We start from the raw sequence: 116,954 nt of genomic DNA on the forward strand, positions 1-116,954 counted from the left end.
ATGGCGAAACCTAAAAGACGGTGTCATGTCTGCTCCCTGAAGCAATCTCATAACAGTTTCAATCTATTTCAACCCAGTTAGCACATTTCTGTTATGAAGTTTAATAATTTTTTGGCAGTAAACTTTTAAATCCTTTTATTATGAATATCACGTTTTCAGATTTTCAAGAGAGACCAGACCAATAGGGCAGCAGAAATCACAAAAATAAATAAATAAATAAATAAGAGTTTTATAAAGATTAAAACAGTAAAAAAAAAAAAAGAGAGAGAGACTGGAATGATTATGATGTATAACACAGAATATGTACAATAACAGAGTTATAAACACGAAAACACGTGATACTTTTTATTTCATCTATAACCTCTGTGTAAATTTTGTTGATTGCAAAGTGTTTATGAATATGTTTTTAAAAGCTGGTTATCTGACTGTCAGTTAATAGCAATTAAAAAGAAAGCTGATTTTTATTATTCCTAAATGGAAAAAGTCCATTATGAATTTTTGTTATGAATTTCATTTATCAATCCACCTCCTCACTGCTCTTTCCCGGTGCAGCAGCCAGAGCTGGATCAAGCAGCCAGATGGCTTCTGGAGGAAGACTAACTGCAACAAAGGGTCTCTGGGAGGCTGCTCAGGCACAGCAGCTGAAAAATCAAAGATGAAATAAAAACTGGACCTGATCATGGTGCTGCATGAGACAAAAAGTCTAGATGATAAACCAGTGTATGAATTGGTAACACTGCTTATGATGATCATGTTTAGGTGGAAACTAGCGAGCTAACTTACTGCAAAACTCTAACTCAGTTAAATTGAATAAAAGTTAGACCGTTTTTAGCTCTCAGTGATCCCTCAGTGTTCGTTTGACTTTGGGACCTGAAATATGGCAGCTTTTCACTTACACATTTTTGAACCACTCATTCATAGAAATAGTTTCCAGTCAAAGATCTGGACAGATCCACCAAGTTCACAGTAGTTTTTCAATTTTCTGCAGCGCAGAAAAAAACCCCCTGAAAACATCACTCCTCTGAAGTAACACATTGTGATTCATGTACAAACAACACACAATTATTGTAGATTCTTCAAAGCCTCCTTATATTCAACACTTGGGTAGGTGGTGTTATACATGCCCTCACAGCACCGGCACATCAATCACCCTATTTTCACCTTGTCACCTTCATTAAGCTGCTCTCTTTCTACAGAAGGCCCACCGCATGCATGGGGGGGGATACCGTGGGCCAGGGCTGTGGCATCTAACGTCTGGTTGTCAGTGTCCTTTGGAAAAGCAAGTGATTGTCCTAAAATCAGATGTTCCAGCAGATTGATCTAGTTTGCCAACAACATGAGAGGCTGCTCCTACCTGTCCTGGTGAGCTGGGCATAAATCAGTGACCTCTGACCCTGGAAAAGTGTTGTGATTAGTGGAGAGAGGACAGTGACAGACACTTCCTTTGGTAAATCCAATATGACTGAGATGTCGACCACAGTCAGCTGCAGAGCAAACTGCAGCGACTGCATCACCTGAAAAATAATGAAAAACCCTGAAAAAATATACATTTATGTTTTTGGAATTTATGTCTTCTGTTCAAATACTAATATCATCTTGCCTTTTCATGATAATTGTTATGACTCATTGTCTTACTTTTGGTTGCATCCTGTCAGTCCCTGTGATGAACTGAGCGTGACCTCCTCCTTGGCCATCCCATTGATGAGAGCAGAGCTGGCCCCTTCCCCAATCCCCAAAAGTTTCCAGTCAAAGATCTGGAGGAGGACATATTTGTTTAGAACTCTTAAATATGTCGAAGAAGCTCCTTTAAGCAATTACTTTGGTTTTCCTCCACCTCCAAACAAATGTCAGAAGGAGTCTGAACCACAAAAGAAGCACGTATTCTCGTAAAAGTGGTTGCAGGAGGTGAGCTGGCTTCAAACAAATGATGAACGCACAGATGTGGTGCAGAATGTGCCATGAAAATCCCAATCTAGCGGACAAAAACAGTGCCTTTTATATGGATGCAAACGTGCATTGCAACTTCTTATCTGTTGCGCGTCTTTTATTTTGACAGCGAATGCGCACATGCGGACCACTTATGTGCACCCATGTAAATAACATGATGTTCTGCCGGGTGTGTTGTTGGTTTTCCCTCGATTTCTGAGTCGACAAGCGCCTTTGTTACTGGGACCAGTAATTTTAAGAAAGGCCCCCATTAGAAATGGATTATTGCTCAGTCTGCAATATCTTTCCCAGAACAAACACCAATTGCAAATAATATACTAAAAATAAACCTGAAAAATCTGTTTAGAACAGCATACTGTGTTGCAAAGAGTGAACTACCACTGGTGCAATTTAGCAGTCTTTGCAAACTTCAAAAAGCAAATGGCCTAGATCTTGGTTCCACTTGCCTCTTACTTGTGACTTTAGTGGAAATTTCAAATTCAGTATCTGACACAGACTGATTCATGTTCTACACAGACAGCACTGATGTCTGCATGGTCTTCTAAAAGCAGCTTTAGTCAGCTTAGATGTGAAGTGAGTGAAATATACAGTTGCGTTTTTAATCAATGTATTTGTTCTCTATTGCAGATTGAGAAGGAGTTTCTGCGAATCACCACAAAGCCTCTGCTATCTACTTTCTTTGCCGAGCTTGACCAATACGCGCCACGCTTAATGGAAATCTTTCTGACCAAAGGAGGGACACGTGGAAAGAAAATAAGAGGTCTCATGCTTGCCATCTCCAAGGTTTGTATTAGGATTGAGTAGACTTTGTCATAGGCAGCAAAAATAACTTTTATTTGGAGATGAAGTTGTCAATTTTGTTTCGGCTTAACAAGTGGTACATGCCAGGTTCTAACCTAAAGAATAATTATGCAAGTGAACTGATTACCCTAGCTTTAAGAAAAACAGACTGGTTTTGGCTCATATTATCTCCTCCTCCTCTGAAGCATGACAACATCCATACCAGACGAGCATGCATCTTGAAGTCTTTGTGCATCCACCTAAACGAAGACGTTAATAGAAGTTAATAAAGGAATACTTGGTGAGCCATTGTGACAGCATGTTGTCTGTAACATTCTCATACAAATTGTGACGTTGCCTCATATGCAAATCATTAAAATTACAATTTTGAGATTAGCAACAAGACACCTGGTATTGGGGAAAGGATGTCTTGAATACCAAACAGTATTAAGCGTTGCAATAAAGAATTTCTGGAATTTGGTATTGGAAGGAAAGAAATTTATGCCTAGTTAAACTTGATACACAAACATACAATGCATTTAACATGCATCAAGACAATATTGCTTTTGAATCTGTACTTGGATTAAAACAAGTCCTGTTGTTTTTTTCATTGCTATGGTCATCAGTATTTGTAAATAGAAATGTCTATGAACTTTGAGCTGTTTAGTACTAACACTTCTATACCTGTTTTATTTTAGCAGCTGAGTTAGCCTTTTCTCGAGTCCTGTCCCCCTAAGTTACTCTTGCTACGTCCGACAAACAAATGGTTTCCTCTGCGCACCAATGGGTACCCAAATGTGCAAGCAGACATGCTTCATAATGTTCGGTACATTTACCTGGGAATGGGGCCATACACACTGTTTAATCCATTCACGTTGTTTTTGACTTTGTGAATGGAAAGAACACAACTCCTCCAGACACAATCTCTCGGCGTATCGGTGGGCACACCGCTTCTCCATCTTGCTTGAGGTTAATGTTTGTCAGACACAGTAACGGTTGCTATAATGTGTAATTGGACAATGGCCCTTTCGGGGGAGGGGCCGGTGAGAGGTCAATTATGCCACCTCTTTTGACATGAGAGGTGTATTTTATAATTTATGTATTGGAGTAATTACTAACAACTACTTTAGTGGTGTGTAATTTTCTGTTTATTTCTTTGACTACTTGGATTTTATGAACAGCATAGAAACAGTTGTTTAAACAATCTCTTAAATTTTACTTTGTTGTCTTATACTTTTTCATGTAGGATACGGACAGCGAGGCAAAAAGCTGCATGGAGCAAACTGTGATGGGGGCGTACGTCATCCAGAAGGAGGGTGCTGAACCTGAAGATGACCCAGAGGACGTTGGTGTCCTGATTGAGGGTGTGGAGGCTAACACTGATTTGGGTAACATTGCACAAGCATGTGCTCTGTTGTTTGGACTCATATACTGTTTGAACCTGAGCTACCCACCAGAACTTAAATGCACCTTTGAAGTCCTCCAGAAGATACTTTTAAATCTTGATGGACAAAAGCTGTCTTCAAAGGTACAGTTTCTGAAAAACAAGCTTATGGGGTGAGAGCACTTGAAAATGACTGATAGGTCTTGAATGGCTCATTGGTGCAATGGTGATTTCCAATATATAATGGTAATATTTGAGTTGTTTATATTTTTTTCTTTCATTTAAAATTTTTTTTTTTAAGTTTTTGGATTCTCTCTGTTGGGCAATTCACCTTTTATACAGCACTGCAGATGATTTTTGTTTGTCCTTATATAGATGGCTCAAAATGGATCAGAAGTACTGACAGAAGTACTATGTTGTGTTTATGTATCAAAGTCCTGTAAAGTTTAAGACCACTGCCACCTGTTAAGTTCACTGTATTATTGTGTCCATTTTTGCTTGCTAGCATGTTTTAAAACATAGCAAAACTATATTGCTAGCTGTGGAGGACTGCAACCAAAATTAAAAAAATAAATACAGAAATATAAAAATTGGTCAAACTAATAATTATTTCAATGAGATACACCAAACAAATATAGATTTTCATCACCTATGGAATTTTTTGTTGTTGTTGTATTGCCCCCAAAATATTTCTAATTATTTTATTTTATTTTTCCAAATTCACACAATTCTATTTTGTCACATGTTTTAACTTGCCAAGTGGGAGATGTATTTTTATCTTTTAGTTTAATTTTTTAAAATGCAGTCGATATATTGAGCAAATTTTGCATCTGTTTTTAGTTGTGGAAGCTTTGGTTCCAACATATTACCTATGTAAATAAGTATTCTAACGTTTTACCTTTTGAAGTGGCATAATGCTTGCAGGTGTACAAAAATGGTAAGCTTTTATATTGTCCACTAAATCCAGTTAATAAAGATAATGTTATCATAATCTGATTGTGACTTTTTTTGTAAAGTAGTGGGTTTCTAAATGTGTAACAAATGTAAACAAATCTAATTGAAATAATTTGGTTGAAATGAGTGAAATCATTGCCTTGATTAACAAAGTAGTTGTTGAAACAACAAGATTTAATTCTGTTTTCCTAAACTTTTTAAATTGTGTAGAATGAATTAAAACAAATTTCACTCTACATACTTAAATAAATCACTTCAAATCAATGTAAGTATAGTATGTTGATCCAACGTAATCTGATTACATTAAACCACCAAATGCTAAATGTGTTGGTTTGACATGATCGAAAAGGGTTTATTGTACTTGGTTAAATTGTGTGCAAAAAGGGTGCCATGATTAAATTGTGTTCATCCAACAACAGATTTTTTTGAGTGAAGATGTGTCCCAGAATTCATAGCGCAGCCCAGCTGAGTTTCCAACGATGGCGGCAGCAAGTTAGTTTTAATATTACTCTTATTATTCTTTATGGGTCACAAAATAAACGTTTAACATATTTTCAGGCGAGGCTGTAACTGTGTAAACCTCAAATATCTGCTCAGTTTATCAAGACACCACATATTTTCAAAAGCGCTCCGACGTTGTCGGAGACGTCTGTTACCCACTAGCTCGATAGCTAGCGGGGGGGCAAGGCTCACTAGAGCCCGTGAGAACACCGGACTCCCGCAAATCGTTTTCAAACCCACAGCAGTGTTTCGCTACTCAGGTTAAACATATATAGGTCACTTAGATAACTTAAAAATGTTATCGTTTGGCTTTTTTTTAGTATTTTATTTGTTCCTGAGTAAATCGGTTTGGCTGAGATTAAAGTTATAGTTTCTGTAAGCAAAGCAAAACTGTTTATGTGAAAAACTGTAAAATATAATTTCAGTGTTCTTTTTACATCTCATAAGAGTAAAATCCTTGTAGGAGTAAATTTATCCAAGCTTCTGACAGATGTGACAGATGTTTAACTTATTGTTGTTTACTTGTAGTGTACAATAAATAATCAAAAACACAGGATTATTCTGCAATGCTTCATTACTCATTAATGTTACAAATGTTGAAAGGTAAAAGTGTTCAATAAAATCCTAAATATTGCAAAATGCTGCAAGAACTCAGTTCTTCTTTCGCTGCTTTAGGACACATCCCATTATATTGACTACTGTACACACACTACTTAATATTTAAGATACAAAAAATACTGGTTTCTGTGCATGCATCTGCAGTGAAGGTGTGTGTTGTTTTGCCATGCAGCTTTTACTTACTTAGGCGCAATCAAGCACTCTTCTTCATTTTGCCTACCATGAAGTCAAGCCAAAAAAACAAGAAAAGAAAAAAGATTTTTCTGGTATGAAGTATAACAGTTCCCTGAACTACCTCTGATAGTGTCCTCATCGTGATAATATTCCCTTTATTTATGATTAGTAATCTTTATCTTCAGAGGTGTGGGTGACAGTTTTAGTGTTTGCTTTAAAAAACAAAAAACAACAAAAACTCAAAACAAAAACTTGATGGAATATTTCTCTGGACAAGAGGTCCTTGGATCGCCTCTCCGTTGTCTTTGTTGAACGCAATGAAGGCAGTGAAAAAACTGCTCACTCCTGATTGGACACTGAGCTGCACCACCTTCTCCTTCACTCCTCCACTGTGGCTTCTCAGGAAGTCCTGCATTTGGGTCCTGTTATTCACTCAAACCTGACAATAACACATCACCCTGTTTTATCCACAACTGTAAATTTTCGGAGACATCCTGTTACATTTACTGAGATCAGCAACAGACTTTCTGAATTCAAACCTCAATAAAAATGTGAAAATGACTCAGCTTTTCCTTCTTTTGTTTTTACAGCATTATGGACTATAAGTTAAAGCAATTAATGATGCAGTGAATGGTGGTCAAAGGGTTGATCTTTACACAGAGCACGTCTGTCCCTTTTTATTAGCCCATTACAATTATTCCCCCATCACTTTAAAAAGGCAACAAAACATGCATGTAACATTTCTTTAGAGATGTAATTCAGTTTTAATTATATAGCGCCAAATCAACACAACAGTCACCTCAAGGTGCTTTATATTGTAAGGTAAATACACTAAGTAATACAGAAAAAAAACAACAACAATTGAATGATCCTCTTTGAGCAAGTACCTGGCAACAGTGGGAAATAAAAACTCCCTTTTAACAGGAAGAAACCTCTGGGAGATCAAGGCTCAGAAAGGGGCAGCCATTTGCCACAACTGGTTAAGGGAGAGGGGAGCAGGACAAAAGAAACACACTGTGGAAGAGAGACAAGTTAGTGTCACAATCTAAATGTTGAAGTTGGTCGACATTTTCAGATCAGACTTATGGTCTTTAAGCCAAGTTTAAAATTTGTTTTGAATGTCCTTGGTGTAGTTATTGATGTCATTTCTTTTTATGACAATCTGTTCTTAAATTGTGTTTTATTTCTCACAAAAGTGAAAAGATTATGGAAGAAAGTCGAGCCAAAGAACAGAGTTGGCTCTTAGACTTCGAGTATAGGAGGCCCTCAGCAGAACTTTTAAAGAGAATAAGAAACACAGAAAACCTTAGATAAGGAGGTGTGCTCTGACAGTGCAGCGCAGCACCCAGAAAGCTATTTGGCATTGGCAGAGAAGACTTAGGAAGTTATTCAGGAGCAAAACCCTGGTACTCAACTTTGCTGCTCAAACCTCAAATATATTGATACTTTTACGCCAATATACAATTTATTTCCAAAATTGTTACAACAAAGAAATAAAAAACCAAACATAGATTTCATAACTTTTTATGCTAATTATTATTTCAATCACTACAAAACAGGCAGTTTTTGAAAATTCAGATGTAACTCTAACTACAGTCATGAATAAGCGAACATGAATGAAGACTATGTGCTGTCTTAAGACGTTCAAGCAGGGCTCTAGAGTGCGACCAATTTGGTCGCAAATACGACCAAATTTTTCAGTGGTGCGACTAAAAAGAAATATTTGGTTGCACCTGTGCGACCAACTGTTCGGGTAGCAAAAAAAAAACAAAAAACTGCAACCTTCCCTGTGGTCAACAACAGACACACATTTTGCCCCTATCGTGGACTAAACCAATCAGAGATAGTAAGGGGCGGGACCTCTCTGATTCGCCGTGGTCCAGATGAAGGTGCAGGTGGAAGTGGGAGGTGAGTAGCTTGAATGAGGTAGAGGGAGGTCATGCACTTAAATTAACACACAGACATAGCCTGTCTGGGTAAACTGTTTGCAAGTGTTGTTTAAGTCTAACAAGTAGAATAAATAGATGTATCTGGAGGAACTGAGAGAGGAACTGTTCTGTTTTAGAATATGGCCGATGTTGTTTTTATCTGGGGTGACGTATATTGTTGGTCATCATATGTATAAAATGATCCATCTTAACTGTTGTAAGGAAGTTCGATGCTGTTTGGGTGATCGTGCTCGACTTCCCCCCATATGTTTTCTAATTAAATCCTGTTTTGACGCATCTGAATGAGACTCTGCAGTCGTTTGTCTCTCTCCTCAAAAACGAACAGGTGACATCAACAACAGACACACATTTTGCCCCTATCGTGGACTAAACCAATCAGAGATAGTAAGGGGCGGGACCTCTCTGATTCGCCATGGTCCAGATGAAAGTGCAGGTGGAAATGGGAGGTGAGTAGCTTGAATAAAGCGATATCAATTCATTAAATCCTGAATGACTTTTAAATATAACTGTGTTTTGCCAGAAACGCCAGATTCTCAGATTAAAGCTCACAAAACCATTTCAACAACAACCAAACAGCAAATGAGAGCAGGTACACGGATTCCACACAAAGACGTAAACACAGAGCGGACCCGACGCATCAGAATCAGCTTTGTCTTTCTCGGCTTTCTCACCCGACGGCCTTAGACGGACACGCTGTCGGAGCTCAGCGATTCTGATGCGTCCGGTCTGTGATTACATCTTTTTGCGCTGATTCTGAGCTGCAGGTTTTGTCTCTTTCAACCAAAATTCATCGAGCCAGCAGCAAAAGAAGCAGCAAACTGCGCTTCACATTTGATCAATGTCATCATGAATTTTGCTGTTTTGCTTCCACGACTATTAAAATCACACTTCATGCACAGCTAGCTCTCTCTCTATCTCTCTCTGTACTTCAAGAACAGTTTCCCGTCTCCAATCTCTGTTTTCTGTATTATTCATTCGCTTATTACCCACCAGTCTACCGTTGTTTACAGCACTGCTGTCTTTTTCTTTTCTTTTTCTTTTTTTCACTTAAATGACCTCGGACAAGAAAGCCTATTTTTTTTGTTGTTCAATACTGAAGAAATTTAAACTTTATATGCAGAAAATTGTAGAATATTTTTAAGGTTATCCGCTATAAAAAGCCAGACCAGGAAAATCTCCTTCATGTTTTTCTGTGTTTTATTCTCAGTTACTTTCACACAAAGGCATCTGCTGTGATGTTCACAATTCTGATGAAGTCAGTACTGATAAATGATCAGAATTATAATATTTCTGACTGTCTGAGGCTAAGTTGAATCGAATTGGGACTTTGAGAACTGGAATCGAAGGGATTATAGAAATCAGTGATGATACCCAGCCCTAGTGAGCAGCCTAGGCACGACAGAAGTGGATGTAGCTGTAATAAGAAAATTACTATTGCTAACTTTTCTGTTAAGTTAAGGCCTGATCCTTCTGAAATTCATAGCCAGTGCTCTGACACGGTGTCATCAATCTTTGAATGCTGAAAAAGCACAGTGTATCCAGAAAAACACATAATATTATATAAATTATTATAAAATTTGTGTGCGCCTAACTTTTGTGCCGTAGAAAACACAACAATGATATAAAACAGCTCTGTATCAAAGGCAGTGTGGAGTAAGCAGACCTGCTTCTGTTCACTCTGAAGATGAAGCTACTTTAAGAAAAACCCAGAGCTTCTTTCTTCACGCTGCAACCCAGCAGGACATTTCCAGCATCCACACACTCTGACACACACGGTGATAAAAACACAAAACAGATATTAAAATAATGATTGTGGGAGGAAAGCTGTAGAATGAAACAGTTTTTTAAAGCTGTTATTTTATCTGTTACAATCATTGCTAGTACCATTGTGAGCACAGAGCCACGAGGCAGCCTTCATAGCCAGAAGCTCCCACTCGTCCTTTGCATCCATCTTGAAACCATGAAGCCAGATCAGAGCCACAATGATGGCCCACACTTCACTGCTGGTCTAATTCCCCAAATCAAAATCAATCAAATAAAACAGACAGAACACACATTTTACTTTCTACAACCAGTAATATTACATATGTTTGTGTACTTCTTTGTCACACGGGGTCACCAAGGTGGGCAGCTCTGCATATTTGATTTGGCAGATTATTACACTGGATGCTCTTCCTGATGAAATCCCAAACTGTGATATCATAAATGCTCTAAAATAATGTGCTGACATGTTTTTACAACAACTGATGAGGAAAATAATTTCTGCTGCCGTGTGGTTTCTGGATAATATCAGACGCTGGTGCAGCTCAGTGGGAGGTTAGGAGTGTGATTACCACCAGTGTTTTTGCTTCTGATATGCAGATGTTTATTCTCAGGCTGTGAGGCAGGCCTACGTTTAGTTTGACTTCATTTTATATGTTTTATGGTGTGTTTTTAATTATATCATGTGTTTTTGTTCAAATTATAGAATCAAATCTGTTTTATCTCACATCATCATTTTGTGTTAATATTTAAATTGACAGCAGTGCATCTTTTCAGGCTTTGACTTTTCCACCTCCTCGTTGGTCTGTCCCAGTGCAGCAGCCAGAGCTGGATCAAGCAGCCAGCAGCCAGACGCCTCCTGCAGGGAGACTAACTGCAGCAAAGGGTCTCTGGGTGGCTGCTCAGGAACAGCAGCTGGAAAATCTAAGATGCAATAAAAACAAAACCCGATTATGGTGCTAGATGACAAACAGAACTCTACATGATAACTCAGTGCATAAAACACCGCACTGTAAACTATGCAACAGATAAATATTATGTTTTTCACTTGAAAATTACATCTTAAAAATGTAATCATTACATAAGAGCTCCACATCAAACACATTAATCACATCATCTTTGTAGTGAAACAGCTGATGACTCATTAAACGTTTCCATGCAATTTATCCACAGTGAAAAATATTCACTTTGCTGGATCTGAAAATCACGTGTTCCGAGATCAGACGAGATCGGGCGTGTTCAGGGTGGTGTGGCCGTAAGCGTAGACATTGAGGGCTAGCAGGAGGGACTATGCGCTTACCTGCTGCTCTCTGGCAGGTAGCTCCAAGCCCTCCTGGGTTTTAAATGCACCTTAGAACACACATGCATCAACACTACAATGAGCGGGTGGAGGGAGGTTTGGAGTCTTCTCTCACCCCCGTTCTCTGCGGCCCGCTGGAGCGGGGGGGGGGGCTAGGAGGAGGAGTTGGCCGTCCGACTGCGGTCTGGAGTGTGGGGCCTCCCTGCTGCTGCGGAGTCGGGGCGGTCTGCCTCTCCCCACCGCAGGGAAAAGGGTAACACCACCTGGGTCTGGGTGCAGTTCCCCCCTTCAGGGGCAAGGGTACCTAGACCCGGTTCGTAGGGTACGCTTGGGGAGTGTGATCGTGTGTACAGCGTCTCTTTATGTCTGTCTCCACGTTGGTTGAGTGTGGAGTAAGTGCATATGAGAGCATGAGGGTGGGAATGGATGTTTGTGTCTGTGTGTGCCTGTATGTCTGTGTCTATATGTCAGGTTGGGTATCAGACGCCACCTCTCTGGGGACATCTCAGGCCCTCCAAGGTTTGGAGGCCTATCTCCCCCCACCACCACTTCCCCTGCCAATGGCGCACTCCCTCAGACATCGGTGCGTTGGTGGTTCTTTGTGTCTGGGGATGGGCGTCCAGGTACACACCGGCTCACTCCTTGGCGGCCGCTTATCGGGGCCTGGATCCTGGGGCTCGCTCAGGCCACTTCGGAGGTGGGGTGCCCCCGGCCTCTCGGCCTGGAGCTCGGTCACTCAGGCACAGCTGGCTGCCAGTGGAGCTCACGGGCGCGTCACTGCAACTCCCCCTGGCTCCTGCTCCGCGGCTGCTGAGTGAGCCCTCATCTGGGACTCTCCTCAGCTCTTTCTGGTACAGTGGCGCAGCTGCCCCTCTGTTGGTCTTCCTTGGTCTCTTGTGTTCTGGGGGCCTCTGGATGTCTGGAGTTTTGATCTCCTCCATACCTGCTTCATGCCCTGGAGGACGGGGCTGTGGCCCCCCCCCCCACACCCTCTAGCACAGGGCTGCCCAATCCCAGTCCTCGAGAGCTACTATCCTGCAGCTTTTAGATGCATCCCTACTCCAACACAGCTGAATCAAATGGTTTGATTACCTCTTCAGCATGCCATCGTGTTTGGCAAAGGCCTGATAACAAGCCATTCATTTGATTCAGCTGTGTTGGAGTAGGGATGCATCTAAAAGCTGCAGGATAGTAGCTCTCGAGGACTGGGATTGGGCAGCCCTGCTCTAGCAGATCATTACATGAAGGAACTTTTTAAAAAAACAAGCGCGTCCATGCTCACAGGTGTACACACGGGTGATCACACCCACAAACTACACCCTTTTTGGCTCCTACCTCAAAGCACACTGTGTTCTGTTGATCTTACGTGCTGCACAATAATGTTTAATATTTAGTATTTACTGTCATATTCCCATATATCATTGTGATGTTGTTTATTCTATTACTCTTGTTCTCTTCTGCTTGTTTTCTTTTTTCTTTCTCAACAGGTGATCCAGGTGATCGATAGATGCATTTTTTTTTTCTGCCCATTCTGTTGGGTTTTGTTTTTTGCCCTTCTCCCCTGTCCCTCTTCTCAGCTGTTTCTCTTTCTTTCTCCCCTTCTTTCCCCCAGTCAAGTCTGTCCCGTATTCAGCAAGTGAAAATAAAATAAACAATAAAAGGTGAATCAAATGGACCATTACGGCAAGGCTGGGATGGTCAATTTGGTAAAGTAAATCCGTTGGGCATCTTTCTTTGCCTTTAGACAATAATTCTGATGGCAAAAGAGCCAAACGGGACAGGCAAGAAAAGAAAAAAAAGAAAATCACGTGTTCATTTCATTAGACACTAGCAATACTATTAAACTGGACCTTATCATTCTCATATAGCACTAAATGTGAAACTGAGTCATATCATAACAATCTATATATGTAATATGTGTTTGCCTGAATCTTCCAGCACAAACAGAAAGAGGAGCTGTTGTCTGAGTATCAATGCAAATACACACCAGAAATCGTTCAGTAAAGACAAATTTAATAAATGAAATCTGGTGAGAGGGCCTTTGATGTTTCTCTTTGGATCATCCTTCCATCCATTTCTTCAGCTTATCCAATTCAAGATTGGAGCCATCCCAGCTGTTATGGGGCCAGAGGCAGGAGTACAACCTGGACAGGTCAGTCTAACACAGAGAAACAGACAACTATTCACACTCACATTCAACCTAACTGCATCTCTCTGGACTGTGGGATGAAGCTGGAGTACCTGGAGGGAACCACAAAGGCGCCAGGACTGTTTTCTCTCAGGTGACGGCCGTTCACGCTGCTCTGAAGACCCTCAGTTGTCTTTGGATCATCCTGTTGTTTGTCTCCCAGTGTCGTTGCTGCTCTTCTCCTTTCAAAGACAAACACCAAATAACACCAAATGAGAGTGAATCACTTCAGAACAACGGGAACACTCCTGGTTATTGTGAGCAAACGTCATAACAAGATGAATATATTTACCATTTTACTGAGGGAACATCTTCTGTGTGGAGTTTCTTCTCATCTTGGCTCTTTTTCCTGACATTTAGAAACAAGAGGCAGAAAAGAAAGAATAAAAGTTAAAACCTCAACGATTTTTTAATGTTTGGGATATTTTAGAAACAAACGTAAACACTATTTACTACTTACCACTTTGTTCATTCTTGCTGACGTTCACTCTCCTCATCTTCTCTCTAAAGGACAAATGACAGTAAAGAGGGAATCGTTTTAGTAACTTTATCAACCAGGTGAGCAGAATTTTAGATATTTATCAATATTCTGATTAAAAGCAGAGTGAATACTTATCTTTTTACGAGAAAGGGTTCAATCCGTCCTGTCTTAGGTCTTAATGTCACCTTGTCTCCTCTCTGTTTTCTCTGAAAAACAAAAGACAAATGGGAAGAAAAAAATTAGTAAATGATTTCAGCAACTAGAGGAAGTGTTCACTGAGGAGGAGCTGTCATAATAACATAAAATCAATATGTACTTATCTTTTTTTTAATGAGAGTTTACAGAGCACGCTGGCTTCGCTCCTCCCTCCGCTCCTCTCTGAAAGTTACCTGGATAAAGGATAATAACAATTAATAGCATCATCAAAACAGACAAACCTGAAAGAATTGCTGATCAGAGTTGTGACAGAGTCGCAGGTTAGATGGATGTATACTTATCTTTCACAATGAGAGCGTTTGCATCTTCCTTTAGAGAGAAGATGAGGAGAGTGAACGTCAGCAAGAATGAACAAAGTGGTAAGTAGTAAATAGTGTTTACGGTTGTTTCTAAAATATCCCAAACATTAAAAAATCGTTGAGGTTTTAACTTTTATTCTTTCTTTTCTGCCTCTTGTTTCTAAATGTCAGGAAAAAGAGCCAAGATGAGAAGAAACTCCACACAGAAGATGTTCCCTCAGTAAAATGGTAAATATATGTGTACTTTGTACTTTAAATGTGTAAAATGAGTTCTTATCTTTTTTTTGTGAGAGGGCCTTTGATGTTTCTCTTTGGATCATCCTTCCATCCATTTCTTCAGCTTATCCAATTCAAGATTGGAGCCATCCCAGCTGTTATGGGGCCAGAGGCAGGAGTACAACCTGGACAGGTCAGTCTAACACAGAGAAACAGACAACTATTCACACTCACATTCAACCTAACTGCATCTCTCTGGACTGTGGGATGAAGCTGGAGTACCTGGAGGGAACCACAAAGGCGCCAGGACTGTCTTGCTCTCAGGTGACGGCCGTTCACGCTGCTCTGAAGACCCTCAGTTGTCTTTGGATGAAATAACACCAAATGAGAGTAAATCACTTCAGAAACACAGGAACACTCCTGGTTATTGTGAGCAAACGTCATAACAAGATGAATATATTTACCATTTTACTGAGGGAAAATCTTCTGTGTGGAGTTTCTTCGCAGCGTGACTCTTTTTCCTGACTTTTAGAAACAAGAGGCAGAAAAGAAAGAATAAAAGTTAAAACCTCGACGATTTTCAAATATTTTAGGACATTATTTTAGAAACAACCTTAAGCACTATTTACTACTTACCACTTTGTTCAGGCTTGCTGACGTTCGACATGCTTCACTGTATATTATAATCTCAAGCGCTTCCTTGCTGGACTCGGGCTCCGGATGCTGCTCTCTTCCTCCGGAGCCTTCCTCTTAGCACGCTTTGCCGACATATTTAGAAAACGGCAGAGCACCGAAGTGAGAACTCTGCCGTCCGCGCTGTAGTCTGTTATTCTCCAGCGGTTCGTCATCTCAGTGTCCTCTGTTCGGTAAACAGTGGAGATGACTCTGGTGACGAGGAGGCCGTCGACAGTCAAGGTGCCGACACGGTTCCTCCGATCTGCCTTCAGCACAGCAAGATCCGCTTTCTCTGGAAGAACTGGAGTCAGGAAGCGTGGATGAGAGCTGGAGCCCGCAGGCGGCAGCATCATGCCAGCTGGTGAGTCCGTAGGAGGAGAAGGAGTGGTGTTCTCTCTCTGGCTCTGCCTCACATGGACAAATGGTGTCGTCACCTGGTCCCGATGGAACAATCCTTTAAAAGGTATGTAAGGAAAGTCCTTGGACCCCGTCACCAGGTTATGGTAAAGAGTGAGGACCAGGTGGGACATGGAGTCCAGTTGGCTGCTGCTCAGTTCACGGTTCCTCAAGTTAATGACGACCATCTGAGGAGCAGTGATTGGACTCACCAGCTCAGCTACGAGAAAGCAAAGCATGCGTGTACGTTAATCATGTGATCACACAAACTAAAGCCTGAATTTAAATTGTCCAGACATGGCTTTACATCATCATAAGCTCTTCCACACACAAACAGTAAGAAGCTCCCAGCAGAACTCATTGTTTATGAAAGCCTTCACCTTTTTTGGTAAAAGTTTTCATGCAGTGTAAGGCTGCATGGACTTTCACTGAGGTTTTAATACGCATTCACATTAAGGAGTAATATCTTCATATTAGTTGAGCATCGATATTTTGAGAATAAAGCAGCTACATTTAGGTGAGAAACCTCCCACCTCCTTATTGCAGGCACACACTGTTTCAATCTCAAACTCATCCAGCGACTCTGTGAACTTTTAAAACTCCATTCTCCAGCTTTATAAAATTCACAATCTATGAAACTTTCACGTATAACTCAGCGCCAGCAGCCCAAACATGTCAACTCAAACCCTCTACATGCAAAAACGGCCGCGCGCTGACGTCAGCGTCCTCCAATGCCTTACGTCGTTTCCAGGGCGCGTGCATTCAATTGTTTTTTTTTCCAGCGATTTAAAAAAAAACATGGCGCCATCTTTATAGTGTACTGGCACATGTTAAAATTGATGTTACTCAAGTATGAAACATCTCATCCTAAACGTTAACACTCATGAAGTCCTACTTCCAAACAATAAAAGACAAAAATCTAAGTTGTATTTGTTTGCTAGCACTCTGACATATTAGCCTGCTGTACTCACCATAGCGTTGATCTAACACCTCGTCAATAAAAAGGGAGAACAGGTGCATCTCGCGACTGAAGTTTGTAGAAGTCATTTTGCAAATCCTTCTTGAAGATTTTCAAACGTTGGCTGTAGTTTGAAAAATCCGAGTTTTCACAGCACTAGTGGGAAAAAGCTCCTGTTTGCGCTCAAACGTGAAACCCGAATTCCAATTTTGCCTCCTGCTTTTATACCTGCACTCAAACACGTCATCATCACCATGACTCCCAGTGCCACCGAAAATCAATTTTATTTATTTAAAATAAAGTTCGTCTAATTATCATAGCTTTTTCAAAAATATATATATTTCTCATTTTATTTTACTGTTTTATTCATCCTTTATAAAAAATATGTTGCCAAACTTTGTCGTTTTAATTCTTTAAAAAAATCATTAATTCACCAGTTTACAAAAATGAAGATCGATATCTGAAATTTAAATTAATAAATAAATAATTACAATTGATAATGGATTTTTAGCATTAAAGAATAGTTTTTCAATGCGCTTTAAATGTTATCAGAGCCGATATTGTGCCAAAAAGTGATCGCAGTCCAAAAAGTGATTTACGGTATTGAAACGTTTGTTTGTGTCATGACATTTGTAAACAGTTGATGTTTAAGGTGCAGTTCACGTGGAAGCCAGAGGAGGGTGGTGTTGTGCGCATAATACAAAGTGATGGCGAAACCTAAAAGACGGTGTCATGTCTGCTCCCTGAAGCAATCTCATAACAGTTTCAATCTATTTCAACCCAGTTAGCACATTTCTGTTATGAAGTTTAATAATTTTTGGCAGTAAACTTTTAAATCCTTTTATTATGAATATCACGTTTTCAGATTTTCAAGAGAGACCAGACCAATAGGGCAGCAGAAATCATAAAAATAAATAAATAAATAAGAGTTTTATAAAGATTAAAACAGTAAAAAAAAAAAGAGAGAGACTGGAATGATTATGATGTATAACACAGAATATGTACAATAACAGAGTTATAAACACGAAAACACGTGATACTTTTTATTTCATCTATAACCTCTGTGTAAATTTTGTTGATTGCAAAGTGTTTATGAATGTTTTTAAAAGCTGGTTATCTGACTGTCAGTTAATAGCAATTAAAAAGAAAGCTGATTTTTATTATTCCTAAATGGAAAAAGTCCATTATGAATTTTTGTTATGAATTTCATTTATCAATCCACCTCCTCACTGCTCTTTCCCGGTGCAGCAGCCAGAGCTGGATCAAGCAGCCAGATGGTTTCTGGAGGAAGACTAACTGCAACAAAGGGTCTCTGGGAGGCTGCTCAGGCACAGCAGCTGAAAAATCAAAGATGAAATAAAACCTGGACCTGATCATGGTGCTGCATGAGACAAAAAGTCTAGATGATAAACCAGTGTATGAATTGGTAACACTGCTTATGATGATCATGTTTAGATGGAAACTAGCGAGCTAACTTACTGCAAACCTCTAACTCAGTTAAATTGAATAAACTCTGTTTTCATGGATGCCTGGATGTTAAACTTAATTGTTAAACCCGGTAAAACAGCAACGCTGATCATTTTATTAAAGATGAAAGAAGTTAGACCGTTTTTAGCTCTCAGTGATCCCTCAGTGTTCGTTTGACTTTGGGACCTGAAATATGGCAGCTTTTCACTTACACATTTTTGAACCACTCATTCATAGAAATAGTTTCCAGTCAAAGATCTGGACAGATCCACCAAGTTCACAGTAGTTTTTCAATTTTCTGCAGCGCAGAAAAAAAAACCCTGAAAACATCACTCCTCTGAAGTAACACATTGTGATTCATGTACAAACAACACACAATTATTGTAGATTCTTCAAAGCCTCCTTATATTCAACACTTGGGGAGTTGGTGTTATACATGCCCTCACAGCACCGGCACATCAATCACCCTATTTTCACCTTGTCACCTTCATTAAGCTGCTCTCTTTCTACAGAAGGCCCACCGCATGCATGGGGGGGGGGGGGGGTGGGGGGATACCGTGGGCCAGGGCTGTGGCATCTAACGTCTGGTTGTCAGTGTCCTTTGGAAAAGCAAGTGATTGTCCTAAAATCAGATGTTCCAGCAGATTGATCTAGTTTGCCAACAACATGAGAGGCTGCTCCTACCTGTCCTGGTGAGCTGGGCATAAATCAGTGACCTCTGACCCTGGAAAAGTGTTGTGATTAGTGGAGAGAGGACAGTGACAGACACTTCCTTTGGTAAATCCAATATGACTGAGATGTCGACCACAGTCAGCTGCAGAGCAAACTGCAGCGACTGCATCACCTGAAAAATAATGAAAAACCCTGAAAAAATATACATTTATGTTTTTGGAATTTATGTCTTCTGTTCAAATACTAATATCATCTTGCCTTTTCATGATAATTGTTATGACTCATTGTCTTACTTTTGGTTGCATCCTGTCAGTCCCTGTGATGAACTGAGCGTGACCTCCTCCTTGGCCATCCCATTGATGAGAGCAGAGCTGGCCCCTTCCCCAATCCCAAAAGAGAAACACCTGCAATACAACAGCTGTTTTTAAGACACACAGGTTTGGTACGCAGAGAACCTGAATTCTCAATCACTTCTTTGGTGCTCCCCACCTCTCCATCAGTAAAGACAAACAGCAAGAGAGGAGAGTTTTTTCACCTACACAAGCAAAAGCTCAACTCTTTGGCAGGTATACAAGTATGCTTTCAGTAATCTGTTTTAGCAAGTAAATCAAACATAACCTGGAGTTTTGCAGAATCATCCAAAGGCAACATGGTGTTTTACAGTGATATCACTTTAAGTCACTGAGATCACATGAATACAACTCACGGGAAGATGTGTTCACAACGAGACCCCAAACTGTAAAATGTTTGAATAGCAGCCCATTGGTAAACTCTTCAACAGGAGCAGAGGACTGTCCTGAAGGGAAGAGGGAAAGATGGTGAGGCCACTGTGTGAGAGGAAAGATTTGAGGAAATATTTTGTAACTCTAACACCACTTTATGAATACTCTGGCACTGCTGGTGCGAGTATTACTCATATTTTCAGATTGATTCACTACCAACACAAACTCTCCACATGAAGCCATTGAACACATCAGAGACATGAAAAGGACAGAAAAATGTCAAGTTTACAGTTTCTAATATATTCCAATACAATTAAATTCCAGGTTGAAGAACTGGGATCTTGAATTTTTATTTGCAAACTAATGACTTCACTTATTTTTCACTCACCCGGCTCAGCAGAGGCCTGTCCTGCCTCCACCACAGCAGTGGGCTGGTGGGCGTCTTTGTAATAAATCAGCAGTTCAACATCTCTGTCAAACTTGTGTCCTGCAGCCAGCTTGACCTGCACACCACAAACACATTCATATTTATTCATCAGTAACAAGTAACAACCACACGCAGCAGACACATCAGCACTCTACCTACCGTGGCCTGGGTTTGATCAGTGTTGAGGTACTGCAGAGGGTCCAGGGAGCAGTTGGACTCTACTTTATGGATTGGACGAGGAGAGGAGACAGAAGAAACATCACTGGACAACCAAAACTATTTTACAGCTATTTTAGTTTAAAACCATAAAAAGTGACAGAAAAGGAATATGTTTGTTTTTGTAAATATGCTCTTGACTTTTATGATCTATGGATGGTATAATGACAAATATCAGTATAATGAGGAAAACATCATCTTTGCCTCTCTTTTTTTTAAACAAACCTTTAAAGTGATATAAGATTTTATGTCAGCGAGAGTTAGTGAGTGTTAAGTAATTATAAACCTCTTTATGATCTAACTTTTGGAAAAAATAAGGGACACTCCACATAACATTTTCTTAATTAGTTAAAACTATTTACTGATATAAAGTCATGACATTTGGCCAGCTTGAAGATGGAGAGAAAGACGGACACTCTTTTTTTATTAATCCTTTATTTATCCAGGTAAAAAAAAATCTCATTGCGATTAAAAATCTCATTTCCAAGAGAGACCTGGCATCATGGCAACAAAAGTCACATACCACATAACATTTAAAACAAATACAATATCCCATACCAACATGTGTAAAATATACAATAACACATTAAAAACAATCACACTGAGTAAAAGAGCTGTTCTCTCGTTCCTTTAAGACAGACTTAAACTCTCCCAAGGTAACCAATTCTAATAATTTGAGTTCCTTCTGCAGATTATTCCAGGAAGCAGGGGCAGCGTATTTAAAACCTTTTTCCCCAATTCTGTTCTGATTTTTGGGACAATCAATTGTATGATTTTGTTCGAACGAAGGCTGTATTGGTTGTGGTCTTTCTCGAATTGATGAGATTCTAGATTGGTTTTGGTGTTTCTGTGTGAAATCAGTAAAAACATGAACATAATCGCCATCTAGTGGCAGAGAAAAGGAATTAAAACACTTTGTGAATGAGCTGCCACAGCAGTGGTCCAATCTTCTACTGTGTTAGGAGTATTCAGACAATTTTGACATACTTTTTTTCCACAATGGTAAAACCAATATTAGGTACATAATTCATGACAAATAAACATGTAAAAGGGGTTGATGATATAAAACAGCTCTGTATCAAAGGCAGTGTGGAGTAAGCAGACCTGCTTCTGTTCACTCTGAAGATGAAGCTACTTTAAGAAAACCCTCAGAGTCCCAGAGCTTCTTTCTTCACGCTGCAGCCCAGCAGAACATTTCCAGCATCCACACACTCGACTTGATTTGGCAGATTATTACACTGGATGCTCTTCCTGATGAAATCCCAAACTGTGATGTCATAAATGCTCTAAAATAATGTGCTGACATGTTTTTACAACAACTGATGAGGAAAATAATTTCTGCTGCCGTGTGGTTTCTGGATAATATCAGACGCTGGTGCAGCTCAGTGGGAGGTTAGGAGTGTGATTACCACCAGTGTTTTAGCTTCTGATATGCAGATGTTTATTCTCAGGCTGTGAGGCAGGCCTACGTTTAGTTTGACTTCATTTTATTTGTTTTATGGTGTGTTTTTAATTATATCATGTGTTTTTGTTCAAATTATAGATTCAAATCTGTTTTATCTCACATCATCATTTTGTGTTAATATTTAAATTGACAGCAGTGCATCTTTTCAGGCTTTGACTTTTCCACCTCCTTGTTGCTTCCTCCATGGAAGACATGCCAGTGGGATTAAGGAGGTCCTTGAAGCATTCCTTCCACCACCCGACAGTGTTCTCATTCGAAGTCAGCAGCACTCCACCCTCACTATGCACAGTGCAGGTAGATCACCTCTTTCCCCTCCTGAGTCGCCAAACGGGTGGCCATAATCTTTAGGCAGTATGGTTCAGTGGTTACCACCACAACAGGCACCAACCACCCTGCAACCGCAGCTCTGATGATTTGAAATGGAGTCCCTCAAGTCTCGCAAATGGACAGAAAAATCTACTGATATTTTTGTTTTAGTAGTACAACTTTGCTTAGTCCAGGTTGAAAATAAAATGAAAGAGCATAATTTTTCCAAAATTATAGAGCCTCATTCATTTTGATGTCTGAAAACTTCAGGGAGTTTTCTTGGTTTTTGAGATGGCATCAGATTTCAGTGCGTGAAAAAATAACATGCCTGAAAGTGGGTTGACAGAGCATTTTTCAAAGGAACTTATTTTGAGTAGTATTTATTATTTGAACCTAAAATTTCACAGCACTCATCATATGTGCCCACACTTTGTATCTTAACATTTTTTATGAAAATGATGGATGGTTGAGCAGAAGACCCGTGTTGATTACAAATGGAATGATCCATGAGTTAACTAAGCTGGACTTGGTTTTACTGACAGTTTGAAGTTACTGTTTAACAAGCAGCTAGTAACTTGGGTAGTAAAAACAAAAACTACCCATCAGCTTAAGAAATTACTGAGCTGTGCTTAAGTTAACACTGAAGCTGGCTCCCTAGACTTCAATGTTGTGGTATTTGTTTTGGTAAAAGAACATGATCCTAAAATAGTTTTAACAGGAGTTATAGTGAAGAGAGGCTGCAGCTTAGCAGAAATCCCCCATAATCACTTTGATAGACTGTATAAATGATCATTTATCATTTGCAATTAGCCAATTTGAATTTTATTTATATTCCACTACTTCACAACTGTAGTTGCTTTAAGTCACTTTGCATATTAAGCTAAAGACCCTATAATATTAGAGAAGAAAAACACAACAACCAGATGTTCCCTATGAGCACGCACTTGGCAACATTGGGAGGGAACGACTCTGTTTAAAAGAGAAGAAACCTCCAGCAGAACCAGGTTCAGGGAGGGCAACTATCTGCTGGTTGGGGGTGAGGGGAAAGACAAGGATGCAGAGGGAGTCAAGTATCTGGACTCTGTGTTTCTAACATTTTTAGGGTCGAGCACAAAAACTCGCTTTCGCCTGAAATTAGAAGCAGGAAATTCGAGGTCATCCAGGCCTTGATGTCTTTAAGACATGACTGTACTTTAACTAATTGATTTGTGTTACAAGGCTTCATGGAGACATTGTTAAGAAACCAAATAGAAATCTAAAGATTTTTAACGAGAATCTGGTAAACATAGACAACAGTGCATTTAACTCACTGTAAAACCTCTGTGTTTCTTCCTACTAAACTCTAAAAATGCTTTTTTTAAAAAAATAAAATTATGCAGTATTGCCAGTGACTATATTTTCAAGATTTATCGTGCTATACTTTGTTTCTATCGCACATACTGACAGAGGATGGTGACCTTTAGTCCAGACAGACATGCTGTCTTTACTTAACCCCAGTTATCAGGCTGAAGGAGTCCTGACAGGATCTCGATTTCTTTCTGCTGCTGATGGATTTGCCTCTAAAAGTCAGACAGACTTTGTTTTCTTCTCTAAACAAACACTATGACAGTGTGCAATGTGCAGACAAGTCTGTCATTCTTTACAAAAGCAGGCTCTGAGGACACAAATTAGTTATTGTTGGTGATGTTCCTGTGTGTGTCAATCTGTTTGTTCTTAGTGTATTTTAGAGTAAAAGTGTCAGATTATTGCACAATAGTGTTTGGACTTGAATTCAAACAATGTCTCCTTGATTTCACACAAACGGCAGACTGAGATTACTCTGTCATGTCTAATATGTTTGTGATCAGTAATGATATACTATTATATGTTATGATACCCCTAATCCAAGAAATAATGATTAGGAAAAAGTGAAACATATTTAAAACTAGACACACAGCATTAGGTTTGGGTATTATTAACTGTTTTCCAGTAAGTAGAGTTACGTTTCTGAAAATACTGTTTTAAATTCAACACGTGGAAACTCACAATTCAAAACAGAAGTGTTGTTTGTGTTAAACTGCTTTACCCAGCGTCCTCTGCAGGTCTGAGACTGAAGTGCAGCTGGTTCTCAGAGGGATGACCTGCCAGGCTGTACGTCAGCGTCACACAGCCCTCTGCTGCCTCTGAGCTCTGACACAGAATTACAGTGTTAGAAGTCACGATAATTACTGTCATCAAATACCTAAACAACAACATGAGAGGCTGCTGCTCCTACCTGTCCAGTGAGCTGGGCATAAATCAGTGACCTCTGACCCTGGAAAAGTGTTGTGATTGGTGGAGAGAGGACAGTGACAGACACTTCCTTTGGTAAATCCCATGTGACTGAGATGTCGACCACAGCTGGCTGCAGAGCAAATCGCAGCGACTGCATCACCTGAAAAATAATGAAAAACTCTCCAAATATACACAAACAGCTGGAACAGACATTTTACTCACTGCAGGTCTGATCTCAAATATGTATCTGCTGCTGCTGTAATGTTTAACTTGACCTGTAATTGTGTTTATGTCTTACTTTTGGTTGCATCCTGTCAGTCCCTGTGATGAACTGAGCATGACCTCCTTCCTTGGCCATCCCATTGATGAGAGCAGAGCTGGCCCCTTCCCCAATCCCAAAAGAGAAACACCTGCAATACAACAGCTTTTGCTGAGTACACAGAGGACATGAGTTCTTCTTCACCAGATCGATCACTTCTTTGGTGTTCCCCACCTCTGCATCAGTAAAGACAAACAGCTGGAGAGGAGAGTTTACACACACTTTTTCATGTATGTATGCTGTCAGTAAAGTGTTTTAACAAGTTAAAAAAAGCAAGAGTGAGAGGAACAGTAGGAGCCACTCAACAGATCAACTCATGTATAATTAGCAGATTATATGAGACTGATACAGGGCTTGATTCATGGTCAACTTACAAGTTGGAGTAATGAATGAGAAAAAAAGGAAGGACTAAAGAATGACATCATTAAAGTGTGTGTGTGTGTGTGTGTGTGTGTGTGTGTGTGTGTGTGTGTGTGTGTAATGCAGGGTTGGCTGTAAATATGTTTGAGGGGCTCCAGGATCTCTGTTCCTCCAAGATCAGCCTCCATTTGCTCAACTTTCTTCAGAGCCTCCTCACCATACTCTACACCAGACCTTCCCAAAGTGTGGGGCCCGCCCCCTAAGGAGGGCACAGAGCCATTGCAAGGGAGGCGCAGTATGAAAAGGAAAAAACAAAACAAAAAAAAAAACAATGCTTGGACACTGCTAGCATGGGGCGCCTCCACAAACGCAAATCAGGAGATGAAGCATCGCTGAATATGTTTCCAAACCAACTTCATTCTAAGCCAAAGACTAGAAAATATGATGAAGCAAATCTTCCCTTTGGCTTCACCTGCACAAGTGCCGAGGTAGGTCTCCCCTGCAGAATTGGTTTTCCCTTCGTCGGGAGCAGCGCTGGGCTCTCCAAATCACGGACAAACAGTATCCCGCATTCTTGATTTTTAGTTCACAAACACTTGTTGTAATTACTAACTACTCCTGACATTTTGGAGATTTTAGCTCTTTATACAGTAAAGATACAGCGGGATACAAATAACATCAGGCCACAATTTGTTCCCCCGGTTCAAATCACGGACAAACAGCATCCCACAGTTGTTTATGTTTTTAAACCTATTTTGCAGAGGGATTGAAAAATGTATTGACAGCAATGTTGAATATTATTACACCGGAAAAAAACAACTACATGTAAAGTAATCACACCGTGACGCCTCTGCCTTTGTAAATAGAGGAACAGTAGCTGCATGTGTGTATGTAAGCGTGTAAAACCTGCAGATTGTCAGATTAACAGTATTTTGTCTCTACACAGCAAAATCTCCAGTGTTAAATTAACACTAGAGAGTGTCTATATGGGTCCACACCTCTGAGTGTTAAATACAACACTGTTGAGTGTTAAATTAACACTTTTGACAGTGTTATATGTTTAAAAGTAACCTAGTCAGTTTTGAAGATTAACAATGGCTAACACTGAGCAGTGCTGATTTTCTAACACTGGAAAATAACTCAAAATGTTAGAAATATTCCAGTGTTAGAAAATCAGCACTGCTCAGTGTTAGCCATTGTTAATCTTCAAAACTGACTAGGTTACTTTTAAACATATAACACTGTCAAAAGTGTTAATTTAACACTCAGAGGTGTGGACCCATATAGACACTCTCCAGTGTTAATTTAACACTGGAGATTTTGCTGTGTACCTGCTATTCTGCAATTCATCTCATGTAAACAATAACGTGGCGCACAGCGTGACGTGAAAAAAGACACATACCTTTGACGTTGCGTGACGAACTCTGTATTCCTCGTCCACACATAAACGCAAAACCGGAGTTTTAAAAAATCTCAGTTTTCGGTGATTTGAAACGCCGTTTACATGTGGACGAAACAGCTGCGTTTTCAGAAATACCCGTGTAGGTGTGGACGTAGCGTAAAAGTAGTTTAGTAGTTTATTTTCTTACTAAATGTAATTTATTGCAGATTACTTGTATTTGCTTAATTGTTTACTAAATGTTTGAGGTGTGAAATAAACCGCAATGGAGCAAAAGATGGGTGTGTGTGGTTGGAGAATGTGTTAGTGCGTGCGTGTGCGTGTGCGCATGCGCGCGATTATTTTCCGGGTTTAGATTTGCATGAGGTGGAAGCAGATGTGTTTCCTTTTCTTTGCGAAAAACAAAAAAACATGTCAAGTAATTGTAATGAAAGCTTTCCTGGAAATAAAGACTAAGTATAGAACAATGACTGGAAACACATTAGTTATAAATAGATGAAAAATAGGTTCGAGTCTTTGGATCCTGTGAAACAAATATAATATGTCATCATGAAAAAAACATGCTTCATCAGTGGTTTCAGTTACCACTGATGATATATATTCAGAGTATTTTCAATCTTTTGCTCTCGAGTCCCAGATGTTGTTTGAATAGGGTCAAACCTCATAAAAGAAGGATTCGTTAAAAGGAAAATGCATTCAGGCCTGTAACATGTGACTTCAGCAGCTGTGCTGCAAAGCAGTTGATGTAGTGGATTAATAGTTAAGAGACTTTAAAGTGCAACAATGTGAATTTACACATTAACTCAGAATGTCTGTGAGATGGTCAGTCTAACACCCTAATGTTATTGTACGGTTTATTTTTGCCATGTGTATTTTTATTTTACTTTTTTCAAAAATGGTGATGCTTGTTCATCCTTTCATCTCCTCCCACTTAGATTACTACAGTGCTCTATGGTATTGTCTGTCTAAATCATCTATTAATCATCTCCAATCTGCCAAAAATGCTGCTGTAAGGCTTTTATCCCACTCATAAATTCTCTCATATCACTCCATTATTAAAGTGTCTGCACTGGCTTTACTGTTAGATTTACATATCAGTTCAAAATCTTCATTCTTTCTTTTATGGCCTTCGGAGGAGAGGATGCCACTTATATGTCTCCGGTCTACTCGACACCTATTCTTCAAACCAAATCCTGAGGTCCAGAGATCGAAACCTTTAAAACTGCAGAACAACTTACCCCTCTGTCTTTGGCCCATCAACACTGTGGCATCCTTTAAAAAATCGCTGTGAATTAATGTATTTAGAAAGGCATTTGAGTAATTTTTTGTGATTTGTGTTGCTTTACGTAATTCGGGTGTGTCCATTTTGACCACATTTTTATTACCTCTGTAAAGCAATTTGTGACTCGTTCGTATCTTAAAGTGGTATATAAATAAACATTACTCTACTTACTCTTTGAATGTACAAAAACATTTAAGATGTCTACTTGTTTGAATGCCTCTTATTATAACTAAAGCACTTCAACAGAGGAGCCGTCTCCTGTTACTGTTGCAGCATAGACTTATGGAGGGAAAGTTGCCTCAAAAGGGTTGCAAAACCTACGATATGATCCACAAGCATAAACTAAGATTTACAAATATGTACAATCATTTGTGTGTAACCTTTGAGGGCTCACAAGTGCGTGCCTCAATCCACACACAAATACAAGGCAATTTGTTTAGTTTTACGAATCAGATATTCTTTTTCTTTGAAAAACCTTTCTGTGCACACAAATGTTTTGTCTTGTTTTGGGGACGTGGACGTGTCTTTTTCTAAATCAACTAGAAAATGTGATTTACCAATTAGAGAAACTATACAGTAGCCTATAAACGTTAGTATACAGTTTAAATAATCTGCTGCTAGATGCTAGGAAAAGTCAGCCAGTGCTCAGCGTGGCTGTGAATCAGACTCTGGAGTGAGTATAAGCTAACTAATAGTTAGGCATTGGAGGCCCAGATGTCCCAGTTTTACACTGTGACATGATCGCAGCTTACATTTGCAGATGATATGTGCCAGGGTGGGCAACTCTAGGCCTCGAGGGCCGGTGTCCTGCAGATTTTAGATGTGTCCTTGATCCAACACAACAGATTCAAATGGCTAAATTACCTCCTCAACATGTCCTGAAATTCTCGAGAGGCCTGGTGATGAACTAATCGTTTGATTCAGGTGTGTTGACCCAGGGTGATATCTAAAACCTGCAGGACACTGGCCCTCAAGCCCTGGAGTTGCCCACCCCTGAGTGACAGCGTTAAATTTGCCTCAAAACCCCACGTGGGCATGCAACATGATCGGTGCGTATCAGACGATTTGTCCACACATTTAAGGTTTTGTAAGGGAGCGAGAAGGCAGGTGCGTGTACTTTTAGACATTTGTGTGCACAGTGTGTGCTCAGGTTTGGATGTATGCATTTGTAAAATAGTTTTAAGTGTGTGCTCAAATTGCTTTGTGTCTGTGCGTGGACAGAATGCCTTCTTCAGTCGACACACTGTGAGTCCTCAAAGGTTACACACAAACCACTGTAAATATTTGTATTCTTAGTTTACGCTGGTGGGTAGTGAAAAATGCCAACAAGTTCAACATGTAAAGATGAAATCATGCATAATGCTCAGAGTGATGTCTGTTATTAAACAACAGCACAGTCTCTCTCAGACTGTTTGCACAGGTGCGCGTGACAGTGCGTAACCATGGTTACTGTGTGACGCCAATTGTCTGTTACTCTGAAACTCTCAGGACTTCTAATAAAGAATCTTGGGTTACTATGTCCTTACAAAGTAAATCAAGCTTAAGATTTCAGAATAAAAATAACAGCAGGGAAGTTGAAGAAGAAGAAGAAGACAGATTATCAATTTAGAAGGTGCAACAGAGGCAGAAGCTATGAGACCAGAGCTGGACAAATTAGAAAAAAAAAAAAGGCTGGGCGAGGCCCCCAGTGTTAATAAGATCCTAGCCCTGTATGGTGTGTTGGTGGGCGTGTTTGTATAGTCAAAACAGGGATGAGTTTAGTATCTCCATACAGAGACACAAGTTTACATTTCCCAGTCTAAAGCTCTGTTATATTTCAGAGACCAACAGCAAGTTTTCACTGAGAAGGTAAGTTGAAATTAGATTACTAATTATCAGATTGTGTAAATCCTAAGAACTTCCTTCTAAAATTAACACAAAAAGAACTCGTAGAATGATTAAATGTTTATTATTATTAATTATTAAACACTTTAATATTTCTGTGTAAACATTATATAAACTGGCAAAAGGTCCACAGGGATAGCCTTCATGAGCCTTTTTTTAGTAAGAATAACTTCTCTGATAGTCTCGAGTTAAAGGTCAAGTTCATGTGAGTTCATTGGCAGAAGTTTGTGTATTTCATCAGAAGAGAACTGCACAGACAAGCCTTTGTTTGTCAGTGGTATCTGTCACGATTTGACTACCAAAGTACTATACTGCCCTATTCAAAGTGCATATTGTCATGTTGGATTTTGATGTACCAATATTAACGGTATATTATTTTGCATAAAATCCCATGTGTTCAACTTTTTCTGTTTTTTTTGTTGTTGTTGGGTTTTTATTTTTATTTTTGTATTTACAGGCCATGGACTTGCTGAGCCCTCTTTCACTACTTTTAGGTATGTTTTTTGGTGAATGATCATTGTTATAAATGTTAAATATGATCAGTGTTGGGCAAGTTACTTTGAAAAAGTAATTAATTATAGTTAATAGTTACTGCTTCAAAAAAGTAACTGAGTTAGTAACTGAGTTACAATATTCTAAAAGTAATTAATTACTGGAAAAGTAACTATTGCGTTACTTTAAAAAAAAAAAACGTTTAACCCTCTGGGGTCCAGGGTATAATTGGCCATTTTTAACTACTTTTGATTTTCCCTCCACATTTCACCTTTAAAAACAGTTTATTTGCCTTGTTTGGTATCATTCTTTTCAGCACAACCTCACGTGTCTGAATTTACAGTTATGTTTTCATTTTTGACACACTGTATTAACACAATTGATCTAAAATCAGACAAAAAACATAAAACCAGAGTAGAAAAAGTTATATTTTTTACTGTAATAACCACACACATGTTTAATGAATCATATTTCATAACTTTAAATGCAAATATAAATTGTCAATTTTAAAATACTATGCACAAGTTTTGCAAACAAAGTTATTTGCAGCCATTTATCTTTTACCTTTTTTTTAAAAATAACCATTTCAAACTATCTATATAACAATCAGCTGTTCTGCATTAAATAAGATGCCACACAAATTATTTGTGCCACTCCAAAAAAATAATTTCTGTCCACTATAAAAGAGAACATCACAGCCTGATACCTGCAGGTCTGACAGCAGCAGGTGTATCACTCATGTTTCTACCCGGAGACAGCAGTCGCCTCATTGTTCTGACACACAACACAAAACTATCCACAACACTACACACTAACTACACAAGACAACACATTAACTACACACTCCAAACACGCTAAACATCACAAATCTCTCAAATCTCAAAACTCGCTCTCTCTCTCACTCTCACCGTCACTCCTAAAACTTCCCCTGTTTTTTGTTTGGGTTTTTTTTTTTTTTGGGGGGGGGGGTTCATAAGCAGAGAGTGCTTGCTGCGCTGTCCTTAGACAGTAAACATGACGAAACTATTGAGGAAAAAACGTATATATTGTTTATCGTGACTCTGGTTTTACTCGACACAATTTAAAAACTGGTATATATCACCTTGTTGCTTTGTCTTGAAGTGGTCATGTGATTGGCTTGCCACGACTACTTTATTCTTCCTCAGTCAAACAGCAGCACCCATGCGATTGTTTTGCCTCCTTAGCTCCAGGTGTTGTGCTAGAAAGTGATCGTGATTACCGTCCGCGGGAGCGCGCACAGCTGCTTAAAGCTGTAGCGTCCAGATTACTTATGTAGTCAGCTACTTCCGTGCAACTGATATAAGATGTGGTAAGATGAACACAGCTTCAACAGTCTGTTTGTTGAAAAATAGTAACGGACCGCATGTTCTTGTTAGTAACTGTAACGGCGTTGTAACGATAGGAATAGTAATTAGTTAGATTACTCGTTACTGAAAAAAGTAACGCCGTTAGTAACGCCGTTACTTGTAACGCTGTTATTCCCATCACTGAATATGATGTACCTAGATTCTAAAATTAATAAATAAACAAATATTTCCTGTTGTTATGGAGCTTACAGCATTTAGTTAAAGTGGTGCAAACATTTAAAAAGCATGAAGAGTAACGTGAACTGAACATTACAGTCTATATTCAAAAAGAGTAAAGAAATTCAAATTTTTTGCATGGTCTTGAAGAAAATAACACAAAAACATATTTGCCTTTAAAATTTAAATAATTAGAAATGTAAAAATAATGCACTTTTTTTGTATTTACATTTTTGCATATACATAAATATACTACATATATATCAGTACGTTTTTTAAAGATGAACTATAACAGTAATGTGTCTGTGCAGGTTCTCAGGTCTAAGGAGTTTGGAAAGAAAAGCAACTGGACTTTTTAAAGTTTCTTGTAGACTTTCACCTCTTACCTGAGAAGTTCTTCAGCTGAAACATCTTTAAGAAGTCCAGTCACCTTTCTTTAAATTCTAAATTTCTTTAGATAACAGTAATGCAAAAAAAACAAATGACTAAATGATACTTAAACTGTTGATCTGGTCTTATTCTGTTACAGCAACAGTCCAGCTGCACTTTGTTTTCTCTTCCTATGTGTGCCCAAATGCAGGAGATTTAGAAATTGGCAATTTAACTTGGAAACTTGAATGTTGTATGAGCAACAGAAACCAATTCACACTGAAAATTGTGGCTCAAAAATTGGACTCGTTGGACTCGATGTACTCGATGTACAGCTCAGGAACATGTCCTGGCACCAATTACAGAGAGCGAAAGTGTTTGAATTCCTCTCTAGCGGTAGAAAATGGTAAGCACTGCAAACCAGTACATTGTTTAAGAAATACTTTAAGCACACATGCAGTGTTATTTTCTCTGATGAATCTTTATATGTTGGTTTTGTGTATCAGGAATTATAAAGGTCTCTGTAAACGATACAGTTTGTAAGGAAAACTACACTTAGCCTGAATGCCACCCAAATGTCACTTTCAACAAAACAGCTGTTAATCTTACACAACAGTATGTTTCATGTGTACTCAATTACTGAATACAAAGATTCAGTATATTTGGTGCCACACATGCTTTCAATAAATCACCTGTATATTTTCCTCCACAAAAGGAATGGAAATATCTGCTTTAACATGACATCAAAGAATGGCATGAAAGTAAAGATTAAATTTCAATGTGCTGAGTACCCTGCTGCTAACAGTAAGCTCTACCCAACACAGTAAAATTGCTTAAAGACTGCATTTAATTTAACATAATGACATGGAGTTTATGTACAATATGTGTGCATTACATTTTTAAAACCTACTCTCGATTTTTGTGTCCAGTCAGTCTACACAACAAAAGTAAAAGTTGGATTGATGCCTTGGAGGACTGCCAGAGGGATCATTTCTCCCTGGTTGAGATCTGCGAAAAGAAAGTAAGGGATGATGTGAAAAGACTGCAAAATAAAACAGACTCAAAGACGGGGGTGTGGATTGGACTGCAAAGGTCCATTTTTGGCTACAGACCTGAGTGGAAGTGGATTTCAGGGTATAATGTTGTAAAATCACAGTTGAATAGAACTTCGTCCACCAACTCTGACTTTGACAACCACTGTGGAAAAGTCATCTTTGATAATAAGACAGAAGAAATCAAGTGGTCCAACGCCGACTGCCATGAAAAATTACCATACATTTGTCAAAGTAAGTTGCTGTTTTGTTGTCCAGTCAGACTTCTTCACCTGGTTTTTATTAAATCTTATTGTTTTTCTTTTTTCTTTTTCTCCAGGAATGAATGAAAAGCCCTGTACTGATGAATATACAGAGAAGTCAGGTATATCTACCAAAATGTTTTCTAGCCCGTAGGCATAAATTGACGTTTTACTTTATATTCTGCATCTTTTTTTATCTGTGTGACACATGTCACTGTAAGCTGCAATATTTACATATAAGTAGATGTATAAAGGTCAATGGGAAGTTTAAAATGAAGCCATTCCACTCTGCTTTTTATATATTTTTGAATTAATATTTGTGTTTTGGGCCACAGAGCTTTTCATTGACATTGACTGAACTGATAGCACCAAAGAAAACGATTCGCAGCGTCTCAATCGTCATCACATCAAGGTGAGATTCCTGGAGAAGCAGATGGATGACCCAGCAAACCCAATGTGTATTGTTAGATTATAATATTATTTTATGCCATGTTATACCCCTAATTAAAGATTGTGAATTATTATGTAGTTTTAGTTTGCATTATTCTCCTGAATTAGAAGAAGCTGATAACTATTGCATTAGTTAAACTGATTTGCATTACATTAGACTGCTGATTTATTGTGGATGAATGATATTGTTTTATGATGTTATAAGAAATACTGTTTGCAGAGAGTCATCGCCTTATTTGTCTGATTAGAAGAGAACAGAGCATGCTGGAGTTTTCTGCCCCATCTCAGCAGGAGCAGATAAAACGGGGAGCCAAGGTCGTAGCTTAGGCGCCGTGTGAGAGAAAAGCATGTGAATGTTTAGGCTTTTATGATAAGGTGGGGGCACCAGAGGCTATAAGAGTTTGATTAATGCTCCACCATTTTGAGATCTGAGGCTGTCTGCATACAGTGTCCATCTCCCACGCGTGTGACTATTAAAATCATCGTTTGACTCAACCCGGCCGGACCAGTGTTGTTATTGTGGTTTTTTCTCTTGTCTCCATCCCCAATATTTGAACTCATAACAGTATATATGCTGTTTGTATGTTTGTATGCTGTAGCTGTAGTGTTGTGTTTCACAGGAAAACTACTTTGGTTACTATCATTTGCAAGCCTTGTTAAATTAACCATTTACCCACCACTTCTCAGAAGTACCTGTGTTTGTCAAAGATGCTTCTATGTAAAGAGTCGATGTATTATTTTTGTCATTAAAAACCTAAATATCTGGCTAATTTAACTGAGCGGTTATAAGAAATAACATTTTATTTTTCTCTCAAACAAAAAACTAAAGAATATTAATTCTGTGCTAATAATAAAATGTAAAGTTAACAAAATGCAAACTGTGTTTATTTCAGCGATATCTTGATTCAAGAGATAGTGGGGTATACCAATCTGTCACAGACGCCATTCACACACCTAGGGTGAAATCTGTCCACCTGTCCTTTTTATGCCCAAGAATGTTACCATGTTGTTGTCAGTTAAACTAATGTGTTGCAAACTATTCGTCCAGCTGTTTGTTTTTAGTAACACTTCAAACTCACCATCACAAACTTTTACCAAACTTCAAAGTATTTACCCGACCTTCCGATTAGCGCATAGAGAGCATCATGGAATGGGTTTCCATGGCCAAGCAGCTGCATCCAAGCCTTATGTCACCAAGTGCAATGCAAAATGTCAGATAAAGTGGTGTAAAGCACACTGCCAATGGACTCTAGAGCAGTGGAAATGTGTTCTCTGGAGTGATGAATCATGTTTCTCCAACTGGCAATCTGATCAATGAGTCTGGGTTTTGTTCTGACTGTATCGTGGGTAAGAAAGAATTAATGTTTCAGCATACCAAAACGTTTTGGACAATTTCATGCTGCCAACTTTGTGGAAACAGCGTGGGGATGGCTCCTTCCTGTTCCAACATGACTGCACACTAGTGCACAAACTTGACTGGTCTACACAGAGTCCTGACCCTCGACCTGAACACCTTTGGGGTGGATTGCCTTCTTGTCCATTATCAGTGTCTGACCTCACAATTGCTTGCATGATCAGAAATGAACATGAACACTCTTAAACCCTTCAGAAATCCTTCCCAGAAGAGTTGAAGATGTTATAGCTACAAAGAATGGGCCGACATAATAAAGGATTAGGATTCAACTGTATTGTCATTACACATGTCCAATTACCATCCGGGTTGTTGTACTGAGTGTACTTAAAACTTTACAACAGTGTAGGCACAGGTCAAAATCATGCAAGAGGAAAAACAATACTATATTTGAAATTGTTTGTTTTATGGATCTGTTTCGATCGCTGTATAGAATGGGGACTATATCGATTTCCTTAAGGTGAAAAGTCAGTGTCAGTTATTGAAAGTATTAAGTTGAGGGTTAATGCAGCAGCAGAAATCGTGTGGTGGTGAATGAACTGGTTATTTATTACCAGTTTCTGTACCTGATGACATAAAGGAGACTTTTGTCAGTAAACCTTGGTTACATACCCAATTTGTTTATAAGATCAAAATAAAAACTGATCAGGATATATTTGCTTCCTGTTTGACTAGGCAAGCCTTCAGATTTTAACAACTACAGTTTAAGAGCAAACGCTGAGTTAATGTGCTGTGCATTCATGAAACAGGTTGGAGGCGATTACTGATCACAGGAAAACCTCCATTTAAACAAATATAATAATAATGTGTAACAAAAAAATATTTTTTTTGTGGATTTTTTGCTTTAACAACATTTAAACAACATTTAAAATCCAAATGTTTTCTATATCAGTCAAGTTGATTCACCTTATTAAGTTTGTAATGCTGCACATCCACAGTACCTTAGAGGGGGGAAAAGCAACATTATTCCAATTGAGGAAGCTGAGAACACATTTGTGTTTATTTAATCAAAAATATGATAATATAAAGAGCAATATAAAAAGTCACTCCTGCCGACATTTCTCTGAGTTATCATTCTGGAGAAAGACAGCAAGCCAGAGGACAGTGGGGAGGTTTATTCAAACACTTTGGATATTTAACAGTCATCTCTGCAAAGACTGGAAGCACTGAAGGTGAACGTTTTATTTATAAACTCTTAATGTGAAAGATCAATTCCTTCTCAATTTTCTATCTTTTTTTTTTCTTTTGCATGTTACAGACCATGGCACGTCTGATTCATCTATCATTACTACTAGGTATGTTTCCAACGTACAGGTCAACACCTAAATGCAAACTGTACTCAGGCCTGATGTGATCTTCCTGTGTTACAGCAGTGAGCCTGCTGCCCTGTGTTTCAGCCATACGAGACTTTCCAGATGGAGGAATCAAATTTACTCCCTATCATCTGTGCCCTGTTGGAGGGAATATTACACATGATTGCAATTGCACAGCTGGAAAGTGGATATGGAAATTTAAATGTTGTGGGCCCACTGCTAACCAAGTCACACTGGAAGCAACTGCCACAGCCAATTACACTGAGACAGAGGACTGTACTAATAAATGCCGTAAAATCACATACAAAACAAAAATGTTTGTTTTGTCTGTGGAGGTAGAAAATGGTAAGAAATCTAAAATTCACAACACATTAAAAATGATTTTATCGCTGGTTTAAAGTCGGCTGACTGACTTTAAAATGAAATCTAAGAACTTTAAAACCTGATGCATATTATATTGTTTATAGATGAGCATTCATGTGTTTTGTTTCCATGTACCAGGGTATTTAAATCATACGAGTGACAATAAGATCATTTGTGAATCTTGCTCTGGAACTTCAACTACTGCCGGCACAAAATGTAACAGCTTTAAAAAAAAAAAGTAAATATATTTATATCTGTTTTTAAATATGATGATGAAGAAGATGCAGATTGGTACCTCATAGGCAAAATCATGTTTGTCACATACTTTTAAAACAGCTTTCTGTTTTCTTCAACAGACAAAAGATACATATCTCGGTTCCTAAGCAAAAAACCAAAACAGAGTAAAGCTCAAATTTCAGAGGTTTCATCAACAACACCATGTTAGCGACTGTATAGAGGCTCACACAGGCGAGTACTTTCATCAGCACAATCAGCCTTTCCTCCAAAGAGCAGCTTTAAGAATTTAATTTGCTACATAGTTTTTCTTTCTCAAACAACAAAAGTAAATTGTTGATGTGCAAAACAATAAACTGATGCGTTTTTTCCACAAACAAGAAAACAAATACAACATAAGATGAATCTGTAAAAAATTTATACATACATGTATATTTACACACTGTATAGTTACAACAAGACTTTTTTTCTTATGTAAAACTGAAATATGTTTTTAAAGCCTGCATTTTTACTTTTTCTTCTTATGTGCAGGTTCAAATCAAAGGACCTGCAATGTTAATGTTGCTACAACAAATACAGGTACATCAGGTGGAAATGTTTATATTTCAGCCTGAAAGCAACTTTTAACAATATGTGAATAAAATAATATGTTAATATATTATAATGCTGTAAACTCAATACTTTAATCTATACAAAACATCCCCGACTATCAGGGTGAGTCAGCAGAGCTTTGCATAAATAAGGAGACAGCAGGAAACTGTGACCTATTGTCAGTGTTGGGTAAGTTACTTTAAATTAGTAACTTAGTTACATTACTAGTTACTTCTATCAAAAGTAACTCAGTTACTTCAAGTTACTCGTTACTTTCAAAGTAACTAGTTACTAGGGAAAGTAACTTTGGCTTTACTCAGAATTCTCTTGTTAATGCGCCGCTTCCATAACTGGATACCCCGCGAGATTACCAGTCTTCTAGCTTGCTTACTGGCCACAAGTGCACTGTGCCACCTACCAATAGAAAGGAAAAGATAATGTGCATATTTCCACGAGAGAAATCCCACGCCTGGACCATCATTGACCACCACCATGATTCTAGCCTACGTCACAGCGTCATGTGCGCTTTTTACATCCAACACGAAAACCCCTGGCAAAACTTTGCTAGATCCGCCCCTGGACAGTTACCAGCTGTCAGCTACCTAAAAAAGGATCCTGGTGTTATTTGTCTCTCAGAAACAGTTCATAACTTCCCTTCAACTCATTCATGTGACCTAAAAGGTAAACCTGTTTCTCCATCACCTGTTCAGCTCTGATGATCCAGTAAGGACATCTCCTGGTTTCATCTTCATGTTTCCCTCTCACCAGATAACCAAACCGATATCATGACCAGCAGCTTTTACAGCTTTGGCTCCAGCAAACATCAGCTGATACTAGAAATTAATATTAAATACATTCTAACAACAGCTGATCAAGCTTAAACGCGCTGTTGTTGTTTAACGCGACCTCGGCTGGTTTCTTCTTTCTGGCACGAAGTGGGCGATAAACAAGCAAGAGAGAAAAGCCGATCAGCTGATCATTGATCAGTTTCATGATTGAAGTAGAAACAGGAGAGGGAGGGGGAGTGAATGAGAGAAGAAGAGGCAGCTGTGCAGCAAAGACAGAATAACTCCAGCTTTGTGTCTTTTTCATTCTAGCTGAATTACGGGACAAACTGTTCCTTTTCAGCTCAATACGAAATGCGTAATATTTTCTCTGACCATGAGACGATTCCGTTTTTAGGGGACGGCTGGCAACTCTAATAATTAACCTTATGAACAAAATAAAGTTCAACATCAGTAACATCATAGCACCCACCCAGCTGTATAGAAACTCCATCATGCTAGCTAGTACCCAGTACGAAAAAGTCAGCACAACGAAAATAAACTCCTAAACTTGGTTTATATCTGACCCAGATAGACTGCAGGTCATAACTTCTTACCTGAAGTTCAGTTCACCTGACGCTTGGACCGGCGGCCGGCTCCTCCTGCCTCCCCTTTCCCTCATCCACCTACTGGCCTCCACCACTTGCTAATTTTGCTGAATCTGTGGAAGGTCCGCGATAGCCACCACACAAAGTAACGAATAACGACCCTATCTAAATCCCAGTAACGATTGACGCGTTCCTGATTTTGGCATAATAACTAGTTACCGTGCTTGTTACCACAATAATAACGTAGTTACTGTAACGCGTTACTTAACGCGTTAGTCCCAACACTGCCTGTTGTAGTGTTAGCATATCTTAAATGTCACTTTGCATTTTTTGTCTCCAGTTAAAAATCTGGAGTTCTACCATGAAAACAAAAGTTGGATTGATGCCTTGGAGCAATGCCAGACAGACTACTCCTCCCTGGTTGAAATCACCAACCGAACAGTGAATGATGAAGTGAAAAGTCTCCTGCAAAATGAGACAGACTTGCAACGAGGGGTGTGGATTGGCCTGGAACGCTCAGTTTTTGGCAAAGATAAGAAGTGGATGTGGATTTCAAAGTCCAAAGACATTTATCCTGAGTGTAACAGAAGCATAGCTGACTCAAATAACCACTGTGCAAAGATGATCCTGACTGAGCTACAAGTAATTAAGCTGCTGGATGCCAACTGCCATGACAGACTACCTTTCATCTGTCAAGGTGAGCATTAAAGAACAGTCTGGTATAATACTGTTATCAGTTTTCTGCTTCTTTTTCTTTCTTTCTTTTTTCCATTTAAAAAAGAGACATGGCCATAATGATGTTGATGCAAAAATGTAAAATATTAGTCTTACAGCCTGAAAGCAGAAGCTTCTTCTGAAAGAATATTTTTGGATATTATTAACTTTTAATTAATATTGCGGTTTGGGGTTTTTTTTTGGTTGTTTTTTTTACAGATCTTGGAGAAGGCCCTCGTGACCTCTACTCAAAGTAACAGGAAAACTCTGGATTCAGTCATCAACAACTGCAGGACCTGTGCTTTAGTCAAAAACAAAGCATCTGTGGTCTAGACATTGAACTGTTGTCATGGAGACATGTCAAATAATGTGCCAGAAAGGGTGTAAACATTGTATAGCATACATCTTTAATGACTTAAAAAAATATGAATTGGGATTCTCTTTCTCTAATTCACACTGGGAGGAAAGTGTACAAATAAGATCAACGAAATCATTAAAAACACAAAATTACCTTACCATTCATGCCCAGTGAGTTTATGTAAACTTCTGACTACAGCTCTATATGTAACTGTCTTAGTTAAGCTTTGTTGTCATTTCTCTAAGTAGTCTTCAGGAATAGTTCTCCAAGCGTCTTGAAGGACATCCAAAGCTCTTCATTAAGCTCGAGTCATAAAGCTATTTCTTAATGACACAATACTGTTCATCTGCTGCTGTAGGGGCCTGACACTTCTTTTCTTCATTTGTCTGGTTTCTTCAATATTGTTAAGGAACCACCGCTCGCCATGTCCAGATTTTCTAGCATTCCAGCTAACAGCTCTTGGGGAATCACCTTGTTGGTTCAAAAATACTATTTTATGCCTGTAACTGTGCTGTCTTTGGCCTGTCCACTTTAAGGCCAGAGGGCAGTTTGCACATATTATCAGTGTGGTCTGTCATTATGAGCTTATTGGCTTGGTCAAAAGACTGTTTGATCTTTTGATTGTCTTCCCAACTGTTTCTGTGGGTCACATCTGTTATTATTATTATGGATTATGGAGCAGGGTAGCAGATTGGGAACCACTCTGTACCCCCTGCAGTTAGCTAGTGAGATTTTGTACAACTGCGTTAAAATCTGTCGGATCAAAAAAGGTTGTGCTCTACCAGACACTTCGATTCATACTCCAATATATTGTAATCATGCATTTCTACCCTCATGTTTAGATGCCTCTTTTGAGGTCTAGACACAAAAATGTATACTTACTCTCAAAGACTTATATATTACATGCGTCACATTTTCTTTTATTTACAGATAAGATACTATGTTCGTCAGAGTGTCCTCAACTTTCCATCTCTTCCGGAAGAGGGGTCAATTTTTAGTTCCCAGGATTCTGAAAAGTTGGTTTCTGGTTTTCTGAACGCTTTTTCTGAGTATTTGAATTGTAAATCTGACTTTTTGAAGACAGGAGGAGGAGCAGGGTTTGCAAATTGGAGATGAGGTGTGTGAGAGGAGTCTGTGTAGGATCCATTCTTGTTCTATAAATTCAAGGCTTCAGTTAATTTAATTCCAAGTGCTTCGCAGATTTCATTACTAAAAAACTAAATTGCACAGGATTTTTCCTTCTCTTAGTCCTATATGTGATCGTTGTAAACTTGGAGAAGGCTCTCTTACTCATTGGACTTGCCCCAAATGGTCCAACTATTGGCTGGACATCTTTAAATGTTTTTCTGATATGTACAATTACACATTAGAGCCGGACCCAATAACTGCATTGTTTGAGTCTTCCTCTTCATCTTTAACACCTCCGCCCTGCTGCATAAACTACAGTTTTGTTCAGAATGATAATTGCTAAGAAAATTGTTTTGCCTCTCTGGAGGTCTGGCACTGTGCCTCAATTCAAAATGTGGCTAAGAGAACTGACTGCTCTACTGCACAGGGAGAGGATTAGGTATACATTAGAGGGCAAACTTAGTAAGTTCTTTGATGTGTGACAACCTTTTTTAGATCATGTATTAAAACAAAGTTCTCTTTGATCGATCGCAGCGTTTTACTTCTGTTTATTGTCAGTGTTGAAGTAGTATTTTTGTTGCTGCAGTGTAATCTTTTGCCTTATTTGTGTTTTTGTCCTTGCTGGTGTGTTGTCCGTTTGTGTTTTTTCATTTATATCAAAATCTTAATAAACATTTTTTTTTTAAAAAAGTTTATGTTTTGTGAATAGCTTTTTTTTTGCAGTAGCTCCATCTGTAGCTATTGTATTAGTTTCGGTATGTGCAGATTTGCTTTTCACAAACACAGCCATCATTGTTTCTTTCACCTATATGGCTCGGGGTGTGTCTTTTAATGGCACAATATCAAGGAGTTCTTCTTTGATCACACACTCATTTGACGCAGACCATGCAAATACTGCCAACTGAGGCTTGTTTTGTGTGTCACAACTCCCATCCATTGCAAAATTAAAATAAGCACATGCTTGAAGGTCAGAGAGAGCACTTTGTATATTTTTGGAAAAACTGTATCTGCTTTTCTGCCTGACTTTTCAAAGTGACCAACTCGTGCTTGCAAAGTTCAGTCCCTTTTGGAAATTCCTGGTCGATGTTAGCATGGCTTGAGCTGAAGTGATGCTGAATGAAGATCTGAAGCTTTGGAATGCGCTAATGACACCTGGCATATGAGGCAGGATGACTTGCCATTACATTCAACAACAACAACAAAAACTCTCCCACTCTGTTAAAAACATTCTGTGTTCTTCTTCATATTTTTTTTTTGCTGTGCATTTTTTCCCTGCTGTTTTGAGAGCGAGCATGACATAATTTGAATACTCAAATGATGTTGCCCCTACTGGAAAACTTTGCGGTATTTTTTCACATGCACAGGCGTATTTGATGAAAATACCAGATTAAACACAAACAAAGCAAACACGCACATTAAAAAAAAGACAACCACAAACAGCACGAGAGCCGCGGTTGGGCACTCTTGGTTTTATAGGTTAGCAGTGAAATTACGTAGTTAAACTTTCATTAATCACAAATATATTAACCATCAAAATGAAGTTGTTGTGTGATAAACAAATTCTCATGTAGATCAATCTGATAGCAAAAACCAGATCATTTAAATTATTTTATTAACAACATTTATACAATAAAAAAAAATTAAAGATGCCTGTAAAAAGAAGTCCTAACGGACGATGATTTTTAAAATAAATTGTGTTTCGTCTGTGTTGTTGTGAATGAACCAGTCTTCAGATTTTCATCCTTTGCACCATCTGTTAATTTAGAAGAACCAAAAAAGAAGTTAAATCAAAACTTAAAGAAAAATGCATTTCCATAAGAGAACGTTTATTAAAATGTATAATTATTAAACTGTTCGTACTGTTTAAAAGAAGAGTGGACACCTATTTGTGTGTTTATGTAAGAAACACACCATGTTGTTCTGTCACAATGTGAGACAGTGTTGTGTGAGATCCACCAACAAGCTAGTAGAGAAACAAACCACCACAAAATGAGTTAAAGTTACTGTAAATCAACCTTCTCACACTTCAAGTGAGGTTTTCTTCTTTTATGGACACATGCTTCTGAAAACAGTTTCAAATTCAGCAATTACTAAAAATAATCCATCTCTATCGGATTAGACCATTATCCAAAGTTACCAAGGAAACTTATTAGTTATAGGTACACTTGTAAGTCTGTTTTTCTGAATTTTATTAAAATAGCTCAACAAAATAAATACTCATACTTCAAGTGATATTGATCCAGTTCAGGCTCTAGTTGTTTGTGTCATGTTTAGTTGCACCAGACTGTATATAAGATTTCTGTGACATACAAAGATATAAATATGTCTCTTGGGATGCTCCCTTTAAGGGTTACCACAGTGGATCATCTGTCTCCATCTCACCCTATTCCTTGCATTTGTCTTTAGCTAACCGTGTCATAGTGTCCACCAACACCCTGCTGGCCGACAGCACTGGTGGTGGGCGTGCCTCCACCAATCTATTATGGCAGTCTCATTCTTGACAATGAGCTTTTAATCAGATGCCTTTCCTGAGGCAACCATTTGCAGTTGCAAAGAGAATGGTACTAGTCTTACTGCATTGTACAAAGTATAATGTTTGGTGGATCATAGTGTAGGGTTGTTTTTTAGGGGTTGGGCTCAGCCCCTTTGTTCCAGTGAAAGGATCTCTTAATGCTGGCCTCAACCTGATAGAACATGTTTGGGATGAATCAGACAAAGTGAAAAAATATTAATCCCATCCGCCAACTCAGAGTACAGATACTTTAAATGCTTCCAATAAATATAAATGAATATATTGGCCACTATTAAAGAAGAAATAAAGGTTATAAGTGCAGTTCTGTTTTTATTATCATTGTTACCATTGAGATTGTTGCAAGGAGTGTACATTTTATTAGTAGATTTAGAACATGAAGTGGTTATATGTTACTGTGCATGGAACAGCTTAGACACAGATCTTAAATTTTGCAAGAGGGGAAAAATAGAATATTTTAAACATAGTTTGTTTTATAGATCTGTTCACATCTCTGTAAAGTATAGTAAACTATCAGATCCCTAAAGGTCAAAAGTCAGCATCATTTATTTAACCATATTGTATTAAGTCAGTTCAGCAACAGAAATCATGTAGTGATGGATGAACTGGTCATTCATAACATGAAAGAGGCTTTTTTCCAGTGTACCCTGGTTATGTGATACATTTATTTGTAACATTAAAACTGATAAGGATATATTTGCTTCCTATTTGACTAGGCATACGATCTACCTCTAACACCACTGAATGTGGAAACAGGGACATTTTTCTCAACTCATTACATGGAAAATTTAATGTGGACTTAGCTGTTGATTGGAAATGGGACCACACTGATAAAAGGACCAGATAATAATGACAAATGGAAACAAATAACAACAAATAAAATCTAAATATTTTCAGAGCTGAGAGAAGCGTTAGAACTCGCTTTAAGCTAACGTGGTGAAGAAGTCCTTCTAAAGTCCTCATAGTTTAACAACTACACTTTCAGGGCAACCACTGCAGAATGTAATGTGCTGTGCATTCATTTATGGGGTGATGATTACTGTTCACAGGAATACCTGCAATTAAAACTAACATAATAACAAAAAACAAACAAAAAACTGTTTTTTTCTGCTGTATGGATTTTCTTAAGCAAGATATAAAATTTAAATCTTCTTCTGTATCAGTCATGATTGATTCACCTTAATACAGTTGTAATATTGCACATCCACAGTACCTTAAGGGACAAAAACCCTCATTATTAGATTTGAGGAGGATGAGAACACATTTACATGATGATACGATGCAAAGTCACTCCTGTTGACATTTCCATGAATTTCCATTTTGGATTTGAGCAACAAGCCAGAGGACAGTGGGGAGGTTTCTTCAAACACTCTGGATATTTACAGTTAACAAAGATCTCTGCAAAGACTGTAAGTACTGAAGTGTAACTAAACTTAGAAAATAAACTTTAGAAACTCTTGATATGATGATTCATTATTACTCAATTTTCTACTTTTTTGCATGTTACAGACCATGGCACATGTGATTCATCTATCATTACTGCAGCTAGGTATGTTTATTGTTATAACAGTAACTTGTAATTTAAAAGATTATTTAAAAGGTCATAGGTTAGATCTAGCCATGCAGATCCATTTTAACACATTTCTATTTCACTATCTATTTCTTTATGTTCTTCATTCTATTTACCAATGCATTAAACAAACAAATGTGTCTATATATAATAAAACAAAGATGTTTTTAAAGTACATAAATAAATACATTTGCACTTGGAGAGAGATCTAACAGACAGTGGCACTGATCCCATCGCTTGGCTCTTTCTATGGCATGGGAACGTTTTGGCAAAAAGGAAAATGGAAGAAAGGACAGTGAAAAAAGAATAGTTACAAAAATACTGACTTTTGTACATGTTTTTGTTTATATTTTTCTTACATCTGTGAATTATTTTATATTTATTGTAGAAGAAGAAAATTATCACTTTAGCAAACACCTAAATGGAAACTGTCCTCAGACCTGATGTGATCTTCCTGTGTTACAGCAGTGAGCCTGCTGCCCTGTTTTTCAACACCAAACTCTGGAAAAATCAAAATCACTCCCTGTGATCGGTGCCCTGTTGGAGGGATTATTAACCAAAATTGCAACTGCATAAATGGCAAATGGATTTTGAAATTTGAATGCGGTGGTCCCAAAGTTAACCAAGTCACACTGGAAGCCACTAAACTCAGTGACCCTGGGGTGATTTCTAAAACATGTCCTATAATCACATGCACAACCAGCAGTTTTCTTTTGACTGTGCAGGTAGAAGCTGGTAAGAAATCTCAACTTCACAGCATATTCTTCCATTGACAGAATATTAGTAGCTTAAACATGATTTTATTCCTGAAATAAAGCAAGAAGTGTCTGCAGCAAATGGATTTTAAAGTATACTAGAATATTTAATTCAGCAAGTACAAAATCTGAAGTGACACAGTAGTTTTTAAAGGCACGTGCCACACCTCTTCATGTGGATTCATTTGTTTTGTTTTCTGCAGGGCGTGTAAAGGTTTCCAATGGTGATAACATTTGTGGAAGTTGCAACAGCGGAGTTACCATTAATCCTCTCAGCAAAAAGCCAACCAACTGTATTTCAGGGTAAATATGTTTTTTGCGCACTGAGCTCTTTAAATATAATACTACAGAAGATGCAGATGTGTTATCTCTTATAGAATTTCTCTCATGTTTGTCCAATGCTTTTTAAACAGCTCTGTATTTTCTATCAACAGAAAAAAGATTGATATCTCAGTGTCTAATCGATTTCCAAAAACAGTAAAGATAGATTTTCGAGATGTCCATGAAGTATACAATATCAGTGACTGTATAGATACAGGCAAGTACTTTTGTCAGCACAATCCACCTTTCCTAAAAAAATAAAAAATAAAAAAAAGAATTAAAAACTGTATAGTTACAACAGGATTTTTTTTTCTTTTGTAAAACTGAAATATGTTTTTAAAGCTTACATTTTTACATTTTCTTCTTATGTCCAGGTTCAAATCAAAGGCCCTGCAATGTTAGTGTGTCTACAAGGAGTACAGCTACATCAGGTGGAATTTTTTTATATTTCAGCCTGAAAACAGTCATTTTAATATATTTAGTATATGTTAATATATTATAATGCCGTAGACTCAATATATTAATCTATACAAAACATTCCTGACTATCAGGCTGAGTCAGCAGAGCTTTGTATAAATAAGGAGACAGCAGGAAGCTGTGGCCTATTGTAGTGTTAGCATATCTTAAATGTCACTTTGCTTTTTTTGTCTCCAGTTACAAACCTGGAGTTCTACAATGAAAGCAAAAGTTGGATTGATGCCTTGGAGCAATGCCAGACAGACTACACCTCCCTGGTTGAAATCACCAACCAAACAGTGAATGATGAAGTGAAAAGTCTCCTGCAAAATGAGACAGACCTGCAACGAGGGGTGTGGATTGGCCTGGAACGCTCAGTTTTTGGCAAAGATAAGAAGTGGATGTGGATTTCAAAGTCCAAAGACATTTGTCCTAAATGGAACAGCAGCATAGCTGACTCAAATAACCACTGTGCAAAGATGATCCTGACTGAGCAACAAGAAATTAAGCTGCTGGATGCCAACTGCCATGACAGACTACCTTTCATCTGTCAAGGTGAGCATTAAAGAACAATCATGTATAATATTGTTATCAGTTTCATGCTTAAAAAATAAAATAAAATGAAACTTCCATTAAAATGATGTAATTATGATTTGAATTGTAATCATTTCCATTTCCCTTTCTTAAGAATGACTCCTTGACAGTCACATTGAGATCGTTCCTGATCAGGCTTCACTGAACAGTAGATGGATCAACTGAAGGGGCAGCTCTCTTAGAACCTGTGTCAGGTCTTTGCTGGATTTGTGTCCTATCTCATAACAATGTGACTTTCAGATACTTTTCATCTGTTATAGATCGTCTTTTAAGCCTGCCTCTTGTTATTTTGTTCTCCACTTGTAGAGTTTCCTTATATTTTGTTAAAAGTTCAGCATGCTGTGTAGCAAATAGCTCTTTGGGAATCGCCTTGTTGGTGTTAAAATACAACTTAATGGCTGTTAACCTCTGTTATCTTTGGCCTCTCCAAAAGAAGGCACCTAGAGGAGTTCCCACATATTATCAGTGTGGTTTGTTATTATCAGTTTGTTGTGCATTTCAGTAGTCACTTGGTCACGGGACTGAATCTGATGTTTTTAAAGGCTTTGTTGGGGGAAAAATATCGATCATTTGTTTCATGTTTAGTTATAGTTGATTGCTCACCTGGTATGAATGGTACAGTGGAGTAGATGAAGCTGCATTTTGTTTAGTTTTGTCATATATTCCTTTTATTTGGGGTTTCAGGGTTTAGGGTTTTTACCTTGGTTCTTTTAATATCCTTGTTAATAAATGTTACCTTTATTGCACTGCCTCAAACATGCCACATCATTTTCTGGTGCCTGGCAGTAACAATTACACTGTTTGGGGTCTCAGTGCGACATTTGCTAAACATCATAATCTACTTTAAATATAAGACTGTACTATTTTTAACGTAAAACAGCAATAGTGTATAAACAAATATGAATGTAAATCATCTGAAATATTACTATTATTGTCTTTTTCATTGTGATATATAATTTGTATTGTAACAATTATTTTAATACGATAGATTCTAATTATATATTCAAATATATTGATGAGACTATTTAACCAGTAAGACAATGCAGCAGATGTGAGGTGTGGTCCATAGTTTGTACAACATCTTTCTCTCACTAACTCACTGTAGGGAGTTACAGAGTGGTTTTCCTGCGTAAGCCAGACTTCTGAATCGGCTACCTGGGTGCAGTTTTCTTTACAACTGTGTGCGAAGAAAACTGCAACAGCAAACAGGTTTTTAAAAAATGGAAAAAAATTGTGAAAACATTAAATCATTCAAGTTTCATCAAGAAGTAGTCTCCTATGTCCTTTCTTGCAGGGCAGAACAAGTACAGCTGATACACTTTGTACTTTTTCCATTGCCACAAAAAAGCAAATTCTTCCAGAACAGAACTGGTTTAAATTGGCCTTGGTCTTCCCAAAGTCTTCCACCATCTCTTTCGGTTGTGACTGTAACCTTAGAAAATGTGGTATCGAGGCCAATACCAGATACCGGTATCGGTGCATCCCTAATTTAAAGGGAAAGAAATTCAAATAAAAGCAGCTGGTGTTCTTTCCCCCAAAGTCTGCAAAGTAAGTGAGACCAATAATGACCAAAATAATGTAATTAGGATTTTTGCCATAATTGTTCAGCCTTCGTAATCATAATGCCGTTTGTTCATCCATCTTCTTCCACTTATCTGGGGGCAGTTTGCGGGGGCAGCAGCCTACGCAGACCTCCTTCCAAGCCACCTCCTCCAGCTTTTCTGACCAGCCGCCAGATAGAATCTCTCCAGCGTGTCCTGGGTCTGCCCCGGGGCCTCCTCCCAGTCATTGCCGGGATGACATTTCTTCATCTCCCCCCTAAATCATGGTTCTTAAAGCCAAATCTTATTTTAACAACTGATCACTTTTTAACTTTTCCATAAAGAAAGAGCCCTGAGGAAAAGTATGATAATGTGCTTAATTAAATACTGCATTAAAAATACTGTTTTCATACAGAATTTCAGCTTGCAGCACTTTGATTTGACATTTTAATTGTTAAGCTTTATAGTGAACCCTGCGGTGCAGTGAACATGTGAACAAGAGCTCAGGACTTTTCAGACAAGCTCCAAGTATAACATCTCAATTTTATAAACTATTAACTTTTGATTATGTTTTTGCTAAAATGTAGCAAGCCGGTGCTGTACTCATGTGGGCACCCCAGGCGTTTACTTATACTCGGCAGAGGCGGTGCTCTCTCTGTAACCTGGAAGACCAGTGAGTTGGTTAGTGGCATAGCTTCTTGCAGGTGTGTCAAACATCTCCACACACACACGCTGTGTTCACACTACAAATAAAATGTGACTTAATCCTGCCCAGTTCGCACTGGGCAGGATTAAGAGAGAGCGAGCTGAAGCCAGGCTGTACAAAGTCTCATCCCCTTCATTGAAGCCAGGAGTCTTCTACAGATCAGAAAACAACATTTAGGTCACAACAATAACACTTTAATGGGAGCACAGAGATGTTTAGAGATGCAAATTTCAAACACCAATCATGACCATTTCTGTGTGCTGCTAAAGTACTGTAGGTGTGAACAAAAAAGGGCTGCTGACAACCCGAGAGGAAGAAAAGATCCAAGATTTAAATATTCTTTTAGTATGGTAATTAAAAACTGGGAATCCATATAAATGTATTACAGACATTAAGAACAGTTTTAAAGAAATTTTAAATCAAAGTATTCAAGGGCATTTTTTAGCCTTTACTTCATAGACACAGTGTAGACAGACAGGAAGGAAGGGAGAGAAAAAAGGATGAGACATGCAACAAAGGGCCATGGATCAGACTCAAACCCAGGCCGCTACCCTGCAGCCATGCGGCACATGGTGCCTGCTCACTCACTGAGCTAAACTAGTGCCCAGTGAAGTTCATAACCTGCTTGGTTCTGCAAAGTTTGAAAGATGAAGCTGAATTATTTGGGGCTGAATCCACTTCCATATCATCTTCAGCACAAGTCGTGAAAGATGAAAAGTAAAATTTACAAATTCATTCATACTCAAGGTTTCTGAAAGGTGTGTGAAGTAATTAAATATAAATAAAATAATCCTGTAATCCAGTTTTATAACATTTGCCTACAATTAAGAAGAGTTATTTATTAATTACTGGAAGGGTCTACAGTAAGTGTAGGCAGTGATTTGTAAATGCAGAGAGAAAGAGATAACACAGCTTAAATTTTTTTTTTTTTTTAATTTACGGGGCACTGAAGTTTTCCTGCATGAGTTTTGTTTTTTTTCTAAGGGGGTCCTCTGTGTTGTGCTCATCATGGTCCTGGTGACTGGTAACTAGGGGAGACCGGGGATAGTTGTAACGTGGGTCAGTTTGTAACACTTCCAATTTCTCCAATCAGGGCTAAGTTTCAAATGATGTGACTCATCCTGTGCATGCCCAATTCAGTTCTGCTATCACATGTGAAAAATCAGCACATTTTGTCAAACACAGACAATTTAACACGAAAAAAAGTAATTTATATGCCAAAAAGTAAGTTTTTCTACTTTATTTCAATTTGTAACAGCATTATCTGCTTTGCAGTTAAACTCATCAAACTTAAATTATGTTATTTGTTTGTCTATGGGGATATATTCTGTGTAGGTCTTTAGTGCTAATGTTTTAGCTGTTGGCTGTAATGTTAGCTAGTTCATGGCTATAGGAGTCTGGGTCAGTTGTAACAGCAACAGTCTGGGTCAGTTGTAACAATAATGCAGATGTTACAACTTACCACACTATTACTTTAACTTATATTAAACAAGTTGGGGCAACGACATCAGCAGAGAGAGGTTCACTGGTCGCAGTTATATATGCAGTTAATGCCATTGGCAACACAATTCCTCCACTGTTTGTGTTCCCACACATACATTATGCAGACCACTGTGTCAGAGATGGACCAGTAGGAAGTACTGGTAGTGGAAATAAGTCAGGATGGGTGCAAGAAACAGATTTCCTCATCTTTCTGAAGCACTTTGCAAACCACACCAAGGTAAGCCATGATAAAAAGTAATGGAATTGCGATGCTGGTGAACAACTACATTTTTTCAGCTTCATTGTTATGTTCAAAATTGGTGCAAGAGTTGTAGGTTATAATGCCCACTGAGCCAATGAGGCCAAACTCAAGGAAGACCAACCAAAATTAATGAAATATTCAGTTGCAGAAATTTCCATAATTTGTCTTTTTTGGGGGGTTGGAATATGTTCAAAAGCTAGATTTCTGCATTCTGTCACACACACACACACACAGCTACATAAATGGCTCTAAGTGCATTCATGTGTTGAATAAACAAAGATTACATGTTAATGTTTTGTTAGTACCCTTATTTCATTGTGTTACATTTTACCCCAGGATATGTTACAACTAACCCAGACTATGGGGTTAATTGTAACATTTCACTCTTCGTGTTTGAGACCATACCATGCAATGGGTAATTGTGCTGCAGAGAAAATAGATGCACTATTTAATAGCAGAGACATGTAAATACTTTGCATTACATTTTGAATCCACTACCTTAAAAGAGCTTCAATTTACAGACAGAAATGTCAAAAATGTTACAACTATCCCCAGTCTCCCCTACTGCAATTACCACAAAAGTAGTTTAAGGTAGGTTTTCACTGCAATAACATCACAAGCACACAGGAGTCAGTCATGAAACTTTACACGAGTCACTGTTATTATTTGGGCTACCTTTGTGCTTACATTTGATTCTCCTATTGCGCATTAATCCTGCTGGCATCTTCACACTTCATGGCTCTCTTCTCTTGTGCTCTCTTGCAAACACTCGAGTTTGTGTTCAGGACCTCAAAGAAACACAGTGAACAGAGTCTCATTGTGCACTTTAAAGGTATGGTCAGCAGAACCCAACTAAAAGTAAAGATATAATGATAGAAAACATATCAGAATGAAAAAGAAGTGTACGTGCTTATATCTGTGCTCATATTTCTGCTCAGTGCTTCAAACAGCAATACCAACCTGTGCCTCCAAGCTGGCCACCCTGTTTGCAAGCATCCTCTCATTGGTTTGGGCGTTGCCCAACCTGAGCTGAAGTAGCAGTTTTTCCGTGATGATGATGATGCCTGCATTTCCCACTCTTTGACCTGTAGAGAACATTTTAGTGCATCCACCTCCTCTTTGCTTTTCTGGAGAAGTTGCTTCTGCCTGCTGGAATGACTCACAGCCTTCTCCATCTGTACCACATCAAATATTCACAAAGTGTAGCTAAATCCAGTGGAGTGGTTTGGTTTAAATTAGATTAAAACTAACAATAGTCTGAGAGCAGGTCCGCAGATGTCCGTCAGCACATAGAGCAGAGATCTGAGCGAGAGCAAACGCCAACAACTGAGAGAGCGGGGCTGTTATTGTGTGTGTGTATGGATAAATAGCAGACACTGAAATACATTTCTTGCACGCAGCAATGAATTTTGTTCACTCCAAATAACTCTTTCACACATACTGGTCACTACAGTGGACAGCTATTGTGTCAGTGTTGATGGTATACTTGCACATAAACCACTACATTGGGCATTAATGTGTCACTCCATACCCTGCCACCCACTGGTCGTTTAATGTTACTGTATGTGTTTCATTGTAATTATTGTTATTTAACCCTGTCATGTGTGAATTATGACAACCTCAATCAGGATTTATTTTCTTAAGTATTTTTATTCATCTTTTTATGCCTAAAGATGAATAAAAATACTTAAGAAAAGAAATCCTGATTGACATCATCATAATTCATGCATGAAAGGGTTAAACTTTTCTTTGCTCTATGTAATTTTCTCCTCAAAACGCATAGTGGACTGCGTTTCGATACCCCTCCCAGTTTTGTTTTTTCATGTTTTTTTCCTCGAGTACATGATATCGAATTTGATGGTAACAACAATGAATATTCATAGGGAGGCTATTTAGCTGCATGTATGAAGCTAAATATGTTATGTTCATACATACAGTTAAATAACGTTTGCATTAATGTCATGCAATTAAATTAAATTCATCATATTAACTCATATACATGATCAGAACAGTGTTCATTTCTGTGTAAATAGTCTGTTTTTAGAAAATTGTCTCACCATTGGCTTTTTAAAAAATATTTTACTCATCATATTACTTAATTTTGTTCATTAAAGTTTGAATTTTTCATCCAAGCACAGTCCACATTTCCAGCATTTCTTTAGCATTGCTAACTTCCTGTAAGGAAGCTGAAACGGACAGATCCACATTCAGACGAAACAGATCCAAAATGGTAGAGATGATTCAAACAGATTTAGTTCATTTCATTGCATTTTGCACAAAAAAGTGCTTCAAGATGTCTGCCGTTTGGCAAGACTGGCTTGGACTACAAGTTCCATATGGCACTCGGTCGTTTCTATAGAAACGAATTGTTGTCTCATTACTGGAAGCTGTGCCACCGTGACGTGTATTAGCTGTATAATATACCTTACACTCTGGGTAAGTGAAATATCCACATAAATGATTAAAACTGATCAGTATGGTTAGAAATATCGTTTATGGCTCAAATGTGCTGCTTAGCATACTTAGCATGACTTGACAGATCATGACACGTTTATGGTGCTTTTACAGAAGCTTTAAATTCATTATCTGCAGCAGTGAGTGTGTGTTATTCACTCATATCACAAACTTTTTGTTCGTGCTGTTTGTGTTTATGATCGTGCTGTGTTTAAAGACGTTCTTGTTAAACGCAGTACTTCACCGTAACATCATCTCCCCCTGCTGGCGGGTGACTATGTATGCAGCTCCAGTGGATTTATCTTTTAAAAACATCAGCAGTTTAACAGGTAATACTCTTTGCTATATCGCTCTTTATGTAGGATCTTAAGGGCTGCAAGAGGTCATTTACAATAAATAAGTAAATTATTAGTTATCTCTAACTTAATGAACCTATTAGGATGCACTTATATAGTCCAAATCAAATGATAATCCTTTTGGGGTAATTCAAATCCATTTAAAATGTATAATTTAAAGTCACTCTGAAATATTGATGTTTTGAAAAGAAACTGAAGTAATAAAACAGGGTCATGGCGCTTTAAAATTTATACATAACTTACATTAGTTGGGGGGGAAGCTGTTGTTGGAATTTTAAGTTAAAGAAGTAAATTGTCAGAAGATCCAACTGAATAACACAAAGAAATTACTTATTTTTCCACTTGTGTGACGATCAAAGCTCTAACAGTGGGTTTGGGTGGGCCTCAGAAGATTATCACATTTCAGACTGGACAATGGCAGCCTGAAGTTTGGAACAGTTGCTCTTTAGATTTCTAGTCTGTCCTTATCTCACTACAAGCACCCCCCCCCCCCCCCCCCCTCCCCAAGAGAAATGTTAAATATATTTGTGAGTATCGATTAAGATATTTAAAATAATTTCTGACCATTTTTATGAGAATTTTATGTTACGTCGGAGGGATTCGTTAAGCCTCAAGTCCTTTATATTAATGAAAAAGATGGCAACACTAATACAACAGCACACAAAGTCAAACACAATCACAGGCCCGTACTGTAGTAGCACTTAATATTCACTTAATATTCATAAAATAATGTTTTATTTTATTTGGGGTTTCAGACACATGGATAGAGGAGCCCAACAGCGGTCTGCGGCCTCTAAAGAAAAATTCAGAGATGAAATATCTCAGCTGTTCGCTCCGCCTCAACAACAACAACATCACTGAGCTTCATGACCTCCAGAAGACTGTTAGCCATTTCCTGGCTCAGCCGGCACATCTAACCTGGTTGGATCTTTCCTTCAACAAAATCACACACATAGACCACGTGAGTGTCGTTATCAGCAGCTGCTTGTCTTTCTTTTACATCTGAAGTACATCTGAAGCTGGTGTACACATGTGTGTTCCAGGTCTTGTGTGAGTTGCGTGAACTGCGTGTGTTGTACCTTCATGGAAACAGCATTTTTATTCTGTCAGAGGTGGACAGGCTGGGAGTGCTGCCACATCTGCACACCATCACTCTGCATGGAAATGTCATAGAAACCAACAAGGCATACAGGTGGAGATTTTCTCAACTGTATTTTACACTAAACACTCGTCACACATGTCCCAGGGAGCTTTAATGTGTTTTAAATGGGAGATATTTTATAGAAGCTGATGATAGTTTGCTGTTTACAGAACCAAGTCCAGACAATCAGAAGCTCAGACACCTCAGAGGTGTAGAATGAGGGATTGCTCTCATTCTGCAGATGTCTGTAAGTGTGACATGAGTGCACGGCAAGCATCTAAGTTCATAACATTGTAACAGGTGCTTAAATGCAGATAGGGTTCATATTACTTGTCCTAGTCTGCATAGCAACACCGGTTAAAAAAACACATACAGTGCAGTGACTGCAGGCTCATGTCCATCTGCAGACAGAGGCGCCTCTGTTTAAAACCGATTTCTAATGAGTGACAGCAGCTTCTTCATTCATTTAGAGCATGTTTGCAGTGCTGGTTACACAAGATAAAGTTTGGATGCGTTTGCAAAGACGAGGCCTTTTTAGTATTCAGTGTTATTTCTGTATAAATGTCTACAAAATGTGCCTGAGATATTTATTGGGCGTCTTTCTGTATGTAGGAATCGTGTGATTACCGTCCTGCCTCGGTTAAAGACAATGGACTTCAGTGCCATAACGCGACAGGAGCGAGTCTTGGCAAAGATCTGGCACCAGAGCAACAGCCGCTGCAGGAGCAGCAAGGTTAACCAGTGACTGCTGGCTCGTCTCCATCCATAAACTGATACTGTTTACCTATTTGTCAAGTGCACACTTTATTAAGCATGAAGCACACATAAAGGGATTAATCCAAACACTGAATAAAGAGGCGGACATTACTATTAAAAATCTAGCTGTATGATCTGGCATTGTATGGCTGGCAAGCCAGTCCTTAAATACTAAGAGTATATGAGAAGGTGACTGAGAGCTGCAGAGAAAGCAGGAGGGTCACAGAGAGAAAAATAAAAAAGAAGAGGGAGAGGCTCTGGGAAACAATGACCCTTTGAGCATTAATATCAAGGGGTATGTCACAATCTCTCACCTTTTTCTCAAAAAAAAAAAAAAAGAGCTTATATGTGTTGCATTTTGTGTAGTAATCTCTTGTACTGAGCAGGTATGAGCTCAAAACAGGCCATAAAGTGACAAAATTCAGCCTACTTCTGCTTACTAGCACGGCCTATAACTCAGAACTAAGTTTAATAGTAATTTTGCATGGCTTTATTAAATATACTAAAGGCAGTATACAAAAAAAAGCATAAAAAAAGAGACACCTGACTTTTCTTTAAATCAGTTAACTCAAGCGTGGCTGATTGATGAGGCCACTGATAATAACCGTTCTTCAGAATTAGTAGTGTTGTAGTACATTACTGTGTTCTTTATCCATAGATCACAAAATGTTGTCATTCACATCCAGATATCTGATCATTCATGTGGGTTTTGGAAATATTTTAATACTGTTTGCAACAAAGTTAAATTAAAGAAAGTGCTGTTGACCATCTCTGTAGCATCACTGAATAATTACATCTCACATAAGAGCACACTGGGGTCAGGACAGGAGCGATTTGTTAAAAGTCTTTAATGAATTAAACAAAAAACAAAACTAAAACTTTTTGGTACTAGCCTAAGACATTACAAACATATTTCAGGTAGTATTACACTTTTGAGTAACAAACATAAAGGGGGAAAAAATGCCAAGAACCCATTGCAAAAAGCTCAGATCAGTTGCGTGGTTTAAATAATCAAAGCCTAGCAGATTATCCCTTTTGTGTCTAGAGCGCTTCACCGTGCTCCCTGCCCACGCATACAGTCGTGCTCTCCTCCGAGGAGCAAATATATACTCGAGAAACAGAAATAAATAATCACAAAAAGGGATCAATTCGTTTTATTTGCTGCTATAGACTGATTGTTAACACCCTGCCCCCTGCTGCACTGCTGTAACGGTTAGTTTCTGATTATGAACGAATCCAATCATATTGCAATCTGCAGGGGAAACCTCTTTGTTTAAAAGCTTAACAAATGCAGGCCTTAAAAGGGTTCTTGTGTTTCATAAAAACTTATCGCCACAAGATCTTAGCCAATTCTGACCAGTGAAGTCTCTACAAAAAGGAGGGACTTCATACAATCCATCATGTTTAGTTTTTATATTCAAGCAGAAAATTCTGTACAAAGGCATGAAGACACAATATCTGTCCCTACACACACTCGCACACACCCAACCACGCACTTTCATCTTTGAATATTACACTTGAACTTCTGGCCTGCTCGTTTATTTAATGCTAGATAAGCGCAGAGGACACAGCGCCACCTGTAAACTCCAGAATTGTGACCCAAGAAAAGCTGCATCCTCACCCACCAGCCAAGGAAAGGTTATTAAGGTTTGGCCTCGACTAGAATAACAGATTACTCCACCGTCACTGTCAAATGTCATTGAAATTCACTCTAACTAGGTTAGTGTGAGTTGTTTATGGTTGCCAGTATACTCCACTAAACGATAACATTTTAATTTTGGGAGAAAAAGCGTGTCATTCCTTTTTACTGGTGCTAATATTAACATTAACATTTTGTTGCTCAGGGATAAAGACTGAAGAATTTCTGGTGACATCAAGGATGTAAAACAGAGCTAAACATATATGAAGAGTTAAGATTAAATCATGTTTGGTGGTTTTGTTTTGCTTTTTATTCCCCTGGTAAATAACATATTCAACATGTGGTGCAGTGATTATTTGCGATATTCCACGCCACAGTGATCCCTTTTTTTCAGTGGAGACTTTATCAAATGCATTGTATTAACCAACAGCCAACAGCTTTGTGTCAAAAATCCAACAGCTTTATCCCAGGTGAGTCCAACATAGGTATCAGCAAGGTGACAAGCTAGCTCTGATTCTCAGAAAACAAAGAAACTAAAAACACCCGTGGAAAACTTTTCTTTTTTTTTTTAAGAGATCATCAAAAAGTTTGATTTCCACAGCTGGAGGCCTCGCTGATGTACATACGAGCTCAAACCCATCTTCCATTTGTCACTAAATTAATTACACTCGAGGACAGCCATGGGGTAAGACCCTACATTGTCTTCGTCTTTGAAGCAGTTTAAAGCAGAAAGCAGGAGGACCAAAATGTTTAATGACGGGTGGGGCTGGAGGTTGAGGATGCAGGAGTGACACGAAGAAAGTGGGACTGGAGCAACAATATGCAGGCCAGAGTTGCAGAATCAGGGAATGGCAAACTGGACCACCAAGTCTTCTTTAGCATCCACTTTGATTTGAGATATTGCACTGTAAGCATAGGCTGCTATCTTAGACACCTGCAAAGAAAAAAGAGAAGTCAAATTCTAACCGCTTAGCTGTCTTTAAAATGACATGACTGGGGATTCTGCACAGGAATCACACAGCCCCATTCAATCAGAGTATGTTACATATGGATGGATACCTGCTGAACATCTGAGTATGGCACCAGGTCACTCGCAAGTACTTGGTGGGGCTGGCTGGTGAGGGAGGGGAGAGCGAGGGCTTTGTTTTGAGGCAGACTGGTGCTCAATACAGTCATCTTTGTACTGAAGAGAGAAAAACATAAAGAAAATAGCTGTGCTGCTATTTAAGTTCTCTTAAACCAGTAGACTGTGCTTTGAGGAGCTAGTGTTTAACCTGCACCTGTGTTTTAGTGTAAACGAGGCTGCTCTGTTTGGTAGAAATCAAACAACATGCTGAAGAGCCATCCAAAATTATTATGAGCCAGTAAACAAAACCCATCAAGCCATAAACCGTCTATTTGCACACCTGTATTGTCGAGCTCTGTCCATGTACTCATGCGGCTCCACCATGATGGCGTCTGCTGCTGAGACGTCGATGATGTTCCTGATGTACAGGGGGATAACGGTATGTTTATTACACAGACACTCTTGCGTTATTGTCAGTGGCATGGCTACATTTGCATTAAGGAGGGTCTTACTGTGCCGTCTTTGTCAGGATGGAAGAAAGGAGGGCCTGTTCATTTGACAGCGCTGATGAGCTAGTTCCAGGGTTCCAGCCGGTCACGCCATTTAGTGGTTTGCTGGGAGGGTTCGGGGAGATGAGCGGCTTTGTCTCTTCCTTAAACAAATCAAGAAATTTAACTTACTTCTTTTTCCTTCTAAATCAAAGCTAATTATGACAGTTGAGACCACTTTAAAGTTATCATTTATTTTGTTTTATTTTATTTATTTTACTTCATTATTTTGTGTGTGTGTGTGTGTGTGTGTGTGTGTGTGTGTGTTAGTTAATATAATTACATTATAGTAATGCAACAACGCACAAAGTATCACTTCTGCAACTTGTGGTGCTCTTACAAATACTCCAAAAGTAATTTCTTCAGTCTAAAACAAATATATGAGCACAACACAGGCAGGCAGAGAAAGATAGATCTTCATTCTGTCCCCATTGCTCCTTTAAACTGGAAAGATGCATGGAGGAAGAAATGACTTGTTTCTCTAAACTAAAAATAGCTGGGAATCTTTAGGGTCATATGACTACATGAAAGTAAAATCCCAAATGTCCCTCACCTTGCCGTTTGTCCTATCTAACACGTTAGCAACTTATTCTTTACTTTTCACCTCGCTTTAAAACCATTTATATAAGTAAATAACTTCTTTTTTTTTTTTAAACCATCAAAACATCTCTTTGCCTCTGGATCTGTTAAAGCTTTCTGAAGTCAGACTGTTTATCATCTTGGCTAACTTAACTGGCTTGTACTTCACAAAAGGCCTAGCCAAAGGCTAGCTTACAGTAGCAAGCTGCTAGCCCCTAGAAAACGACCACTTGTTAACGTCGTCACGCATTACTCACGTGTACCGTCTGTGGGGAAATATGCCCAAAGGGATAATATACTATTAGGTACTCCACTTTTAAATTGCCCAGCTTTCACATATTGGGTTTAGCCTGCTAACAGCTAACTACCTGAGTTGTGTTCTCGTTCTCGCTGCTGTAACAGCAACCCATGGCAACGTCCGACGGCCGACACTACACAACCCCGGCGTCCCTTCTCTCCGTCAGAAACCAGTCGTGCTGTTCTTCTCTAGCAAACATAAAAGTTGTCTCCAGCGTGGTTGTATTATAACCTCATCTAAAGGTAAGGAGCTACTGTCAGAAGCAGCAGCAGCTTCTCGGGCGAGCTATCACATGACAGTAGCTCTAACGCAACAACACAAGAACCACTTCCGGTTTTTGAGAAGCGACGTCGGACCTCGTCACGTGAAGAGGAAACTTTAAACGTGAACTGAATTAATGATAAATAAATAGATAATATCAATCCATCCATTCGCTTCCGCTTATCCTTTTCAGGGTCGCGAGGAAATGAATAATATATTAATACTAATATACGACATTTTTAGTATGTTGCTTTTTGATGGTTTCATTATGTATTTTTTGTTTACGTACTGTTTTTTGTAACGGTGAAGACGCAATGAAGGTAGATGAGTTTAAATACCTGGGGTTAACCATCCAAATCAATGGACAGTGCACAAAAGAGGTTAGGGTTAGAGTGGAGCCGGGGTGAAGTGGGTGAAGACGAGCGTCCTGTGAGATTTGTGCCAGATGGTAATGAGACCTGATTTTAAGTAGAGAGCTGGAGGTGGCAGAGCTGCAGATGATATGATTTTTAAAATTGAAAGTGAAAAGGATTGGCAGGATTAGAAATGCGTATATCAGAAAGAAATCTCAGGTTTAACACTGGCTGAAATGCAGCCAAAAACCTTACAGAGTCGCCACCATATTTTATAAACAGTTTGTGTTGTACTTGTTTCCTGACCTGCTGTATACACATTACACAGAACAATCTTATGACGCAAAAGGTTCATCACTCCATCAGACCTGTTTCCACTCATTTTCAGTCCAGTTCATGTGTAATTTGGCATACCTCAAACTTTTCTTCCTGACTCCCTTTGTGAAGAACGTACGGCTTCTTGACAAACACCCTTCCTCTGACACCATTTCTGATGAGGCTTCAGTGAACAGTAGATGTATCTACTGTATCTCTCAGGCCCCGTGTCAGGTCTTTGCTGGATTTTTGTTTCACTATGATTTTCAGATACTGTTTCTCTGCTTTAATTTCTTTGGTTTCTTTTATCCTCAACTTGTGCAGTTTCCTTAAAGTTGTTAAGGACTTGCTGCACACCAAGTTTTAAGCTAATATCTCTTTTGGAATCACCGTCATTGCTGCAAAAATAATAATTTAAGCCCATCAAACTGTGTCTGTAGATTTAAGTTAATAAATGGGAACAAATTATTTGTTTTTGCAACCAGCTGGCAGTGATAAGATCTCTGTGATTCTTTGCTAAATTGCCTGTTAAGTGTAGACACAACATTAGTTCATCTCTTAAGCTAGGTGACTTTATGTTTGAATGTTTCCTACGTCAGTATTAAGTGGCTTACATTCCTCTGACAATGGTCAGGTACAAGGATTGTACTGAAAAATACCAGGTCTCTCTTGGAAATGAAAATTGAATCTCAGTGAGACTTTTACCTGGATAAATAAATGATTAAAAAAAAAAAACAATGTAAAAAGCAAAAGAAGTGATTGAAAAAGCAGCATACTGTATGTACAAAGAAAAACTCTGGAAGATGTTCAGGAAGACTGAAGAACTTTTGTTCTAAAAGCCTACAAATAAACATAAAGAAGTTTGGCTCTTTGGAAACAGAGCATTAAAAATATGGGTTGGCTGAAGACTATTACCCAGTTCTGTATATGTGGACAGTAATTAGGAAGTTTACGTAACATATAGAACCAACAGGACACAATATAGGTGGGGTTCAATAAAGGGACTTCCCTGGGTCTAAGCAGGTTAAGTTGGATTTAATTATAGAGCATTACATTACTGATGAATCAGCTTACAAGTATCCCACTTTGTTGTTCTGTATTGCCCTGAAGAGTACTTTTTTAATGTCCATAACAATCTTTAGGCGAAGTAGCAAAGTGCTGTGCCTCTGTCATTAATTCTCTGCTCTGTATTGAGTGACTCTAACTTGTCTGAACACTGTATTTCTTTCTTTTTGCTTTGAAGTAAGATAGGAAATTAGGATAAACCAAACTACAAATATTTAAGCAAGTATGAACTGCTCCTGCGTTTACAATAAGCTACTGTAGCAAAGTGTAAGATGATGGGGCAGGATAGGACATGTCATTGTACATGTGGCAGACTCGCTGGGAAAGATTAAAGGCTCGCTGATATATCCTCGGGTTGTGTACGATGACAGGGTACCAAACACATTCAGCTTCTCAAACGCACGATAGTTACATTTTATTTCCAGCAATTAATTTCATACTGCTGCACTGTCACTGTTACTTTATTTGTTTGTTTGTTACTTAGACATACATTTCCAATTTTTTATATTTTGTAAAGTATCAAATAAGAGCAATTAAAAAACATTAAAACACATAGCAGAATGGCATAAAAAGCAACAGTTTAAATTATAAACTGTGTATCTGGGATGATCAGGAAGAGTACAGGAGTCTGATGAGGAACTTTGTCACATTTAGTCACACAAACCACCTGCAACTCAACACCTCAAAGACCAAGGAAGTGGTTGTGGACTTCCAGAGGTCCAGAGCAGGTCCAGTGCCAGTTCAGATAGAGGGAGAGGAGGTGGTCAACACATACAAGTACCTCGCGCTTTTAACATCTGCAGGAAGCTCCTGAGGATGTTTTACCAGTCGGTGGTTGCTGGAGTACTGTTCTATGCTGTGGGGTGCTGGGGGAGCAGCACAGCAAAGAAGGACTCACCCAGGCTGGAAAAACTGATCAGGAAGGCTGGCTCTGCGGTCGGCATCAAGCTGGACACTCTGGTGACAGTTGCAGAGAAAAGGACACTAAAGAAACTTCTGGACATTATGGACAATGCTGGGCATCCTCTGCACACGGTCATAAACAACCAGAAGAGTCTGTTCAGTGACAGGTTGCTTCTCCTAAAGTCAAGAACCAACAGACTTAAAAACTCCTTTGTCCCACACACAAAGGATTTTTAACTCCTCTCTGGAGGGGAGAGGGAGGGGAAACAGGAGGACAAAGCAGGGGGGAACAACTAAGCTGTAGTGCCTTTTCACTGTGCAATACTTTTTGTTAATAGTCAACGGTGCAATAGACTCACATACTTGAAATGTGCAATTCCCTTGTATTCTTATTCCTATTTATTCTATTCATCCCTTTTGTATACTCTGTATTTATATATGTGTATATATGGTATATTTCTGCTCACATTCTGTAACTTCTGTTGGTGCTGTGCTATTGGAATTAGAATTTCCCGGAGGAACCCACCCGAGGGATTAATAAAGTTTCATCTAATCTAATCTTATTGTCAATACACAGACGTTTGGAGGCTGGTGAATATTTCTTATAAGTTCAAATAGCATTGCAGAAGTTTATTCTTTCTGTCTTGTGGCGCTGCACACAAATGTTTTCAACATTACTGACAACCCAAACTAAGTAAACAATCCCTACGCCCCCACTGACACTGCCGTGGAGGCAGACAGCAGCGGTTTGATGGGGTGGGATTGTGACTGGGAGGCGCCTGGCCTCTCATTAACCCCCTGTTTCCTCCACACCTCTCTGTTTACACCTACATGCCGGTCAAGTCCAGACAGAAGAGCAGAAGCGCTTTAGACTGTAGACAAAACGATGCCTGTTTTTCTGCTCTCTTTCATTGCGCTCTTTGGAGTTTCTCACGCTTCTGACAGCGCGCCTCCGGAACCGTCGCTTTGGTTCAAGCCCACTTTTCGCTCCGTGTGCAAACCCATTCCGAGCACTATGTCTCTGTGCCACGGGATCGGTTACAGGAGCATGTGGATTCCAAACATGCTCGGCCATGATTCACTGAGGGAGGTCCAGCAGCAGTCTGCAGCCTGGCTGCCACTCATCTCCAAGCACTGCCACCGGGACACCAAGAAGTTTCTATGCTCGCTCTTCGCTCCGGTGTGTCTGCCGGAGGTCAGCGGGCCGGTCAGCCCCTGCAGGAACCTGTGCGAGGCCGTACGGGATGGCTGCGTGCCAGTGATGAGCGCGTTCGGCTTCCCCTGGCCTTATATGTTTAACTGCACCCGGTTCCCACACGAAACCGAACTCTGCATCCCCGTATCCGAGGGGCAGGATGGGCGGGAAACAGAGGAGGCGAAGCACGAGGAGGTGCCCAAAGGTCAGTGCACAAAGTTGTGTCATTCTCCACCAAAACACTTTTGTTTTGGGAAGTTCTCAAGTACTCAAGTACAGCTCTGAGGATGCGGTTTGCTAGACTGTGTTTTTCTTATAGTTTATCCTTTTCCTTTATTTCCACTGCATTCATTAAGGAAATGTTGCTCACTCACTCCAGAAAAGCTTCTCATAAACACTGAACTGAACTTTCTCATGTTTTCTTTTTCATTGTAAATGTTCACAAGCTCTTCTAGTGTTTCATGTAAGATTTTAATAAGTCTTTAAAATGCAAGTGTTTGTCCCATAATCATAATCCTCTTAGTAGCGTATCAACCCAGTAGGGCACTTTTCTCTCAGACTGCATGCGTACTCGTGGTTCGTAGGACAGAATGGGAGGCAGAGCCTTTCAGCTTTCAGGCCCCTCTCTGTGGAACAATCGCCCAGTTTGGATTCAGAAGACAGACATCTTTTCTACTTTTAAGATTAGGCTTGAAAATTTCCTTTTTGATAAAGCTTATACTTAGGTCTGGATCAGGCGACCCTGAATCCTCCATTAGTCAGACTGCAATAGACCCAGACTGCTGGGGGACTTTAACTCACTATGCTTTTACACATAGTTTACACCTCTCTGCATTTAATCATTAGTTATGATTAATCTCTGGCTCTCTTCTCTTTTGTCCTGTCTTCCTCTCCTCACCCCCAACCAGTCAGGGCCCCTCCCTGAGCCTGGTTGTGCCAGAGGTCTCCTCCTGTTAAAAGGTGTTTTATTCTGGGGTTTTTCTTCCCACTCTCATCAAATACTTGCTCAGAGGACGCTGTCTGATCTTTGGGGTTTTCTCTCTGTTATTGTAGGGTCTTTACCTTACAATATAAAGCACTACGAAGCACTATTTTTCTGATTTGCTCCTATATAAATGTAATTGAACTGAAATTTAATTGACACATTTAACTTTAATGGAGTAACTGTTGAAGCCTCCGACAAGTACAATTGTCCAATAATAATAATAACAATAGTAATTTTTAAGAAAACTACATCATTGTATTGTGATGTCACCCATTTTGAAAGGTTGTGCTTCCACTTTGCTGCATCAATAATACTCCAGTCATATGTAAACTGTACTAATTACACTTCACTTATAATATACTCTCTGTACTGTACATGGCATTGTTTTAACTTTGGGATATTTCATTTTAATTAATAACATTGCACTTGGAGTGCTGTAGTTTTACTTCATTTTTATAAATGTAGTTTACATTTCCTGAAGCCATTTTTCTGCTTTATTACATTTTTCTCATATTACTTCTTTATTTTTGTCTTTAAATGCAGCACGTTTACTTAGAACAGATTTTTAAAAAAACATTAATATACTGGCACTTTTACTTAAGTTTTAGTATTACTCTTTATTCATCCCTGAATGTAATTTTTACAGTACTGAAATCACGCCTCTTTCACAGCATCCATTTAAAAAATTCAATTCAGTTTCAACTCAGGTTTATTTATATAGCAACAAATCACCACAACAGCCACCTCAAGACACTTTAGACTGCAAAGTTGTATTTAATCCACTTTTACTTAAGGTTCTTACTGAAGCCTTAAGGTGTTTGGCCTGCTTTGATGCTGGGGTTTAATGGACGAAAGAAAACAAAAGAGAAAAGTTCCACCAAGGTGATTATTTTTATATCCCCACTGCAAACTGCTGCAATCATTTAACCATTGTCGTTTTCCATCCCCCCAGGGAGTGTTATTTGTGAAGCCTGCAGTCTGGCTGCAGAAGGAGAGATTGACATCCAGGAAAACTTCTGCCACAGTCCATATGGTGAGAACAAAGTGTTATAGATAACGTGGGCTCCAAATGCATCCTTTTCTTTTGTAGCATGCAATTTCTCTTGCAAAAACAGGACAGCTTATCTAGTCACAGAGACTGGGTGATTTACAACATGCATGAAGTGACACCTGTTGAATAGTGTTCTCCGTGTCTCTGTCGTAGCATTTAAGATGCGTCTGGGCAGCATGATGACAGTGGGGGGTGACCTTCAGCTGGTGCCTACGGCCCGCAGTCGCATCCTGAGATGGGCGGGGGGAGGGGCTGAGAAAGCAGAAGGAGTCGGAGGCGCCATGGCCCACAGCGCTTTGTGGCTCCAAGAAGGCGGCACGTGTAACTGTCCTGGTTTAGACTCTGCAGAGAGTGACGAGAATGAGGAGAAAAGTCAAGAGGAGGTGCAGATGGATAAGAAACTGACAAAAAGAGGAAAAAAGGTGGGGAAAGGTGGATGGTACCTTTCCCTTGCTCAGGCTGAAGAGGGAAGACTGGTGCTGACTCGACTGGTGAGGTGGAGCAGAGGGGACAAAGAGCTGAAGAAGTTCATCCGAGCTCTCCTCAAGCAGCCGTGTGCAGAGCTTTAAACAGCGAGTCATCCACATCTGTTCCTGCCCTGCAGATGATGCTTTCATTGTGCTGCGTGAATACCAGCGCTTTGCAGTAATGTACACAAAGTCCAGCAAAGGAGCCAGCTGCTAACTGGTGAACAGCTGATAGTTCAGACAGTTTCAGATAGCTACGTTAAAAAAATAGTAACATTTTTTTATTAAACCACAGCATCATCTTGATTTGTTACAAAATGTATCCTTGCATTATTATTGTCACTGAGTTTCCTCCATTAAAACGGAGCATTATTTTTACCAAAATGAGAAGCCAGAGACTTTACAAATGATCATCACCTCATCAACAAAGATAAGAGAGATGGTGTTTGTGTACACTGCTGAACCACCCAAAATCATACCGGCAGGAACATTGCATTTTATTTTTATATATATATTTTTTGTACATAAATGAGTTACATTTTGTCTCCATTATCAAATTATTCACTGAATTAAGAGATCTTTTTGTAATGATCGCTGTGGTGGAGACCGATCTCCCCTCTCTGTGGTGACATGTCCATGCACACACAAGCAATATATTTATCTGTTTACTTCAATTTATTTTTTTAATCTTGTATTTTACTTGATACATCAATAAGGTTTTTCTTGATCCTTCCATCATGACTTAGTAAAGAAAGAAATTGGACTCCGCACAGAGACGCACACCTGTTGACGTTAACTTGAGATATCAAATGTCAGTTTCACACTGCCCTTGTTTCTCCTGTTGCTCATTTTATTTGTATTTTATTTTTTTTTAAATATACTGGTTTCTTCATGTCACATGAAAAATGGCAAAACCTGATGTTAAACAGTTGTAGTTTTTTTCTGTTAAATGGGAATATTTATAGGATATATATATACTGTCATGCACGTGATACATAAATTATTCACAGCCTTGTGTCTCTGAGCTTCTCTTAAACACACACGCTCTTCTCTCTGTGTTTCTGCACCTGCCTCAGCTCAAGTGCCACCTTTCAAAGTCTACTCTGCTTTTTATTAAACAGGTAAGTTTGTCTTTTCTTTCCGAGTAACATGGATTCTGTTCAGTGTGATGCAGAAAGTCGGTGAAGTCTACACTTATGTGGGGCAGTAGAAACATCTAGAGCGGCACAGTACTTTCTTTCACATTTAGCACGAGACTATGGCGGCTACACCTGTTTCTGTGCAGATGTCATTTTGCATACATGAGTATTAGAAGTTCATTCAGCTCAGAAATATTTTGTGATTACAAATAAAGATCACAGTGTTTTAATTATTAACAGTTTCCTGTGTATGTACATTTATTTCTTTGCTGTAAAGAAATAATGATTAAATGAAAATTGTGGCTTTTCTGCGTCCTTGTTGTCCTTACTTACAGCTTAGGTCATATTTAAAAGCTAAACCAGACTACGTTACTGAAAAATGTACAACAGAGACACACTTTGGGAAATTTTTCTTAATCCAGTGCAGTATTACCTTCTGTTGTTGTTTTACGTGCCAGTACATCATAGTTTAAGCACATAGTGCATAAACAGAATAAGTAAGTGGTTTTGTAGTTTGGAGAGTGATACCACTGCCCCTGAATTATGATTCTTTATTTTTATGAGAACATCAGTTGATGTTTATTTAAAAAAGACAAGTGCCTTCCTCAATGAACCTGAGCTAAGAAAAAATGCAATAATATAAATTCCCTTGTGCCAATCATGGTATTTCTAAATTTTAAAGGAACGCACGCCCAGTGTTGTCTAAGACACCGATCAATGTTAAATTGAAGTTGAGTAGTAATATTTTCTCTGTTTATGCTGTTGACCATGAAATCAAAATGATTCAGTGCTTTTATAAGGTGTTGCAGGTGCATAAATTCTGTGGGAATCAGAAAGAGAGCAACAAGTATACTTCAGGTATTAAAGGACTTGCCAGTTCACAAAAACACCAATTTAATGATCCCCTATGGCAAACACCAGGCCGAAGATAGATACTTCCAGCAGAATTTGACTCAAGCAGGCGCAGCCATCAGCCGCGCCCGAGTGGTGGGTGAGGTTAAAGAAGAGAGAGAAAAGAGGAGCACACAGAGACAAGACACAAACTATGGGAGAGAGCAGACATAATTTAATGACATGCTGTAAACGTGTGTGTGTGTGTGTGTGTGTGTGTGTGTGTGTGTGTGTGTGTGTAGACTATTTGTTCCCAAAGGTCTCCTCTTTTAGGTTTTCCAGAGCCAGTCAATCAAAACATCTTTCAAAAACCCTTGTAGTCAGTGTTTACTTATACTTCTTGTGATAAATAATACAGGGCTCACTTTGTTAAAATATATCTGACAAATAACCGACCTGTGCATGTGTGTTTCTGTCTGTAGATGCTAGGATGGTGTCTCCTGCTATTGCTCTGGCCTTCCTTCCACTCCTGCTGACGCTGATTATCAGGTACCGTTACTTCTTTGTGCTGTTCTATCGGGCAGTCCTCATCAGGATATGGAAGGACTGCGTTACTGGTCTGAGCCGAGAGGAGCGTGCCTTTCAGTACGTCCTCACTCATGCCACCCCCGGAGACCCTGACAGTATCCTGGACACCTTTGATGTCTGGTGCAGCAAGGTGGAGTTCATCAGCAACATTGGACCTAAAAAAGGTACAGAGTTTGAACACAGCAAACGTAATCTTTGTTTGTTTGTTTTAAAAAGTAAAAAGCACCTTTAGGTGTGTATTTGCGTGTATGGTTTCCTTGATTTTTAGGAAAGATCCTGGACCGGCTGCTGATGGAGCACAGCCCTCTGACAGTGCTGGAGCTGGGTGCCCACTGTGGATACAGCACTGTGCGGATTGCCCGTTCTCTGCCTCTGGGCGCCAGGCTCTACAGCATCGAGATGGACCAGAGAAATGCCGCTATCGCTGAGAAAGTCATCCGCCTGGCAGGGTTTGATGATGACACGGTGAGTTAGAGAAGCATCTAAACAATTTAAAAAATGTTCTTTGTTCAGTACACTTCATGTGCAGCAGGCCGTCTGAAAGACCAGATACATTTGGGGCTTTATTACTCTAATTTTACTAAACAATGAGAGTTTCATACTTTTGATAATCATGCTGTGCTTTCCTCAGGTGGAGCTGATTGTCAATCCATCTGATGAAGTGATCCCTCAGCTGCGCTCTGACTACAATTTAGAAAGACTGGATTTTGTCTTCATGGACCACTGGAAGAAATGTTACCTCCCTGACCTGCAAGTAATGAGAATAAATTACTAGACAGGATATTTGTATATATTATATTATATTATATTATATTATATTATATATTTGACTTAAAGGTTTGCGCTTTCCTACTGTTACCCACCCAGCTGCCTCACTCGCTGTCCCTGTGTGTTACAGATGCTCGAGGGCTCTGGTCTACTGGGAAAAGGATCTATTATCCTGGCAGACAACGTGCTGTTTCCTGGTGCTCCAAAGTTCCTTAGATATATTCGCAAGAGTGGCCTGTATGAATGGAAGATCCACCGGGCCATGCTAGAGTATAGCAAGGGCATCAGGGATGGGATGGCTGAGCTAGTGTACCAGGGAATCAAGTAGATCATGACATCATGGCAGGATTTCATATTGTTACTCAAACACACACTTCAGAAACAGAAATGTCCAAATTCTTACTTCATCTAAAGGGGTATCGTTTCAATTTCTAGTCTGTGTAACAATACAGCTCAACCTGTGAAGAAATACCTTGCAAAATAACTCACTAGTGCATACTGGGTAAAGAAGGAGCTTCAAGGTTTACTGCAGATCCCGTTTGACCAAGTGCCCCACCGATTTCACAAGAGATAATTTACTGCAACATTTACCCACAAAAACAAAACAAAGCTAAATTAAATCTTAAAACAAAAGGCTGACACTTTCTATATAGAGAAATATAAACAATCCCCAGTTTAGGTATCTCATATGCTCCAATCACCTTTTATTCTACTGGGACTTTGTTGTGACTTCTCAGCATCTCATGTCTTTTCTTTTGTTTAAAAGACTCAAATAAACAATTTTTTAAGGCTTCTTTTTTCTTACTCCCAAATTTGAGACTCACAAAATTTAATCTAAATGCAAATTAAACCTAAATTAAAATAAATTTTTTATTAAAGTACATGTTAATATTAATCACCTGTCTTCCTTCAGCTGAACTGCAAGCATTAATTCTTAAAATCTTCCCTGCAGTTAAAGTCTAATTATATAAACCTTGGCCATCCCACCACCAAAATTCACCAAACTTTTTATTGAACTACAAGTGACGCGTCACATCTTGTTAGATTTTATTAATAAATTCAAATACACAAAAACAGAAACATGGTTCAGTTAAAATAATTTACAACTTCAGCAGAAGTAGGGAATGCCATGGTTAAATATTCTACAACATAACCATGACAGAACTCTGTGTCTCATATTTAAATATTTGTTAGCAGCTTTTGCTTCTGACATAGTTCAAAATATAAAAAGTGTCTGATCAGAATACATGTCCTGGGGTTTTATGAATGCTCTGCTGAAGGTATTTCTGTAACATACAAAACACTGCTGGGAAACAGAACAGGACTATATGGTGAAGCAACTGGATGACTCTTGCATAGGTCAATAAGTTATTTTGCTGACTTGACGTTATGGTCATGCTTAGTCTGCTGGTTGCAGACGCTGCTCTGCATAACTGTAGATAGCAAAAGTTCAAGGTTTACATAACGGATCAGTGGGCCTGCTGCTACCACTGCGTGAAGGTTTTCCCGACTTGATACAAAAACAACACTACTTAAGAGCACCACACAATTGGAGCCACTTTGATTGGTTTAAAGTATTTTCCACAGTCACACACTGTCAATTGTAATTAAATTGAAGTTAGAAAAAATGCACTGATTTCTCAAAGTATCTTATGGTGATTCTTCAGCATTGTTCTTTCACTAATTTCACACATAAAAACATGTCAGAGACTGAAGAGCAGCAGTTGTATTTTAAGCATGGAGTGGAAACCCAGGGCCAGCCTGATGAAAACCAGTATTGTCTTAAATCATCCACTGGTCTTGGTCTTGGTCTGGTCCTTCCATATCCACCTGACAGAAAGAAACCGAGCTAGATTAGAGGCAGTTTTGGTAATGGAAAGAAACTGAATTAAATTTAGATACATGTATTTTTACCAAGTCTTAACATTAAAAAACCTCATGACCGTAGGGTTTGTGATACTGTCGCCTGGAAAAAAAATTATTCAAATCATAAAGAAAAGCACCTCATTTATCTCGCCATCATCAGGTGACTCGTTGTAGTCGTTCATCTCATCCATGTCCTGCATGTCCTCTTCATCTTCTGAGTCTTCCTCGCTGTCTTCTTCATCTTCGTCATCTTCTTCTTCCTCCTCTTCGTAGCCTGCCTGCACCCAGTAAATGCAGACAGCATGAATGGAGGGGAACAAAGTATGTAACCAGTCTGTTTCACACTGTGTCTATTTTGTGTTTAAAAATCTTTTTCCGTTACCTCAAAAATTGGTTTTCCAATGGGCATCAGATTGTTGTCTTTCTCAGCAATGCTCTGCAGCTACGGTAGAGACAGTTTGCACATATTAAAGTGTATGAAGTCTCATAATACGATCAATAGACTGATCATGCATGGCCAGAGATGTTGCAGCTGTGGGGCTTGACTGATCTGAGGTTTCAGAAAGGACAATACTGTCCAAGTTATGCTAAGTACTGAACAATCTTTCACACCGTACTGTGTAAAGTATTGTTTTAACTTTGTAACATTTAATTTTGACTAAACATTGCACTTTGAGTGCCTTAGTTTTACTCTTTTTTTATATATAGTGTTTACACTTTCTGTTTTTCACATTTATAGCTCAAGTTAGAACGATTTCCTCCTGGGATTAAGATGTATTTATAAGTTTATTTATTATTTTGATTCTGATAAAGGAAAAATAATAGAGCCACCAGTAATTATAGCAGACTACAGGACTTCTATATGACTTTTAGCCTTTCGCAAATACTCAAACTAATAAATTATAAACTAACACGCGCAGAGTATATAAACTCATCGTAAGTGAAATGGAAGCAAAAAAATAGCATAAAGATGGAAAATACAAGTCTATAATTGCTCTGGGGAGCCTTTACCCAGGTCTGGTGCTGCTGCTCTTGCTGGTGCAGCTCGGTCTCATCCACACACGGTCGGTCCAGATTAAACCACAGAGACTCCGTTATCCGGGGCAGCAACGACGGAAACAGCGTGGACATTTCTGTCACACAACAGAAATGAATCCCATAAAACAGAAAGAAAACTGAAGCCGGAGTTTGCGTTAAGACAACAAACGACAGAGGAACAGCTAATACGTCATTAACGGTCGATTTAAAAGTCCTCCAGTTTAAGACTCACAGACTCTAAAATCTAACACTCCCCTGATATTGTGGATTGAAAATGATGTGATATAATCAAACAATAAAATAACTTCGTGCTTAACCTTACCCGAAATCCACAGTCTGAGTCCCTGTTAGTGGCTCGACAAAAATTCAAAACAAATTTTACCGGAAACTGCTGGTGTTCACCCATAAAGAGTCCTCCTTTCTCCAGCGGCTCTCCATAAATGTTCCCTTTTCGGAGCATGAGCCACGTCTGTGGCACGAGAGGTTCTAAATAAAGTAGAAACACTAATGAGCTTTAACTAAAATGTGTCACAGCGATATTAATGTGTGTGAATGGGTGGATGACAGGTTGTGTAAAGCGCTTTGGGGTCCTTAGGGACTAGAAAAGCGCTATACAAATACAGGCCATTTACCATGTTTTTATTTTAATGATCGGTATATGCAATAAAACATGTTATTTGTCTTTATTTAATTTAATTTTATGATATGGTGTTGACAAGCTGAAGAAGAACTGGGATGTCATCATCATCATCAACAACAGGTTAAACTGGAAGACCAACACAGAAGCTGCATATAAAAAGAGGATAAAGAGATCCCTCAGCCTATACAGTAAAATGATGGAGACTTTCAGTCACTCAGGAACTGGTCACACCCAGTGCCCTCCAATAGTAACTGTTGGTGACACCAGCAAACTAGATTAGAAAAGAACAGATTAGAAAGATTTGCTCTTTGAATGCCTGCAAACTGGACACATTTGAAGCTGCGGTGGAGAGAAGGTCACTGAACAAGCTGTAATCCATCATGGCGTATACCTCTGCACCACTTAGTGCACTTCAGCCTGAACTTTTTTAGTCAAGTGCTCTTGTCCTTTCTTTAAGTAGACTTCAGGAATAGTTCACCAGGCTTCTTGAAAGACATTCAAAGCTCCTCTCAGCATGTTGGCTCCCTTTTGCATAGCCTCCACCATGCTTTACAGATAGTTTCAGACACTCACTGTTTTACCTCTCCTGACCTCTTGTGTACAAATGGTGATTTAAACTAAAAATTTCAAATTTGAATTCATCACTCCATCAGACCTGTTTCCACTGGTTTTCAGTCCGGTGCTTGTGCAATTTGTCTTTTCTCCCTGTTGCTTTTCTTTAAGAATGGTTTCTCGACAGCCACCCTTCCACTAAGACCATTTCTGATGAAACTTTGATGAACAGTAGATGGATCAATTGAACCATCTCTCAAGTCCTGTCTCAGACTTTTTGCACACCAAGCTGAGATATGCCACGTTTTCAGCGAATAGCTCAAAGATGAATTATCTTCCTTGTGCAAAAATATTACTTTGTCCCAGTCAAATAGATTCGACTGAATAAATGGGAATAAATAATGCATTTTTGTGGCATGTTGCTGGTAACAAAGTGACTGAAAAAAAGTAGTGAGTAAAATGAGAGGTGAGTAAAGACTTTTGCACAGTACTGTATCTGTCTGGAAGAGTAGCATCTGCCATATATTATTATTATTAGTAGTAGTAGCAGTAGTATTGTGTATTATGTGATTAGTGTATATCAGCTTTAAGCAACCCATAACACAAACACTCTTTCAAACTATAGGAAGCTGCTGAGATAACAGAATTTTCTGTAAATGCTGCTGAAGTTGAACATTCTTATCAGTAGGTTCAGAGCGTTAACCTCAAGTATAAGCACATTCATGCACATGCAAAGAAATTACCCTCTTGAGGGTGTATGTAAAGTTTCTTTTTTCTTTGTCATGGTGAGAGCACTAAAAGTACTTACTTACCATCCTTTTGATCTTCTTATTGTCATCCCAGGTCACGCTGCCCTGTCACAACAGCTTGTGTGTGTGTGTGTGTGTGTGTGTGTGTGTGTGTGTGTGTGTGTGTGTGTGTGTGTGTGTAAGAGAGGGTGGTGGTGAGCAGGTTAAACCTTGAGATAAGACTGATATTCTTCATGGCCAGATGTTATAAAACTGGAAAATCACATGCTCACAGGAACTGCTGACTGGTAACAAATTAAAGAAAAATCCGACATCAAGAGTGTTAAAGTAGCTTATAGATAGCCTGGCACAGGTTCTACAGTTATCTGACCAGATGCAATATCACTCTTCTATGAGATAGTCCCGCCCTTGGTGTTTATGATGGCAGTGGAGAGGAATGTCTTACATGGTGGTCCAAAATCTCCCATAGATGTTGACTGAGTGCATGTGATTGTGAAAGCCATAAAATATAACTGACTTCATTTTCATAATTATGAGAGTAGTTTAGTGACCTCTTGTACCTTGCAGACGCAGGCATAATCACCTGAAGAATACTAGTCCAATCAGGCCAGAAGTATTTCATCATAGGATAATGGAGATAACTGAGAACATGGTAATTATAGTCATTCAAAGTGACCCACCACTCTGAAGGGACCAGGGGACCCAGACCTGGATACCCGTATCATTGGAGGTGGGGGTGTCTTTGAATTTGTCACATCTTAAACACACACACACACACACACACACACACACACACTTCATATGGACTTTGGACTTTGAAAACTAATTAGTCAAAAGCACAGCAAGTTTTCACATTCATTCGCTCACACTCTACCCACACAGTCAGACGCGTGCACACACACAAACACGCAGTCGGGCACAAATCTGTGTTTGGAAATTCTTGTTTGGTCTTGAGAAGTGTGTTAAAGGGCATCTGCAGATACAGCTTTGTAGGATCATCCCTTCAAGAAGGAGTCATCACCAAATCCAAAGGTAAAGGGAATTTGTTCATTATTACTTTGTCTCTAAATGAATTTTCACCACAGCTGCATCTACTTTGTATTTCTAAACTATACGATAATACACAGCTACTTCTATTTACATGCATATGGATTACTTTATCTATATATGATGATTAGAGCTTTACAAAATCGTTGACAAGTTTATCTTTCATGTTTTTTAATGTTTGGCTTTTAAACGCAAAAATGTGTGGAGACACATTTGCTCTCTGACAGAGTTCACTTTATAGCTTACATTGTGTCCTTTTGCATTTTTATGCTGCATTCAGGAGCCACACTTTATTTGTTGCGGTATTGTGGGTAAAGCTTTCTCATGTCTTATATTTAGTATTTAAAAGAACCCAAAAGTCAGATTAGCAGAGAGAAAAATCACACGTGGGACAGAGTAAGTAAAAGAAAGTAAGTAAAATTTTATTTATATAGCACCTTTCTGGATAAAAAGTTCACAAAGTGCAGGTAAACGGATTCCACAAAAAGAAGTGAACACAAAGCGTGGATCGTGTCCACGTGTGTGCCGTCGGTGCTGAAAACCGACATCTGAAAGATTATGAAGCTGGACGTTTCATTACTCTCTGGCCACAATTCACTGAACCAGCTGCAAAAGAAGATCAAAACTATGCTTCACGTTTGATAAACATCGTCATGAATTCCCTCTTACTTTTGCTCTTTTGCTTCCACCACGATAAAATCAAACTTCCTGCACAGCTCTTTCTCAGTGTACTCAAGAGCCCAGTTTACCATGAAATATCTCTGTTTTCTGCATTATTCGCTTGCTTATTATGCACCAGTCTACCGTTGTGTTCAGTGCTGTCAGCCACTTTTTGTTTGTTTTGGTTTTTGGATTTTTGGGTTTGTTTTTTTAAAAATGACCACCGACAAGAAAACCTAATTTCTGCTGTTCAATAAAGAAATTTACCTGATGCTGAACAAAGCAAAGCAAAGTTACAGAGGTTTTATTAGAGAGCGTTTTGCAATTCGGCATAATTTTAAGAAGTTTAATGTTCATCTGCTGATTCATGGTTTTCTTCTCTTTTGCCTACTGCAGAATATTTTTAAAGGTTATCTGCTATAAAAAGCCAGGCCAAGAAAATCTCCTTCATGTTTTTCTAAGTTTTATCCCCACTTACACAGAGGCATCTCCTGTGATGCTTACACCTCTGGTAAAGTCTCACAAGTTTCAGCTTTGTTTTTATACATAGATATAAAAATATGGATATGTACTGATAAATGATGACAATTATGATATTTCTCACTGTCTGAGACAAAATTGAATCGAATTGAATGGAATCGGGGATCTAATCGAATCGGGACTTTGTGAATCGGAATCGAAATGGATACCCAGCCCTTATTAAGTCATCACCACATCAATCAGCTTTGCTTAGCTGTTCTTCCTTGTAAATTTTTTGTCCAGTTTGGAGTTCTATAGCTTTGGAGAATTCAGGTTGTCTTCTTACAAAAAAAGCAAAAACAAGGACTGTCCGGATTACCATAAACTCTAAACTTTGTCACTAGGTCTGTTACTGAAAGAGATCTACACCAGGGCTGTTAAATACTGTAAATACTGTTAAAATATTAAATTAGTACCTATGACCAAACAATCCAGACACCTGCCTGCTGATGGTAGAAAATTAACTAAGGTCAGTAAAATGCTGTTCGTCAGACTCGGGTTAGAGGTCACAGGGAGTTGGCTGCTATCCCATACTATTTCCTTCTTCCCATTATTGGCCTCTTTATAAGCAGTATTAAGATTTTTCCCACAACCTGCTGTTGATGCTTCCCTCCCCTACAGTCATGTGGTCCGTCCTGGCCTTGCTGCTTGCCCTCTCTGGTGGAGCCATGTCTCTGGACAAACTGAACATGTGTATGGATGCAAAACATCACAAAACAGAGCCTGGCCCTGAGGGACAACTGTACCAGCAGGTGATAATTGCAAACATAGCACTGTCGCTAACGTTTCCCTTCTTGTCTTGATTTAACCCCAAGGAGCTTGGTGGAAAAAACATTTTTTTTAGTTCTAAATCCATAAAGTGATTCTGGTTTCCTTTTTCCAGTGCTCTCCATGGCGAGATAATGCATGCTGCACAGCCAACACCTCTGCAGAAGCCCATGACGATGCCTCCTATCTCTACAACTTCAACTGGAATCACTGTGGCATTATGAGCAAGGAGTGCAAAAAACATTTCATCCAGGACACTTGTTTTTATGAGTGCTCACCACACTTGGGACCCTGGATACAACCAGTGAGTATTCTCATCCACGTGTGCATTTGAGTGTCTAATGTTTGTCTATATTTTTGTCACTAGATGGCAGCACAGGAAGTTGAAAGGACAGAAATGGTCTGTTGTTCAAACTGAGGAAACAGAATATATATATATATATATATATATATATATATATATATATATATATATATATATATATATATATATATATATATATATATATATATATATATATATTTATATATACATACACGCAGTAGTTAGAACTATGAGGGAAAGGGGCTTATTTAGTTCATTACTGATTATACTAATCAGCCAATGGTGTGCATTTGTGTAGGTGGATCAGAGCTGGCGTAAGGAGCGCATCTTAGATGTGCCTTTATGTAAGGAGGACTGTGAAACCTGGTGGGAAGACTGCAAGAATGATTTCACCTGCAAAACTAACTGGCACAAGGGATGGGACTGGAGCTCAGGTGGGGCCCACACTTGGAAAAGCAAAGCAGACATGCATGTTTGCGCTTGCATTTCTCTTATAAACCACAGCAAGCATATTCCCAGTTTTGCAAAAACATTTTCACACAGAGATTTTTTGTTGTTGTTGCTTTTACATTTACATCTATGCAGAAACAACACTATTAAAATTTATCAAATGCATTCAATTCTGTCACAGGTATCAACAAATGTCCTGAAGGTAGCAAGTGCAGTAAGTGGACTGATGTTTTTCCCACACCCAAATCCATGTGTGAAGAAATCTGGTCCAACTCTTACATCTATACCACATACACCAAAACCTCTGGGAAATGCATGCAGCTCTGGTTCACCGGCACAAACCCCAACAAGAAGGTTGCTGAGTACTACCTCAACAATGGGCAGCAACAGCAAAGCTCTGCTCTGCCAACACTGCTCTTCCTGGCTGTCACATCTCTCTCTCTGTAATGATTCATTAAAATTAATATTTCTGACCATTGCTGTATCACCTTGAATTAAAACAGATTTCTTAAACCTTTCTGTCAGTCCCTGAGCCACTTCATATACAGTAAGACCCCTTTGGCTGGCATTCTAGTAAAATTCATCAACTAGAAAATGTCAGGTATTGATGATGCAAAAAATATTCTGATAACAAAAGTTACCTGCTTGGGAATATACTAGGTAATTAGTTTAAACAGCAGCATAATCACCATCAGAAGTCCAAATCAGTTATTAATGCTCAATACATAAAACTTGTTTCATCTACTCTCATTACTGTGGGGAGCAGCTGGCAGTTCTCTTTTTTTGTCTTCCTCTTCAGGATAAAAAAAAGAGAAAACAGACATAAAGAACAAGATTATAATTTCATCAGCCAACACAGCAATTTTGTGTCCAGACAAGTGCTGTACAATCAAAGATCTGTGTGGACAGGGGAAATAAAACAAAAATAAACTTGTGCTCCTGGAGAAGCCATGAAGAGACACATGCCACATTCTGTATTACTGCACAGCTCTGGAATGATATTTCTCTTAAGTGCAGTCTATGGATCAGCTTAATAACCCCTTCACAACCTCAATGGCCAGGAGGGAAACTGTAAAACTGACCCTGGGAAAATGTTTCTCCGTGCTGGGCCCCAGTGATCGCACCATCACATGATCAGTCCGGGGCCAGCCAGTGGTTAGTGGGCTCTGCTGCTCGGTAATTATGGGGTTCCAGTCCCCTGAGTGTGTGTGTTTGTGGCAGAGAGAGAAAGACAGAGAAAAAGAGTGAGAGCCTAACTCCCTCCATGTGTACACGTGTTTGATGTGTGCCTATCAATGCCGCATGTGAATGTGCTCCATCAGGTCTCTGATAAAGGCTTTTGATTGGTTAAAATGTAACCACGGATGCCTTTGGAGGCTTAAGGATCAAACTGAGATGCATATTTTATGTACCCTGTACTTAATCAAGACTTCATATAAGTACTTGAAAAAACTATAACTATAACTTGTTGTGTTTAACGTACTGATAACAACACCCTTCCTCGTGATACCACTGTTAATTTAGCATATCGAGTTTAGTCTGTGTATCTCACCCTAGTCTTTCCTGTTTCTTCTGACAGCATAAACAACACCCACAGAACTTCTATAAGAGTTTGAATTACAGAAGACGGTTTGCCAAATTTTTGCCAAATTATGTTGGTTCTTTATGGTAAACAAAGTACACTCAGTGCCCGCTCAATCACAACTGCTTTAAAGACACATTCCTGAGAGATTTTGGTACATATTACCATGACATCATCATGCAGATGCTGCAGATTTGTGCCACCACATCCCACACCCTAACAGTACTTTATTGGATTTAGATCTGGTGACAGTGGAGGGACTCTGAGCACAGTGAACTCTTTGTCATGCTATACAAATCAGTTTGAGATGACTTGAGTTTTGTGACATGGAGCATTGTCCAGCTGGAAGCAGTCATCAGAAGATGGATACACCATGGTCATAAAGGGGCATGGCATTGTCAGCAACAATAGTCAGGAAGGGTGTGGTGTTTAAATTGTGCTCAGTTGGTACTAAGGATGCCAAAGTGTGCCAAGGAACTATCCCCCACACCACTAAGTTATCAAAAGCACCCTGAACCATTGATGTCAGGCAGGATGGTACCAAGGGCTGGTCAGACCAATAGTACCACTCAGAGGGAATCTGTAACTGAGGGGTACCGCTGAGGGGACCCTGGGGAGTTGGCCCATTGGTTCTTTTCCAGGAGAGGTGGACATTGATAGAGGAGAGCAGGCATGTGGTGAAATGAGGTGAGAGCTCCAAAACAGTTTTACAGTAGAAGTTGACCAGCAGAAAGGAAACAGTTTCGTTCTGCACATGTGAAGACCACTTATTTAGCCAGAATCAGACTTTTATTAATCCCTGAGAAAATTATGCATACATATGTAGCCAGGAGGAACTAGAAATGTGGCGAAAGAGCACTAACACACTGAGAGGGTAAGTTAACAAAGGTGTTGCAAAACAACCTGATGAGGAGGCTGATAATCTGGTGGAGGCTGGGAGCAGAAACAGCTACGTTTAAACAGTGACTGATGAGACTGATAAACACCAAACAACCCAGTGTTTGACCAAGACAGATGGATCCATGCTTTCATGATGTTTAGACCAGATTCTGATCCATCCCATGATCTAAATGTTTTTCCAAACTTCTTTTGTCCAATTTTGCTGACACTGTGTGAAGCCTCAGATGCAGCCTCAGTCTGGCCACTCTCCTTTGACCTCTGACATTCACTCAGAGACCTGCCGTTGGCTGGATATTTCCTGTTTTACAGACCATGCTTTGCAAACCTTAGAGACATTTATGTGGGGAAAACATTTTCTTAAATGTTCAGATTAGCTGGCACCAACAATCATGCCACATTCAAAGTCATTTAAATCACCTTGTTTCCTCATTCTGATGTTCAGCTTGAACTCCACTTGATCATGCCTATATGCCTAAACACACTGAGTTTCTGTCACATGATGGCTTATTAGATCATTTTGTTCACAACCTGCGGAACAGGTGTACATAAAGTGACTGCAGGTGAGTATAAAGACAGTATAAAGACAATCAGTCCACTAAGAAATAATTTAAAAAGCCATTCTTGAAATATTAATGGAGTTTTTGCATTTCATCATGTTAAAAATGATACCAATTGCAACATTCCCCTGACACCAGCAACCATTAGCTACTCTACGCAACTAAACTGGGCTAATTAATGCCTACAAAGCAGCAGAGTTACAGTCAGTGGTAGACAAAATGTTTTACAGATAATAAAGGAGATACATTTCTCTAAATGTCAGCAAATTCTGCATGTGAATATCAAAGAGTAAACAGAGAAACTAAAGCTAAAAGTGTGGCATCAGTGAATTACAATAACAAATGACGCTAACATTGTGGAGTACTAAGAAATAGCCAGTAATTTGGCCTCCACAGGCTTAAAATCTCAAGAATCAAGTGTCTATGAAGTTGTCTTTCCTGTGTTGCCCAGCAATGGCCATTACTGGTGTGCTGTGTGCTGTAACAACTGCAGCAGACAATTGTGGTTAGCCAAAAAGACAAGAATGAGTTATTTACGCTACATTTTGCTGACAGTGTAGTTTTAAACTCATGAGACATCTTGCAATATGCTTTTATGATCACCGCATGCAGACACATTGTTAAGCCACACACTTTTACAGTTTCACATTCATCTCACACACACAGTGTGATGCCATAACCAGAAATAGCACTGGGATGGCTGCTGTCCCCGTGGCTATTAATACTCAGCTTTTCTGAGGTCATTGGCAACACACGTTGCTCTGCCCAACTCTCACTCTCTCTCGCTCGCTTTATGCCTATATTCTTGCTTGTTCCATAACATCCTTCAAGAGTCAGACTTGATTCTGGGCAGGGGGAAAAGGCTAAATCAGAGTAACGAGCAAATATTTCAAAATGCTGGGTTACTCCTGTGGTTTGTGAGACTGGCCCTTAGGTGGGCAGTTACACCTTGTGGGAGTGCATGTGAATGTGTGTGGTCTGGAAAAGAAAAGGATTGCATAACTGGATTTAAGCTTGGGCTGAGAAATGACTGCAGCTGGGCCTCCTCAGTGGCTGTAGGTCACACTGATATTCAAAGAGGAAAGCCCTCTGGCATTAGTCAAGGCTTTGACTATGCAGGCTAAGTGACCGGGACACAAGAGTAGGAGTGTGTCTTTCAGTTACTGAAAGCTTTTTAATAACTTGAATGAAAAACTACTACTCATCACTTTGGAAAAAAACATCTAAACCACATTTTAAATGTTAGTAATCTCATAGGAAAAACTTATCCAAGTACAACAGCCAATACTGTACCCAAAGTGTTTAGTAGTTATGGTACTTACCTCAAAGGTCTACAAAGCACTTTAAGATTGCAGATTGTTAAGGTGCCGATCATTTGAGCCATAATATACTGTATTAATGCATTATATACTGTTTATTGATGTGTATAAAACCAATATCTTAAGCTTTGTAGTGGAGTAAAGCCAAATATTTCTCTTGAAGTGGAGAGAGGCGCAAAGAAGCTTAAAATGAATTTACCTTATACTTGTGCTCATTTATTCTCTATCTTCTTTCCTCATTTCTCTTTATGTTTATCCATCACATGAGATCTTCATCTCTTCTTCTTTGTCAAGTTCGTTAGTGACAGACATGAAGGTAAAACCCACTTTACGTGCTTTTTTCTTTACAATAAAATGACGCAGTGGAAATTCACCCACAATTTGTTTTATTTTGAAACGCCCGAAAGGAAATGGTTTTTTTCCGACCCCACGGTGACTTGACCGACTTCGTCCTGCTCTCCACTGTGGATTTACATACCCTGATTTCCGTGGGACTGGGAAGAGAAGGGGGAGGGCGGTGAGCCTTTCAGGAACTGAGGAAGCAGGCGCAAACGGCATAACTTAACAAATTAACAACTTGTGTGCTCGCCGTCGCTTCTGTGGCGCCTCCTGCCTTCTGTCGGAATAACGGCTGCTTTTCTGCTCTTCTGGCTCTCTTCGCTTCTCTCGCTGGATCATTTTCCTATACTGGAGGAGGGCTGGGAGTTTTTTCGGAGGAGACGGGAAGCAGCTTGAGTTTAACCCGGTTGGAAGGGCTGTGGCCATGGCCGGGGGTGGTGGTGGCGGCGGCAGTGGGGCTTCTCCGTTGGGCCACGCACCGCCGATGTGGTATCACCGGGACCTGAGTCGAGCGGCGGCCGAGGAGCTGCTTGCCCGAGCCGGTAGAGACGGGAGCTTCCTGGTGCGGGACAGTGAGAGTGTCAACGGGGCTTACGCTTTGTGTGTACTGTAAGTAACTTCGTCGGCCTCGTTGTGCTTTGTTTACCTTGGCTTTAGCTAGCACACATGACCAAAAGGGGTCATGGTGTGTTCTCTGTAATTCTGCAAACTTTATAAACTCCTCTCTTTCTGTTTTTTTACTCCATCATTAACTTTTCTGCAGTAGACGCGATCAAACTGTAGCTGAAGTGTGCCTAGCAAAGCGTTAAGTTGTTTGTTTACTTTCTTCTGGAAGCCAAAGACAGGGATAGAGAGACTGCCTGTCTGCCCTGCAGTGAAACCCCAGCATGGCACACAACTTTAGGGCTGTCCCTGTCTGTCTTGTGTCTGATGTGGTCGCCTGCAGCGCCCTTTTTACAGGACTCTGCTGCAATCAGCCTGCGGGCTGTGAGCAGTGGCATTAAACTGAATGGTCGTGGAGGTAAATATAAGCATGCATGGGCTGGTGAAGCTTTGCTTTAATTTGAGGTCGGAGATGTGGTGAAAGAATGGGCCTATCCGAGGAGCTGTACATAATATAGTATATCATGAAATGACACAATATCAAAGGACAGTTAAGAGCGTCTGTACTTAGAGGGAGTTAGGGCAGCCACCTTGTTAAATAAATGACGAAAGACTGCCCATTCATTACACAATGGGGACTTTTCCACCAAACACCTACATGTGTAACAGTAACACAACAGTGCATTCACCTGAGAAACTGATGCAGGCAATGTTAAATGAACCATGGCAAAGGGGTGTTTAACTACAAATGACTAAAAGGACTTACAGCCACACACATAGAATACACACTGTTCAGGTTCAGAGAAATATCAGGCCCCTGACATTCACTTCACCTACATCCCCTATCTGATAAGTTTACCCCATGCTGAATCCCTGGGTGTGTAGTTTTTACACATGTAGTATACAGCTCATATACATCACCTGCTGATGGACTGCAAAAGAATTGAAACAGTGAGCTTGTTCAATCCACAAAAATTTGAACACTAACTTCTTTTAAAGTAAGCAAGTCAAATAATCACAGCTTATGGTGCTTCCTCTGTGATGTCAACCAAAAATATCAAATATCTTTTTGGGCTTTTGGAAAGTGCAGCTAATATAATGCAATATTTTTTTTGTTATGTAAACTGATTGCTGCTATGGTCATGCGTTCTCACATCTCTTTTAAAAGCGTATAGTAGGTCAGATATGTCACCGCTAATTGTGCTCGTCATTCAGTGGGTCACTCTGTGACCGACAGCATTCCTCGCATCCATGCATCATTAGTTTCCGGATTTATTAGTGCCTCCACCTCTCCCTTCCTCTCCCCTTTCACCTTTCACAGTACTGACTTTGTTTCATCTCCGAAACGAAAAACAACTTCCAGGCAAATTACAGACAAACAATGCGAATGTTGTTTTTAAATCCAGAAGTTTTGGTTTCACATACACAAAAATAAGATGACAGAGTTTCACAGTTTACCGTACCGTTGAGACAAATGACAGCTACTGCAAGAATTGGCACTAACACGAACAGAAACTGCTATAATCTTCAAAGATGAACTTTTCATTGTTGACATTATACGCCCGTCGTTTCCCACGTTGGCTGTAATTAAAGCAAGTGGTAAGTCAGAGGGTTTTTTCCAGCTTAGAGGAAGGCCTTTGACGGATGACTATCCGAGAATAAAAATTCCTTGTATTTGAATACAATGACTCACATGAGCAACAAAAAAAAAAGAAGTAATTTGATTCTGAGTGCAAATCGGGAATGTCAGAAGCAGTTTGACAAAATGTACACATATCTTTTCAATAATTACGCTTACCTAGTGGCGTGTGTGACAGTTGTTGCGATTCATTGCTTACCAAGAAACCCAAGCTTGAGCATTAATTATGTGCCTATATTACCCACAAACAAGAAGATGAATGTGCAATTTAAAATAAAGGTGGAGCATATTTGCTGTAAAGCATTTTCTCTGTGAATGTTATTGTGAGTGCGAATCGCACTGATTAATTGAACATTATTTGCAAAGCACCCTTGTAGGCCACTCACAGAGATGAACCAGTGCTGCTAGGAAAACCAGAAAGAAGTGGCTCACTTCTCGAGAACACGGATGACTTGGTGTTTCCCAGTAATGCCTCCAGCTAAAGAGAAAACGATTCGATGGTCAGACAAGACATTTATTTGTCGCCTTTGTCAAGTTTTGCACTCGCTGCTGTGTAAACCAGCGTTTCTAGGAAGTAAAATGTGAATCAGCAGATGTGTGGAAAGGTTTAACCATCGAACGGCACACTTTTTTTTTGTCACAGGGCCAGCGTGCCACTTTGGATGCTCAGAGGGCTGATGTGAGTGAAGCACATCCGCTCAATGTTTTCTTTATCTCACATTCACCTGATCACTATACCCCCCACTTAATCCACTGAAATGGTGCTTTTAATTCTATTATACAGAATTAAAAATAAAGTCCAATGAGTACGAATGTGACTTCTTTCAGTGGAATATACAGTGGACACCCACGAAATGCACAAACCAAGGATTTGTTTGTTTTTTTACCTGACAAGTCTTTTCAAAGTCGGACGTGTAACTTATAGACAGGGACACACACACTTCCTTTTTGAGGTCTTAGGAGACCCTGGTGCATTTAGGAAGTGTTTCCACTTGTTTCGACTGGCTGACTCTTGATACTTTCGTTAGCCAAGCATTAGCCTTTCACTTCCTCTTATAGTGACTTTGGATTTTGTGTGTCTGCATGCAAGTTTAATACTCGTGTTTAGTATTTGTGAGCTATGAATGTTTTAATTTGCGTGGATGCAGTACGAGTCCAATGTAGCATGTTAAAGCTCTCAATGATTAGCACACAGTTCTGTAACATCATTGGCTTACACATTTTAAGACTCTGTATAAGACGGGAAAGGTGCCGGCAGTGAGATGAGCTTATATGCTAATAGTTTTGAGTGTATGCTAGTCCCTGTCTCTCAGCTGTTTTCTGTTTTTGCTGTCAGGAATACGGTCGTTACTATCAGTTTAACACGTCTTAACTTGCCAGGGTTCAGGATGCCTCTGTGTAACTGTGTGTATGTGTGTGTGTGTGTGCATTTCAAACGTACAAGTTTGTGTGCAGACATTCCTCATGTAGAAAGTGTGTTTTGCTCTTTGTAGAGTTTTCAAATTCTCCTTTTTTTTTCTAAACTTCTTTCCAGTACACAGAGAATCCCTTCCCATTTAGTCTGATATTGTCTATCTAAGTAATTTGAAACAATATCTGCTGTCTGCTTACTGTCCTTATGTCAGTTGTCATTGAGTGAAAAATCCCTCTGAAAGAGACTCGTTTCTCCTTAACCACATCTTCTTCTTTTATAAAATGTATTTAGCTTGTCAGTTTCTTCAGAAAACAAGACTCAAGTTCACTTTCACATGTATTTTCTGTTTTGCTATGGTAATCAGTTTGTACTTGATGTTGATTGCCAAATGAACTGTCATTACTATTACTACCAACTATGGCTACGCACATTCATCTATCCATTAATTTTCTTCTGCTTAGTCAGTTAAAGTAAAGTGTGGGTGCCGAATCCCAGCTGACATGCGGCGAGAGATGGGGCATACCCCAGTCTTTAACATTGGTGTCACAGAGACATTCATACCTACAGGTAGCCTAACATGCATGTCTTTGTGGACTTGCAACTGCGTTTGCCTCAAGCCGCTTTATGCTGTAAGGTAGTGACCCTAGAATAATAGCAGGAAAACCCCAACAATCATACGGCATCCTTTGAGTGAGCACTTGGCAACAGTGGAAAGGAAAGGAGATGGTCTGCCTCAGACACTTCTCAGGAGAGAAGCCTCCTTTAGCCTAATTCTGCCAGAAGTCTCTTCCTGTTAAAAGCGAGTTTTTCTTTTCCACTATTGATTAGTGCTCACTCATAGGCGGTCCTCTGATTGTTGGGTTTCTCTCTCAATCCCGTAGGCTCTTCACCTTACACTGTAAAGTGCTTTGAAGTGGCTGTTGTGAATTGGTGCTATATAAATAAAACAGAATTGAATTGAATGTTTCCCTCTCGCTAGCTGTGAATTGACCGCAGTATTACTTCCACTTTTCTCACATGGGGGCAACTGGACATGACACAGACTTTCCAGTAGCTAGCTGGCAAGTTAAAGGCTATTCAGTGTCCTAAGTGAATGAGTGGGACATTCGCATTCTCACATACGTCTCTGTTTGGTAGTTCAGGGCTGCGGTGCATGAATGGGTATTAATTATGTATTTAGCGGTCACGTGATCAGACAGAAGAGACTGAGGCTAAACCCTAAATCTAAATTCATTGCTCTTCTAAATCCAGAAGAGCGATGGTAATTTCCCAAATTGGCTGCAGCAACATGCCTGCCAAATACATGAAGGGGGGAAAAAAGCAGTATGCATATATCTATTGTTTGTGCTCATACCAAATATTTCTATGCAGATTTTTTTTTTCTGCTAATCACATGCTCCATGAAGTGTCTTAATCAAAAACCACGTCTCCATAGTGCTATTGTTAGCAATACAGTGATAGCAGGAAATGAATCGTCAGTGTAAGTCACACTGTAGTGCAGTAATACACACAGTATTTACTGTGCTTGTTCAGGAATGGCCTCTTGCATTTTTGGTAGTACGTGACGACAAGGACGGAGAAGGCTGTAAGGAGTAATCTTAGCTTTTGATTGTTGTATTTCAAGGAAAACCTAGTTGGGTTTTGCCAAGATAGGCTTCTGTTTGAGCTTTGAAGACAGATTCACGCTGTGTATATTCTTAGAAGAGGTTTCCCTCTAAACTAACAGAACAGAGTGAGCCAGTAGGGTAGTCCTTATCCTTTCACACAGGCCATTGTTGACAACACTCATAAGCTGTATACTGTGAGCCTATCTCTGGCCCACGACAAACCTCACTCTCTTTCTCTGACCCCCTTCCCCTCTGTTAACTTTACGGCCGTTGAAACAATAGTATTTACTTCACAGACCTGCAGAGAATCTCATCAGCTGCCAACAGGAAAACAAACACACAGAGGCACACAAACACATTGTACACCGCAGTGACGCTTGCGTATGGATTTTGTGCCACTCGGTCTTCATGCTATTGTGTTTAAAATGTGACAGGATTGAATGTGGGTTTGATTTTAGAGGAACAAATATTTATCTGGTCCCGTTAGTTTGAGCTGATATGGAGCTATTATTTGCAACAATTTGCAAAACAATGCGCTGTTTATGAATTCGGTCAACGTGGGAACTTGTGCTCGGTTCAACATTTTGCTCCTTTTCAGCGCCTAAATTTAAAATTTTTTGGATATTACTAGAGTAGCTTTGCATTTTTCCGCTTGTGTGTAAAATAATCTGTTTTTACTAAAGTCTATCTTAAATGGAGTGTTTATATTATTTTTTATTTTTTGACCAGGAAGTGAAGTGAGATAAAGAATCTCTTTTACGAGAGCTTCCTGCTCCGTGATAAGCAGCGTTAACCTAGTTTTTTTTGTTTTTGTTTTTATAAACGGGAGAATATGAGTGTCCTAGTAAACGCCTGCACAAGCATGAAATCATGCAAAATCCACACAGGACAGTCCTGCCAGGTTCAAACCAGGACTCTCTTGTTGTGAGACAAAAGTTAAATCGCTTATTTAACAACCAAGTCCAGAGGTTTAAAATAATAGTGATTTTTGCAAGTGCAAATCAAAAATCATTAGTTAATTCTGCAGCATGACAATGATGAAGCTCCCAAAATGTTTTTTTTTTTTAAGATGCCATTAAAAGTTCAATACAGGCCCAATCATTTTCCTACAAATGCTATTTAATAACCAAGTTAAACATCCAACAGCTCAAGCAGACTGTGACTCTCGTTGGGATCTGGTCATGATCAAAACCATTTGCATGGTGGTCTGAGAGGAATGTGAGAAGCATCACCAAACAAAAAGTTTAGTTTTTAACTTTCTTATACATTGTTGTTGAGATCATTTTATATTTTATTCCAGTCCGTGTTTTAGCTCCTGCAGCACACTGACCTGGAAAAGCCGGAAAAGCAGCTGGGTTTTGAATTCCCAACATGGATTTATCCCTCCCTCCATTTATACACACACAGGCATACTGTAAATAAGCGTGGTGTTGAAGCAGAAGTTTAAAAAAAAAAGACTTTGGTGTTAGGCTGGAAACTTCGAAACTTCTGAACTGAGAACACCAATGAATCAAAAACCACAATGTTTGCTTGGCAAATCAAAAATTTTGCGGTCGGTCCACTGGACCGGCAGAAGCACAGGCATGAAAATCATTAAGCTTTAGCTTGTGGCTGTGGGCGTGTAGTCACGCCTGGGCCAGCCGCAGTGTCAGAACATTGATCTGTGATTGGTCGATGGGGGAGAAAAAGGAGCCTGAGGTTCAGTCAAATCAGTCTGATTTGCAGTGGTTTAATGCAACAGAGGCGTACTTTCATTTATCATTTAGATTCTGACGTCTACTCCATTTTAGTTTTGTTTTTAACTGTTGTCAATACTTTATGATGTACAAACACTCAGCTCTGCTTTACTGTACCGTGCTACTGTAAGTATAAAGCATGCTCACTGTGACAGACAGCAACAGGTTTAAGCTACGCCGTCTAAACCCTCCTCACTCCCATGCATACAATCACACATGCTGTCCACTAAGGTCGAGTACAGTGGTGTGTGTGTGTGTGTGTGTGTGTGTGTGTGTGTGTGTGTGTGTGTGTGTGTGTGTGTGTGTGTGTGTGAACTGAAAATAAAGATATTCAAATTTACGTAGAGTCATAAAAAATAGAAAAAAATTCTCTGTACTTCTGCGTCCACCTGTGTTTTATTTCCACTTCATTTGCTGCCACTTTCTGCCCTTGTCCTCTCTTTGATTCAGCTCCCCTGACTTCTTTTTACTCTCTCTTTCTTTGCCTGTAGGTTTCAGAAGCACGTCCACACATACAGGATATTACCAGATGACGAAGGTTTTCTGGCAGTGCAGGTACAGTAAAGACACTCTCACACTCGTGCTTTCAGCAGCAGCTGGCAGGCAGAGATGCTTTCGTTGGCTCTGAGCTCCCTCTCTTACACACACACACCAACAGCAGGGTCTTTGTGCCTTGTGCTCAACAGCTGTGAATACCAGCTACCAGCAACCTCACACACGCGAAACACAACACAGGGCTTCGAATCATGTGGCCACAGCACAGCTGTCTTGTCTCACTGCTGTATGAGTTTTGGGGTCTTCAGCTGTGACGCTGAAAAGTCTCATTTTAATTTATCCGATTGAGTTTGTGGCTTCTTCCTGGTTTGAATTATATTTAGCCTACAGGGCTGCAATTGCTTACAAAACATTCATTGTGGAACAATGGAGGCTACCAGAAGGTTGGGCAATGTGACTTCTTGTAGCCACGGTGTTTGGATGAACTTAATGCATCTGTCTCTTGTTTCCCTTCCTTCCTCGCGCTCTCAGACCTCTCAGGGCGTGCAGCCTAAGCGGTTTAAGACTCTGCCAGAGCTGGTGTCATTGTACCTGCAGCCCAGCCAGGGTCTGGTCACCACCCTGCTTTACCCCGTGGAGAGAGAGGAGACAGCTGTCAGTGACGATAGGGACTATTCCGGTAATTTCAGAGCTAACGCAAACACACATGCCCAGATGGGGTGTCCTCGTCATCGCATGTTAACCGTGACGTTCTGTGTACTTCTGACTGGTAGATGGAGAGGATGAGAAGCCGCCCCTCCCCCCTCGCTCTTCCTCCACCTCCACTCCCCCTGGACCAGACACACCCACAGACAGGTACAAAGTCCACAGAGAGAAACATCTGATTGTGTCCTGTTTATAACTGTAGGGAGCTTAATCACAAACTACCTGCAACCACCAACCGCGTCACTCGGAAGTCACGGAAGTCACACAGGGGAAGTATGTCGCTTCATTGTGAATTATGTCACAGACGTATTGAAAATCACATAATCTCACACATGCTCACAAAAATAATAAGGAAGCGTTATTATGGTGATATGAACACACACGTTACTCAGTGACTTTGTTTGTTCCAGTTTATATGGCTACACACGCACGCGCACACAGATTATCAACTATTAAAAGCACTCGTTCACACAACTTCATGCACGCTCATTAACACACCTCTCTGTCTGCATTAAGAAGGTAAACCACATCCTGCTAGAAACCACGGCGTTCACGGATGGTGTGCGGCTTTGATGAGGTGCGGGCTCTAGTTGTCGGGCGCACACAGACGCGTACATTTCAAATCCCTGTCAGTTAATAATACTACTAATAAATTTTTGACATTTCCCTTATGTGATAAATAAATACACTTTTACAGTTTTTTCAGTGGGAACCAAACCACTTCACACAACAGTTGGTGAAGTAACAGAAACTTATGCATTACCTAACCTTGGTTAAAGTGTCAGCCAGTGAAACAATATCTTCCTTTCAGTTCTTTTAGTTGTTCTCTCTCGAGCTGCCATAGAAGGAAATCAACAATGCAAAATGAGCATAAAATGCATTACAGTTTAGAGGAAGTAAAGGGAGCACACATGCATGTCCTTTAAAAATCCTCAGGGACTTTGCGTGGTACAGCAAAATATAGCTTACATGGAAGCCATGGTGTGGATCGTATGAAAGGGTTGTAAATGCTGAAAATTAGTCTGTAAAAGGTGTTTTATTTTTTATAGGTTGGCCCTTTGCCAGTTCACGTGGTCCAGGGTGTCCATGAGTGTTCAGGCGGGCATAATTTAGCTCAGAGGAAGTATGTGACTCTTTAAAAAAAACAAAAAAAAAAACAAAGTCGCGACTACACAGATGCCAACTCTCTCGCCGACGGGCGCACACACTCATCCTACTTCTGGCAAACTGTGACGTCCATCTTTATTTTCCTTTCCAAGGGGTGTGGAGCATCTGCAGATTTAGCAACTATTCTTTTTTTTTAAGTATCACCTGGAACTTTAAATAACTCCGTGTGACTTCTAGCAGTAAATGCATCAATGTAATACTACAGAGCAAATAAACAAAATCAAGAAATATGGCAGACAGAAAACTGAATGGTAAAAAGCTCTAAGTAGGCCCCAAAATGTTTTCATGCTTATGTCATGCCTTTACAGAATTACTATGGTGCAACTTTGCCCAAGGCAGTGGAGAACACGTGTGTATAAAATGTGTAGCCCATCGTCAAAGCTGCAGTAGGTGTTAATTTATAAAAGACAAAATGTGGAAATTTACAGGCCCGTCTTGAAGCTCTCCCTTCTACCCACAGGTATAGATAGAAATAAGTAATTCTTGGCCTTTGTTCCACTGCAGCTTGCGTCCTACATTGGTTTCCTGTTTGTATTACTGTTCTTTCACCGCTACTTTATACCTCTCACCTAATCTGTTGTTTAAAAAAAACAGAAAATGAAGCTAGAGAAGGGCGATGCGACCAAAAATATTTATCACGATATATAATTGACACGAGACAAATTACTTTACAACTCCACAACTTTATTAGTGCAAAAAACCCCATCAATGTATTTTCACTTAAACAAGCAGCTTTTATGTGCATTAAAGTTATATAAAAATGTAACAGTGCAAATGCAAATTCTTTGCTAACAATTTAAGCAAAAGGCATTTCCAGTGGAAATTGGCCGACATATCCTCAGCATAACCATGTATAATATCCACAAAACTTAAAAAAAGGTTATACACACACAATACGGTAATGTTATGTTGAAGCACAGTACGTATCACTCCACCAGGCTCCTGCCTACGATAGCCGTAATGCTCCGAAAATCCATCAAATCAATCAATCAGCTTAGCAAAGTCGTACTAAAACATTTGACAGATTTTCGAGCGCCGTGCACATAAAATCGTTTCGAGGTCAGTAAACACAACCAGAATTCATACATAAGGCACACAGGATTATAAGGGGCACTGTCGATTTTCAGAAAAATCAAAGGATTGATTTTAAGTGTGCCGTATTTTCCAAAAAACAAGGTAATAACGGCGGCCCGCTAGCACGTTCTACCAAAAATAGTGCTTTGTTGTGTATCTGACAGATGAAAGCCAAACCAGTTCCAGACCACTGAAGTTGCAGCATTTTTACAAACCAGTTCTGGTTCATCTATTTCATTTAACGATCCGCTTTCGCCCTTCTCATTCTGCGTCGTCGCCATGCTTTTTACGCCATGTGCGTATAAAAACAAAGGCACTGCGCATGTGCGTTTTACCCATATTCTAACGCGATATTTCATTTTCTTATCGTTGCCCAACGTTATACCGGTATTACCGTGAACGGTATGATATGACCCAGCCCTAAATGGAGCCCAGAGGAGACACATCAAAGAGTCTAGTTTTCTCTCAATCACTTTAAATAAACGCCACTAAAACTTTTTTATTTTGTTTTTTTTTCCCTGAACACACCAAAACCATCTGTGCCTTCCTGGACTTTAAATCACTAATGCATCGTTATTATTTGAAGCCTCCTTGTATTCTCATACACATACCAGCATTTGGAAATGATGTTCATGTGGTGGTTATAAATGGTTTCTTTGAATATGTTTTAGTACTCCAGCAGCTAATGGCCTGAGCACCATCTCCCACGAGTATCTGAAGGGCAGCTACGCTTTGGACCTTGAAGCAGTCAAACAGGGGGCCTCATCCCTGCCTCATCTCAACAAGACACTAGTGGCCTCCTGCAAACGCCTTAATGGGTAAGCAGCAGCACATCTGCACATGTGCAATATTTTAGAAAGCTGTCAAAACGAATTTAAAACTGCAAATCATACTGGTATTTAATAGGCAAGTAACACACTGAATTCCCTTTTTATACCCAAATTTGAGCACAGAGACCTGAAAAAGTCAGAAATTAATCAAATATAAGATTGTAAAAAAACACTGTTATCTGTAATTTGGCATTAAAAATAATAATGCACTTAATAGCTGTTCCTCTTTTTGTTTTGTTTTGCATTTTGTTATTTAAAAATATCATTATAATTAAAGAGCTTGTACAGACTGGTGGGTTGTGCATTAAAAGACACTCAAAAATGATTTTGGTGATTATGAGTATAATTAATTTAGGGCATCTGTGGCATAAACCTTACATTAGTGGTGGTCTAATAAACTTGTGAAGCATTGTATATTATGTAGTGTTATATTCTGTCGGTTTCCTGATTGACTGACTGCCAAAGATTCACACCTCTCGGCCCACAGAGCTATCTGCTTCCTTAAATCAGCTCTAGGGGTTTTTTTTGGGGTTTTTTGCACGTTTAAACACTGTGATGATCTGCAGGAAATCAGCTTGATTTCAGAAATGTTACTGTATGAAGACATAAGTGCAGAAAGAAGCTGTGAGGTAAATATGTGAATCTCTCTCTGCTCCCTCAAATAGAGAGGTGGATAAAGTTCTGTCAGGCCTGGAGATCCTGTCTAAAGTGTTTGATCAGCAAAGCGCTTTCATGGTCTCCAAAATGATCCAACAGGTACAGGTACTCTTCGCTTTTTTTAAAAGTGTGTGGTTGTGTGTGTCTTTGTTTGCGCAATGGCAGAATCTTACCCTCCTTTTTATTATCCTATATCCCATAACAAACTGTTACACGCGGTGATTTTATTATTTTTTCCCTTACTTTATCACACACATGTAAAAGCCTTGGTAACTTCTTAACACTTAACAGTGTTGTTATTAAAGCCCTTCTTCCAGATCATAGCTAAAATTATTATATTTGCCAACCCGTAAAGTTGAGGATTGCTCGCTTGTGGTGGGCTTTACGCTTCGTTTCAGAGAAGATAGAGTGTGAGTCATGATGTCCTTTAAATATCCCCGTAGCGCTCCTGCTAGAAACTTGGTATTAAGGAAAGCTTCTGTATACAGAACAGGCAAATAAAATATATAATCTGATTTTGCATGCATGTGTTATTCTTTGTAATTAAAAACATTTTCGTGTGGTTGGACAGAGAGTAGAGCCGATTAGTGGCCCAGCAAAATTCTTGATTTGAAGTTCAGGAGTCACTTTAGTCATCAAGCAAGGACTGACAATGAGTTTGACTAAAATTTGAATAAAAACCGATTTTAGGCTGGTTTAGACTGAATAGCCTTAAGACTGCTCTGTATATAAGTAAGTGTGTTTGCTGTGCAGTTTTAAGGCTGCTCTTTTTACATGCACTCTTTTTGCGGATTACATGGACTCTAATGGGGTTTTTTTTGTCTCCATCAGTCAGTGAATCAGGGTGGAGACCAGGAACTGGAGAACCTTGTGACCAAGTTGGCGATTCTCAAAGACCTGCTGTCCTCCATAGAAAAGAAGGTACGCACAGACGGCACATTTAACAGCTGTGATGGACAACATGGCGGCTATTGTTTTCACTTTGTGAGTCATCAGGAAAAAATGTGGTACAGTAGCAGGATCTGCCACGGCTCTGAGTCCTCTGACAGGTGTTTCTGCAATCTGTAAACAAAAGCTTGTCAGCACAGTAGAGTTCAGTGGTGCCAGATGAAGTCATGAAACTTTATTGCTTTGTAGTTGAGATTAGAGTAAAAAATCTAAATGAAAAAGTGAGCATCGAGTGTGAAGATTGGTGTGCTCTCACCTTACTTTCTATTTTCTCTATGTACTTAGTCTAGTAGTTTGGAGATGGTTTGTTTAGATAACCCTCTCCATATGATGGATCATCTGTCTAGAAGCCCTGCAGGGTGTGCTTGTAGCGCAACACGTGACGTTCTCTCCTTTTGAGGCTTTTACATACAGCACATATAAACCACGCAGAAGGAAAGAGACAGGGTTGGGATATCGCTCGACTTCCCTTTAGAAGCCCTACAAGTCAGCAAAGACCTGATGTGTCAATGAGAGTCTGAGACTTTACAAGTAGAAAAGTGGACCCAATACGCTCATGTTCAGGTTACTGTTTTTATTCTTGGAGTCGGCTAGAGTAACTGTCCATGATTCACAGTTCAGAATAACCCTTATTTATATTACAAACACAAGGTTTGAGACTCGTTTTAAGGATGATGCCTTCGTTTCACATTATAAAGAGCCAGAAGAGAATAATAATAATAATAATAATAATAATAAATTAAATCTCCTGTTTACAAGGTTTACTGTGTTCTACTTTGTTCTACTTTGTCACTTGAGAGGGGGGGGGCTTTCACTGGCTCGGGAGGAAATGGCCTCAATGTAGTAAGGCTACATGTCCAGACGATGATACTGGTTCCACCTTCCCTGCTCCTGTTAGATCACATCCAGGAAATAGGAAACCTTTTCCTTGCTGACACAAACCCTGAAACTCAAAATGTTACAGTTTTTATTTTATTTTTTTTTTCTGTACCTTATTCTTATCCTCCAACTCTCTTTTTATTCTGTTCTTTAAATTAATTGTTTCTCCACCTGCGTGTTTGCCTCTTTCTGATACCCCTCAGGCCCTGAAAGCTCTACAGGACATGAGTTTGACCTCTCCATGCTCACCCCCTCCTCTGCACTCCATGCGTCACAGCAAATCCATTCCTGTGCAGGCCTTCGAGGTATGCACCGACATTCACCAAACATGCACGCCTACATACTGTACTTCATTACTGGCTGTCTCACTGCAATGTGATGTAGGTCAATATCATGGCAAATGAAATTAAGTATTGCCCTTAAAGTCAAATTGCTCTGTGGACATTAAAGCTCCCTTCTGCCAATTTGGGTAAGCATCTTTTTAAGCAATCTTTTTTTTCTTTCTTTTTTTGTATGTAGAAAACCCTGAGATTTATTTTCTGTATTTAATTTCTGAAATGTTATTGTCAGGCAGTGGTATTTAATATGACAGATGGCATAAACTGAAGTAAAATAGGCTAAAAAGTCATGCATTTCTCAGCACAGGAATTTTAGCAGCAGATGTGATGTGAGGCCAAAAGAATGTTTTTGAAATGCATTTCCAGCTTACGTCATCACTGTCGCAGCATTTTATCACATTTCCTTGTAAAAGCATGAATTTAAGTGAGGCAGTTTTGATGTGCTGTGTATAAGACTGTAATAGTTTTATTATGAAAAGTACCAGCTGCATGGAGTGCAAATGTTAATGCTGAAGGAAGACTGAGAAAAGGAAAAAAAGGAACACGTGAAGATGATATAAATGGCTTTCACTTTGAGAAAAGTGGTGAACTAAGTGTGAAAAGGGTAGAAGGAAAAAATGTCAGGGAGGACGTGGGGGAAGGAGGTGACACACAGAGTTGAGAGATGAGTCGAGAGATGCTTGATTGAAATATTGGCTGTTGGCTAAGCCTGCGTTCTCTGTGGCGACATCCTTTCAGTAGTTTCCTGTTGCACACAAGTGCTACGCTAAGGAGATGCGGCGTCTGATCTGCCTTGTGACACCCAAACACAGAAGCACTCAGTGACTCAGAGTAAGAGTGAGTGTACGCCATCTGTTTAAACTTTTTTCCAGTCTTGCGGTTCTTAGTAAGACCTATACATCAAAAAAAAATGCGTGTGCGAAGAAGCTGGTGTGTTGCTAAAGGAGGTTGGCAGTTTGGTGGCCGTCTTTCTCAGTTCCTCCAGTCTGTCTGCTGAAGTGTCCTTGGGCATTACACTGATCCTCAAATTGCCCCAGATAACTGACGTGTGAAAGAAAGTTTCTCTATGAATAGAATCAGATCATTTCTCTTTGTGGATATGAATCTAAAACCAGAATTTGGATATTTACTATGATCATCAACATTTTATTCATGCGTTTTCTCATCTTCGAGGCTGCGTATGACTAAAGTAGATCTAATACTGCTCTGTGCTTCGTTTTAGAGACCCCTGGTGGAGGGTAGATTATCTCAGTAGACACATAGGGTTTACAGAAGCATGCTCAGTATGCGTTTAAGTGAGTTTAAACTTTCTCCTGTGGCTCATTGCAGGTGAAGCTCGACGTTTACCTGGCGGAGCTGACGAAGATCGGAAAGAGTCAGAAGTACACGCTGTCTGTGGACGTAGAGGGAGGAAGGCTGGTAGTAATGAAGAAGGTGAAGGACAATCAAGAGGACTGGATCACCTACACACATGACAAAAGTAAGGATTGGGGCACCATTCACACAGAAAAAAGTATGTCCATTATAGGATTTTAATCTCGCCATCCAACTTGAACCTTCTTTAACCCTCCAAATCTGTTACATGACCTTTTTTTCCCTGAATTTATCTGCAACTTCCCATCTCTAACTCGCTGTCCGTTCGCCTCTGTGTCTTTCAGTACGTCAGCTGATCAAGTCTCAGCGGGTGCAGAATAAACTGGGCATTGTGTTTGAGAAGGAGAAGGATAAGAGCCAGAGGAAAGACTTCATCTTTGCTAGTGCCAAGGTCTGCACACAAGAAACAAATGGACACATAAAACTGCTATTTTACAGCTATTCATAGATAACTTACAGTTAACATGCCGCCTTCAAACTGAAGATTTTGCAGTAACATTGCCAGAGTTATTGCACAGGCTTATATGCATTTCTCTGCTATGAATTCAGTCTGCACTGAGACTCTTTGTACAAAATTAAAAACCTGCTGTTAATCAGTGAGGTAATGTTGTCATGTGCACCTGTTTAGCTGTTCGTTAATACAAATATATAATCAGCCAATCATGTGGCAGAAACTCAGAGTATTTATACATGTAGATATGACAATCACAACCTACTGAAGTTCAAAGTGAGCATCAGAGCAAGGTAGAAAGGTGATTTAAGTGAGTTTGAACATGGCATGATTATTGTTGCCAGATCTGGGTGTTTCAGAAACTGATGATCTGCTGGGATTTTCCCCCACGAACCCATCTCTAGGGTTTACAAATAATGGTTTGAAAAAGAGAAGAATAAAGAATTAAGTCAGTTGTGTAAGCAAGAGGGGGTCCAAGCTGGTATTATTAGCAGAGTGTAATCAGTGACGTGGTTGGTAAGTGTATAGAATATAAAGATGTTCAGAGGAACTTCAGAATGACGGCTATCAGTGGCATCATCCGCTCACTGATGTGTGTTTGTGCCAGAAACGGGAGGCGTTCTGCCAGCTGCTGCAGCTGATGAAGAACAAGCATTCCAACCAGGACGAGCCAGACATGATCTCCATCTTCATAGGCACCTGGAATATGGGTTAGTCACACTGAATGACTCGCCTTAATGGCTACAAATACATCTGAAAGTGTTCAAAGAGAAAGGAAACAGTTTGACCTTTTTCCTGTCGCTTTAGGCTCTGTACCTGCACCCAAAAACGTGGCCTCGTGGGTTTTGTGTCGTGGTCTCGGGAAGACACTGGACGAGATGACCGTCACCATCCCTCATGACCTGTATGTGTTTGGCAGCCAGGAAAATTCAGTGTGCGATCGGGAGTGGGTGGAGTCACTGCGCGCCCTGCTGAAAGAACAGACAGAACTGGATTATAAGCCGGTAAGGAAAGAAAGCCAACTGTTTATGGCTTGATGAATGTGTATGAAGAACATAAGGAGGTGTTGCGGATAACCCTCAGGCGAGTGCTGTTGTTGTACTTGAATGAAAAAAAGTTGATTTTTTTTTTATTATGCAAATGTCATCATGTTTAGAAAAAGACAAATTTCCCACATTAGTTCTTGTCTGATCGTTTTTTCAGAACTGCATTTTTATGTTTGACTAGTATGAGAAAAGAAACATTTTAAAACTTTTGTTTTATTGTAATGCATAGTTATAAAAAAATTCCTGTAAAAAAATACAATAATTTCAAAACCTTAAAAAACAGAGTTATTTTTGAGGTTACACAACTTTCCTTTATCCTCTCCACACTTTAGTTCCTGTAACAAATATAGAGCTAAGTATAGGACTGTCTCTATACAAGCAGAAGTTTTTGCGGTTTGCATAAAAATGACCCTGTTTGAAGGGGAAAAAAACTGAAGACAAGGGGGGGAAAAAGGCTATTTCTGCATGGTGCGAAAACAGAAATGATGACTGTAGGTTCCTCATTGTGTCTCGTTCTCGTCTGCAGATCGCCGTGCAGACTCTGTGGAACATAAAACTTGCTGTGTTGGTGAAACCTGAACACGAGAACCGGATAAGCCACGTTGGGATGTCCAGTGTCAAGACGGGCATCGCCAATACCCTGGGTAACGGCTCTACTCTGTATTCCGTCTTTGCTATTCCTTCCTATGTCTTGCTTCCTGCTTCAAATGTAGGAGGAAATAGCTCTGATTTCCTGTCTTAACAATGGCCTCCTTGAGCAGTGTTCATGACTGAATCACTTGTTAGTTGATTAAAAAATGTGGGACTTGTATTAGTAAGAAAATGTGAATCAAAATCTAAACTTTCACAAAAATCTTGAACTCATAAGAGAAAAAAACACAGATTTCCTTCAGCTCAGCAAACTGGAGCCGTTCATTGTTTCTCATATTTTAATATAAAACTGATCACAGCCAGATCCCCGGTGATCCTTTAAAAGTTTCTGTTAAGTAATGCTTGTAATTGCACCTAATTTGCTGTATTTTGATTTAATGTTTGATTTTATGGTTTCTAGGTAACAAAGGAGCAGTGGGCGTGTCTTTCATGTTCAATGGGACGTCGTTTGGCTTTGTCAACTGTCACTTGACATCAGGGAATGAAAAGATTGCCAGGTGCCCAACACGCTCTTATTTTTATTTTTATTTTTTTGTTTGTTTTAAGCCTCTCAATATCAACAACAGAGAATTCCTAAAGCAAAAGAAACCACACCCCCTTTTAATTCTAAGGTTTTATATCAGGAAATAATTCAAAAAAATCATCCGGTCCTTAGCACGTCTTAGAACCAGGTAAATACAACCTTAGATGACATGTTACACTCTGATTATTTATTTTAGAACACAGGACAAAATCCCAAACACAGCAGCAAATCTTCAACAGAACAGCTGAAAAAGAGAAGAATGAAGGTGCTGCGATGTCCCAGTCAAAGTCTAGACCTCAACCTAACTTAAATACTGTGGCAGGACCTTAAAGAGATGAGCGTATACGTGTACAATCATACAAACAGAATTACTGCAAGTTCATTGCTGCTAAAATTGGCTCCACAAGCTTCAGAATCAGAGATGCTTTGTTTTTCACGCATAGTTTCTGCATTTTGTCTTTCTTGTCAAATCAATAATGACACTGGGTAATAGTCATAATCTAATAATTCATCATAGTAATTGAAAGAGGCTGTGCTTTCTGTTTGCCATAAGTGTAAACTTGGTTTGGTTTTTCATTATAATTTGGTGAAAGCTTGTTTAAATGTCTTCTTACGTGTGACCTTTGACCTCTGCAGGAGGAACCAGAACTACCTTGATATCCTGCGGCTGCTTTCACTGGGAGACAAACAGCTGAGCTCCTTTGACATTTCGCTGCGCTTCACGCACCTCTTTTGGCTGGGAGACCTTAACTACAGGCTGGATATGGACATACAGGTGAAGCAGAAATAAATACAGGCAGCCTCCAAAACGTGGATGAAACTTTTCTGTCTGACCCTGTTTTTTGTGTGTGTGTTTGTGTGTGCAGGAGATTTTAAACTACATTAACAGGAAGGAGTTTGACCCCCTGCTGAAAGTGGACCAGCTCAACCTGGAGAGAGAGAAGAATAAAGTGTTTTTACGCTTTGGTTAGTGCTGGTTATGAATATCCTCACGAGTCAGAGCAGGATGTGTTTCAGTGTACAGAAATATAACAGTAATACCAGTGAAAAGTCAACACTAACAAAAGACTGCTGTCCTTAAAGCAGAGTTTCAGTGGTCTTATAAACACAACCGAAGGGATGACTCACACTTACCAAAAGCACCTGCTCAGCACTCTTGTTGTTCCCTGAATAGTTCACCATCAGCTCTGGTTTTTCTTTCCAGACTTCAGTGGTTCTTAAACTGTGGGCTGTGCCCTCGTGGTGGGGCACAGAGCCACTGCAGGAGGGGTGTAACCAGGGGGGAGGATGTGTGTTACGTTCCCCTGAGGGGTCTAGGCGGGGAGGGGGAAGTAACAAAAGTGACCGGGTCAGAAAAAGGAGTCAGGGAGGCAAAACAGTTAAATAAAACAGTTTTATTGAAGTAATTCAACTAAAAGAGACGGACAAGCCGTTATCACCATAAAAGAAACAAACAAAAACTCAGGCGTCGGTCAGTAAGGCAAAAAGTCAAAAGGAAAGCGCAGCTCACTAGCTGGAAACCACAATACACAGCTCACTAGCTGGAAACACCACAAGACACTCAGCTCACTAGCTGGGCCCACACAAAATGGCACTCTGGCCCAGAGCTCACCTTTCCCTGGGCTTAAATCTCCTTGATTACTGACGAGAGTCAGCTGCACAAAAGGGAAAGGTGGCACCTCAGGCAGAAGAGGTAGTGTGACACGCCCACACAGGCACCTTCAGGAGGAGGCCCTGCTAGGGCCGTAACAATGTGGAGTTAAACAAAGTTGGATAATTATGATTTTTACTGAGAAAGTGAACCGACGTTGGCTGTTTGCTGACATTTACTACACTGGAATTGAACTTGGACCCTTTTTTAATGTTAATGATTAATCCAAACAATAGAGTGGGTGTGTGGACTTGTTTTATCTTCTGAAGTGAGTAATTCAAGTCATTCACTGCTGAAGCCTTTTTCACTTTTAAACATTATTTAATCTTAACTCAATGCAATGAAGTCTGCACTAACACTGTGATCAGTGTGTGATATCACTGGGATTATTTGTTTTAGTAGGTAACTAAAAATCAGCCGTTGCCCTGCAATGTTGTCCAGTGATCCATGATGCCATGTAATAAATCCTTAAATACCAACCGATTACTGAGAACTTGGTCATGATTGCTAACCCGGGGTCATAAATACTGTGAATCGCACCTGCTGTTATATCAAAATTATAAATATTGTTATGAAATGCTAAACTTCGAACCTTTACTGAAGTGGATGTGTGTCTCTTTGCGTGCAGCGGAGGAAGAAATCTCGTTTCCGCCCACCTACCGTTACGAACGAGGCTCAAGAGATACGTATGTCTGGCAGAAGCAGAAGGCCACAGGGGTACGTTCCCTTTCTTACGTCAGAGCCACCTCTGATAAATTCTTTCTGTTCTTGTGCCTCGTCCTGATAATTCTGCTTTTCCGTCTGTCCCAGATGAGGACTAATGTTCCATCGTGGTGCGACAGGATTCTGTGGAAGTCTTACCCAGAAACACACATAGTCTGCAACTCCTATGGTGAGGATCATCAGAAGAAGAAAACCTTCATAATTTCACCTCATAATGCTAAGTGGACAGAAATTAAAGTTGTTGTTTATTTTTGTTTGTTTGTTTTTTTTGCCAGGCTGTACAGATGATGTTGTGACCAGTGATCATTCCCCTGTATTTGCTACATTTGAGGTGGGCGTGACCTCCCAGTTTGTCTCCAAAAAAGGTACAAATTTAATTTTGTTTCCTTTCTGTCACTTCCTCTACTTCCTGGTCTCACTTTATCTGGCTTTTCTTCCTCCCACAATCTTTTTGGAGTTCATTATTGTTATTATTCATGTTATTTAAGCGCTCCGTGTTCAACAAGTGACATTTAAAAGTGAGTGATTAAATACATGCCTGTCTGCACAACCCACACAGATCTTTCCTCCTCTTTCCATCTTCCTCCTCCTCCCTCCTGTCCACATACTTCTGCACAGGTTTGCCAAAGTCTTCAGAGCAGGCCTACATCGAGTTCGAGAGCATTGAGGCCATAGTAAAGACGGCGAGCAGGACCAAGTTCTTCATTGAGTTTTACTCCACTTGTCTGGAAGGTGAGGTGAATGTGATTGCACCTTTGCAGTGACTCTTTCATGCTCATAGACATAAATATAATGAGCAGTCTGACAGAAGGAGTTGCAGTAAAGCAACGTGACCCAGAATGGATGCAATAAAAATGTTTTTGCTTCTTCTTATTTGTATCTTTCTCCCTCCCTCCTGGTCTCAGGCAGTCAGTATTACCTTTAAACTAGAATCCATAAAATCCATTTTTCACCTGTGTTGTGCCCCTGCCACCTGTCCACCATGTACTTTTAAATTAAAATGCAATGGGTACCTGAATCCTCACCCCGCTCTTTTCCCCACCGTCTTCCCTTTATCCTCTTCCCCTTCCTCTCGTCCCTGCATCTCTCTCTCTTTGTCTTTCTCTCTGTCTCTAATCCTTAGAGTTTAAGAAGAGTTACGAGAACGACAGTCAGAGCAGCGATAACGTGAACTTCCTGCGCGTGGGCTGGTCCAACAAGCAGTTAACAACACTCAAACCTCTTCTGTCAGAGATCGAGTACCTGCAGGATCAGCATCTCTTGCTAACAGTGAAATCACTGGATGGATACGAGTCCTACGGTATAAAGATTGTCTGTGCTTGTGGTTCTTTGAAGTTTAAAGGGAATCTAGTTTGCTGGAATCTAACAAATCTCCCCCACTCTTTTTAGGCGAGTGCGTGTTGGCTCTGAAGTCGATGATTGGCAGCACAGCACAACAGTTCCACACCTACCTGTCTCACCGTGGGGAGGAAACAGGAAATATCCGAGGGTCAATGAGGGTCAGAGTCCCTTCTGAAAGAATGGGAACCAGGGAGCGATTGTACGGTAATGCATTTTACACCTTAACACCAATTACCTACAAAGAGAGGAGATACTAAATGTCTTTCAAGCTTGCCGCATCCATCACTTGAACAGTTCCTGCCTGCATGTTTTCAAATTTGCAGACAGGAAGTGATGGATCTAGGGTTACAAGCATGTCACGTTTAGTTCTAAAACTGATTTTGTTGCTGTGTTTCAGAGTGGATCAGCGTGGATAAGGATGAGACGAGTGGACCTAAAGGGAAATCTGCTGTGGTATGCAGATCGGGGCATGAGTATGTGAAGTCAGTACACTCTCCTTTTTTTTGCACTTGATTTTTATTTAGAGTTCCCACACGTCAGTGGGGATTTTTCTGTATAGCGTATGTTGATGATGTGCTGGCATGTACCTAAATATCGATGCTTAAATACCTTAAGGGATTGAGTCGTAGCAGTCAGGTCTTTTTGTGAGTTTGTTGATGAATGCGTTTGAACAGCTGAGCCGGGTAACTTCAGGGTTAACCTTGAGTGGGTTTCTTCTTGAGTGGGTGACTTGCACTGATTATAGATCAACAGGTATAAAATCACCACTTGCTGACAGATCTAGTTGCATCACTAATCCTGAAAGAGCTCTCATACCTCTGTGTGCAGATAATAGGATGGTATCAAGATTTGTAATAGTGTCTGAAGTCTGCAGCTGAAAGATTAACAACTAAAACTGTCTCGTGCAAATTTGCACCTTATTTTAAAAAACACTCGATTATAACCCATCAGATTCTCCTTAATGATTGAGGCTTTTCTTCCTTCCTTCAAATAGGCTAAACCTCTTTTAAAGCATTACTGGCCATAAGATTTATAGCATGCACACATATCTGGTGCTTTTCCTGATTTATCATATTATAGTTTACTCCTTGCAAAATCAGCCACTCATCTGCTGGTACAATAATCAGTGGGACTGGTCAGATGTTGCCAACATGAACCTTTTCATGTGAATGTGCTGGTACCTAGATCGGGAAACTTACTTTACTTAGACAGTTCGTGTGACCGCTTACCCTAACACTGGCGATCAGGGTGGTGGGGATGTTTTTAGAATCCACAGCAACTCAGACCAGTGACAGAGTTACAGAGCACGTCCCCAAGTGTTGAGGCACAGAGTGCATAAAACACACACTTTGCTGACTCAGAACTCTACACTTCCTCTGGCATTACCATCATGATACAAAATGTGCACCAGGAGCTTCGGTGCATGGGATTCCACACCCGAGCAAATACTGTACGTGCAGTGTGTAGGTGGCCTAGTATTTATTTCTATTTAGATGTATTTATGTGTTATATTGAATATCTGCATTAAAAAAAACACTGATAAAGATGATGCTTGATTATCCTGCACAGTGTGACTTGAGTACGACACAAAACACATTTTAAACCACGTGTTCATGTTTTTGTTTTGTTTACTATAAAATTTGGTCTTTTATGTTTTCTATGAATCTTTATGCAGTCTTCAGAAGTACCGCTACGGCACCTTTAGACAACATTCATTAGTTATTGAACATTAGTTATTAGAAGAGTTTGCCCTCAACAACAAAAGATGGTGTCAACAGACCTCGCACATTTTGATAGTCCGCTATGTCACACGCTATAACATTGAGTCAGAATGGCAACTAGACACACCTGTAGGGTGCAGTCTCTCCATTTGTACGTTTATCTATTCGAACATCCTGCAAACATCGTGTTAGGAATGTCCTGAAACTGTCGTGACTTCTCTCTTGTCCCGCCTGCTGACTTGTTACGATGTGTTTTGAAAACAGGCCATCTGTGATTCGTAAGCCCCTCGGAGAGCTGGGAAAGGTCAGTGAAGAGGGAGAAAGGAACAGCAAAGAGGAGACCGCTGCAAGGTACTCATGACAGACACTTTCACTTAACACTTAACTATCACGTTAGGTTAGATCGTCTGATGCATTGTTGATGTGTGCAGATGAAAAGAGTTTTTACAACAGTTTCTGTGTTTATAATGAAGACCTAAACAGGACGGATCAGACAGCGATCCATCCATCAGCAAGAACAGCTACAATAATCCTGCCTACTACATCCTGGAGGGCGTTCCCAACCAGTCAGCTGCAGCCGTTTCACCTGAGCTTCTGCCCTCTCCTACCTCAGCCAACCCCCAGGCAGCTAAACCCCCTCCTCCCTCTGCCGGGGCGCGTTCCAAACCCCCCGGCGCAGCCTCGGGGCCCCCTCACCCACGCAGACAGGTTCGTGCCATTAGCGAGGAGAGCTCCTCAGAAGACGATGGAGGTGCTTGTGTTGTTGGGGCACAGGGAGGAGGTGTTGGAAGCACACTGAATCGACCTCCTCCTGACTTCCCCCCACCTCCTCTACCAAAGGGAGCCCTGGAGATGGTTCCCGAGGCCCCCTTCACCAAACCTCGCTCCCTTTACCCCGACCTGGCTGAGGTCAGGATCCCCGCAGCTGGCTCCGCTGCCCACGGAGATGCTTTCAGGCGAGGAGGAGTTGGAGCAGGGGCGCTAGACGACCAGTCGTGCTCTGTGCTCCAGATGGCAAAGACACTGAGTGACAGTGAGTTTCCTGGACAGCCTCCTCGTGCCCCCTCAGCACCGCCTCCTCTCAGGGGGCAGCCGATGGGTTTAGGTCTGGATGCCTGCCGCACCTTCCCACCTAGAAATCCCATCACAGAAAGTATAGCAGAGGATATGCCTGAGGAGGTAAGCAGTTCATGGGAAGTAATTCTGTTCAGTGTAAAACAGTTTCAGAGGCTGGAAGAAGCAATGCTGTGAGTTTTGCGTAGTTTTCTTTCAGGTGACTCCAGTTTTTGTGCAGTTTCTCACAAAAACACGAATATCTTCAACTTTGATGTTAAATATCAAAGCCTTTTACTGTAAGATGTGTCACCTTATTAGAGTGCAGAAAAGTAGAGGCAGTCTTAAGCTCTTAGTAATGTTGTTAGCATAAATGATGTGGCGGATGTGGCTCCTGCATTTAGTGGCTCCTGCATTGCATTTCTCCTCTGCAGGCACTTTGGGGCAGCAGTAGCTCATCTCTGTCTGTGGGGGAATCGTCAGTGGGCGAGTGGCTGCAGAGGCTGGGCCTGGAGCGGTATGAGCAGGGTCTTCTACACAACGGCTGGGACGATTTGGAGTTCCTCAGGTACATGAAGATCTAGGCTTTTATTTCCTCTGATAATGCAACAATAAATAAAATTGAAAGCAGTTCTTCATCATTAGATTCCCTTTTTTCCCCCCTCCTTTTTCCAGTGACATCACTGAGGAGGACCTGGAGGAGGCGGGAGTGCACGACCCCGCCCACAAGCGAATCCTGCTTGAGAGCCTCAGGCAGCAGCAGCAGCAGAAATAGACTGCATCAAACTGGTCCATGACTGGTCCAAACCGGCCTGGTACCACACCGGGCCCAATCTCAGCTCAACTGAACCGAGCTGGAACGTGCCAATCGATGCCAGACTGTGCCTTCTGAGAGAAATTGCACTCCATTTGTACTTTCAAAAACACTTTCTGAACCAACGTCCTTTGATTTTCACATGTACTTTATGTGTGTTGTCCTCATACACGTGGCCTTATTTAATGATAATCATTTCAGTCCTTCAAGCATCACTACATAACTTTGGCTTTTAAATCCAGAGAGGAGATCAGGTCAGACCCAACCTGCAGCTTCAAGTTGGCATTTAAAGCTTGTTTCCATTCGGCCTGAGAATCCTCTAACAGAGGATGACTTTGAGAAAGAGAAAAGAGGGCTTTGAAAACACACCACCTGTGTTGCACACCCTCGCTTTGGACTCTTAACTCATTCACTGCCATTGACGTCTATAGACGTCAATTACGTTTTCAATGGGAGGGGCTAGAATACAACCTCGGGCAGCTTGTCAGTGAACATCAGACTGCTTGAAATGTATTTTTCACAAAAAGCTCGTTTTCTCCCTTTTTTTGGTCAAAACAGGCATTTTTGGTGGAACCCACCACTCTTCTACAGCTGATTACTAAAAAACGGAAAATGGTAGAAACAAGCTTTTTTTTTTTGGATGGAAGAAGAGAGTCTGTTCTTCATTTTGGTAGGTTCAGCGTTTATGTGATCATAACACACATTTTTCTGTGGCTCTTCAAAAATGAGTAAAAATGCTCAAAAACCCTGGCAGTGAATGAGTTAACAACACTGGGTTCTTCCGAGTCTCAGATTTTTCTTCCTCCCACTCATAGTCACAACAAGACATCAGTGGGAATAATTAGAACAGTCGGAAGTAACATCCGCCCCAGAGCTCGGGCAGAGGAACCTTTTAACCTGTGTGATGGAGGAGAGCAGGAAGCGGTGATCGAAAGGAAACTAGAAAGTCAGGCTTAAGTGAGATAAACTCAATTTTTTTTTTTCAGTTTGTGTATTCAGTTAATGATGTGCATTTATGGTTTTATCAATGTTTTTAATGATAAAGGGAATATCGAGCAAACCAAATTAACCCCGTTAGAGCTAAAGGTGTATTCCACCTGGGTGCAGCATGTTAGGTGACTGTGTTAGCCATCAACTTGTCAAGTCGCCTTTTTTTAAGTGGCCTGTTGCAGCTGGTTGTTATTGAAACAGTCAGTATAGGTCAATAAAATGAGGAGGCTAAATGGTGTAATTAATGCTGTACCAAGGTGAAATATGTCAAAGATTTTAGCAAAGTACATTTCTCATTCTCACATGTTGCCTGTGAAGATGCTGAATTTGAATTCACAGAAGAAAATGTATGTTATTGTTTGTTGCCTTGAAAACATGTCAGCATATTTTCTGCGTTTCATTTTCAAATATATAAATGGAGCAGCGTTCAGGCAAATTGGTTAAGGTAGCCAAATACATGAACTAATTCAACACCAAAACATTTGTTTTCTCTCTGACATTTTACTGTCATTTAGTTTGGGGTTTTTTTTTTCTTAAATTACTCAACGCATTGCCTAGCTTTAGGATCATGGCACCTTTTACTCTTATGGGAGACGCTGTCAACTGACTGAAAACAGAAAACTCAGGTTTCTGCAGGTCAGGTGCGACGTCAGGGCTACTGTTTCTGGATGTGAGCAGCAGATGGCGCTGTTGCGCCACAAACCTGACCCTGGAAACCTGCGGAACACAGGACGAAGTATGCCAGTAGCGGTTACACTCCTTAGTCAAATTTGGTTTTAGATTTAGTTTTCAAGCAGTTAAAAGTCGGATAGTTTTATTTGTTCATAATTTCAATTTAAAAAAGAAAAGACCTTAAAGAGATGTGACTTCACCTCCACGTGCCTAACACCTGTCTTCTTCTAAGGGGGATCACCAACACTAAGATGTGAATGTCATGTGTGTTTACTGCTGTCAACATAGTAAAGCATTCATCTCTAACTCTGTGAATGAGACCTTCATTCACGCCTCAAAGAGAGCCCCCTCCCACCCAAATACACTGTTGAATTATAACCTTTGACTCTACTCGCCTCTTATGTTTGTTTTTTTACAATGTGTCTAATCCTTTAACGGCCCAACCGTCACAGCACAGAGACTCTGGATCTGTCGTTCAGTTGTGTTAAATTTAAGTCTTTTTGAGCCTTTTCAGTGTTCTCAGTGATGTGTGTGTGTGTGTGCGTGTGTGTGTGCGTGTGTGTGTGTGTGTGTGTGTGTGTGTGTGTGTTTGTAAGTGGAAAAAAGAGACTTGTTGTTTTATCTGACACTCCATTTCTTGTTGTTTCTTCATGCAGTCTACGTCGGTTATGTTAAATTAATGTAAGTTGTTCACCCATGTATTTTTATTCAATTAAATTGTAATACCCTTACATATTTAAACATGAACTTATTCTCTTGGTTTGTCGTCAGCAGAGGAAGCTGTGAGCTGTAGACCTGCTTCAAAAGAGAGAGCTGGGTTTACAAATCGCGCGTTTAACATTCTGTACCTCTTCCTTTAACAACAGTCCGTAAACCTTGACAGACTTCTGGGAGGGGAATGCTGTCCCGTTCTTGTCTGATATCAGATTCTGGCTAATCAGCAGTCCTTACTCTTCTGTCATAGTTTTTGTTTCATTGCTCCAGATGTTTGTTTGGGTTGTTTTTTGGGGGTTTTTTTTTAATATTTGGTGAAAGTTCTGCTGGCAGGCCAGTACAGCACCTGCAGTCTTGCAGCAGTATGCGGTTTAGCATCATCCTGCTAAAATATGCAAGTATGGGAAAATATCTTCCTCTCTTTCATCCAGAGGATGCAGCATTTCACGTTTCAGTTTGTGATGACATTTTAAATGTGCATTGTTCCCCTGAATCATCTTCACATGCAGCGTCTTCTTTGCACGATAGAGCTTTAACCTTTGTGGATGGCACGGTGCTCACAGATAATGATTCATGGATGTTTCTGAGCCCATGCTGTGATCTCCATGAGAGAATAAGGCCTGTTTTTATCCCAAGTTTCTCCAGATTCTCTGAATCTTTTGGTGATATTATGTGCTGTGAATGGTGAGATAGTAAAGTCTTCACAATTTTATGTTCAGGAAGATTATTAGAAAATAATTTTGCAATTTGTAGACTGGAGAATCACCTCTCTAAGATGCTTTATTTTATATACCTGATCATCTTTTATTACTGACCTGTTGCCAATTAGCACAATTAGTTGCAAAATGTTCCTTCAGCTGTTTCTCTTTAGGACCACTGACTCTTCTAGCCTTTTGTTGCCCCTGTCCCAATTTTTTTGCGATGCATCGCTGCCATCAAATTCTCATTGAGCTCATATTTTATAAAATAGGCACAATTTAAACATTTCATATGTTTGTTTTTTCTATTCTGTTGTTAACTGAGATTGAGATTTGGAGATCATTGCATTCTGTTTTTATTTACATTTTACACAGCATCCCAACTTTTTTGGAATTGGATTTGTATGACAACCTGTATATGTTTGCACATAAAACACAACACTGTTATGGTGATGCCACACACAAGAAGCCAGACCACCACGCGCGCCAGGTAATGCCTCCATAATGTAGATTTATTAGAATATTCAGAGTAGTGCTATAACATCTCATTCACTCGAGCTTTCTGTCAGTCTGTAGTTGTCGTTGACGCGTTGGTCCGTGAGACAGGCGCTCTGCAATGAAATGGATCTGTAAAGCAAAAAACCAAAAACAAAGCCTACCTAATATTTATATTACTAATTACAGAATTTACAGTCACAAAACTTTATGGGGCAGTTCAAATAAATGCGCAGGTTTCTCACTGACATAATAAAAATATTAAATACTTTTTTTTTCTTCCTCAGAAACCAGTGAGTTTCATCAAAATGCAATAGAGGTGATTTACAAGCAACTCTCGCAAGCTAAAAAAAAAAAAAAAGGAAAGAAGAAACAAAATCTGAGTATTAATGCGGATACAGTACAAAACTCCATCTCTCAGTGTATTGCCAGATTACCCCACATGTCACCTATGGGAGAGAAACGTATGACTCGTAAGCCTGCTAAAGACCCTAACCCGGACTGCGACCTGCTGTACAAACTCATTTGTTCGCTTCAGTCCGGTCAGAGACGTCAGATATAATCAGGCTACAATCTGCTTTATTCCGAACAAAGAACGGGGGAGGAAGTAGCAGCATATGAACTAAAAATGGAGTCGAAACACCTTAAAGTCTCCAACTCTTTGCCTTGCAAAAGTCTGACAAACTGTTTGATAGATAAAGGCATGATGGGACGGCGAGAGTGTGGGATTCTGGAGGACTTGATACAGTAAAGAAGGAGGGGGGAGCGTGAGGTGAACTGGGGATGTCTGGTCTAGACCCGGCAGGTCTAATTGGATTTTTGGGTGCCCCTGCTCTGCTTGGCAAAGAGATTTAGGGGGGAACCTATTCCAACTGGTGAAAGCCTGTGTGTCGGGGGGGCTTAGAGGAAGTTGTGCTTGAGGGTGAAAGTTTGCTTCCCCAGCAGATTTCGGAGTGTGATGTTTAGATTTCTGCTTTAAACTCGTACCTGACCGCCATACTCATCAGAGCTGCTGCCATGCACCACCGAGTTTGCTGCAGTGCAGTGAGTGTGGGAATGTAGGTGCACCAGACAGACCGAAAAGACGATGCAAATATGGACAGTTTAAGGGCCTGTATAGTTTACCGTTATTAAGTAAAGTATTTCTCTTTGTTTTATCGGAGAGTGAGAGTGGAGTCATTGCAGGAAAGGGAGGAAACTGCCCGTGTCAAGGTAGGTTTTACAGGTACAGTGTGGACTGTTGCATAATATTTTTGGACGGCAGATGGTGAGCAGACCTGTGATTTTATTTTCTGAGTCGGTAAGAGAAGAACTGAGAACCTTGCTGGACCACAGCAGACTACAGCAACGGATTCAGTGTTTTAATGGGCAAGTCTTGTCTCTCTCCACAAAGGCTAGAAACTCCTCTCGCTTACAGTTTGTTTCTCATTTGTCTTGCTCTGTTCTTCAGAACAGATTCGTCTTGATGGTGGGATTGGGTTTTCTGTGGAAAGAGGACAGAACTCCGGCAAAGGGCCCGGTCATACTGTCCGCTGGCTGCCAGGCCTTCAGAATCTCCTGAGTCTGGGCAGCGGGCTGCGCCACGGCCGGGTTGGAGGGCCCCAGACTGGACCAGCTGGGAGGCTTCAGCCCCTGGAGAACCGGAGAGCTGGAGGTGTTGGTGTAGCTGCTGTTGGCAGGAGCCGGACTGGGGCTCAGACTGGCAGGGCTCCCCAAGTTTCCATTGGCTGAGCCCGGCAGGGAGGCCGTGCTGTCAGGTGTGGGGCTACAGGTGGACTCTTTAGACTCATCATCATCTGATGAAGATCTTGGCTCCCCGCCCTTTTTCCCTCCAGAGCTGTTGTTGCTGCTGCTGCCTGTGGTGCCAGCAGAGCTGTTGGCTTTGGCGTTGGCTGCACGCTCCTGCTTACGGAACTTGGCACGTCTGTTCTGAAACCACACCTGACAGAAACACACATACACAGGTGAAGACGGGGCATTAGGCGGATACACAGTTTTATTTGTTATATAAGTGTCAGACGTCCTGACTTTCACTTCATTTCAGTCGTGCTGAAGATTTAAAAGCCTGATGGCACACCTGTACTCGGGCCTCGGTCAGGTCTATCTTCAGCGCCAGCTCCTCCCGGGTGTAGATGTCCGGGTAGTGCGTCTCTGCGAACACGCGCTCCAGCTCCTTCAGCTGGGAGCTGGTGAACGTGGTCCTGATGCGCCGCTGCTTCCTCTTCTCGTTCAGGCCAGATGGGTCCGAGAAGAACTTGTAAGGGACTGAAAGGGAATAATTGTTTCCGTTTAATAAAATATATTTTTTTTTAATAGGGCTAAACTAGCGCGTAAAACTGCGGAGGCCGAGCACTGAGTCGCAGAGGCCACGAAACATTTCACGCCTCATCTCGCCGCATTTTTTTCATTTAACTTAAAAAAAAAAAAAAAAAATTATATATATATATAATTTTTTTTTTTTTTTTTTACGTTTATTTTTGTTTTGTAAAAAAGTTTTGGGAAATTTTCTGTTCTTAAAATAGTTATTAAAAATAAATAAAAAATAGCTCTTGTAAGGTTACTGAATAAGGAGGATTAATTGATTAATTGGTTTTAAACCCATCCGTAGCTGACATCTGGCCACACCAACCCGGACTCCGGGAGGCTGTACAATCGGTTGATTTATAATAAAATGTTTAGTGGGAAAAATCCATTAACTGTTTGTTTATTCTCTTTTTTTTTTTAAAGTTATTAATACCCATTTTTAAGTGTTAACCATTCTTCCTTACTGAAAAAAAATAAATCAAAATCACCTTGTTATAAGCTTAAATAAGCCGGGTTATTGGATTAATTTATACAGAGTTTTGCCACAAAAATAATTCGCCGTCTAAGATTGTTAATGCAAACAGAAACTATAAGATTCTCCAGCACTTTAGTCAGTTAAAATCCACAGACACTGCGGAACAACAAACATTAATTACTTGTTTAAATAATGATATAATTATCCCCGCTAAAAATAAAGAATGATTCGCCTTTTCTATTGTTATTATTATTATTGTTGTTGTTATTATTATTATTATTATTATTATTATTATTATTATTATTATTATTATTTCATCATCATCTCCTTCATAAGCATGATATTTAATTAGTCATTTCCACTAAAATAAAGATAGTTTGGAAAAAGGCCTCGGGTTTAAAATTTGTGTCATATAAAAAAGTTAAATATGATCATATATTTCGCCCTTCTCTTGCCGATCTTTTGGTGTCTTAATGAAATCTTGCGGAGACCTTGAAACGGGAACACAAGGAGAGGTTCCTGTACCTGAGGAGTAAGGTGTGGGCTGGTGCTCTCGCAGGGCTCCCAGCGTGCAGCTGGTCGTGCTGAGGGGAGTGCAGCCAGGGTTGGAGAAAGGGCCGCTCCGGATCGGGTTGTACTGGAAGGAGCTGGCCTGACTGCAGGAGCTGAAGTCCGCGTAGGCCGACGCTTCCATGGCTGCCATGCAGGAGTCATAGGAGTTCAGGTATGAGTAATCCATCTTATACATGGAGGTCAGCCGGCGCAGACACCGGTCTGTGAAGAAGTGCGCTGGAAACTCGGGTCAGGGCGGCTTCAGTCGGGTCTGAGGCTGCTGTTAGTTTCTGGGATTGCTGTGAGTCGTTTAAACCAGTCAGAGTTGGACTTTTTTCTCCAGAATCTCCTGACGCGGTTGGTTTGTTTCTCCAGGCTTTTGTGGGCTTTAAGGTTTGTATGTCACCGTCACGCGGCTGGTAAGTAATCCAGATGTTTTCTCTGCAGCTCCGCTCTCTCTCCCTACTCTCCCCTCTCTCTGTCCGTCTCTTCGGCTCCCCTCCCTGGACTGAGGTTCGCTCTGCGCTCGCGCTCCGTTTGACAGCGCGCAGCGGCTCGCGCGCTGTTTATAATAAACTTGGCAGAGCGCGAGACAATAGCGAAGGCGGTGGTCTTGTTTCCATGACAATGCCACCAGTGAGCGAGCACGGACACGGACAGCCCCCCTCCCCTCTGCTCCCCTCCCACCGCTCTCTGCACCGCCCACGCGGCCCACAGCATCGCGAGCTAGCAGGTGTCAGCGGAGTTAAATCGCGCGCGTCTAAAAAGAATTACAGCGCGCTATAACGCGCGTGCATCCTTAATCGGACGTTTGTGATTCCGGTGAGTTCAGAGTTTTTCTTTCAGCCGTAATGTGACCAAAACCGAACGTCTCTGTTTCAGAGTTTTACTGACTCGACACTACAATCAGTGTTTACGTCATAGTAATGGCCTACCTGTCGCCTGGGCGAACACAGGTGTTACTAATGAAATTAATGTAGGTGCTTAGCTTAATTCATTCCAGCTGTTTGAATGAAAAATTCAGCTGGTGAATAAAGTTTACAGGTGGAAATTATTTGAACAACTAAATGAATACATTTTTATTCATTTTTTACTCCTAGCTATACTTTGAAGCCACTCGCTCTGA

The 116,954-nt window shown here is 39.9% G+C and overlaps 11 protein-coding genes and 2 long non-coding RNA genes across 19 annotated transcripts; 8 read left to right on the forward strand and 5 right to left on the reverse strand.

The window, feature by feature from the left end:
- Window positions 1-7,353: 7,353 nt before the first annotated feature.
- On the reverse strand, window positions 7,354-17,046 carry LOC112435918 (uncharacterized). 3 transcript variants are annotated; one of them, XM_024804983.2, is made up of 9 exons: window positions 16,811-17,046; window positions 15,405-16,059; window positions 15,233-15,293; window positions 15,051-15,131; window positions 14,475-14,967; window positions 14,017-14,243; window positions 13,849-13,905; window positions 13,610-13,738; window positions 13,365-13,526 (listed from the first exon to the last, which is right to left on the reverse strand). In XM_024804983.2, the coding sequence occupies exons 1-2, from the start codon at window positions 16,884-16,886 to the stop codon at window positions 15,449-15,451; spliced, it is 687 nt and encodes a 228-aa protein (XP_024660751.1). In that variant the 5' UTR covers window positions 16,887-17,046; the 3' UTR covers window positions 13,365-13,526; window positions 13,610-13,738; window positions 13,849-13,905; window positions 14,017-14,243; window positions 14,475-14,967; window positions 15,051-15,131; window positions 15,233-15,293; window positions 15,405-15,448. The 3 variants fall into 3 exon arrangements, 1 of the variants encoding a protein (XP_024660751.1); XR_013101635.1 differs by lacking the exons at window positions 14,475-14,967; window positions 15,051-15,131; window positions 15,233-15,293; window positions 15,405-16,059; window positions 16,811-17,046 and adding exons at window positions 7,354-7,372; window positions 9,971-10,070; window positions 10,192-10,992; window positions 14,354-14,471 and having other exon boundaries at window positions 13,356-13,526; XR_013101634.1 differs by lacking the exons at window positions 14,475-14,967; window positions 15,051-15,131; window positions 15,233-15,293; window positions 15,405-16,059; window positions 16,811-17,046 and adding exons at window positions 7,354-7,372; window positions 9,971-10,070; window positions 10,192-10,992 and having other exon boundaries at window positions 13,356-13,526; window positions 14,017-14,343.
- Window positions 17,047-20,739: 3,693 nt separating this feature from the next.
- LOC143422035 (von Willebrand factor A domain-containing protein 5A-like) lies at window positions 20,740-26,536 on the reverse strand. The gene is made up of 5 exons (XM_076892230.1): window positions 26,407-26,536; window positions 24,624-24,735; window positions 24,327-24,485; window positions 24,098-24,241; window positions 20,740-22,172 (listed from the first exon to the last, which is right to left on the reverse strand). Exons 2-4 carry the CDS (start codon window positions 24,681-24,683, stop codon window positions 24,134-24,136), a joined length of 327 nt encoding a protein of 108 aa, XP_076748345.1. The 5' UTR covers window positions 24,684-24,735; window positions 26,407-26,536; the 3' UTR covers window positions 20,740-22,172; window positions 24,098-24,133.
- LOC101485301 (regenerating islet-derived protein 3-gamma) lies at window positions 25,347-34,556 on the forward strand. Of its 3 annotated transcripts, XM_023152808.2 has the most exons (6): window positions 25,347-25,492; window positions 29,506-29,533; window positions 30,027-30,063; window positions 32,904-33,260; window positions 33,346-33,390; window positions 33,604-34,556. In XM_023152808.2, the coding sequence occupies exons 1-6, from the start codon at window positions 25,446-25,448 to the stop codon at window positions 33,624-33,626; spliced, it is 537 nt and encodes a 178-aa protein (XP_023008576.2). In that variant the 5' UTR covers window positions 25,347-25,445; the 3' UTR covers window positions 33,627-34,556. The 3 variants fall into 3 exon arrangements, 2 of the variants coding, with proteins under 2 accessions (XP_023008576.2, XP_076748343.1); XM_076892228.1 differs by lacking the exons at window positions 25,347-25,492; window positions 29,506-29,533; window positions 30,027-30,063 and adding exons at window positions 30,619-32,589; window positions 32,690-32,778; XR_013101636.1 differs by lacking the exons at window positions 25,347-25,492; window positions 29,506-29,533; window positions 30,027-30,063 and adding an exon at window positions 30,619-32,380 and having other exon boundaries at window positions 32,481-33,260.
- Window positions 34,557-45,807: 11,251 nt separating this feature from the next.
- On the forward strand, window positions 45,808-46,590 carry LOC101484902 (uncharacterized). The gene is made up of 3 exons (XR_003024810.2): window positions 45,808-46,037; window positions 46,261-46,360; window positions 46,492-46,590. It is a non-coding gene; the product is annotated as an uncharacterized LOC101484902 (long non-coding RNA).
- Window positions 46,591-46,749: 159 nt separating this feature from the next.
- LOC143421932 (uncharacterized) lies at window positions 46,750-49,281 on the forward strand. Its single transcript, XR_013101532.1, has 3 exons — window positions 46,750-46,809; window positions 47,033-47,389; window positions 47,523-49,281. It is a non-coding gene; the product is annotated as an uncharacterized LOC143421932 (long non-coding RNA).
- A 4,433-nt stretch (window positions 49,282-53,714) lies between these two features.
- On the forward strand, window positions 53,715-56,888 carry lrrc51 (leucine rich repeat containing 51). Its single transcript, XM_014408645.3, has 5 exons — window positions 53,715-53,855; window positions 54,110-54,202; window positions 54,985-55,190; window positions 55,273-55,421; window positions 55,983-56,888. Exons 2-5 carry the CDS (start codon window positions 54,151-54,153, stop codon window positions 56,113-56,115), a joined length of 540 nt encoding a protein of 179 aa, XP_014264131.1. The 5' UTR covers window positions 53,715-53,855; window positions 54,110-54,150; the 3' UTR covers window positions 56,116-56,888.
- A 67-nt stretch (window positions 56,889-56,955) lies between these two features.
- Window positions 56,956-60,596, reverse strand: lamtor1 (late endosomal/lysosomal adaptor, MAPK and MTOR activator 1). Its single transcript, XM_004561461.5, has 5 exons — window positions 60,327-60,596; window positions 59,344-59,483; window positions 59,172-59,249; window positions 58,825-58,948; window positions 56,956-58,699 (listed from the first exon to the last, which is right to left on the reverse strand). The coding sequence occupies exons 1-5, from the start codon at window positions 60,366-60,368 to the stop codon at window positions 58,607-58,609; spliced, it is 477 nt and encodes a 158-aa protein (XP_004561518.2). The 5' UTR covers window positions 60,369-60,596; the 3' UTR covers window positions 56,956-58,606.
- Window positions 60,597-63,955: 3,359 nt separating this feature from the next.
- sfrp2l (secreted frizzled-related protein 2 like) lies at window positions 63,956-68,298 on the forward strand. Its single transcript, XM_012921880.4, has 3 exons — window positions 63,956-64,553; window positions 66,286-66,366; window positions 66,538-68,298. Exons 1-3 carry the CDS (start codon window positions 64,040-64,042, stop codon window positions 66,951-66,953), a joined length of 1,011 nt encoding a protein of 336 aa, XP_012777334.1. The 5' UTR covers window positions 63,956-64,039; the 3' UTR covers window positions 66,954-68,298.
- Window positions 68,299-69,267: 969 nt separating this feature from the next.
- tomt (transmembrane O-methyltransferase) lies at window positions 69,268-71,154 on the forward strand. The gene is made up of 4 exons (XM_012921876.3): window positions 69,268-69,573; window positions 69,678-69,874; window positions 70,041-70,163; window positions 70,308-71,154. The coding sequence occupies exons 1-4, from the start codon at window positions 69,312-69,314 to the stop codon at window positions 70,503-70,505; spliced, it is 780 nt and encodes a 259-aa protein (XP_012777330.1). The 5' UTR covers window positions 69,268-69,311; the 3' UTR covers window positions 70,506-71,154.
- Window positions 71,155-71,210: 56 nt separating this feature from the next.
- Window positions 71,211-73,560, reverse strand: anapc15 (anaphase promoting complex subunit 15). The gene is made up of 5 exons (XM_004561445.4): window positions 73,404-73,560; window positions 73,055-73,176; window positions 72,426-72,485; window positions 72,181-72,321; window positions 71,211-72,007 (listed from the first exon to the last, which is right to left on the reverse strand). The coding sequence occupies exons 2-5, from the start codon at window positions 73,172-73,174 to the stop codon at window positions 71,960-71,962; spliced, it is 369 nt and encodes a 122-aa protein (XP_004561502.1). The 5' UTR covers window positions 73,175-73,176; window positions 73,404-73,560; the 3' UTR covers window positions 71,211-71,959.
- A 2,331-nt stretch (window positions 73,561-75,891) lies between these two features.
- folr (folate receptor) lies at window positions 75,892-79,304 on the forward strand. Its single transcript, XM_004561443.5, has 5 exons — window positions 75,892-76,054; window positions 77,870-78,000; window positions 78,132-78,320; window positions 78,640-78,775; window positions 78,973-79,304. The coding sequence occupies exons 2-5, from the start codon at window positions 77,872-77,874 to the stop codon at window positions 79,236-79,238; spliced, it is 720 nt and encodes a 239-aa protein (XP_004561500.3). The 5' UTR covers window positions 75,892-76,054; window positions 77,870-77,871; the 3' UTR covers window positions 79,239-79,304.
- A 4,297-nt stretch (window positions 79,305-83,601) lies between these two features.
- inppl1a (inositol polyphosphate phosphatase-like 1a) lies at window positions 83,602-111,331 on the forward strand. Of its 3 annotated transcripts, none has more exons than XM_004561440.5 (27): window positions 83,602-84,097; window positions 90,979-91,042; window positions 91,514-91,661; window positions 91,756-91,837; window positions 94,600-94,746; window positions 95,424-95,520; window positions 96,247-96,336; window positions 97,446-97,547; window positions 98,910-99,060; window positions 99,239-99,345; window positions 100,013-100,115; window positions 100,213-100,409; window positions 100,978-101,095; window positions 101,503-101,599; window positions 102,262-102,400; window positions 102,492-102,591; window positions 103,905-103,993; window positions 104,087-104,168; window positions 104,275-104,364; window positions 104,618-104,731; window positions 105,123-105,299; window positions 105,389-105,544; window positions 105,738-105,822; window positions 107,326-107,412; window positions 107,535-108,240; window positions 108,549-108,682; window positions 108,790-111,331. In XM_004561440.5, the coding sequence occupies exons 1-27, from the start codon at window positions 83,913-83,915 to the stop codon at window positions 108,887-108,889; spliced, it is 3,747 nt and encodes a 1,248-aa protein (XP_004561497.1). In that variant the 5' UTR covers window positions 83,602-83,912; the 3' UTR covers window positions 108,890-111,331. The 3 variants fall into 3 exon arrangements, with proteins under 3 accessions (XP_004561497.1, XP_076748347.1, XP_004561498.1); XM_076892232.1 differs by having other exon boundaries at window positions 105,738-105,813; XM_004561441.6 differs by having other exon boundaries at window positions 83,603-84,097; window positions 95,424-95,514.
- A 1,085-nt stretch (window positions 111,332-112,416) lies between these two features.
- On the reverse strand, window positions 112,417-116,688 carry phox2a (paired like homeobox 2A). Its single transcript, XM_004561439.4, has 3 exons — window positions 115,802-116,688; window positions 114,575-114,762; window positions 112,417-114,438 (listed from the first exon to the last, which is right to left on the reverse strand). Exons 1-3 carry the CDS (start codon window positions 116,022-116,024, stop codon window positions 113,944-113,946), a joined length of 906 nt encoding a protein of 301 aa, XP_004561496.1. The 5' UTR covers window positions 116,025-116,688; the 3' UTR covers window positions 112,417-113,943.
- Between the last annotated feature and the right edge of the window lie 266 nt (window positions 116,689-116,954).

This window comes from Maylandia zebra, linkage group LG14 (genome assembly GCF_041146795.1).
Source record: "Maylandia zebra isolate NMK-2024a linkage group LG14, Mzebra_GT3a, whole genome shotgun sequence".
In the NCBI taxonomy this organism is placed as follows: domain Eukaryota; kingdom Metazoa; phylum Chordata; class Actinopteri; order Cichliformes; family Cichlidae; genus Maylandia; species Maylandia zebra.

Coding starts and splice junctions, on each gene's coding strand:
- LOC112435918 (XM_024804983.2), bottom strand. CDS start 16,886: ATGACTTCTACAAACTTCAGTCGCGAGATGCACCTGTTCTCCCTTTTT. Junction 16,060..16,810: donor GGTGTTAGATCAACGCTATG/GTGAGTACAGCA, acceptor GCTTTCTCGTAG/CTGAGCTGGTGAGTCCAATC.
- LOC143422035 (XM_076892230.1), bottom strand. CDS start 24,683: ATGGCCAAGGAAGGAGGTCATGCTCAGTTCATCACAGGGACTGACAGG. Junction 24,486..24,623: donor CTGACAGGATGCAACCAAAA/GTAAGACATAAA, acceptor ATTATTTTTCAG/GTGATGCAGTCGCTGCGATT. Junction 24,242..24,326: donor ATGCCCAGCTCACTGGACAG/GTAGGAGCAGCA, acceptor ATTCTGTGTCAG/AGCTCAGAGGCAGCAGAGGG.
- LOC101485301 (XM_023152808.2), top strand. CDS start 25,446: ATGATGAAGCAAATCTTCCCTTTGGCTTCACCTGCACAAGTGCCGAG. Junction 25,493..29,505: donor TCACCTGCACAAGTGCCGAG/GTAGGTCTCCCC, acceptor GTTATATTTCAG/AGACCAACAGCAAGTTTTCA. Junction 29,534..30,026: donor AGCAAGTTTTCACTGAGAAG/GTAAGTTGAAAT, acceptor TTGTATTTACAG/GCCATGGACTTGCTGAGCCC.
- lrrc51 (XM_014408645.3), top strand. CDS start 54,151: ATGTATGCAGCTCCAGTGGATTTATCTTTTAAAAACATCAGCAGTTTA. Junction 54,203..54,984: donor AAACATCAGCAGTTTAACAG/GTAATACTCTTT, acceptor TTGGGGTTTCAG/ACACATGGATAGAGGAGCCC. Junction 55,191..55,272: donor AAATCACACACATAGACCAC/GTGAGTGTCGTT, acceptor TGTGTGTTCCAG/GTCTTGTGTGAGTTGCGTGA.
- lamtor1 (XM_004561461.5), bottom strand. CDS start 60,368: ATGGGTTGCTGTTACAGCAGCGAGAACGAGAACACAACTCAG. Junction 59,250..59,343: donor ATCCTGACAAAGACGGCACA/GTAAGACCCTCC, acceptor CCTGTACATCAG/GAACATCATCGACGTCTCAG. Junction 58,949..59,171: donor GACAGAGCTCGACAATACAG/GTGTGCAAATAG, acceptor TTCTCTCTTCAG/TACAAAGATGACTGTATTGA.
- sfrp2l (XM_012921880.4), top strand. CDS start 64,040: ATGCCTGTTTTTCTGCTCTCTTTCATTGCGCTCTTTGGAGTTTCTCAC. Junction 64,554..66,285: donor GCACGAGGAGGTGCCCAAAG/GTCAGTGCACAA, acceptor CCATCCCCCCAG/GGAGTGTTATTTGTGAAGCC. Junction 66,367..66,537: donor CTTCTGCCACAGTCCATATG/GTGAGAACAAAG, acceptor TCTCTGTCGTAG/CATTTAAGATGCGTCTGGGC.
- tomt (XM_012921876.3), top strand. CDS start 69,312: ATGGTGTCTCCTGCTATTGCTCTGGCCTTCCTTCCACTCCTGCTGACG. Junction 69,574..69,677: donor CAACATTGGACCTAAAAAAG/GTACAGAGTTTG, acceptor CTTGATTTTTAG/GAAAGATCCTGGACCGGCTG. Junction 69,875..70,040: donor CAGGGTTTGATGATGACACG/GTGAGTTAGAGA, acceptor TGCTTTCCTCAG/GTGGAGCTGATTGTCAATCC.
- anapc15 (XM_004561445.4), bottom strand. CDS start 73,174: ATGTCCACGCTGTTTCCGTCGTTGCTGCCCCGGATAACGGAGTCTCTG. Junction 72,486..73,054: donor AGCAGCAGCACCAGACCTGG/GTAAAGGCTCCC, acceptor TCTCTACCGTAG/CTGCAGAGCATTGCTGAGAA. Junction 72,008..72,180: donor ATGATGGCGAGATAAATGAG/GTGCTTTTCTTT, acceptor TCTTTCTGTCAG/GTGGATATGGAAGGACCAGA.
- folr (XM_004561443.5), top strand. CDS start 77,872: ATGTGGTCCGTCCTGGCCTTGCTGCTTGCCCTCTCTGGTGGAGCCATG. Junction 78,321..78,639: donor TGGGACCCTGGATACAACCA/GTGAGTATTCTC, acceptor GCATTTGTGTAG/GTGGATCAGAGCTGGCGTAA. Junction 78,776..78,972: donor GGGATGGGACTGGAGCTCAG/GTGGGGCCCACA, acceptor ATTCTGTCACAG/GTATCAACAAATGTCCTGAA.
- inppl1a (XM_004561440.5), top strand. CDS start 83,913: ATGGCCGGGGGTGGTGGTGGCGGCGGCAGTGGGGCTTCTCCGTTGGGC. Junction 97,548..98,909: donor TTCCTGTGCAGGCCTTCGAG/GTATGCACCGAC, acceptor GGCTCATTGCAG/GTGAAGCTCGACGTTTACCT. Junction 103,994..104,086: donor AGAAGCAGAAGGCCACAGGG/GTACGTTCCCTT, acceptor CGTCTGTCCCAG/ATGAGGACTAATGTTCCATC.
- phox2a (XM_004561439.4), bottom strand. CDS start 116,024: ATGTATAAGATGGATTACTCATACCTGAACTCCTATGACTCCTGCATG. Junction 114,763..115,801: donor GCCCACACCTTACTCCTCAG/GTACAGGAACCT, acceptor ATTCCCTTTCAG/TCCCTTACAAGTTCTTCTCG. Junction 114,439..114,574: donor TGACCGAGGCCCGAGTACAG/GTGTGCCATCAG, acceptor TGTTTCTGTCAG/GTGTGGTTTCAGAACAGACG.